The sequence below is a fragment of the Salarias fasciatus genome, chromosome 17 (genome assembly GCF_902148845.1).
Source record: "Salarias fasciatus chromosome 17, fSalaFa1.1, whole genome shotgun sequence".
Lineage (NCBI taxonomy): Eukaryota > Metazoa > Chordata > Actinopteri > Blenniiformes > Blenniidae > Salarias > Salarias fasciatus.
This window is the reverse complement of record NC_043761.1, coordinates 1,409,915-1,538,018: the sequence shown is the minus strand read 5'-3', so window position 1 is coordinate 1,538,018 and position 128,104 is coordinate 1,409,915. Positions and strand designations below refer to the sequence as shown.

General features: G+C 47.5%; 11 protein-coding genes across 22 annotated transcripts in view; 5 read left to right on the top strand and 6 right to left on the bottom strand.

The window, feature by feature from the left end:
• Positions 1-1,335, top strand: part of ccdc136b (coiled-coil domain containing 136b) — a 6,212-nt gene extending 4,877 nt beyond the window's left edge. Inside the window, exons 8-9 of the mRNA XM_030113161.1 lie at positions 976-1,089; positions 1,222-1,335. Coding sequence (XP_029969021.1) covers positions 976-1,068 — 93 coding nt within the window. The 3' untranslated portion in view covers positions 1,069-1,089; positions 1,222-1,335. The remainder of the gene's footprint in view (positions 1-975; positions 1,090-1,221) is intronic.
• A 5,912-nt stretch (positions 1,336-7,247) lies between these two features.
• Positions 7,248-45,658, top strand: flncb (filamin C, gamma b (actin binding protein 280)). Its single transcript, XM_030114018.1, is given in 76 exon segments — positions 7,248-7,643; positions 9,555-9,562; positions 16,772-17,021; positions 17,509-17,534; positions 17,536-17,565; positions 17,567-17,591; positions 17,594-17,607; positions 17,711-17,809; positions 17,811-17,863; positions 18,165-18,175; positions 18,697-18,726; positions 18,729-18,814; positions 18,985-18,997; positions 19,000-19,041; positions 19,044-19,060; positions 19,173-19,191; positions 19,194-19,276; positions 19,279-19,335; positions 19,525-19,569; positions 19,571-19,597; positions 19,599-19,707; positions 19,710-19,727; positions 22,769-22,840; positions 22,843-22,905; positions 23,063-23,186; positions 23,367-23,425; positions 23,428-23,502; positions 24,072-24,230; positions 24,233-24,264; positions 24,493-24,606; positions 24,691-24,834; positions 25,302-25,425; positions 25,630-25,790; positions 25,878-25,968; positions 26,257-26,426; positions 26,509-26,545; positions 26,548-26,625; positions 26,890-27,152; positions 28,262-28,859; positions 28,946-29,119; positions 30,282-30,444; positions 30,525-30,685; positions 30,767-30,934; positions 31,007-31,130; positions 31,216-31,372; positions 32,424-32,613; positions 32,694-32,717; positions 32,875-33,120; positions 34,396-34,427; positions 35,355-35,438; positions 35,940-36,039; positions 36,290-36,430; positions 36,514-36,642; positions 36,847-36,903; positions 36,906-37,018; positions 37,097-37,256; positions 37,338-37,541; positions 37,628-37,780; positions 37,872-37,955; positions 37,958-37,993; positions 38,145-38,399; positions 39,777-40,046; positions 41,062-41,199; positions 41,558-41,632; positions 41,635-41,672; positions 42,174-42,186; positions 42,189-42,260; positions 42,263-42,280; positions 42,283-42,303; positions 43,033-43,213; positions 43,289-43,400; positions 43,402-43,504; positions 43,743-43,955; positions 44,037-44,054; positions 44,057-44,169; positions 44,171-45,658. Coding segments are annotated over 76 exon segments (8,205 nt in total). The 5' UTR covers positions 7,248-7,258; the 3' UTR covers positions 44,225-45,658.
• Positions 45,659-46,319: 661 nt separating this feature from the next.
• On the top strand, positions 46,320-52,780 carry socs2 (suppressor of cytokine signaling 2). Its single transcript, XM_030113179.1, has 3 exons — positions 46,320-46,703; positions 49,038-49,243; positions 49,339-52,780. Exons 2-3 carry the CDS (start codon positions 49,117-49,119, stop codon positions 49,830-49,832), a joined length of 621 nt encoding a protein of 206 aa, XP_029969039.1. The 5' UTR covers positions 46,320-46,703; positions 49,038-49,116; the 3' UTR covers positions 49,833-52,780.
• Positions 52,781-53,260: 480 nt separating this feature from the next.
• cradd (CARD and death domain containing adaptor protein) lies at positions 53,261-54,959 on the top strand. Its single transcript, XM_030113178.1, has 2 exons — positions 53,261-53,689; positions 54,327-54,959. The coding sequence occupies exons 1-2, from the start codon at positions 53,371-53,373 to the stop codon at positions 54,629-54,631; spliced, it is 624 nt and encodes a 207-aa protein (XP_029969038.1). The 5' UTR covers positions 53,261-53,370; the 3' UTR covers positions 54,632-54,959.
• Positions 54,960-57,094: 2,135 nt separating this feature from the next.
• ptpro (protein tyrosine phosphatase receptor type O) lies at positions 57,095-80,921 on the top strand. 2 transcript variants are annotated; one of them, XM_030113097.1, is made up of 27 exons: positions 57,095-57,448; positions 61,627-61,888; positions 61,982-62,137; positions 62,728-62,880; positions 63,294-63,815; positions 63,893-64,054; positions 64,160-64,356; positions 66,119-66,239; positions 66,333-66,526; positions 66,611-66,722; positions 66,846-67,009; positions 67,735-67,855; positions 69,523-69,656; positions 70,270-70,408; positions 70,496-70,616; positions 71,116-71,184; positions 73,127-73,210; positions 75,638-75,673; positions 76,236-76,317; positions 76,579-76,669; positions 77,231-77,307; positions 77,407-77,541; positions 77,718-77,840; positions 77,926-78,080; positions 78,306-78,441; positions 78,558-78,681; positions 78,860-80,921. In XM_030113097.1, exons 1-26 carry the CDS (start codon positions 57,356-57,358, stop codon positions 78,660-78,662), a joined length of 3,744 nt encoding a protein of 1,247 aa, XP_029968957.1. In that variant the 5' UTR covers positions 57,095-57,355; the 3' UTR covers positions 78,663-78,681; positions 78,860-80,921. The 2 variants fall into 2 exon arrangements, with proteins under 2 accessions (XP_029968957.1, XP_029968959.1); XM_030113099.1 differs by lacking the exon at positions 73,127-73,210.
• A 2,869-nt stretch (positions 80,922-83,790) lies between these two features.
• Positions 83,791-101,470, bottom strand: eps8a (EGFR pathway substrate 8a, signaling adaptor). 8 transcript variants are annotated; one of them, XM_030113116.1, is made up of 24 exons: positions 101,316-101,470; positions 95,682-95,760; positions 94,815-94,882; positions 94,590-94,646; positions 94,332-94,399; positions 94,100-94,261; positions 93,875-94,024; positions 93,717-93,799; positions 93,505-93,641; positions 93,310-93,383; positions 92,901-93,027; positions 92,668-92,756; positions 92,435-92,509; positions 92,214-92,362; positions 91,869-92,049; positions 91,646-91,782; positions 90,699-90,795; positions 90,408-90,548; positions 90,283-90,318; positions 89,860-89,883; positions 89,511-89,763; positions 89,237-89,432; positions 89,012-89,144; positions 83,791-86,223 (listed from the first exon to the last, which is right to left on the bottom strand). In XM_030113116.1, exons 2-24 carry the CDS (start codon positions 95,735-95,737, stop codon positions 86,113-86,115), a joined length of 2,604 nt encoding a protein of 867 aa, XP_029968976.1. In that variant the 5' UTR covers positions 95,738-95,760; positions 101,316-101,470; the 3' UTR covers positions 83,791-86,112. The 8 variants fall into 8 exon arrangements, with proteins under 8 accessions (XP_029968976.1, XP_029968979.1, XP_029968982.1 ...); XM_030113119.1 differs by having other exon boundaries at positions 83,791-86,025; XM_030113122.1 differs by having other exon boundaries at positions 91,745-91,782.
• Positions 101,471-102,843: 1,373 nt separating this feature from the next.
• On the bottom strand, positions 102,844-109,730 carry dusp16 (dual specificity phosphatase 16). 3 transcript variants are annotated; one of them, XM_030113134.1, is made up of 7 exons: positions 109,549-109,730; positions 106,624-107,119; positions 105,892-106,030; positions 105,436-105,599; positions 105,178-105,337; positions 104,930-105,053; positions 102,844-104,796 (listed from the first exon to the last, which is right to left on the bottom strand). In XM_030113134.1, exons 2-7 carry the CDS (start codon positions 106,858-106,860, stop codon positions 103,716-103,718), a joined length of 1,905 nt encoding a protein of 634 aa, XP_029968994.1. In that variant the 5' UTR covers positions 106,861-107,119; positions 109,549-109,730; the 3' UTR covers positions 102,844-103,715. The 3 variants fall into 3 exon arrangements, with proteins under 3 accessions (XP_029968994.1, XP_029968993.1, XP_029968995.1); XM_030113133.1 differs by having other exon boundaries at positions 106,624-107,053; XM_030113135.1 differs by having other exon boundaries at positions 105,892-106,024; positions 106,624-107,053.
• Positions 109,731-110,332: 602 nt separating this feature from the next.
• On the bottom strand, positions 110,333-112,244 carry crebl2 (cAMP responsive element binding protein-like 2). The gene is made up of 3 exons (XM_030113187.1): positions 112,060-112,244; positions 111,391-111,588; positions 110,333-111,233 (listed from the first exon to the last, which is right to left on the bottom strand). Exons 1-3 carry the CDS (start codon positions 112,072-112,074, stop codon positions 111,072-111,074), a joined length of 375 nt encoding a protein of 124 aa, XP_029969047.1. The 5' UTR covers positions 112,075-112,244; the 3' UTR covers positions 110,333-111,071.
• Positions 112,245-114,673: 2,429 nt separating this feature from the next.
• gpr19 (G protein-coupled receptor 19) lies at positions 114,674-116,494 on the bottom strand. Its single transcript, XM_030113162.1, has one exon. It carries the CDS (start codon positions 116,479-116,481, stop codon positions 115,219-115,221), a length of 1,263 nt encoding a protein of 420 aa, XP_029969022.1. The 5' UTR covers positions 116,482-116,494; the 3' UTR covers positions 114,674-115,218.
• A 2,265-nt stretch (positions 116,495-118,759) lies between these two features.
• tbk1 (TANK-binding kinase 1) lies at positions 118,760-125,500 on the bottom strand. Of its 2 annotated transcripts, none has more exons than XM_030113126.1 (21): positions 125,461-125,500; positions 124,600-124,707; positions 124,354-124,494; positions 124,157-124,286; positions 123,895-124,076; positions 123,247-123,407; positions 123,058-123,168; positions 122,175-122,354; positions 121,907-122,103; positions 121,774-121,832; positions 121,586-121,677; positions 121,232-121,333; positions 121,074-121,152; positions 120,816-120,937; positions 120,662-120,738; positions 120,540-120,579; positions 120,261-120,362; positions 120,035-120,131; positions 119,863-119,963; positions 119,697-119,768; positions 118,760-119,586 (listed from the first exon to the last, which is right to left on the bottom strand). In XM_030113126.1, exons 2-21 carry the CDS (start codon positions 124,684-124,686, stop codon positions 119,547-119,549), a joined length of 2,172 nt encoding a protein of 723 aa, XP_029968986.1. In that variant the 5' UTR covers positions 124,687-124,707; positions 125,461-125,500; the 3' UTR covers positions 118,760-119,546. The 2 variants fall into 2 exon arrangements, with proteins under 2 accessions (XP_029968986.1, XP_029968985.1); XM_030113125.1 differs by lacking the exon at positions 125,461-125,500 and adding an exon at positions 125,217-125,453.
• Positions 125,501-126,511: 1,011 nt separating this feature from the next.
• lrp6 (low density lipoprotein receptor-related protein 6) overlaps positions 126,512-128,104 on the bottom strand; it is a 12,887-nt gene continuing 11,294 nt past the window's right edge. The window contains 1 exon segment of the mRNA XM_030113096.1: positions 126,512-128,104. This exon segment is cut by the window's right edge and continues 1,200 nt beyond it. The gene's annotated coding sequence lies outside the window, so the exon portion shown is untranslated.

Genomic DNA, 128,104 nt, shown 5'->3' with positions numbered 1-128,104 from the left:
CTTACCAGACTTGACTCGGGGCTTGAGTCGTGGACGAGCTGGTCTTGATTTGGGTTCAGCCTTTCTCGGTTGGCGTGCCGACTTCTCGACCTCAGGCTTGTTATCAGTACCTTGCTCATCCCGTTTCTCCTCCTCACCGAGTCCTTGGCCTCCATTCTCATTCTCCATGTCTGTAGTTCCGCTGCCTTCGCTGCTTGACCAACTTGTCTTTCCATCGTCCATCCTTCGCGCATCTCGTGTTCCTGTTTGCTCCTTGCTCGCCATTCGCCCTCACGCCTCCTGACCTTATTCTTCTTCTGATTATTTTATTTATAGTTTTATTTTCTCCTCTCTCCATCCCCCGACACTCCCGCCCTTTGTCTTCTCCCCAGAACTGCACTCGTCCGTCTGAGCCCCCTGTTCTCTCCATCCCCTTCATAGGAATGATTGTAATAGTGGCCTTGATTTGGTGCTGGTGGGAGGAGCTGGCGTCCTAGAGGGGACCAGGTATGGCCACGCCCTTCTTCCTCTACCAGACAGTGACCTCCGTCACCTTCAGTTCCCACCGATATCTAGGAAACGTTTACTGAACGACTGAGTCCAGATGTGGGAAATGAGCTCCCTCGCTCACGTTCCTCCCCCGATCACCGTCCAGCAATCATTTCTAGAACTTCATTCCGACCCTCCACACCCTCGGGGCCTCATTTTTTGACATTAAAGCGATCAGACATGGAAAACAGGGTCTGATATCAGGCAGCATGCAGAGGATTGATTGGTTGGACCCTGACTGTGACTGCTGCTGTTTGCTTCCTGGTTATAGTTTCTGTTTAGAACCAGTGGGGACCTTTAGTCTCTTTATTTCAGAATGTAAGAACTATGGAGCAGACATTGGTCGCATCCAGACCTTTCCAAAGCTGTAGCGTCAGAGTGGACGGAGACAGAACACAAGCAGGGAGTTTGTTTTGGACTGAGAACCGTCTCCCGCTCGTCTCTCAGCAGAGCGACGCCGAGGGCTGGAACCTGGCGGTGGCGGCGGTCGCCGTGGCGGCCATCGCAGTTCTGGTCGTCCCCAGCTTCACCCGGGCCTGAGGACGACGCGGCGACCTCACGGTGAGCTGCCGGGGTCGCCGGGCGTCTGCTCGCCTCGAACCGAATACCGACGGCGACGCCGGCGAGCGGAGGGAAACGCAACGAGACCGGATCCTCGGCGGCCGCCGTTAAGACTCTCTGTTCTTCCTGCAGGTTAAACTTCCACCGTCACCGCCAAGAGTCCACAGCTCAGGCCAAACAGGAAGGCTGAAAACCAGCCGGAGGAGGAGGGAAGGTTTGTTCAGACCTCCGCCTGGATTTTACCTCGGCAGACACGGCGACTTTCCCCCTGCTGGAAGCACCGAGGAGCGGAACCAGATTTAACACGTTGGTTTGGATTTTTCGCATAAATGTAGCATTTTGTCACCGTAGCGAGTTAAAGCACTGCAGGCCCTTCTGTTGTATTTTATCTTCATTCAAATGAGAATCGAATCGTGAAAGTTGTTTGTTAAACATGCGTCTTTGGTATTTCCTCTGAAATATCAGGAAAAAAAATTAACTTGAAAATGAAGACGGAGAGAAATTTAGCAAACGCAGAGGATTGATTCTGCAGACTTCCTGTCAGGTTGTCAGATTCCAACTGTTCTGTCGTTATAAACTCAAAAAACAGAATATGAAATCAATTTAAAATCCTTAAATCATCACATTTTGATGTTGATTCAGTTGTCCGTCCACATCAGATCAGTAAACCGGACATTTATTCATTTTAATCTCCACCAACTCTCCAGGAGGGATTTCTGGAATTGAGCAGCTAAACGACTGACTTTATTTAACTTCTGATTCCACAAAATTAATCTAAAGAAGAGAAGTGAGGAACATAATGGAATCCCGGGCGAACAGCTGATCACTTTCTATAAATAGAAAAGGTGGTAATCTTTAATCTTGAAACTTTAAACTTACGTTATGTAAGATTTATTTAAAGTAAAACTTTAGGTATAAACGCTGATCACAGAAAACCTCCTGCATGGTGTCGCTGATGAGGTTCTGCAGATCAAATGTTGAACACAAAGCAACCCTCTACTGCCACCTGATGCACAACAGTTACATTACACCTTATATAATCCACCTTTAGTGAAAAAATACCCTTCTTCAGTGGTTTTCTGTGCTTAAATCCAGTTTTTGTCCCCAACGCCTGCATCACATGAACCTTTTCAAACAATCTTTCTTCTTTATAACAGAAAATGTTTCATTTGTTGTATTTATTAGCTCTTTAATGAGTTGTTTGATAAACGAGAACAATCAGGAGGTAAAGTTGAATTTTCAAACTTCCTGTTTAATCCATGAAGTGAAAGTCGATTTTTTTTTGTTTGTTTTTTTGTGGATTTGGGTGTGAGCTGCCAAATGCTGTCAGTCTTTGCCTTATATGTTTTAGTGCTGGAAAACTTTGCACTCTGAGCTGAAAACAGTAGCAGATAAAAGTTTGTTGGTTGTGGCGTTTTTGAAGCTTCGGTCGTCTCAAACTGTATTTAACCTCCTGCTCGTTCCATCAGCTGGTTTGGTTTGTAGCATGAAAACAAAACAGCTTCATTTTATCTTCCAACTTTATCTTCTATCTTTAAGACGTCTTTTAATGTGTTTAAATGTTTATTGAACCAAATGAATCTTCTGAATATCTGTAGCCTCTCAAACGACTTTCGCTGGAGATGAATCATTTCTGATGTGAAGAATTATTTCTGGACTGATTTCACTGTGTTTACATTCGAATCCTTTCTTTACGTTTGAAAACAGCTGCTTTATTTTTTACTTGATGTGGTTTTATGGCAAAATTAGAGAGAGATGTGTGCGTTCAAGAAATGAGAAAACTGGCGGAAATATTAGGTCCTAGAAATTGCACATTTTAGTGGTTTTATATTCATTTCTTTACAAAAAGCATGTAAAACTGATGAGAAATTGATTTAATATATAGCAACAATTCCATTAGCTTTACAAGTTAAATAATTATTTTATTATTTCTGCGTGTTTTATTTATTCTTATTTTATTTTCTCACTGAGATTATTTTTTAGTCAAGTGACAAAACTGACAAAAATGGTTCTTCTCCTGATTTTTTTAGTCAAGATGGTGATTGGTCAAAACTCTATTCTTATTGAAACGTCTTTCCTCGAAATCTGATACAACAATACAGGACCTAAGACAGCACCTTGAGGAACACCATAACTAACTTGAACATTATTTTCCTCAAGCCACAATCACAGGATTAAAAAAGTACTCAATTTTTTCTCTTAATTTTTCAGCCTGAAGAGTCACTTAAAACACACACACATGCACACACACACAAATATGCAAGTGGGCCAACAATAGAGCCCTGTGGAACACCTTTACTAAATTTTGCCGTTCAACACTAAAAAGTCTGAAGAGACAGGAATTATTTTCAATAGAAAAACTGTAAAGAAGAATAAATCCTGTTTGAATGGAGCTGCGAAGTTTCAGTTTCAATCAAACCTGACAAAGAAATCATAGAAAATTTTTATTTTGACAGCTTAAAACTGTCAGAGCTGCGTTTTTAAAATGGGTTGAACAAACTCTTCCTTCACTTGTTTTGTAGCTTTAAAATTCTAGATTTAGAAAACTAAAATCCTTATTTTTTATACACAAGTATCAGTCTTTAAATGTTTTTTTTCTTCTTGTTTACATTTAAGAGGAGACCAAAAGTTTGGTGCAGAATCAGGTTGTAAGTTCAGAAAACTGTGATTAAAAACGGACATTACAGTTTGTGACACAAGACATTTGTTCTACAATAATGTGAATGAAAGTTAACTGTGACTGAAAATGTGGCATTAATGTGATGAAGAAAGCCTGGAGGAAACTGTAGGAACTCTTTATTAGGTATACTTCTGTGATATTTCTTGACTAATGTGAATAATAGCAGGATGTAACTTTTCTCAGTGAAAATTAGCATTTGTCATTAGCGCCTTTGTGAAATTGTAGCAAGACAAGTAGCAAGAACATACTTCCAGGCAAACAGACCAGCTGTAACAATCTCCCTTATTTTATTGTGTTGATAAATGTGAAAGCCAGATTCCATCAAAACGACATTAATAAGAAATAATAATGTTTTTGGAACGACATAAATAAATATACCTATGCCTTTTTCAGCAGGGAACAGAAAAACTAATGAAAAGTTCATTTTTAAAATGACTTCCAGATAGTGAGTTAGCTTTAAGTATATCCGCTATCATCATCTTTACTTAATGTCTCATAAAATAAATGAGTGAAAGTCAACAGATAATGACTGAATATGGCTGTAAACAGTTTGAAGTGGGACCCAGCATAGAGCCCTGTGGGACACCCTTATTAACGAACAGCAGTTCATAACCTGAAGCAGCTGTCACTTTAAAAGTATTTTATTGGATCTCAGCAAAAAGATCTTCTAATCATCTTCAGAATCTTTTAGATTCTGTATTTAATTGAAGAAGTCTTCATTTAAATAAACTATTCTGATTCAATGTTTGAATCCAGACATATTTCACAACGAACTTCAAACTTTCCAGAGTTTTAAGTCATTCCAAAAACATAATCCACTTTTTTTTTCTTTTTTTTTTCTTTTCCTGCTGTCAAACTGTCAGCTGGACATGTCGGTGTGACTCCGACTGATCAGCTCCATTTAGAGATTTATTGATTTATTTATTCTGAGATAAAATTCATTCAGGAAGCAGCTGACGTTAAAGTTGTAATGACCTGAAATGAGTCAGATGATAAATGTTATAAGCTAAAGGTGAATTAATGTTATTATCATTATTAAGATTTATTAACCACAACCAATAGTATCAGTCCGGCCGAGTGTGTGTGGCATTGTTGTTTATTTCATATTTAAGTGAATCAATTCCAGTAACATTGAACTTTTCTTAGATATTATCGTCAAATGATCTACATAAAAATATACGTTGGCTGTGATCATTTTCAACACATAAAATAAATGAGAAATGTTTTTTATAAAGTATAGAAATATGAGTATAACAAAAATAATCCATTTAAAAAATTCTTTGTTGTTCAAGTTTGTCATGATTTTTTGTGTTGAGTATTTAGAGTTTAAAAAAGAAGCTAAATATGACTAAAAAGAGAATAAATCAATATTTTACCTTAATTCTGCGCAGTTTGACTTATATCAAGATACTGTTATGGAAAATATTCATGTAACGTTCCTTTAGACTACGTTAATCTTTCTGCAGATGCACAGATTTTACATTCCTTTTCTCCTTATTTAAAGAGAATAAATAAGATGTAAATTCAACATTATTTTACTGGACTAAAGTCAGTGTTGCATGTCTCATTTAGGGCCGTAGGAACTTTGCATGAAGCCTGTAGACTCAGATTTAGATCGACAGCATGAAGGTCGGGATTCAATTCAGCTGCTTTTCAAATATTTATTCAGACTTTTTATTGCTTTTCTTTCAAATGGTCTTCCTGTCTGTTTCTGATGGATTTCACTCTGTGCCCAGGACGGAGTTCATGTCAGCTTATCTTAGCCGTAACTGTGTGTCAATGCTAGTTTAGATGAGCGATTTGTCTAATTTGTTGATAAAGTTTTTTTTTTTTTTTTTTTAACGTTTTTAGCTTCGCAGTTCACCTGCTGTCATTTATTAGCAAACTGTCCTCAGCTTGGCCTCCGTTTACACAGCAGTTCCAGTGAAAACAAACTTTTCGAGTTTCCGTTTCGTTGGCTGTTTACACTGAACCTGATGTAGTTTTCAGGTTTGGCCACTAGTTGGCCTTCACTAAAAGATTCAGGCAGGAACAAGCAAATCATTTTTTTTATTTTTCATAATTTTGAAAACTATTCATTGATTTCTATCATTTGGAGTCATTAATCTTCAGTATGTTTACAAAGATTGAAACAAGACTTCAATAAAACCAGCTGAGTGTTAACTGGAGCAGTAAAGCTGTATTTCTCCTTGTTTCAGTGAAATCGACGAGTGTATCGTAGCGCTTTTGTCATAGATTCATGTTGCTTGAGTCTTGTCGTCTCTGGAGAAGCTGAACTCTGTCCTGGACATGCAGACCAGCCTGGAATCCGTCTGAGACGCCAGCAGGAACACCTTAAACGTGTGTTTGACCCGTCCGGTCGCTGCTGCTTCAGTCCGTCACGTCTCCGAGTCCGGACGCTCGGCGAGCCGCATGTCGTCGCTGTTCCTTCTCTTTGCCTCTGAACTTTGTCCCTGATGTTAACGTCTGTCTCAGATTGTATTTTTCTGTTGAATGAGCTGCTACTTTTTGTAAAAGGATCAACTAATAAAGAGTAACTTTATCTGGGAGTTTGCCTGGAGTTTCTTCTTTCTCCTCTAGATTCTGGAATGTTCAGTGTTTGAGGAAATGTTGGTGTTTGATCCATGAACGAAACCAAAAACTGTCCTGGATCAAGGAGAAGCCTCAACTTTTTATGATTTCCTTTCATTTAGGGAGAAGTTCATAAATAAACTTGATTGATTTTTGTTGTTTACTTGTGGCGCAGTGTTCTGATTGGCTGCCCTGAGATGACGACACTCCCGGTTTATGTGTTGCTTTTCTACACCTCCACCTCCCGGAGTCTCTCCCGGGTTTAGAGTCTCTATAAATACTCCGAGGTGTCACCGCGGCCTGGAGCCCGGGGCCCGCACAGTGTGTGTGTGTCAGGGTGGGGAGGGGGTGGGGGGTCCCGGTGTGACCCCGCCCCCCTGCCCCTCCGCGGCCCAATGCGCTGCGGCCCCTGTATCTGTGCGCGCCCGGAGGATGGCGGCCCGCAGTAGTATATGGTCATGGCAGCGGCATTCCTGAGAGTCCTGCGGAGTGACGCCGAGCTTTTTAAACCTCGCGCAGCCCCGCAGACCCGCCGCAGTCCTGCTCCTCTCCCCAGGCCGCCGCCCGCGCGCCACAACCCGGACCGACGGGCGAGAGAACCCGGAGAACAGAACCCGGAGCTTCGCTTTTGCGCGCGCGTAAAAGACGCAGGAGAGACCGAGAGGAGCGGAGTCTCTGGATCCTGCGCTGAGGAGTCTCTCCTCCTGGATCCTCTGAACTTCAGAGACGAGTCACTCCTCCTGGATCCTCCAGCTTCTCTGAGGAGTCACTCCCCCGGATCCTCCAGACTCCGGTGGAGTCACTCCCTCCAGGCGCGGCTGCTGGCTCTCTCCGTCCCTCTCCCTCTTTGTTTCCTGCCCTCTCTCCCCCCTCTCCCTCCCCTCCTCTGCCCTCTCTCTCCCCTCTCTCCGGGGCATCATGATGAGCAGCGGCGGCTTCCTGGAGCCGCAGCTCTTCTTCCAGAGCGGCGCGGAGCTGTGCGCCGCGGAGGACGAGCTGGAGGAGGAGGAGATGCCGGCCACGGAGAAGGACCTGGCCGAGGACGCGCCCTGGAAGAAGATCCAGCAGAACACGTTCACGCGCTGGTGCAACGAGCATCTGAAGGTGCTCAACAAGCGGATCGCGGACCTGCAGAAGGATCTGAGCGACGGGCTGAAGCTGATCGGGCTGCTGGAGGTGCTGAGCCAGAAGAAGATGTACAGGAAGTATCACTCCAGGCCCAACTTCAGGCAGATGAAGCTGGAGAACGTGTCGGTGGCGCTGGAGTTCCTGGAGAGGGAGCACATCAAGCTGGTCTCCATCGGTGAGTCGTGCGCGGCCGCTGCGCTTGGAGAGCTTTTTACGCACGTCTTTACGCACAGCGGAGGGGAGGTTTGTCCCCTCATGGGGCTTCCATTTAATCACCACAGTACTTTAATGCAGGAAAAAATCAGCAGCATGGAAAAAAAGGGTTTTCTAAGCATGAAACTGAATCATTACGAAAGAAAATGTTACGCTTCACTGTAAACCGGTCAGTGTGCCAACAGTGTGTTCATCAAGACACATTTTAAATAAGCAGCACGAGGAGACTACAGCTTTCTATTCTGATGGATCTCAGCAGCTGGAAACCATGTTCAGCATCTTCACATGTGGAACGTCCATGATGTGAAGCCAACATTAATAGATGTCTTACAAGACATGCTCTCTCTCTCTCTCTCTCTCTCTCTCTCTCTCTCTCTCTCTCTCTCTCTCTCTCTCTCTCTCTCTCTCTCTCTCTCTCTCAGTGTGAATGGAATCATCACTCATATTTCATCATTTCAAGCCCAAAAAGTCTCTTTCAGTGCCGGATTACAGACCCAGACGGCCTGATTGGTGCAGCCTTTCCATTCTGTTCAGGGACGAGAGACTTTGGGGTGTTTGAAGGAACATGCTGTTTGAAAATGTTATTTTAAATCTTGGGAGTCACGGGGGTCTATGAGATGATTTTTCAGGTCTTACGGTTCATTTTCAGGTCTCATCAGGTCGCTGTTTGTCCTTAACGATGGAAACGAATAGTTTTAAAGCTTTGGGATGGATTTTGAAGGTCTTCATTGAGGTTGAAGGAGTCCTGAAGTGACTTAGAGGATATTTATCAGGTTATAGTTATTAATGATTTTGATCTTTTAAATCTAAATCTCTTCATCAAACTATGCTGGAACTAATCTGGAAACATCCTTTTCTCTAAACATTGTTTAAAGATGTGGAAGTCTTGATGAAGCCACTCAGGAGTTTTTGTGGAATCATGTCATAGATTTCCGGCGTCGCTGTCATATCGTTGTGGGATGAGCCTCGGTGTTCAGGGACGTTTTCAGAACTGGAGCTGAGCTCTAGGGAAGGTTCAGTGGAGGACAGAGCTTCACCTGGGAGCATTCAGATGTTCATGATGTCTTTTCTTTGAAGGTTTCATCAGGTGGATGTTTACATGTTTAAAGTCCAGCTTTCTTTCACAGTTTTCCTCCAGGATCATTGAGGATTTAGGAGTTCTCGGAGAAATGTCATCTCTTTGAGATCTTTTTCCAGAACCACTAAAGAAAAAGATTGTTGTTGTGCCTCAGATTGTTGAAGTCCACGGACAGATGTCGAGGTTTCTGATGGGATTTTTAAAGTCTCGATGAATCAACTGGAAAGAGCTGAAGAGATTTCCCGTTCCTGATGACTCCTCGTTGTTGGATTAGCAGTTCTTGTTGAGATGCTGACATATTTCAGTTTTTTCAAAGACCTTCAAGAAAATCTCAGGACGCCTTCAAAGGATCCTTTAATCCCTAATTACATGAGGATTTTTATGAGTAAAGATGTTTTAGGTGTGTTTTTTAAGATCTGGGTGAAGGCTCCAGTTTCCTCTGGATGTTTTTCAGGGATTTTTTTTATGATCTTTGCTTTTTAATACACGTTCAAATGGCCGTGTAGAGATTCTGGCCTCTTTCAGGTCTCCTCAGAGACCCTGAAGGACACTTCAGTGACCTAATGAGGCTCACTGGAGATGCTGCCTCAGTAAACATGCCAGTCTTTTTGAATCAAGACGCTCCTGAGGTTTGATAGCTCCGTGGAAAGAATTCAGCTCGACAAACTCCGACAGGCGGCCATGGGAAAGAACAATAACTGAACAGCAGTCCGAGTTCAGTCTGAAAGGAACAAAAAACTCAAGAAAAGTTGGAAGGGCGTGGCCTCTGTGTGAGTGGGCGTGGCCTGTGTGCAGGAGGCTCGGTGTGATTGATGGCAGCACAGCTGAGCTCTGCTGTTCCTCCACTAACAGCTGCTGGAAATAGAAAATAGAGCGGAAACAGAGTCCAGACCGGAACCGTGTACCTGCCAGGACGCTACACACACACACACACACACCACACACACACACACACACACACACACACTCGCATAACAACACCTCTCACAACTACTCGTCAGGCGTCAGCCCTCGGCTGAAAGTCTTCATCACTTCCTCAAACTCATTTCATGTGAATGTCTCACTCTCCGTGTCTCACTCTCCATGTCTCACTCTCCGTGTCTCACTCTCCATGTCTCACTCTCCATGTCTCACTCTCCGTGTCTCACTCTCTGTGTCTCACTCTCCGTGTCTCACTCTCCGTGTCTCACTCCGGTTCTCTGGAAGGTTCCCAGACTGTCTTGGTTGTTGGTTCTGATCCGTCTCTGGGTCTCTGGATGGTTTCTGATTCCTTTTCATGTTCAGGCCTTTATTATAACAGTGACGGTGTTCAGACGTGTTCAGGATCTTATTAAGACGTTTCTTCTAGGTTTTTTGTTTTGTTTTTTGGGATTGTCCTTTTTTATTTAAAGTTTTTTGGGGACACTTAAGCCTGTACTGTGATGGTTCTCTTCTAGTTCACAATTTTGTTGCTTATTTTCTGGCTTTGCATTTTTTTTGTTTGTTTGTGGCCATGCATTTATTCCTGCTCAGCTTTTTTCTAGATGTTTCTGCAGTTTCATACTTCGACATTCTGTTTGTCTTCTCTGAATAATGCCCAGAGCGTTCCTCTGATTGTATTTTTGGTACTTCTGAATTATTTTCTTTGTGGATTTTCTTTTCCTCAGAATCTCTGAGTTACTTTTGTGATGATTTTCCAGATTTTTCTCTGAGGTTTTTTTTTCCATTTAGCTTTGGTTGATTCTTGCTTCACTTTTGGAATTTTTTTTCTTTATTTTTCAACATTTGTTTTCTAAAGTCCTTCCAGATAATTGACTGATCAACGTGAGGCCCTGTTTATCGACTGTATTCCCAGTGGAAATGCATCGTTGTAGTGTTTTCGTTTCTAAAAGTTTCCGTGTTACACGGCAGCGTTTTGAAAATGACGTCTGTTTACACGGAAACGGCAGAAACACTGAGAAGGATGCAGTTAGCAGCCGGGCGCTGAAACACCTGCTGAGAGATCAATACGAACATATCGTCCAGCAGCTGGAGTCTCTGCAGAAGAACCGTTCAATATGCACAGGAACAGTTTCAGAAAAGTTCTGTTTTACCTGTTTTCCATGGAGACGGAGTCGGAGGTTTTCAAAAAGTTGGCGTTTTCAGTGACTCCAAACACAAGTTTTCTGTTTTCATTTGAAAACATTGTTTTTCCAAAAAGACCCAGATTTTTTCAGTCTCCACATAGTTTTGTTATCAAAAGCATTGTTTGTCATGTTTCCACTGTGTTTTGCTGTTGCCATGGTTACAGTGTCGACTTGATCACTTCGGGGCTGATCTGAGGATTCTTCTCCCATCTGTTGTCAAGTTTCTGGTTTCGTTCTGTGTTTGGAGCGTTTTGATGGACGGGTTGGAGGTTTTCCCTTGAATGCTGCTCACTCTGGCCGATTCCTGCTGCCGGTTCTCTGCTGGTTCTGCCGGTTCTATGGGTTCTGCCGGTTCTCTGGGTTCTGGTTCTGCGGTTCTCTGGGTTCTGTCGTTCCTCTAGTCGTTCACCCGGGAGTCTCTCAGCCTTTCCGTCTCCTCCAGGTTGGGTCTGACCGGTGGTCCCTCCTCTCTGTAATGTTCCCATGTGTTGCAGCAGTCAGCACGCAGGAATGTTTCACCGAGGAGGCCAGCCAGCAACACACACACACACACACCACACACACACTCTACGCTGCGAACTTCTATTAATGCCCTGGTAGTTTCACTTTGACGTGGGGCGAGCGGTTCCTCTGCTCCGGGTTCCTCGGGCTGTGGTCGGTTTGAGGTCTGGTAGTCCTTCGTCTTCGCAGTGTTTGGCAAACTTCTTTGAAAAGCAACTTTCAAAAACATTTCAGCTCCAGTGACGTCTCCATGTAGATGTCAGAAAGGTGCAACTTTATGAAAACGCTGTCGCTGCACATGTTCTCACGCTGGTAGTCAAGGGATCGGAAATGATGCGTTTTCACCTGAAACGTCGTGTAAACGGCCCCAGAGAACAGTCGGGGGTCTGGGACTCGTCTGTCCCAGCAGACACCCGAGGTGGATCAGGGTATCAGGGTGGATTCCAGGTGCGGGGTCGAGTGGCAGCAGGTCAGAGGTCAGAGGTCAGAGGGGGCTGTGGAGTCGGCGGTCTGAAGGCGCTCAGCTGTCCCAGCAGCTGTTTTCTGATCCCGAGCTCCCTGGAGGACACTTTGGACTCTGAGCGCTGATGACGTGAAGCTGAACGCTCTCAGAATTCATCCTGAAACATTTCATCCAGCCACAGTTTGACTTCATCTCACAGATGTAAAGTTTCACTCCTGAATAAGCTGATTTTATTTTTAATAATTGTGTGATTGGTTGAATTCAGATGAAGTCGACTTTCAGAAATAATCACTGTGAAGTTTCATTAGAGTGAAAATATCAGCAAACACATTTCTTCCTGTTTCCCTCAAACTCTTGGCGTTGATTTACTAACAGATGACAGAACGACTGAACTTCCTCTTAGAAGATATTTCCATGTTTATTTGATTCCCCTTCAACCCCAAACCCAAAGTTTGTTTCTTTCATTTCAATGAAAGGCTGAACTGAGAGGAGATGGAATCACTGGACTCGGTGTGAGACATGCTGGAGACGGACGGCGTTCAGCTGGACGCTCTCTGTTGAGCCGGAGGAGCAGCTGCAGGTCGCCGGACCGGCAGAGTCCACGGCCTGGCCGAGGTCCGACCGACGGCCGAGAGTCGAAGCATCTGTCGCAGCGTCAGCTGCTCGGCTCGAACCGCTACGAAGGAATGAAGGAACCAGTCGATTTCAAACCTTCAAGCAGAAGCAAATCCTCAAAACCTCTTCAAACCGACCCCAACCTGGATCCGGCACCACTTTAATACCTTCTCATCCTTTTTATTTTTTAAAGTTGCAAAACAAAAATTAGAAGTTTCCCATTTTTGTGCATTAAATCTCCTAAACAATAGAGTGGAACAAAACAAAGACACTTATCTCCTATTTCCATCAGATGGACGTTCCTCAGGGTTCATGTCCGGGTCCCCTGATGTTTGTGCTGTAGAAGTGTTTTTTAAAGTTTCAGTTTGAACCGATGACATTCAGCATTGTATCTCCAGTAAACAGACTGTGAACATCTTCACATGAAGTACAATCTATGCTTCATTAAGGTTTTTGCTTGCAATTCTGTGCAAACATTTTGCTGAAATATACCACAAAAACAAAAAAAAAACAACACAAAATTTAAGTAGAATCTGAAAAAAAACAACAGGAAAAAATCAAAATTGATTAGAAAAATGCAAATGACTGAAAATGATGTGAAAATACTCACATAAATAGTAAAAACATCAAACAGCATTATGGTTCAGTACAGTAGCTGAGTGTTTGTATCTGAGGAGTTCCTCAGGGTTCGAGTTCGGGTCCTCTGATGTTTGTCTTCTTGTTGTCAGAATAGAAGGTGGTTTAAAAGTTTCGTTCAACAAAGTTGATTTTCACTTTTACGTCTCTGCAGTGAAGTCACACTGAACATGTTTTCCTGAAGGTGTTCGTAACGTTCTGTAAACCAGCAGCAGAGTGGGGTCGGCTTCTGGCTCTTCTGGTGTGTTTGTAGGATTTCGTTTTCCTGTCATCCTCCATCATTTAGGTATTCTGTAGCCTCAGTTTGGCTATTTGTATTTTGCTCATCATGCATTCGGGTTAAGATTAGAGAGTATTTGCAGCAGATTTAAGAGTTTGTGGTGATTTTTTTTTTTTCTGTGAGCATAAACAGATGAATGAAAGCCCCCCATTCCTTAAATCTGTGTTTTGTTTTGTTTTTAAGAACTTTTCAGACTTTTCCTGACAATTCTTCCTGTCTTTTGGACTTTTCTTTGCCAGTTTCCATCATCAGGTCCTCGGTGTTTTCATTCTGGTTTCTCAGTATTTGTGGTTTTGGGTCTGTTCAGGCCTCTGACTGAATCCGGCCGTAAGACGGAGAAACAGAGAGCCGGGGTGAGTTCACGGCAGCTGGAAATCTGCTTACAGACGTCAGAGCAGCGAAAGTCCTCCAGCCGAGATTTCTGTTCTTCAGTTTTTCTTCAGTCTGAAACTACAGAAAGAACATAAAAGTGACCAGAACTGGAAACAAATGTGTTTCAAAAAAGTAATGATGATACTCTCTCTCGCGTGTGTGTGCGCGCGTGTGTGTGTGTGTGTGTGTGTGTGTGCGTGTATGTGTGTCAAAGAGATATCTGCTGACTGTCCACACTGCAGCCTCCTTCAGTACCGTCCACAACAAAGAAGCACTTCACTTCCACTCAGGCTGAGACCACATGACTCCGTGTGTGTGTGTGTGTTGGTGTGTGTGTGTGTGTGTGGTGTGTGTGTGTGTGTGTGTGTCTCAGCTGTCCTCACAGTTGTGGGACAGCAGCTGTTATAATTCACAGTTCAAACTGGCTTCTTGCTGATCTGACGTCGCCTCATTTTAAGTTTTGTTCACTTTGTGAACATTCGTAGGACAAATAGTGTGTTACCATGGTAACACGATCTGTGTGCGTGTGTGTGTGTGTACAGTTTTCATGTCTCTTGCCCTCATAGGCTTATTGCTGTGTGTTTGGGGGGTGAACTCTGTCATTGGGTGCATTTGTGTTTTAAAGGTGCATTAAGGAGTTTGCACGTTTCATGACAAACAGCGCCCCCTGCAGGCCTTGGGCGTAACTGCAGCCTTAGTGAAACACTCGTGCCTGTGGCTTGCATGCACGGAAGAGAGGAACTCCTTCCTCGCTCTTTTAGTAGCGCTCAAGTACAATGTAAGTGTCTTTTTCCCTGGTGGAGTCTGTGTGGAGCGTGGCAGTGCTAGAAGCCAGTCTGTTCTGACTTTCTGGAAGATCCTGCTCAGTTGTTGCTCGTTAAGCATCTGGCGGAAGTAATGGCGGACAAAACTAAATCAGGCCAGCTGGAGCGCGCATTACGTCATTCCCTCTCAAATTCTCCCTCAAAAAATTATTGTGCGGACCGGCACTGCAACTTTCAAGTGACACATTTAGCGCTGTTAGAGGTACTTGTAACGAATATGTCAGGGCACATTGTACACATCATTAAAAATGTGGAACATATTTATGGTGGAAAATAAGTATTTTTAAAGTTAAACTCCTAAATGCACCTTTAATGTTTTATTTTTTTTTATTTCTTGTGTTTTTGTAGTCCAGTGGGTTTTTTTTGTGTAAGGTGAGTTTTATTTCTTTCAGATTTGTTTGTTTTCTGCATCTTTTTTTTTTTGTCAGTTGTGTTTCTGGTGTTGAGTGTCGTTTTGCTGTCAGATGTGGGTTTTTTGAGTGTGTTTTTTTTTGTGTCGTGTGTTTTTGTATCAAATATGTTTGTTGTATTGAGTGTGTTGTGTTTTGTTTTTCAACGTGTGCGCATGTGTGTGTGTGTTGTTCTGTGGGACTGTTCCGTCTGTCTCCACCTGCTCAGACTGTCCCTCGACATGTTACCAGCTTCAGCCTGTTGGACGAAGTCAGATTAACTTTGGTGAACTTTTAGAGCCACGTTAGCTTTTAGAGTCACGGTAGCGTTAGCTTGTCCTGAACGAGTATTTTAGCTGCCAGTTTGAAGTTTATTATCAGTTTGAAGCTGTTTAGCATCGAGTGACTGAAACGACGAGAGACGCGACTGAAAGAACAACTGCAGACTGTTTATAGCTCACAGGTGTGTGTGTGTGTGTGTGTGTGGTGTGTGTGTGTGTGTGTGTGTGTGTGTGTGTGTGTGCTCTCCCACAGCTGCTGAGTCAGCAGAAAATGCACAGTCTGATTCTCAACTCTGCTGAACGAATGAATGGATGAATGGATGAAGAGATACAGATCAATGAATCACAGTTAATTTCTTTCCTCTAATTTTGAGAAAAAAAAACTGTTTTATGTGTTCAGAATTTGATCTCTGAATTAAAGAGAAATAATCTTATTTAAACTCATTAAATCTGTAAAATAGTTTTGTTTGAGTTTTTCGTTTACATTTCATCCTCTGAAAGGCTGAAAATGTTCAGATGTCCGTTCGATGGGACTTTCTGGATCAGTTTGATGTGTATCAATAATAATGTAGCTATATAATCTGTTATTGACTGTTAATTGATTGTATGATGTCCTGATACCAATAATGTGTTTTTCCTTCATGGTCTCAGTGAGTTCAGTATTAGAACGTTGATCATGAGCCAAACTTCCAGATTACCGAGCATCTTCAGATCAACTTAATGATTCAATCAGTCAGTCAGGCGGAAACAGACCGAACTGAGAACTCAGCTGACGCTGATGATAAAGCTAGCAGGGTCATAACGAAGACACGGCGCTGTTAATAATGTTTCCTGTCGCTGTCTTCTCCACGGACTCCGTCTGAATGTCACATCGCCGCCTCCCTCGCAGCTGGAGGTGTTTTCCTCTCCTCAGGCCGTCAGATCAGGACTCCGTTGTTCCCCGGCAGTGTGTTGATGTTTGGTAACCGTTGGAGACGGCGTGGAGCGCGGCGGACAGACAGACGGCTCGTTGTTGAGCTGCAGGAATCAGAAAACGCCTCCAGTGACTTCTGCTGTCAGGCTGAGGCTGAACTGAAGCTTCTGTGGCTGCTGGAAGTCAGAGCGCACGGGTTGAATATGGAGCGAACACTTTCAAACTTTCCGATTAGCCGAGCAAAAGGAGAACAAATCAGTGGTGAAGTGGAGTGGAGCTTTGACCGGGAGGGGGCGATGGAGGGAAGAGGCTCCTGTTTCCAGGGGAAAGATTAGAGCGTCGCTCGAGCGGCAGGTTTCCTGAGTGGAGCGGCGGATCCGTCTAATCTCTGGAGTCACAGCTGCTTCCTGAACGTCTGGTTCCGTGATGGAAACTCTGAGTCCAGAATCGGACCTTGCACCATAAATGAAGCCCCAGTAACCCGCCCTGAACTGACCCCCCAACTTTCCCTGAACCCCAGTCCAGTCCCTGAGCGCCAGCAGGCCTCCAATCAGGGTCAGATTCCGTCACCTGCTGCTGAATGAGCTCAGTCTGAACCGGGAAACCTGCGACTGAGTGTGTTTCCTCCCGCAGACTCCCAAGGCCATCGTGGACGGGAACCTGAAGCTGATCCTGGGTCTGATCTGGACCCTGATCCTCCACTACTCCATCTCCATGCCCATGTGGGAGGACGAGGACGACGAGGACGCCAAGAAGCTGACGCCCAAGCAGCGGCTGCTGGGCTGGATCAGAACAAGGTTCCCCAGCTCCCCCATCACCAACTTCCACCGCGACTGGAGGGACGGCAAGGCGCTGGGAGCTCTGGTGGACAACTGCGCCCCCGGTAGGCCCCGGACAGGGACTCACAGATCCAGTCCTGGGTCGACTGTGAAGGATTGATTATTTTTTGAAAATTAGATCTTGTCCCATAAAAGGTTGGACACCCCTGTCCTAGATTTACTACTAGACCTAGTCTAGACTACTTCTACTAGACCTTGGAGGTCTTGGTTTCCTCTGAAGGACCATTAAACGCCTCAGATCCAAACTGCTGGTCCCACTTCAGGTCCTTCAAAGTCCAAAGTCTAGATTTTTCACCGAGTTCCAGAAGTAAAGTCACATTTATGTTGTTGTCTAGTAAAGTGGGATGTCGTCTGATGTGTCTCCACAACGTTAAACATTCCGCCAGAGGATCTGAATTCTTCTGAATATCTGCAGAATTCTGAACTTTAACAGAAGAGGAAAACAACAAGAGCATCTGCTGAAATATCGAGAGACTCACCTGTTACCTGAGTTCACATAACCCCGCCCCCTTTTCTCGGCGCTGCCTTCAGGTCTGTGTCCAGACTGGGAAACCTGGGGACCCGAGCCAGCCGGTGGAGAACGCTCGAGGAAGCCATGCAGCAGGCCGACGACTGGCTGGAGTGCCTCAGGTAATGGGAGGGTTGGCCCCTCACACACACACACACACACACACACACACACACCACACACACACACACACACGGGTCTGAGGGTTCCTGGTCTCGTCTCCAGGTCATCGCTCCGGAGGAGATCGTCGACCCCAACGTGGACGAGCACTCGGTCATGACGTACCTGTCTCAGTTCCCCAAAGCCAAGCTGAAGCCCGGCGCCCCCGCTGAGGGCCAAGACGCTGCACCCGAAGAGGGCCAAGGCCTACGGACCGGGGTGAGGGACTCCAACCGGACCAGAGTCCATCCAGATACCTGCTTTTAAACCACTTCGTGAAGCAGTTCCATCGCGGTTCTTTCCTCTTCTTCTTCTTCTGAACTGACTCCAGCAGCTCTTTCACGTTTCACATAATATCACCTGCTTCCACTGATGAGGTTTAAACTGGTTTACTCTTTGACAGCTGCAGGCAGCCAGATGTGTGGGGGTGAGGATTGACTTTATTTTATTTAGTTATTTGGTTTCCTTAAACCCGGGAAGTGACGCATTCTCTTCCAGAATGACGCCTGATAACACGCAGCGTTCCTCACAGTGAGTTACGTTCATCATGTTGACACTGCCCAGACGCCAAACCCCGGGAATTAACTGGAATTCCAGCCTTGATAATACCTGAACCCGAGTTTCCAGCAGTCTTCCAGGTGACGACAGGCCCAGATGTGAAGAACACAGATTCTGCCTTCGGTTATCTTGCATTTCTGGCACATGGCAGAGGACGTCTCCGTGTTAGTCTGTTATAGTGTCAACTATGCTCTGTGTAAATATTAAACAGCGTTTTCCAGGTTTTCTGGAGACCAGAACCGTTTGGGACCTTACCCGGAGTATTCACCAAGAAGCATTGTTCTAAACTACAATCGAGGTCGTTGTTTATTATTCTGAATGGGTACTCTAACAGGCTTCTGTTGAAGAGATTAGTCAGAGGATGTCAACCCTCCAGCGGAGGAGGACGTGTGTATTAATTCAATGATCCTCATTAATGTAATCCGATACTCTAACGGTCCTGGACTTCTTAATGATGACGAACTTCGAAAACGTGGCGTGTGTGTGTCCGTCAGGCATCGAGCCCCGAGGCAACGTGGTCCTGAAGCGGCGGAGTTCCTGGTGGAGACGGTGGAGGCCGGACTCGGGGAGGTCCTGGTCTACGTGGAGGACCCAGAGGGACACATGGAGGAGGTAACGGCTCGTCTTCATGCAGACAACACAGGTAGAGGGGAAGATCCAGGACAGAGCAGCAGTAAAAGCTACAGTTTCCTGAGTTCCCTGAACACCTCAGACTCAATCGCTTCGTTTTCTGCTCTTGGTCATTTATGGTATTTTAGTTTTAGATTTATTTCTCTTTTCAGGCTCGAGTGATTCCAACAATGACAAGAACCGGACGTACTCGGTGGTCTACCTGCCCAAGTGGAGGGTCTTCATAAGGTGACCCAGCTTCACTCGTTGTTTTCATCCATTCATGATTATCAAACTTCTCTTTTTTGGTCCCGGCGGTGCGTTTGGCTCAGACCGGCCTCCCCTCTGGTTTCCTCTCCAGGTGAAGGTGCTGTTTGCCGGCAGGACATCGACCGGAGCCCCTTCATGGTGATGGTGTTCCAAAGCCTGGGCGACTCCAGCCGGGTTCAGGCCCGCGGGCCGGGAACTGCAGGCCCGCCTGCAACGTGGCCAACAAGCCCACCTACTTCGACATTTACATCGCAGTGTAAACCGAGAGGAGAAGCAGATTTACTCAACCACACCTCCTGCTGGCACAGAGTGGCATTACAGGTCTCAGTGTGCTTGTTAGCTTCGGTAGATTTCTCTTTAGCGCTCCTTTAATGTGAATTTCAGTTGATATTTGTGTTTGGAACATCTGTTGAAGTTCCTCCTGTTCTCCGTCTGACCTCCAGGGGGCCGGCGCCGGAGACGTGGGCGTCGTCATCGTGGACTCAAACGGGGCGCCGCGACACGGTGGAGATTGTTCCTGGAGAACAAGGGCGACAGCGTGTTTCGGTGCACTTACGTTCCCGTCATGGAGGGGCCGCACGTGGTCTACGTGACCTTCGCCAGGGCAGCAGATTCCCAGAGTCCTTTCACGTCCACATCTCCGAAGGTGAGTCCAAATCGCCGATGTGGGGAGACCGAAGTGTTTCTGAACGTCTTCCTCCTGCCTCCATCACATCGGCTCCGCCTCAGCGGACTCTGAGGCTGGTGGCCTACATGTGGACTCTGTCCGGCCAGGAGGGCTGGGTCTAGTTTTGTTGGGTTCGACTGGTGGGAAGAAGCCATGAAAAGAAAAAGTCTTCAATTCAGAGCACACTTCATGAATCTGATGTCTGTTGGACTTGTTTCTCTTACCTTGGATCTGGATCTGGGGCTCTTGGACTTGGTTCTTTTAGCCTGGATCTAGGCTCTGGGTCTCTTCTTTCCGGACTGCTTCTTTTAGCTTGGCTCTGGGTCTGGGGCTCTCTGTCTGAATTGGTTCTTTTTATCTGCCTGCTTTTTTGTTTGGAATCAGGTTGACTGAGTCGGAACTCGTGAGCCTTGACAGGAGTCTCGAGCCTGAACCTGTCCGTCTGGACTTGTCCTTATTGACTATTGCGCTTCTCAATGGCGCCATATTTGCTTCCGTGTCTGATTCAGTTTGGCAACTTAAAACTTAACCTAAAACTCTGAATTCAACTCGAGTTCAAAGTCAAAACTTGAGGTAAATTTGCTGTTTTTGATTTGAGACTTTTTCTTCTTCTCTTGAGAACTTTGCGGATTCTCATAATTGCTCCAGAGTAAGATAACTACTGTTTCTTGACTTCTTAATTTGGCACATAGTTGATTTTCTTTTGAGCATGATTTGATTTGAAAGTCTGTAATTTCAAATTGAAGACTTGTTTGTATGAACTTCAACGGACTGGAAAACCTCGACCAGACATGCTGTTTGCTTTGAACTGAACACTTTTTACGTGACCTATTTTTGACTCTCGGGCTCCACATCTTCTGCCACTGCTGCCTGCCGGGTTCGCAGCTCTGCCCCCTGCTGTTCTGGAGGCGTCTGTGCAGAAATGTGTGACCGCTGTTGTTCCCTCCTTCAGTTTTGCAGAGCGCCCCTCCGGCCGGGTCTCCGGTGCAGACCGTACCTCAGTCCGGTCACACCCCGCCCTCAGACAGGACCCGAGCCGCCCCTCCGCCGACTCCTCCCAAACCCAGAAGACCAAGTTAGTAGAGGCGGGGTCGGGGTGGCTGGAGCCTGCCTGTCTGCGCTCGCCTGGTCCTTCTTTTCGTCCGCCCCACCTCGGTCCGTCAGGACGGGGTCCCCGGCTTCACAGCATGTGCTGGCTTCCTTCTGAGCTGCTTCATTTCTCTCTAAACTTCCGAGGCGGCGTGGAGGATGTGCGCAGCCCTTCTCTGGACGGACTCTAGAGTAGGAAATCCACGATCCAGTGTCAGCAAACACAAAACAAAACCAAGAATAAGGTGAAATATGAAAAATAAGCAGACAAAGATGACCGCAGTTTAACAACAAAGGCTCCTGAGCAACAAAATGATCTGGGAAATATCAATTTTATGCTTTTAAGTTCAGAAAATTAGCCTTTTAACAGGCATTATCAAGTTTTTCCCCACATAAATATGAAATTAAATGGATCTCTCCTAACATGTAGATCCATTGGTTTGAATTTAATTTGTTTCCCACTGTTGTGAATCGTTGCTTTCAAGGACAGTCACTTGAAATCTTCCAGAAATGAACCTTTCCTCGCAGTTCACTGATCAGAAGTATAATCTGACTGTCTGAACTTCAGAAGTTTCCATATGAGTGTTGAACGTCATTCCTCCTCTTCTCAGATCTTCAGAAACTCCTCAGCGGCGTTTGGAAAAAAACAAGAAGACGTGTGGGAGTTATCTTATCTGCTTATGATGATAAACCCTTCAGCTGCTTGACTAAAGACTAAAGAGACATGATCCGAATTAACTCAATCATCAAACTAACCTTTGATATTTAAAAAGAATACATGCAAGAACCCAAAAAAGAGTGCTTAAATTGTGTTTTCTTGTTATGTTTGGGCAAAAAATTAGACTATATTCCACTGAATATAACCTGTATCCCAAATAACTGAGCATAACACATCCTTCAAAAGTAACTGAAACTTTCAGGAAGATAACACAGAAATCCTCCTCTGCCTGGCCGTCTTCAGTAACTCCTCTTCTTCCACCTCATCTTTCATTTCCACGCTGGAATTTATGCGAAGTGTCAAACTTTCCTGCTCTCAGCCCTCATTTCCCCGTTAGCTGCCAAGTTTCCTCTGAAGGCTTGAAGACGTGCGAACTCTGAACCCTGAATCTGTGCTGCTTTTCTCTTTTCAGCCTCAGCAAACTGCTTCCCACTAACACACACTGTGTGTGTGTGTGTGTGTGTGTGTGTGTGTGTGTGTGTGTGTGTGAGAGAGAGAGAGAGAGACATATAAGTTTAATTTCTTTATAGTTTGTTACAAAACAAGACAATGAAGAATAAAGATGTTAGTTGTGTCGTGTTGTGTTGTGTTGCGATTTGTTGTGTTGTGTTGTGTGTGTGGTTGTTGTGTTGTGTTGTGTTTTATCCACACAAAGCAATAATTTGGAGATTAGCTGATCATGTTTAAGATGTAAAAAGGGCCATAATGGTCAATCTTACCAAAAGCTATAGTGTCAGAGAGTCAGGAGTTGACCTCTTCAGTCTGATCTTTTGCAATTGATGAAAAGTTAAATCTTAATTTAGAGAATTTCCTTCTGTTTTAAGTAATTACTTCATCACGTGCTCTGAATGGTAGCAGCTCACAGCAGCTTCTTCTCAGTCCCACATGTCAGTATCTATATTTAAATATTGAAAATGATGTAAAGAATTTCATTGTGACATTAATCTCGGCCACCAGAGGTCATTGTAAATCCAAACCTGTGTTTCAGTAACAGCGACCACAGACAGTGGCTCTTAAAGAGTTTTAGTTTAAGATCGGTTATATAAAACTTTGTCTGCATATCGACAGATTTTACAATTCTTATCAATAACTTAAAGTCGATCATTTTGCTATGTCAGTTATTCAGTGAGGACCAGATGTGTCGATTTAGCTCTGAAAGAGCTTCAGTGTTTATTCCATCTTGATGCACTTTGTGTTTCTGGTTTGTTTCCAGCGAGTAACCCGAACGCCTGCCGGGCGTCGGGCCGCGGTCTGCAGCCCAAAGGCCTGAGAGTGAAGGAAGTGGCAGATTTAAAGTTTACACCAAAGGAGCCGGCAGCGGAGAACTCAAAGTCTCTGTGAAGGGACCCAGTAAGGCAAAATTTAAATAAATAAAAATCTCCATTATTTGTTGGTTTAAGTTTCTGGCTGAAATAAAATACCTTTTTTATTATTATTATTGTGTTAATTTTTAATGCCACAGTTTTGCTCACACAGTAACTTTAAATGAATTCCTTCTACAATGCAGAGGGCCTGGAGGAGCCAGTGAAGGTGCTTGAGATGGATAACGGCCTGTATGAGTGTAATTATTACCCCATCATGACGGGAAAGTACATCGTAAACACATGGGGAGGTCACAGCATCCCTCGCAGGTCAGAACCAGGCGTCTTTAATATTTAGTGTTTTACAGTCTGTGATATCATAGATTTCTCCTAAGTCATTTTGCCACCACAGAATTTTAGGATCCAGAATTTAACCCTAAGGAACTCCAAATACTTAATTTCCATTTATTTACGGTAATTCTATTTTTGACAAATGTCTTGTGTTTTTAGTCCCTTTGAGGTCCAGGTGAGTGAGGAGGCTGGGCCTCAGAAGGTGAGGGCCTGGGGTCCGGCCTGGAGACCGGCATGGTGGGCAAAAGCGCCGACTTTGTGGTGGAAGCCATCGGCACCGAAGTGGGAACTCTGGGTACGTGATCAGAAGCCGATCAAAGAGAATGAACATGCAGGGACTCGACATTTAAGTAAGCTGGACATAAATTAGTTGTTAAAAAATGAAAGTCTCAAGCATAATACGAAGTGATTTACAAGAAAAAAAACCTCAGTATCTATATAATCTAGTATTTTTTTTCCGTTTTCTATGAAAATGATGCAGAATGCTCAACTTTATCTCTCAGCTGATGAATGAAGAGTTAAAACACAGAAATACCACAAAATATATATTTTTGTTTAACCTCCTTCACAGATTCCTAAAATCACATCATCAGCATAGAATCCTGTGTGGAAACATTATATGGTTTTAATTTTGAGACTCAATAATGCGCCTTGAGAATCTCAGTTGATTAGTTTCCTTTATAATAAAAGAATAATAAAGTTGCTTGTAGGTATAAAATCATAAGTCTCATTTTGCAGGTTTTGAAATTGTCCCTGACATAAATTCTCTCAGCAAACAGAAAAAAGTCTTCTATTCTAGCTCCATAAAACTCTCTGGTTGATACGTTTTTGCCCTTCGGAGCAGTTAAAGTGTTTGTGCTGCAGGTTTCTCCATCGAGGGTCCGTCTCAGGCCAAAATCGAGTGTGACGACAAAGGCGACGGCTCGTGCGACGTCCGCTACTGGCCGACCGAACCGGGCGACTACGCCGTCCACGTCATCTGCGACGACGAAGACATCAAGGACAGTCCCTTCATGGCTCACATCCTCCCGCTGCTAACGACGTCTTCCCAGAGCAGGTCGGACCAGAAACTCACAAGACACTCAGAGTTACACTTGAAATAACATTAAAAATGGTATTTGCTGGTAATGTAACTGTACTTTTAAAAGTGTTACTTGTAACTCAGTCATTTATTCATTTTCAATAACTTGTGCAACACAGATTAATGCCAAATGAAAACACTGGAGTCATAGTTTAATATCTTTTTGATTTTCTGGTGTTTTTCAACATTACTGAAATGTTCCAGGTGAAGTGTTTCGGTCCCGGGCTGGAGCCTCTCGGCTGCATCGTCAACAAACCGGCAGATTTCACCATCGACACTCACGGCGCCGGCCGAGGCGAGCTGAAGCTTTACGCTCAGGTGAGACGTCGGCCACAACCAAACACACGACCCTGTTTGTTTTTTCTGCTTGTGAATGAAGCTTCTTTATTTTGCGGCTCCCAGGACGCAGAAGGTTTCCCCATCGACATCCAGATCACAGACAATGAAGACAGCACCTTCTTCTGCGTTTACATTCCCACCAAACCCATCAAACACACCATCATCATCACCTGGGGTGAAGTCAACGTGCCCAACAGCCCCTTCAGGGTAAAACACATCCTTGAATATGCATTTCAATCACCAAGATCATTTCTGTGTCTGAGAAAACACTCTTATCTACTTCTCTCCAGGTCTGATGACAAAGAGAAAAACCTTTTAATTCTTGAAAACTATAACTATAAATAGCATGTCATCACTATATAAATGTACAAAATAATATTCTGGATGTGTTCATTTATTTTTACCTTGTGTACAGAACTGTAGAGGATCCATAACTGAGCCTTGTGGTACTCCAGTTTCAGCAGTTTTAATACAGTTTTTAAGTACAACTTCATACAAAACAGGTTGCATACTTATATGAACACAACGCCTGTAGACAAGGTGTCTAATCCAAAATATTTCAAGTCAACAATTCAGACTTTAATTCAGTCTTTGAGGTGTTTCGGCGCCTTTGTGCTGCTTAAAAGACATTAGCTGTGGTAATGCTGTCCATGTGGATGTGTGTGGCGGGCCAGGTGACCATCGGGGAGGGGAGCCACCCGGAGAACGTGAAGGTTTACGGTCCAGGTGTGGAGAAGACGGGGCTGAAGGCCAACGAGCCCACGTACTTCACGGTGGACTGCAGCGAGGCCGGACAGGGTGAGACGAACGGTTTACAGTCGAAGCACATCGGAATAAACCGATGGCTTTATTAATCATTGACAAATCAGTCTGTAAATATTGAAAGTACAGATTATTGTGTTGCTAAGATGAAAGTTATGATATGAACAGTTTATTGTGGTTGTTGTGAGTCTTCATGCTGTCTTGTTGGTTGTCTGTGTGGGCGGGGTTTTCACCTGCCAGGCGACGTCAGTATCGGGATCAAGTGCGCCCCCGGCGTGGTCGGACCGGCCGAGGCCGACATCGACTTCGACATCATCAAAAACGACAACGACACCTTCACGGTGAAGTACACGCCTCCGGGTCCGGGTCAGTACACCATCATGGTGCTGTTCGCCGACCAGGTGAGCCGGCCCGCCGCTCAGCGGCCAATCGGAGCCACTTCTGCTCAGCGAGACGCTTAACCAGCTCTTATTGTGAAAAACACACAGGAGATCCCCATCAGCCCCTTCAGAATAAAAGTGGATCCGTCGCACGATGCAGCCAAAGTCCGGGCAGAGGGACCCGGACTGAGCAGGACCGGTGAGATGAGACACACAAATCAAGACAAAATGATGCAAAACACCATAGTAAACACAAAACCATACGAGCGAACACAAAACAAACAGCAGCAGAAAGTTTCCACTTCTGAGTCTTTTTCTGCAGGTTTGTTTCTGTTTCAGGAAGTTTTTCATTTTGTGAAATAGTTGGATTTTCTCTGTAAAAGTGGCTTCGACCGTGTCGTTATTGGTGCTTCATGCATAAAATTAAATCAAACAGAAAGAACAGGAAATGCTGACGACTGGTTTGCTGTTTGTGTGTCTGCTGCAGGCGTGGAGGTGGGCAAGCCCACTCACTTCACCATCTTCACCAAAGGAGCCGGGAAGGCCAAGCCAGAGGTGCAGTTCACCGCAGCCGCCAAAGGGGACGCCGTCAGAGACTTCGAGATCATCGACAACCACAACTACTCGTACACCGTGCGCTACACCGCCGTGCAGCAGGTAACACCACTGACACACCGCCGTGCTGCAGACGACACCATGGCCAAACCTGCCGATACACCTCCTGCTGTGTCTGTCTCAGGGCAACATGTCCATCATGGTGAGTCATGGAGGAGACCCATCCCCAGGAGCCCCTTCAGCATCAGCGTGGCCCCCCCTCTGGACCTGAACCAGGTCAAGGTTCAGGGCCTCAACAGCAGTGAGTCCACTCTGAGACGTTTCAGCTTTAACTGATGGAACATGTTTTATTCAGTTCCATATCAGTCTGGTCCACGGCACATTTCTATTTATGAAAAGTATTTGGTCAAAGCTATGGAAATGGGACACGATGTAGGAAACAGGAGAAATGCTCAGAAAGATTCAAACTGCCTTTTCCAGATTAAAATGAAACATTTTCACTCACGAAATAACCCCAAAGTGGTTTAAAAATGGTTCTGATCTTGTGTCTGTGTTCGATTCCCAGCGGTGGACGTAGGAAAGGACCAGGAGTTCACTGTCAGCACGCTCGGCGCCGGCGGTCAGGGAAACCTGGACGTGAAGATCACCTCGCCGTCCCGACGGCCGATCCCCTGCAAGCGGGAGTCCGGAGCCGCCGGCGAGGTTCACACAGTGAAGTACATCCCCCCGGAGGAGGGCTCGTACCGCGTGGACATCACGTACGACGGAAACCCCGTCCCCGGAAGCCCGTTCACCGTGGAGGCCGTGATGCCCCCCGACCCTTCAAAGGTGGAGACTGCCGGACTCCCAAACAATCTGATTGACTGATACAGTGCCCCACAAGAATAAATACCTTTTAGCCACGTTTTAATCAACCCGGGTAAATAAACTTGGTTCTAGTCAGAATAAATCTTTAATGCTAATTATGAACCGTTCCAGACTTGTTCTATTAAGAGGTTTGAGTTTGGAAGAACTAAATTAACCAAAGCAAAAAAATTATTGCAATTAAACCAAAGTCCAAACTGAGAACAGATAATCGCCTGACCAATAAAGCTCTTGTGAAGGGGTGAAAAGAAGGTTGACTGGAAAATATTGTATGTACAACGTTTCCTCTAGAAAACAAAAAATAAGCTAAGATCTGATGACGTGACTGGACAGCTTTCATCTGTCAGTTTCAGTTTTAGAAGAAGTAATCAGGCTGATGATCATGATCATGTAGTTATTTATTTACTGGGGTTTTATTAGTATATATCTATTTAAAAAATAACGTTGAATGGCTGGTTGGTTGGTAGGTTGGGTGGTTACTTGGTTAGCTAGTTGACTGATTGGTTGGTTGGTCGATTGGTTGGCTAGTTGGATGGTTGACTGGTTGGATGGGTGGTCAGTTGGCTGGTTGGTAGGTTGGATAGGTGACTGATCGGCTGCTTGCTTGGGTGAATGGTTGGCCAGCTGTTCAGCTGGTTGGTTGGTTGGCTGGCTGGTCAGTTGGTTGCTTGGTTGGCTTGTTGGATGATTGTCTGGTAGGTTGGATGGGTGGTCAGTTGGTTGCTTGGTTGGTTGGTTGGTAGGTTGGATATTTGGCTGATTGTTCGGCTGGTTGGTTTGTTGGTTGGTTGGATGATTGGTTGGCTGGTTTGGTTTCATGTTTGGTTTGTATGCATTCTCTGGTTGAATCAAACCTTCTTTTTCTAGTCCCAAACAGCTGTTTCTGTGAATGTTTTGGGGAAAATTTGAACTTTATTCATCTTAGTACCAATAACATTGAATAAATAAGAATCTGAACCGACCTTTTCTGGAGCTTCTGAATCTCTCCTTGTGCCTTGAGCCTGGTTCTGTCAGAGTTTGGTGGTTTTGAGTCAGATCCGGTTCATCCTTGCGTGTTTCATGCGTCCCTCCAGGTGCGAGCCTACGGTCCAGGTCTTCAGGGCGGTGTGGTGGGTAAGCCGGCCCCCTTCGCCATCGACACGAAGGGAGCTGGTACCGGCGGTCTGGGTCTGACGGTGGAGGGTCCCTGCGAGGCCAAGATCGAGTGCCAGGACAACGGAGACGGTTCCTGCTCCGTGTCCTACCTCCCCACCGAACCCGGGGAGTACGCCATCAACATCCTGTTCGCCGACCAGCACATCCCTGGGTCCCCCTTCAAAGCCCAGGTCCAGTCCGTGTTCGATCCCAGCAAGGTGACGGCCAGCGGGCCGGGTCTGGAGCGGGGAAAGGCCCACGAAGCCGGCGCCTTCACGGTGGACTGCTCCAAAGCCGGGGAGGCCGAGCTCACCATCGAGATCGTCTCCGACTCAGGAGCCAAAGCCGAAGTCCACGTCCAGAACAACGGCGACGGGACCTACTCCATCACCTACATCCCGCAGAGCCACGGCATGTACACCATCACCATCAAGTACGGCGGCCACGCCGTGCCCAAGTTCCCCGTGCGCCTGCACGTCGACCCGGCCGTCGACACCAGTGGGGTGAAGGTCTACGGCCCCGGGGTGGAGCCTCGAGGTGAGAACCCCCATGTGGTGGTTCAGCATCGCTCTGGACTCGTTTTCATGGCGGGGTCAGCAAACGTTTTCCTGTTCCTCCCGCAGGCGTCCTGAGAGAAGTCACCACTCACTTCATCGTCGACGCTCGGGCGCACTACAAGAGCGGCGGCAGCCACGTCAGCGCCAGTATCTCCAACCCGTCAGGCGCCAACACTGACACCTACATCACCGACCTGGAGGACGGCACCTACCGGGTGGGGTACACGCCCTACGAGGACGGTGAGCGAGGGTCCAGGCCATCGTCACACTGTACAAAGACTCAGACTGACCTTGTGGATTCAGACCTGGGTTTAGTGGGTTCAGATTGGTTCTCCACTGGTTTTGGACTGGTTTTAGAATTTGTTCCAGCAGTTTTTTGGTATCAGAAGTAGATTCAAAATAATTTCTAGAACTGGGTTGAGAATGGTTTCAGGTCTGGTTTTAGATGTGTCTCTGAACTGGTTCCAGCCTGGTTTCAGACTGGTGTCAGACAGCTTTCAGGCTTGGTTTGACAGAAGCCCAATCTTGATTCTGAAATGGTTCCACACCTGTTTTCAACCGGTAGTGGAACATCTCCCTACATTTGTTTTGTAATGGACTTGGTTTCAAACCTAGTGTTGGATATGAGTTTAAGCTGGTTTTAGACTCATTTCAGATCTGGTTCTCAGGCCGGTCCCAGCAGTCATCTCTGCTCTTCCTTCTTGCCTCTCAGTCTCTGATTGCTGAGTAGTTTCTGTTTGTGGGGTGAACTCATAAAAATAACCTGGAAGCTGCAGTGTGACTTACAGTGGTGTGTGTGTGTGTGTGTGTGTGTGTGTGTGTGTGTGTGTGTGTGTGTGTGTGTGTGTGTGTGTGTGTGTGTGTGGTGTGTGTGTGTGTTGTGGTGTGTGTGGTATGATAGCTGCAGTCTGGACAGAGCAGAGCAGATCAGATGGTTTTCCACTGATACTGATGTGTGACGGGCTGCAGTGCATCATGGGACAGAAATACTCAAACACTTTGAACTGAATGCAATTCTACACACACACACACACACACACACACACACACACACACACAAAGCAGCTGGTTCCCATCACATTATTTCGATGATTGTGTCAATGTAAAGTATAAAACTATATATTTTATTTATTGTCATTTTATCGTTGCATAAATTTTTTGATCAGAATTTAAGGTGGAGCTTCATGACTGATTTCTTTTTGTGGAGGTTTCTTATGCGATGAACCAAAAAGACTAAAACTGAGTGACACACTGTTAGCTTCAGATACTCCTAAAAGTAACTAGTTACTTTGGATCTGAGAGAACTAGTGAGATAGCTGCTACTTGTAAAGAAGCAACTAAATCTTTTGTCAGTATTTTGCAGCAGCTGCATAAGACCGATGCTGACTCTGTGTCTGTACAGGTCTCCACGTTATCGAGGTTCTCCTGGACGAGGTGTCGGTACCAAAGAGTCCGTTCCGGGTGTCAGTGACCGAAGGCTGCGACCCGACCCGGGTCCGAGCCTTCGGTCCGGGTCTGGAGGAAGGATTGGTGAACAAGTCCAACCGCTTCACTGTGGAGACCAAGTGAGATCAGAGTCTGAGTCCTCAGAAGCTCCAGAGTAACTTACAGTGCCTGACGTCTGACCCTGTCCTCTGGTCCTCAGGGGGGCCGGCACCGGCGGTCTGGGCCTCGCCATTGAGGGTCCGTCGGAAGCCAAGATGTCCTGTAAGGACAACAAAGATGGCAGCTGCAGTGTGGAGTACATCCCCTTCACTCCCGGAGAGTACGACGTCAACATCACGTTTGGAGGACGGCCCATCCCGAGTGAGACAGGAAGCCGCCGCCAACGCCTCTCAAGACCCCTCAGTGCTCACCGACTGACTCCGCCCTTTTTCATCTCTGCAGGGAGCCCGTTTCGTGTCCCGGTGCGAGAGCTGGTGGATCCCAGTCAGGTCAGGTGTTCGGGTCCCGGTCTGGGCAGCGGGGTTCGGGCCCACGTCCCCCAGACCTTCACAGTGGACACCAGCAAGGCCGGAGTGGCGTCTCTGGAGGTGCAGATCTACGGACCCTCAGGTAGGATGGGGTTCCTGCGTCGAGTTTATTCCCCCTGCTGCTGTGGGTTGTTGATGTCCGCTTTGTGTTCAGGAGTGCTGGAGCCGGTCAGCGTGCTCGATAACGGAGACGCCACTCACACGGTGAACTACACGCCGGCCAGCGACGGCCCGTACACCATCTGCGTCAAGTACGCCGACCAGGAGGTTCCTCACAGGTCGGTGCTGCTGGACGACCTCTGGTCCTCCCTGACCACTATATGCCTACCTTTTGCCTGACCTCTGAACTCCGCCCCCTCCCAGCCCCTTTAAGATCCGGACTCTACCGGCCCACGATGCCTCCAAAGTCCGGGCCAGCGGTCCTGGTCTGAACGCGTCCGGTGTTCCAGCCAGCCTTCCAGTCGAGTTCACCATCGACGCCCGAGACGCTGGAGAAGGACTCCTGACGGTCCAGATCCTGGTGAGTCCCTCAGAACCGCCTCTGTCTGCTCAGGCTGTCAAACATAAGGCCCATGGGCAGAAGGTGGGCCGCCAGAGGTTTCACTCGTCCTCTGCTCCCCTGCACCTCCTCTGCTCCTCCCTGCAGGGTCCTGACGGCTGCAGGAGGGAGGCCTCCCTCTTTGTGGAGGACTGGGGGAGGAGGGTGTGGGAGACTCACATAGTAAAGAAAACCATCCCCTTCAGTATTCTGAGGAGAGGCTGCGTAAGGCCGCCGGCCCCCCTCCCCACCCTCCACCCCATTTCATCTCATGTTCATCACATCTGCCCCCCTCCTGCTGCTTTTGCCCCACTGAGGTTCAGGGTTAACTAGGAAGTAACTGATCAACATTTCAGTGATCGCAAAGTATCTTGCTCGAGAGGACAGTGAGGAGCGGGTTAATCATAAAACGAAAATATGTGTATAAACCAAAAATCTGAAGTTCTGCAATTGTCTTTGCTTGTTGTACTTAATTCCATCAGTAGGGTGATAAATGTGCAGCCTCCTCCCTTCCCCCTACTCTCCATGTTGGACTGACTCCATTCGGTTTGTGCATTGAGCTAACAGACTCATGTTTCAGTCCTGAACTAAACCTCCTCTGCCCGCCCTCGGCTGCAGTGAATAGATGTAGATCCCGTGTGAATTGACCACACTACTGCTCTCAAACCATCAGCAGCCATCCACCAACTGCACCACACAGACTCCAGACAGCAGAGGGCGCTGCTCTGACACTGTGGTTTTATTACACCGATAAAAAAATCCAGGGAAAGTAACGAGTTAAAAATGACCTGCTGCCCCTATTTCACAGTCTAAATCAAGTTCCCTGTTATCTGTTTTCATCATTCTCAGAGTTCTGTATTTTTGCCTTAAACTGGTGTACTGCTGACATTACTGAATGTAAAAATGAGTAAAATGTGAATCCTTATGCAGATGACTTAGTTTTATACTTTTCTTCTTATTCCATTCAAACAACCACCAACAAACCTGCTCATCGTATGATTAAAACAATGATTGCGTGGCTGTGTGTCTCCAGGATCCGGAAGGAAAACCAAAGAAGGCGAACATCAGGGACAACAGAGACGGGACGTACACTGTGTCCTACGTCCCCGACATGACCGGACGCTACACCATCACCATCAAGTACGGCGGAGACGAGATCCCATACTCACCGTACCGCATTCACGCACTGCCCACTGGGGACGCCAGCAAGTGTCTGGTCACAGGTTAGGCTCCGCCCACTCATCAGTAAATCCAGTAATTAGCATTACGGTTTATATCTTGCTAAATCTATTTTTTTCTACAGTGTCCATCGGAGGTCACGGACTGGGTGAGTCACAGAATGAACGGATACTCAGATCTGTAAAATGTGAACAAGCAACCTTTATCATCCAGAGTCATGAACATGTGATCAAAAACAACCAATCAGCTTCTTCCAGCCTCGTCTCCGATGTCTCACATCCGACTCATGGCATCTGTCCTGTCAGGTTCAGGTATCGGCCCAACCATCCAGATCGGAGAGGAGACGGTCATCACCGTGGACGCCAAGGCCGCCGGTAAAGGTAAAGTGACGTGTAAGGTGTCGACGCCGGATGGGGCGGAGCTTGATGTGGACGTGGTGGAGAACGCCGACGGCACCTTCGATATTTACTACACGGCTCCGGAACCCGGCAAGTACGTCATCACCATCCGGTTCGGTGGAGAGAACATCCCCAACAGCCCCTTCCACTGTGGTGAGTCGCCGGCCGGTTCATTGGCTTCATTCGAGTCGTGGTTTGGGTCACTTGGATGAATCAAATGTCTTCGGCAGGCTTGAATTGATTGGTCTGCTGGTTGGGTTGGATTAGTTTGGGTTGGTTGATGTTATTTAGGTTGAATCTGATTGGTTGGATTTAATCTGGGTGAGTTTGTTGGTTCTTGGATGTGGTTAGCTGTTGCCCAGATGAATCGGCTTTGGTTTGGATGGGATAACTAATATTTGTTGGATGTGTAACCCAAACAGGTGTGAGGAATGTATTATGTTATTGTAGAATGAATATGTTATGCAAGTATGGGTGAAATTTAAATTCCTTTGTTGAAAAATGCTTACTGTCTACTGGAGGCAATGAATGAAATTATAGAATTAGATTTTGATGTATTTTATTTTTATTTTTTTGTGAAGGGTGACAGACAGGAAGTTTCATGTCTATATTCAATTGCTGGCAGCCATAGTAGGTAGTAGAACTGGGATTTCTGACTCTTTGAAGGGAGCCGGCTCGTGAGGAGCCGTTCATTTGAAAGAGCCATTCAGAAGACTGGCTCCTCGGATTTAAGAGATGTTTTTTGACACACATTACAGTGTGGTACTTGTCCTTTGACGGATCATTTTGTGGTGGGGTGTATGTGTGTGTTCCATTGCTCAAACCTCGATAAAGTGGTCAATACCTTGGAACAAATCAACTGGTTTCCTTGTTAACTGGTGAGCGACTTCCTTTAGCATTTCCGGCTGTTGCTGCTAGTAGCAGTCAGACTAATAAAAGGTCTGGCACGGCTTTTTGGACGCCGTCATTATAAACAGGACACTTCTGGATTCTTCACTTACACACCTCAAACAGTACTGGATCTACAGACCAGGTACTCTCTTTCAGTAAATTATAATGTTCCATTAAACTTATGGTTTGGTGCTTTTGCTCTGTATAGCAGTGTGTTTTGACTGACTTGACTTGGGAGGACAGTCAGTAAGTAAAGTGGTTGCATCCCATTACTCAATAATAGACACATGAGGATCTGGGAGGCCCTTACCTAGAACAGTGGGTAAAGGTTACACATGTGTTAAATTAGTTGGTTTTGGCTGATTCTTGGATTTGTTGGGTGATTTAAGTTGGGTTAGATTTAGTTAAAGGGACTTAAGGCAAGATTTGTGAAAAACTACACATGCATTTCCAGTTTATTCAGTACTCATGGGCCGTGAAGCATTGAAAACCTAAAATAACAGGCCAATCCGCGTATCTGTCTGTTGCCCTATACAGGCTGTGAGCCACAGGATTTGTTGCAGTTCAGGGTACGAATTTCCCGCGCAGTCGTGGGGATGTGATGTAAATTGACGCTGTATGCGCATTGCTGACAGCTCTTGAACAGGAAGAACATGGCCACCGTGGACACCGACTCAAACACTGCTGGGATACAAATGGATTCTTCAGCAGCCATCAAACGACCTGCATCCACTCAAAGCCCACAAAAAAGTGCCACCAGGAAGACAAAAAGGACTTTATCAGCGTTATCTCTTGAGTCAAAAAAAAAAATGACCGAAGCCAGGCAGGCACCCGAGTAAATATTGGCTATGCATTTGATTCACTGTGGTCTTGCAGTAAACTGCGACGTAGTAAACAGCATTAGCATCCCTGGTGCAGCGCTGTGAAGACGGACAGTCTGTAAGGTGTTTGTGCGCGCTCCCGAGTCGCCTTGGCTGGCGGCTGCAGTTCCCCACAGCGCCTATCGCGGCAGCACTGAGGTACATTTTGAAAGTTCCCTTAAGTCCTTTAAACTTATGAATGGATTGGACTGGCTGAGTTGCTGGATTTTTGATTTGACTTTTTTTTTTTTTTCGTTAGGCGAACAGAATTTTCCAGTTCTTGCTTGGTTTGTAGGTAAAGTTTGCTGGAAATAGTTTAGGTTTTGTTGGTTGTTGGATTGGCTTGAACTGGTCTAGTTGGTTGAATTGACTCGGGTTATGTGGACTAGCTGGATTTGGGTTGACGGATTTGGTTCATTTGGATGTGGCTGATTAGATGCACGGTTTGATTGACGTGCTGGTCTCCATGTGTTCTGTTAGTTTGTGTTTGTTTATAGATCTGTTTCGTTTGTGTTTTTGGTTTAACTTGTGTATTGTTTGTCAATTAATGTGTGTGTGTGTGTGTGGTGTGTGTGTGGGTGTGGTGTGTGTGTGTGTGTGTGTGTGTGTTCCTAACGCTGCACCTTGTCCTGTCAGGCTAGTGAGAGCGTCGCACTAATCGAGGAGTCGTGTGAGAAGCGTCGGTCCTTATCACCATTTGTGGGTCTCTCCCCCCTCTGGGTATCAGAGTCACCTCCTTTCTACCCCCCTTCCTCCTCCTCCTCCTCCTCCTCCTCCTCCTCCTCCCCCTCGCCTCCCACCCTCCCAGTTTCCTGTGTGATGGGTGCTGCTGCTCGGTCGATGATAACCCACATTAGATGACTATGGATTGCTGCATGTTGCATGATCAATCTGCTGCAGGCGACTCGATCTCGTCAACCTCCAACCAAACATCCCACTGTTTTCTGTGTTTCACTTTTTCATGTTTATTCCTTTTTAATTGAATTTAGATGTTGTTTTCATTCATGTAATAATTACTTACTAGTTCATTGTTTTCGTTATTCATTCATAAGATTCAGTTTCTGTAGTATTTTTAGAACGCTGTATTAGTTTAATGATTTCTCCTCCTGTTCCTCCATTTCCTCCTCTTACTCTGCCCCCCCCCCCCCACCCCCCATCCACCCCTCACCCCTCACCCCCACCCCCACCCTGACGTCACTAACACCCCTCCCTCTGGTTCAGGCCACCGAGGATTCGGCGGGTTCTGTGGACGGTTTGGAGCCGCTGCTGCGTCCTTTCAGTCTGGTCATTCCCTTCACGGTGCAGAAAGGAGAGATCACAGGTCAGCACACACACACACACACACACACACACACACACACACACACACACACACCACTGAAAGGTTTGTCTGTTTAGTGCAAATCTAAATGAATGAATAAATCTTTATTTGGCTTTGATTTACTTTGTTTTTCTGAGTTTGAGCTTTGTGTTTCTTTTCATGGCTGTATGTTGTTGTTTGTTGTGTTGTTCTTGACGTTTTGTTTTCTTGTGTTGTTGTTTTGTTTAACCGTTTGTTGTTGTTGGGGCAGGTGAGGTGCGGATGCCGTCGGGTCGCTCTGCTCAGCCTCACATCACCGATAACAAAGACGGCACGGTGACGGTGAAATACTCCCCGACCGAGCGCGGCCTCCACGAGATGGACATCCGATACGACGGCAGTCACATCCCCGGTAAACGCCACGCCCCGAAGGTTTCTGGCGGGAATCGAACCTCGCGTTGATACGGTTTCCTCCTCGCGCTTCCTCCCTCACAGGAAGTCCTCTCCAGTTCTTCGTGGACGCCATTAACAGCGGCCACGTGACGGCGTTCGGCCCCGGGCTGAGTCACGGCACGGTCAACCGGGCCGCCACGTTCACCATCGTTACCAAAGACGCCGGCGAAGGTACCGACCGCACCAACCGACCGCTTATAGCAGCTAAGATCAACAGACATGTCACCTGAGCAAGGCACAGAAAGGGAATCTGAGAAACGCCGGAGCTCTGTTACAGTAACAGGCGCCTGAGCACAACAGGCGCTCACGTTGTGAAGTTTGTATAAAGTGTGGCACACGTTGGTGCATGAGGTGAAAATCCTCATTCGGCTGCAGGAGGTTTGTCGCTGGCGGTCGAAGGTCCATCCAAAGCAGAAATCAGCTGTAAAGACAACAAGACGGGACGTGCAGCGTCTCCTACCTGCCCACCGCCGCCGGAGACTACAACATCATCGTCAAGTTCGACGACAAGCACATCGCCGCAGCCCCGTTCAGCGCCAGGATCACCGTGAGCCGCCGCCGCCTCGCCGCCCGCTCCGCACACCTTCGGCGTTCTGACGTTTGTCTCTCGGTCTTTGTCCTCCAGGACGAGTCCACCCTGACGTCGCAGCTGAATGTCGGCACGGCGACGGACGTTTCTCTGAAGATCACGGAGACGGACCTGAGCAGCCTGATGGCGACCATCAGGGCGCCGTCCGGGAACGAGGAGCCGTGTCTGCTGAAGAGGCTGCCCAACCGGCACATCGGTACGTCCCTGAACCCAAACACTCACCACCCGGACCGGGACGGGGACAGGACCAGACCTCCGTTTGTTTTTCTCCCCGCAGGAATTTCCTTCACGCCCAAAGAGGTGGGCGAACACGTGGTCAGCGTGAAGAAGAGCGGCAAGCACGTGACCAACAGTCCGTTCAAGATCATGGTGGGTCAGTCGGAGATCGGAGACGCCAGCAAGGTGAAGGTTTACGGTCAGGGGCTGGTGGAGGGCCACACCTTCGAGGTGGCCGAGTTCATCGTGGACACCAGGAACGCAGGTGAGGGTTCAAACCCAGGGACCAAAGTGCACGGTTGAGCGCTTCGGCTTGGGTTCAGACCAGGACCGTGTGCGTCTGTCCGGCAGGCTACGGAGGTCTGGGTCTGTCCATTGAGGGTCCCAGTAAGGTGGACATCAACTGTGAGGACGTGGAGGACGGGACGTGTAAAGTGACCTACTGTCCGACCGAACCCGGAAACTACATCATCAACATCAAGTTCGCCGACCAGCACGTCCCCGGTACCCGGCGCCGGCGGCGTTACGAGCAGACGGTCTCAGTGTCCGCGGACAGTGGAACCTTTTCACGACGAGCTCGCTGATTTCCCTGCAGGGAGTCCGTTCACGGTGAAGATTTACGGCGAGGGTCGGATGAAGGAGAGCATCACCAGGAGGCGCCAGGCTCCCTCCATCGCCACGTGGGCAGCACCTGCGACCTCAACCTCAAAATACCAGGTGAGCTGCCGCTACCAGTTCCCCCTCCTGCCTCTGTCCTCCCTGCCTCCTGCTCTTCACCTCCTCTTGTTGGTTCTTCATCTCCTCTTCCTCCTGCTCCTCCTGCTCCTCCTCTTCCTCCTGCTCCTCCTCCTCCTCCTCCTGGTCACAGGGAACTGGTTTCAGATGGTTTCAGCCCAGGAGCGGCTGACCCGGACGTTCACGCGCAGCAGCCACACCTACACCCGGACCGAGCGCACCGAGATCAGCAAGACCCGGGCGGGCGAGACCAAGAGGGAGGTCCGGGTGGAGGAGAGCACGCAGGTCGGAGACCCCTTCAGGGACGTCTTCGGAGACTTTCTGGGCCGAGAGAGTCTGGGCGGCTTCAGTGGGATGCCCGCCGGCAGCCGACCACCGCTGCAGGACGGTGTGTGTGTGTGTGTGTGTGTGTGTGTGTGTGTGTGTGTGTGTGTGCGCATGAGTGTGTGATACTAAACTGACCCCAAACTGACTCCCGCAGCTTTCTAACACCTTTCTTCCTACCTGTCTGTCTCTGATGTGACTGCACTGTTGTAATTCCACGTGTGAACTGAGGGTGGCGGTGTCACTGCTTTGCTGTGTAAACAAAGTGATCAGATCATATAAAAGCAAAATCAGAGCGTGATTGATAACTAATGCTGCCGTGATTTCACGCTAAACTTTAGTTTTCTTTCTGTGTGCAGAAAGGTGATGAAAAACATCCAGCTAACACGAAAATGAAAAGCTCAAAGGATCCAGAGTCGATCCCTGAGGAACTCCAAACCTGAAGTCGCAGGATAAAAACACAACATTCCTTATATAAGATGTGAGGCTGGCAGTCATGGAATCATCTTTACAACTTTTTAAAATTAGAGATATAAAATGCTTCTAAAAAAAAAATGCAAACGTGAAATTGGGACAAACTTTCTCAGAAGTTTGAAGGGCCAAGGACCCAGATGTGATCCCTGGGGAACTCCAAACTTCAGTTTAGCAGGAAATAACACAGAATTATAAAACTTAATGAATCACTGACAAGTTTGAAAGGAAAAAAATTGAAAAGTACTTTATTGGTAAGTCCAATTGAATATAATAAATAATTATAAAGGATCAATAAAGTTACTAAATATTTGAATTATTTTTAAAGACAAACCATATTGTTAAAGTGACAAACAGGGAATCAGCATTGATCCGTATTTTTCCCTTAATAGTTACTTATCAGTTTCAAGGAGGGCTGTTTTGATTAAGTATATTGTGTGTAAAATAGGAGTAAATTGAAAAGAGAGTTGATCCATGAAGAATTCTAAATCCCAAAAACCCCTGAAACCCAGCAGCTTATGGAGTCTATCAAAGGTGGTTTTTGTACAGAATAAGAGCTACTCAAAAACCAAAATGTGCTTACACAAAGTAAATAGACATTTAAGGGAAAGACGGATCAGTGGAAAAAAATAGTACAAAAAATTCCCAATAAAACACAAGACATAAAATCACTAAAATACTTTAAACAGACAGAAAGCAAAATAAAAAGTAACAAGGACCCATAATTAATCCCTGATGAACTTTGAGCCTCAATTTAGCAGGAAAATTCTAAATATTGTTCTTAGAAAAACTTCCAGAACCCAGAAATGAATGAAGATTTATTAATGAAATTCAGGTTAAAACTGAATGAATAAACAACAACAGTGTGATTTATTACAGTTTGATGCTCGATGCAGGAGGAACAGTCTCCACCTGAACAAACCATCTGAGCCATGTCCTTCTGTTCCTCCTCTTCCTCCTCTTCCTCCAGGTGAGGCAGGCAGCCAGGAAATGACGGCCCAGGTTACGAGTCCCGGAGGGAAGACGGAGGACGCCGAGATCATCCGAGGGGAAGACAGCACCTACAGCGTTCGCTTCGTCCCGCAGGAGATGGGCCCCCACACCGTCAACGTCAAGTACCGGGGCCAGCACGTCCCCGGGAGCCCCTTCCAGTTCACCGTGGGGCCCCTGGGGGAAGGAGGGGCCCACAAGGTCAGGGCGGGAGGAACCGGACTGGACCGCGGAGTGGCGGGAATCCCAGGTGGGCTCCGACGTGAAGGCTCTGCATTGTGCAGCTTTTATAACTTTACAGAGTGAAGGTGTGGAGAAGCTGTGGTGTGTCGCTCGGCCCTGTGTTCAGCTCTGCTCAAGAAAATCTGGAACTGAGAAATGCTTTAAACCTGTTTAAGCATCTCACTTCCAAATTCAGCATACCATAGTTGCAGTCTTTTTTACGGTGTGGCAGTGACTACTGTTTAACATGTTCAAAGCAAATCCCAGAATTTGCTTTTTGCCCAGACTTTAAATTTTTTATTATAATGAATCGTAAAAACGAAGTCTCTTCCTCTTTTCTCACAGTAATGAAATATCAGTCTGTATCCGTTCAGTAAGACTCTGAAGTTCCCAAACTTCCCTGCATGAAAACCCTTTATTTCAGTTCAGATGGCTCAATACTGTAAAAACTATAAAGTAAGAAGACCCAGATACACTCCCTGAGTAACTCCAAGTGTCAGTTAGAGAGAAAGACACGGAGCAATTCCTCTGAACAGAACCATTTAAGAATGTGTTTTGATCACAGATTTTAGTTTTAAAAGATTCAATTGAGGTTTTCAGACTGAATCCAAATTGGTAATATGAAATAAAAATAGTCAATTTAAAAAAATCCTGAAATCGGGATACATTTTCTAAAAAGTATATATTTCTGGTGTGAATTTAAAAATGGGATCGTCCAGTGTGTAATCTCCTGCAGTACAATTCACCATTATATATCAGATATTTTCGGCGATAAAGACTTTATATAAAAATATCTAGTAATGTGTTTTGTCTGTCATGAATGAAGGTATCTTAAGTTTCCGTTTCAATGTTCACAACCAGCCAGCAGACTCTGATTTTAACTGAAATTCATGTTTGTGTGAAACATTAGTTAAAGTCAAGTAGGCCCCGGAACCAGGTCTGATCCCAGAGGAACTCCAAATGTTGATTCAGCCGAACTGAGAACACAACATGACAGAACGGCGAGCTCAGCTCATGCAAACTGGTTTCTGTCCTTCCTTCAGCTGAGTTCAGCATCTGGACCCGAGAAGCCGGAGCCGGAGGTCTCTCCATCGCCGTGGAAGGACCCAGCAAGGCTGAAATCACCTTCGAGGACCGGAAGGACGGATCGTGTGGCGTCTCCTACATGGTTCAGGAACCTGGTGAGACGCCGTCCTTCAGATTTGGAAGTGGACAGAGACATTAGCTGGCATTCCTGGAAACCTGATTCAATGAAAAACAGATGAAGGAAACAATAAACCACAAAAAATGTCTGAAATGAACTCTATAGTCCTGTGCAACGAGCTGTTTTAACAGTGATAGTCTTTTGAAAATGATTGAACATGAGAACACGTGCTATTAAACTGTTTTGGAGTTTTATTTTATTACTTATAACTTACTATGACACGAACCTTATTCTGAGTAAACTGCAGCAGTAGTCCCCGTAACGGATCCCTGAGGAACACCACAGCACCACTAACAGTGAGTCTGGGCCATTACGGCTTTCTCTTCTCCCTCCAGGCGATTACGAAGTGTCCATTAAATTCAATGACGAGCACATCCCCGACTCGCCGTTCATCGTCCCGGTCGCCACGCTGTCGACGACGCTCGCCGCCTCACCATCACCAGCCTGCATGTGAGCAGACTCGGTGCAGACCAGCGTTCGGTGAGGAGAACCGGTCTGTGAGGAGTCAGCTGATGCATGTCAGGACGTTCTATATCGAAGCTCGTGACGCGTCGCCGCCGGTATTAAAGGCAACAGTTTAATTTCTACGAATAGACTCGTTATAAATATCTGAAGGACGGCTTCACGCTGAGGATTGTATTTCTGTGACTCGGACACTTTTTCTGGTACAACTGCAGCGCGCTGTATTTAACCTCGCGTCTATTTATTAACGCGCCACAAAAAGTGACCTTTATCAACCTTTAGAAGTCAGCCGGGGTTCTGACGCCCCCGTGGGGAACATCGAGGTTTGGTTTGGTTTCTGTAGAATCAGCTGGATTTATTGGGGAGGTGAAGCTCAGCCTTTGGGTGATGTTTCACTCTGACTTTATAATAATGTGATGAAAAAGGGGAACGTGACCTTTGAAACCGACGTGCTGATAATAATCGAGGTTGGTCCCTGCTGGTCCTCAGGAGATGGGTCTGAAGGGGGTCAGGAGGCTTCGTTCGCCGTCCAGCTGAACGGAGCCAGAGGGCTGATCGACGCCAAGATCCACACGCCTCAGGAGCCGTGGAGGAGTGTTCATCAGCGAGCTGGACACCGGTGAGCCCCGGCGCTCCGGCTGAGAGCGACACTCTCCGGAGTTCCACAGGGATCAGATGTAGACCCTCCAGGCTTCGTGTTCTCGTCACATATCTTCATCTATAAATACACGACTGTTATTCGTCTCTATGCAGACGACGTTCTGCTTTACGATTCCTTCATCCTAATGATGTGAATCTGTGAAACAGATCAAACTTATTGCATTGCTCTTTATTGTTGTTCACCTTGATATATTTCAATCAGGAAAGGCTGGATAGTTTGATACATTTCCAAAATAAAAGTAACCCTAAATGTGCTAATTAAACACAATTATTCATGACTGATGCAGTGATTCTCATCCTGCTGAGGCTTGTTTCTCTTCCTGATCTGAATCCCCGTTAGTGACCTGGAAGCTGAAACCGACATCAACAGCTGACCCAACATTTCCAAATATTAATTCAGAGAAGCAAAGATGGAAAATTTGATGAGTAAAAAAAAAAAAAAAAAAAAAAAACAAATTAGAAATTTCTGTGATTATTTGCATTTTTCATGCAGTCTGTTTTTCTTTATGGTCTTAACTTTTCAGGTTTGAGATGTTTCATTGAAGCAACATCTAAAACAATATATCGAGTTACTTCTTAAAATAAAATACAAACACTGCCTGAGGTTTATGTAGATATATGGATTTCAATAAAATGACGATACTGAGTCTTGATGAAGACACTCAGCATGGCTCTTTTGTTTCCACAGATCAGCACGCCATCAGGTTCATCCCCAGAGAAAACGGCGTCCACTCGATCGACGTCCGCTTTAACGGGAGCCACGTGCCCGGAAGCCCCTTTAAGATCCGAGTGGGAGAACCTGGGCAGGCGGGAGACCCGGGCATGGTGTCGGCCTTCGGGCCGGGCCTGGAGGGAGGAACCACAGGTACAACGGCCGGCGGTCCCCGAGGACTCCCGGACGCCAGCTGGACGTTAACGGACACGTTTGACTTGTGGTTCAGGTGTGCGTCGGACTTCATCGTCAACACGTGCAATGCCGGCGCCGGCGCTCTCTCCGTGACCATCGACGGACCGTCCAAAGTGAAGATGGACTGTCAGGAGTGTGCAGAGGGCTACAAAGGTCTCCTACACCCCAATGGCTCCGGGAAACTACCTGATCTCCATCAAATACGGAGGACCCCAACACATTGTAGGAAGTCCTTTCAAGGCCAAAGTCTCAGGTTGGTCTCAGCACATCGGAAAATCATGCACCTTTAAAAAAATGCCAACCGGAAATGTTCTTTTTCACAGTGTTTCTCTTCACACTGACGTTGGTAGAAGGTTTTTACAGCATCGTTTTCCTGATACCACTGTCCCATTGGCAGCTAAAAAAGTTAAAGGTCCGCTCCATAAAAGCTGCACAATCCTGACTGAACTATGAAAAGTGAGACATTCAGCTGTCTGTCTCGCCTCCCGCAGGTCCACGTCTGTCCGGCGGCCACAGCCTTCATGAGACATCCTCCGTTCTCGTGGAAACGGTCACCAAATCCTCGGCGGCGTCGATGGGCGGCGCCTTCGCCTCTCTGCCCAAATTCTCCTCGGACGGCAGTAAGGTGGTGTCGCGCGGCGCCGGCCTGTCCAAAGCCTTCATCGGTCAGAAGAACACCTTCACGGTGGACTGCAGTAAAGCAGGTGAGGAGGGGAACTCGGAGCCGGGACGGGTCCCGGCGTTTTGGGTCTGGTCTGAGGAGTTCTTCCCGGTTCCCCCCGCAGGCACCAACATGCTGATGGTCGCGTCCACGGGCCGAAGACGCCCTGCGAGGAGGTGTACGTCAAGCACATGGGGAACCGGATGTACAACGTGACGTACACGGTGAAGGAGCAGGGCAGCTACATCCTCATCGTGGAAGTGGGGCGACGAGAACATCCCGGGCAGCCCCTTCCACGTCACCGTCCCCTAGAACTGAGCCGTCCTCCATCCCGCACTGAAGACTCTTCGCTCCCTGGACTAGAAACCTGGTCCCGCTTCACTTCTTCTGTTCGCCACTCCTCTCGTTTTGTGTTGAGATAACTGTGAAAAAAGGGGCAAAAACCAAAATCTCCTGAGCTGAAATAACTGGAGCGCAGCTGAAACACCGACACCGAACTCCATTTCTTACGCCTGGCTTTCACTCTCTTGTCGCGTCTTTTTGTTCATAATCAAATTTCTTTTTCACCAAACTCTTTTTCTGCTTTGTGCAGTTCAGTGGATGGATGCTAATGTGTAGGAGCACAGTCACTGATCAGCTGGCCCGGGTTTGGTATCAGGGTGAAGTTAACTGGAAATTAGCTACAACAGTCAAACTTGTTCCTTCGTGGTTTCCTGTGAATGCGGGTTAGTATTTCACCAACATTATAACTTAACATTTCCTCGGCCGAAGACAATCCAGCGTTTGCAAATCAGTGTTTTGCTCCTTTTGTTGCAGTAAAAACTAGTTTGCTCGAGTCAGGATCACGTTAACAAAAGTGTCTTCTGAGGTCAAGACACAAGTCAGTTTTTCAAAATGAGCTGCTTGTTTCCCAACAAAGAACTTACAGGTTGTTCTCTTCCTCATGAAAGTTTGATCGTGTCCATGCAAAGCAGTAATTCCTTTGACCAAAAAAAACAAAAACAAAACCAATATTCAGTTTGCCCGCGGTGTCTGAAAAGCTAAAATAGAGGTCGCACACTGTAAGCAAAAGTTCTCAGAGTTATCATCTCCGTCATGATGTTCTGTCTTCACGTAGGCTCAGCCTCTTGTGGTCATAAATCACCTTTTTGAGACGGATCTGCTGAGAACTCAGTCTGAAGCCACTGATTCAGGTTCAGCTGAAGACAATCTTTCCTTCACACCAGATTCAGATGCAGGTATTTTTAATCCCATTTTGACTGGATGTTTGTGAAACACTGTGGAGCTACAAAAAAAAAAAAAAAAATGCAACCACTTTAGCTTTTTTGTATGAAATCTAACAGAAGCCGGTTCAACCTGTGAGTGAAGTCTGCGGACAGACCGAGCCGTGACCTTAGGAAACTCTCGGACTTCGTTGTTATTTATTCTCTCCACTCTTTTCTTTGACAGAAAAAGGTCTTATCGATTGGAGGAGTCAGTGAGGAGGAGGAGGAGGAACTTCTTTATTCTGGACGATCAGTTCAGAAATCAAACCAACGTTATGCTTTAGTTTTTTTATGACCACAGGAGGGCGCTGTAGAGAAGCCGCAGGTAGTGAATGTTTGGGGGAAATAAACGGATATATTACAGAGTGACATTTTATAGTGATGATTTTTGTATGTGAGTGGAACAAAGTGGAACTGTTTGATATGTTGGCGCTCGGTTTGAGATTGTGCAGGCATAATAAACCTTTATTCTGAAACACGCCATCCGGAGACGGAGTTATTCGCATTTCCATGACAAAAAAAAGGCAAATCAAGATGTTTGTCTACAAGCAACCGCAGCTGGAGGCCAGCAGGGGGCAGCAGAGACCCACCATGTCGGTTAACCAGCAGGGGGTAAAGAGAAGGTGCGGGTCCCAGAGAGGGTCCATCACGCCCAGGACCTGAGGACCTGTTCAGGTCTTCAGAGGACAGGTTTCTGTTCCGGGGTTGTTGTGTCGACTTAAAAATAAAAGCAGGAGATTAAACATAAAAACAAAGATAAACCTGACAAGTCTATTACCAAAGTATGATTGTGTTAAAAGTTAGTGTCAGTAACAACTTTGATTAAGAACTTGTTTTTTTAATTAGTTTAAATTTCACAGAAAGTTGAGGCGTGTTTTAGTCACGTGAGTAGAAACAACCAGAAGCAGCTTGTTTCTGTAACTCTGATGAATTCATGTCTGATGTGAAGAGACGAGTCTCCGCCGGATTGTTTCTGCTTTTTTCACCGATTCCGGTTGTTCTTCCTGTGTGCGCGTGTGTGTGTGTGTGTATGTGTGTGTGTGTGTGTGTGTGTGTTTCGGGGGAGGACACAGTGTTCAGTCTTCGGTGAGACGGCTCTTCAACGGTGTCGGCTCCGCGCGCGCTCGTGTGTGTGTGTGTGTTTACGCTCGCCGGTCCTCACAGAGGCAGTAGGACCGGCGCTCGCGCGTGTCGGTCCACCTTAAATGCGCGGCGGCGCCCCACGTGACCGTATTCCTGGAAAGTTCCTGGAAACGCTCCTTTTGTGCCCCGCTGGTCCCGCCGCTCCCGCCGCTCGGTGCCCGGCGCTCAGTGCTCACATCCAGCCGGGCTTCGCTCCGGGCTCCCGGTCAACGCGCCGCTCCGTGTCCGCTGCCTCCGCGTCGTTTCCCCGCGGGCCGCGCGCACGAGCAGCCCGCCAGAGGAGGCTCCGCCGCGGGTTCCGGACCGGCGGGCCGCTCCCGCCGACATGCGGGGCTGCTGGCGGAGGAGAAGCCGGCGCCGCAGCCTCTGAGCCCCGCTGCCCGGTGAGTCCGCTCCGCCGCCCGCATTCAACCGCATCAAGGCCGCCGTGCGCCTCATCAGTAAATACTGCTCTTTTTTATTTTATTTTCACTTCTGTTCATCTACTCGAACCACAAACACAAATATTCTGTATTCTTCATCTCATAAAATGCCACATTTCAGTGTAAACAAAGACTGAAACGTGTTTTCCATTAAACTACATCTTTGCCTTGTTTGTTATTGCAAACTGGCTCCTGTCACTAATTAATTGACTCACACTGATCACCGTGTGTGTGTGAATTACACACACCTCAAAATATTTCATGTTGACTTAATTCTCTTCTTGTTTTTGTCCGAAAGAAAAGAGGAATAAATATCTAATACAGGGGTGTCAAACATAAGGCCCGCGAGCTAAAGAGGCTCCAATCCAGCCCGACAAACCACCAAGTAAATAATCAGAATGTGAAAAGAATAATTTATTTTTTAAAGAAATAACCAAGAGTAACAGACAGTGAGACGAGCAGAGATACGGAAACCAGCTGCTTCGCTGCGATCAAGCAAAGCCGCTTCTGGAGGAGCTGATAAAAACATGCAGAATGACACAGCTAACCAGAACTAGAACCAGAACCAGAACCAGAACCCTAACTAGAACCAGAACCCTAACTAGAACCAGAACCAGAACTACAACTAGAACTAGAACCAGGACCAGAACCAGAACCAGAACTAGAACTAGAACCCTAACTAGAACCAGAACCTTCACCAGACAGGACGGCTTTAGGACTTCTCAGTATTTAGCACTTGTTGTTTTCTTTAAAACTGTTTTTATGTTGCGATTGTCTTCATTTTCTGCAGCACCTGCTTGGTTTTGTGAAGCTACAGACATTTTTATCACGTATTCTCTGCACTGCAGCACAGAAAACCTTTAAAGTTTTAATGTAAAGGTTATAATTGGACAATTTTACCGACCAGGGACTCAAGATGATGTTAGGATATTTGTGGCAACTGAAATAAAATGTCTATGACACCAATGATCTCTTATATTAAAAATATATAAACTTTTCAGTAATCTTCATGTCACTGTATATTGTGATGGGAAATAAAATTAAGAATATTTGTTTCAACATACTGAAAGATTGACGTTGTCATTGGCTTATTGGTTTATTAAAACTTGCGTGTTTTTCTTTTAATTCAGTTAAATATATTATTTCTTCTCCTTTTGTTTCATGTTCAAAATCAATAAATAAAATCAAGTCAAAATATTATTTAAAGCCTGTTTTTTGGTCAAGTGATGCCAGGGAACGTTTAAACCGCCAGCTGCGAAAAAAGCAGGAAATCATGGATTTTTCTTTAAAATGGTGAAAACTGGCAGTTTGATGAAGTCAAATTTCAAAGGTTTCAATTTTTCTATAATTTCTGTGGCAGTAATGTTTCCTCACCCACCATGATTCTCACTAAGTTGTCTTAGAAACAGCATCTGAACATTTCCTTGGTGAGCTGATTGTTGCTTTAATTTGAATTTCTATTAAAAAATTCAAAGAATTTACCTTATTTTACCAATAACTGGCTTGAAAAAGTTTCTAACAAGATATTTATGAAGCATTTTTTACACCATACTTTATTTTTCACTGAGTCGGTTTTCTTTTTAATCCTGCATCAGCAGATGTGATGCTTTACACAACACGCTTTTCAGAAAGTCACTTTTTGAAGTTACTTCCACTTCCGGTCCTCTTTCTAACCGCAGTGATGGGATCACGTTTGATTTCCCGCTGAGCAGATTAAAGAAGATGATAAAAACAACGTCCTGCTCTGTTTGCTCAGCTTATCTGATTCTTTTTGACAGTGTAATGCGGAATATTCTCACTTTCAGGGTTTCTCAGTGCTCCTTTGTTTAACGATCCCTCAGATCAAACGCAGGATCATTTTCTAGAAATAAAATGGAAAAACACCATTTCAAGCCAAATGTTTCCTGTTTGTGAAAGTCCTTAAAGCATCGGTGCTTTTCACTGTCTGATGGGCGTTACGGTTCGGGTCCAGGGTTAACCTGGGGTTGGGGTTAGGGTTTAGGGGTGATGTAGGGTCAGGGTTTGGGTTAGCCTGAAACGCAGTGAGTTGAGGAAACACTGAGGAATTGTGCTCTGGAAACTCGGGGACTTTGAGGAAGCACAGTCACTTGTTTCCTAATCTGATTACATTTTATATTAGATTATTTCTGATTGAGGGAACGCTGAAGATGTGATAAAAATACAGAATGTTCTATAAAGGGAGTCTGGTGTGAAACCACAGAAACTTTTAGTTTCTAAGAAAAAAAAAAACTTGTGGAAAAGATGTAATGAATTCTCCTCTGCTTGAACCTGCAGCAGGAAACAGGAAGCAGGTTTCAGAGCTCGGTGGTCCTGCCGCTCCGGGGCTCCGGACCCTGAACCCCGGAGCCGCCCGATGACCTGCCAGTCCTCCGAGTCCTCCGAGACCATCGAGGGCGAGCGGCGGGCCGACGGCAGCCGCAGGACGGTGGAATCGGACGAGAGCCGCATCGCCTCGGCCATGAAGGACCTCAGGAAAACGGGTGGGTTTGACACCTCAGTGGTGCAGCTTCGTTTTCATCTTCACTCGGTGTTTTCTCGTTAAGTTCAACCTTTCCTGCATCTGCCGCTGCGTCAGGTTGGTACTGGGGCGGTCTGACCGCCAACGAAGCCAAGGAGCTGCTGCAGGACGCCTCTGAGGGGACCTTCCTGGTGCGGGACAGCTCGCAGAGGGACTTCCTGTTCACCATCTCGGCCATGACGGCGGCCGGCCCCACCAACCTGCGCATCGAGTTCAAGCACGGGAAGTTCAAGCTGGACTCGGTGGTTCTGGTCAAGCCCAAACTCAAGCAGTTCGACGGCGTGGTGCACCTGGTGGAGCACTACGTCCAGCTGTCCCGCGCCTGCGACCGGCCCGCCGCCGCCGCCGCCGCCGCCGCCGCCCCCCACCCGCAGCCGGCGGCGCCCAACGGCACGGTGCAGCTGCTGCTCACCAGGCCGGTTTACACCGCCACGCCGTCGCTGCAGCACCTGTGCCGCATCGCCATCAACCGGCGGACGAGGCGGGTCCAAGACCTGCCCCTCCCCAACAGACTGAAGGACTACCTGACGGACTACGCCTACAACGTGTAGCCCCTTCCCAGCATGCACCGCTGCTCCCACAGGGACGAGTGGGCGTGTCTCCGTCTCTTCTGACAGGGAGTGACGTTAAATGAGGCCCGAGGTCGAACCGCCGCCGAACCCTGCGACCCCCGAGGAGACGCTGCAGACCACCCGATGGGCTCCTCCTCCAGGGACCCAGGAACTTCTCATTTCCTTCAAACTGCATTTTCTGAATGGACTCTGGTCGCTGGTCTGAAATTCAGCCTCGCTGCTCTGATTCCACGGTGATTCTTTAGATTCCTGTTTAAATGGCGACGTTTTCAAGTGAAAACGAAAATATTTCCGTGGAGTTCCGGGTGTCTGTTCACGGGAGAACGGTGTTTGGTGGTCAACTTTTTGAAAACGGCTCCCCAAGGTGGAGCTTCTCAAACGCTCCGTCTCCGTGGAAACGGGGAAAACACAGTAAATCGTTCTCCTGCATGAGTGTCCTGACTCCCAGTCCAGCTTCTCCTGCCCGCTTCAGAATTGAGTCCATCCCGCTTCTTCGTCTGTCTCCGTTCGAATGTCGGTTTTCTCACCGTTTAATGTTTGTTGTATATTCATCACTTCATCACTGAAACAGCCAATAGTGGGCCATCACGATAATTATATCGTTTGCAGCTTTTCTGTGTCGACGGACATCGTTTTCTAAATGTTGCCGTAAGAACGCGAAGCTTGACTGAAGCGATGATGCAAAACGATCCGTCTGCAGTTGAAACTTTGTTTAATCGGAGCCTCAGACTCTGAAACCCTCCAGATGAGCTGACAGTGTCCGTGCAGCAACACTCCTGTACACTGGGGGCAGCAGAGAGTCGAATTTCTTCTTCTGCTGTTGGACTGAATGCATGAAGATGGTTGAAGTGTCTCACTGTACCACCTGCTGGTGCATAGTGGTATTACAGGTCGCATGAGGCTGTTAGCTTCAGTAAGTTTCTCTGCTTCGTTGTCACTTCATCTTTATGTTTTTATGCTAAATAGATTCTTCAGGAAAGCCCCTGCAGCCAAACACAAGAGAATTATCTGAGATGAACACCTAAAGGTGCAGATTAAACTTGAATTTTTAAGGCGATATTCTGTTAAATTATATTTTCTTAATTAAGTTTAAATTTTTTTTAACAAACTTGACAAGTGTCAATCTTTATTTAAATTTTATTTATTCCTGCCACACAGTCAAGGACATCGTTTGTTTTGACTTCATTTCCCTTTAAAATCAGACTCTCTGGAGTCTGGACAGTGGATTAAAAAGTTATTTAATGAGTAAATGTTTGAAAAAAGACCTATCTGCTCCCATTTTTTAATGATGATTCATTTATTGCCGTGTTGATGTTGATGTTGTCAACTGACGTCTCTCGTCGACCTGAACATCGACCGCCTGATGTCAAACCTCTGGAACCCGCAGCCAAAACCAACACGGCCGGGTCTCTTTGTTCCTGCGTGTAAACACGGCTCAACGAGCTCTCTGATTGGCCGATCGATGGCCGGTGACCATGAACGTTGAAAACAAGCGGGCGTCCTCCCAGCTGCCCGTGTTTTCCTCAGAGCCGCTGTTTGACCTGTGTGGGCTCCCGTAGACTTTGAACCTGCGGTGTGAAGCACCTGCGGCTCTCAGCCAATCGCGGCGCTGCAAAACAAGTCGAAACGAGGTGGAATCTGAAATACTAACAGCGTCCAACCGGAAATCTTGAAAAACATTGATGTGCAAGCAAACAAGCATTGATAAACAACCAAACTTCATTCAAACAAGTTTTTTTTTTTTTTGGAAATGTTTTGGATCCTCCAATAAATTCAGCACCATAAATGACTAAATTCAGCTAAAAATATATATATAAATAAATTTAGATGAAAAAATTCAGTATTAAATTGTTCAGTATTAACTGAACCATCAGTTTTGATGTACTTGAATAAACATTTTGAAATAGTGTGAAAATGTACAATCCTTCAGTAAACTCAGCAGGTGCGTTAACTTTTCCCAGCAGCCATTAACTCGGAGTCTGTGAATTTATTGTAATCCCGACTAAACCGGAGTTTCGGAGTGAAGACGATGGCGTTTGCCTCCAGGGTTTCGTGACTCCCAGTCCATTCTTCAAATCGCAATCCGGCTTCATCGTCTGTCCTTGCAGATGTCTGTACTCTCCACTGTTCATGTTTATAGTTCTCAGCCTGCATGTGTGTGGTTTCATTACAAAAACAGCTGACAGCGCCCCCTTGTGGCCTGGCATGCTAGCTACATCGTTTTCAGAGTTCCTGCCGTTTGCCTGTAAATGGATGTCGTTTTCTAAGCGTTGCAGTGTGAATACCAGACTTTTCTGAATCGAAATTGCAAAAAATGATGCATTTTCACTGGAAATGTTGCCATGTAAACGGGTCCTAAATCTTTGCCACTGGATTTATTATTTTTTTGCTTTGTCAGCCATACTCCATTCAAAATTTTAATAGGATTTCTTGCTGGTAAGTGTCTTTTTTCACCCTGCAGGTTATGAAATAATGAATAATGATTATGGTCAATGCTAAAATATTATTTATACTGTTAACGGTTAGGTTAACTGAAAATATATACAAATTTTTTAAATTGACAGATCTGGAAAACCTCTCAAGAAACAGACCAGAAAGGGTTTTTAAATAAAATTCTGACTCCACTCAGAAAATGTGTGTTTTTAGGATTTTCCTGGTCATCATCCAATCAGAGGTCTGCCCTGTGGCCCCGCCTCCTCTGGGCAGTTGGGTCACATGAGGCTAAAGGGGGCGTGTCCTGATGCTGCTGATGTTTTGCTCCTCGTGGCCAATCAGTTGAAGGGTGGGTTTCCTGTTCATACCTGCTGTGGTGACTTTTTAAAGTATTTATTCACACTGTGTTTTCTTTTTCTGGTACTTTTGTTAAGACGCTGCACTGACTTGTGCTCGTTCCTTCTGTCTGATCAATAAAGTTTTTATATGGTGCTTCTTCATCATGTCACCCTCTTCATTCCAACAGTTTTTTTTTTCGGGGGGTGGGGTGGGGGGGGGTGCCAGAAACAGGTGATTAGATATATTTATGTGTTATATAAAGTATAAGGTCTGCAGACATCAATTGTAACACTATTAAATTGTCATAAAAATGTGTTACAAATTTGTGCTGAATTCATTCAGTTGTCATTTGATCGTATGAAAATTCACTAAGGGGAAATTTAAGAAGTTGCATGTTAAAAGTACTACTCTAATATAATATAATATAATATAATATAATACTATGCTAATGTAATGAACTAAACTAATATAATATCACTATACGTGTGTACCCGTCTGTTAAAGTATCAGTTATGAATGTGTTACATTGAGTGTAAACGTGTATGCGTGTGTGCGCGCGCGCGTATGCTTGCCACTTGTTTTTGTTTGTAAAACTTGAGTTCCGCATGTTTGTTTCCAGTCGAGCATGATAACAGTGATGCACACAGTCATGGCGGCGGTAGGTCCGGTTGTCTGAGGAGTCCGGTGTCTGCGCGGGGTCTGGACCGGGTCTGGACCGGGTCTGGACCGGGTCTCCGCGCCTCCCATGGACCCGGCCCACCGCGCCGTGCTGCGCCGCCTCCGGGTGGAGCTGTCCGGGCAGCTGCTGGTCAGCGACGCCGTCCTGCCGCTGCTCTTCCAGGAGGAGGTGCTGACGGAGGCGCAGGTGGAGGACATCGAGTCCCGGAGCTCCGAGCGGCAGAAGGCGCTCCGCCTGCTGGACCTGCTGCCGAGCCGCGGCCCGCGGGCCTTCCCGGTCTTCCTGCGGGCCCTGGACGACTTCAGCTGGGTCCGAGAGCGGCTGCTGGAGGAGCTGCGGGAGGCCGGACCGGGACCGGGACCAGGACCCGGACCCGGAGCGACAGGTGAGCCCTGATGGCGTCACAGCCAGGTGTCGAGAACTGAGTGAAAAGTGAGAGAAAATGTAAAAATAATAATAATAATAATAATATTTTATTTATTTCAAAAACAGAAATAAAATGACCTTAAAAATTACCCTAAAGAAATCACAAAATGACCAAAACTAACAACGTGAAGCGGTGACCCACTGGCCTGACCTACAAACGACCATCCTACCAGTGAAAAGCTCCGAACAGAAAACACAATGGGATCTTAAAAAACACAAATTGTCTCCAAAATACACATTTCTGCTCCTTGCACCTCTGGAAAAGCTGCGGACTATAAACACATTGCAGGTGAGATGGGCTCAGTGTGGCGTCAGAACTGCTCCCGGTTCTCAGCAGAGCCGTGATTCGTGGTTGATTCCAGACCTGAGGAGGTTCCTCTGTGACTCCGCTGGATCATTTTCTGGTGGCGCCACAGCAGCCACTTCCTGTTTAGTAGATTCCATACTCTGGAATTGCTCTGCAAGGAATTTTTTTTCTCCCATTTAAAATCCGGATAACAGGAGACAATCGGATTTGTCTCCTGCTCCGTTTACACGGCAGCGTTTCGGAAATTCAGATTTCATTTCTGCTCCATCTCTGCTGTTTTGTCCCGCAGAGCCGCGGCGCCCCCCGGAGGCCGTCCTGCGCCGCGTGCCGTCGGACCGGGAGCTGTCGCGGCTGGCGGCGCGGCTGGGCGCCCGCTGGGAGGAGCTGCTGCTGGAGCTGGGCCTGACCCCGGAGGACGTGTTCCGTTGCCGTGCCGACCACGCCCTCAGCTCGCAGGCCGCCGCGCTCGCCGGCCTCGTCCGCTGGCGGCGCGCCGGAGGGCGAGGCGCCACAGTGCAGCGGCTGCAGGACGGTCTGCAGGCGGTCGACCTGCACCCGTCGGTCCTGGAGGACATCCTCACCGCTGACCTCTGACCTCTGACCTCTGACCTCCTGCTGCCGCCCGAAGAGAAAAAGAAAAACTTTTTGATGAAACCACCAAAATTTTGTATCCATGTGATTTTTTTTTTAATGTGTTTTTTATTGTGTTTTTGTTTTTGTTACAGAAAAGTCTGTTTCCACGGAAACAGTGCAGTCAGTATGCCAGGCCACAAGCTGGCGCTGTTGCTTTTTTCTAATGAAAGCACCCATTTTTGAATTAAAATGTAGTTTTATTTCCCAAATCTTTTTGTAAGCATGAAATGTGTTGTGAAAGAATGTTTGCAAAGCAGAGCAGCATTTTCAAATAAAACTTTTGACAGTTTCCCGTTTCTTTCTTCTTTTCTGTGGAATTATTTGAAATCTTCAGACGGTCAAAAGAAAAACATCGACTGCTGATCTCAGATTGTGGAGGGGATGTTTACGGCAGAACTGAAACCTTTGAAGAGAATCTGAGAGGAGAAACTCTGACTGCACTAAAATATGAAAAGTTCCTTTAAATACTGCAGCTCCCTCCCACACACACACACACACACACACACACACACACACACACGCAGTCCAGCGTTTTCCTGGAAGTCAACCCAAATCGTTCTTTCAAGAAACCTCATGGAGTTCCTGAAACACTTGGTTAAACACACACACACACACACACACACACAAGCACACGTGATAAAAACACTTACACAAACACACACCCATATTAACACAGTATGCACACATACTGAAACACACACAGTAACAGTCACCAACACACACTTTAACACACCAACGGTAACAAACACACCGAAACACAACAAGCACATGGTAACAAACATGCACGTGCACACTCACAATGTGTTGTTGAGTTCCTGAAGAGCAAAAGGAGGAAACGGGTTTTTTTAAGGTGGACTGAAGAGATTTTTTTTTTCTTCGTCTCAATCTTTCAGATTTTCACTTCTCTCGTTTTTAATCCAAAAACAAAACATGAAGCGAGTTGTAACGAATAATTAGATGATTTTAATGTCGTTTCAGCAAAATAGCACAAATCTTGATTTAAAACGTGAGGGGTGGGGGAGTGAAAACACTCCAATAAATGCTGATAAACATATAAATAAGCTCTGTTTGTGTATTTAAAGTCCTCATCGCGCTGCCCGGGAAAGAGACCAACACAGAACTGAAACACGCTCTGATCAGTGCAGCGACAAACCCGCAGAACCTGAATTAATCCAGTTTATCCAGTGATCGTTTCCCTGCATGAACAACACCAGTCAGATTTCATCCTCGTGTTTAAAGCTGCTTCTCATCCCGGTTTCCTCATTCAGGGCTGCAGAGGCCGGAGGAGCTCCCTCTCCAGATGTCAGAGAACATCTGGCGCCAGCTGAGTGGCGGATGGAGGCCCAGCTCTCTTCACAGAGCCTCAACTGTCAGCGAAAGGTGAGAAGTCATTAGAATATTGTAAACTGCTTTAACAAAATGTGATTTTTATCTGTTCACTCGGGATAAGGTCAAAAATTGACAAATAAAATGATTCCAGATGAACAGAAAGACGCAAGTTAAAATAAAACCCTACTTCGTATGTGTGTTGGAATGATAAAATAGAGAATGATTTAAATATTTTCAAAAATGTCTCATTTGTTTGAGATTCATTTTAACAAATTGAAAACAGACTGAAATCTGTTCAATGTAATGTGTCGTTTTCACCAGCAGGGGCAGAAGGCTGTCACGTTTTATTGGCTGACAAATGAAATGAAGCATAAGATAAACATTAACTTTAGAGCTGAAAAATAATTAAAATGAACATTTTGATGAAGAAAGTTTTTAATTTCTAATATGAAATCAGGAAAATATTTAAAATTTAAAAATTGTCAAATGCAGCTGGAGAAATAAAAATGATAAAAACTCGAAATAGTTGTTAATTTGTGTGTTTTTAAACATGTCAACACTTTAGGGGTTTTTGAAAAATGACTGTGTGCAGTGTAGTGAGGAGGAAGAGAAGAAACGTCAAGAAAGAAGTTCAAGAGATGGAAAAATTAAAGAAATATCGACATTACGTTTGGAAATTAAGAAAAAAGGAAAGTCAGTCATTTAGGCTATAATTGAAGATTCTGAATCTGAAAGACCATATATACAAAATTTAAAGAAATAAATGTAACATATTGCAAAATAACTTCAATTACAGTTTTAAAAACAATAAAAAGGGAAAAGAGTGAATTGTAAATGAGGGAATAGAATTAATTAGTTAATTGTAAGAAAGGTTAATTAAAGTGAGGGTAAAATTTAATTCAATACATATTTTTAAAATATGTCGGGTGTGAAATCAGATTGAAATAAAATACGCTGCTTTGATTGGATTGAAGGGGAGAGAGGTGATGGAGGAGGAGGAGGAGGAGGAGGAGGAGGACCTCCGCGTCTCCGTGCAGCCTCCGGAGCTTCAGGGCGGGGCGACGCCGCGCAGCAGCAGCAGCAGCAGCAGCAGCAGCAGCCTCATCCCGCCGACCGACACCGACACCGACACCGACCTCCCGCTCGTCTCCGGGCCGCGGCATGGCCCCCGCAGCCCGGCCCGCCTCCTGCCACAGCCCGCGGGTCCGCTTCCAGCCGCAGCCGGTGCCGAAGCTGATGAAGAGGCAGACGGAGGGGAGCCGATAGAGCGGCGGAGCGACGCAGAGCGCAGAGCGGCGGGGGGCGGCGGCGGCGGCGCGCGCCGCTCCGGTGCGGCAGAGCAGCCTCTTTGTTTGGATGCGCGGCGGACTGACGCCGCTCGGGCCGCGGCGCTCCGCCGCCATGCTGGCCCCGCTGCTGCTGGCCGCGCACCTGCTCGGCCTCATCCAGGTAAGGCCGCTGCGTCTGGAGGAGGGGAGCCGGGACGGGGGGCCGGGGAGCCGGGACGGGGGGCCGGGACGGGGGGCCGGGACGGGGGGCCTCTCGCCGCCGCGCCGCGCCGCGCCGCCGCGTCCAGACAGGCGGCGGAGGCTTTGTTCGGCCGCACCGGCATCGGTTCCGTGTGTGTGTGTGTGTGTGTGTGTGTGTGTGTGTGTGTGTGTGTGTGTGTGTGTGTGTGTGAGAGAGAGACAGAGACAGAACGCGCGCGCGCTGCGGCATGCGAGCGGCGGCCGCGAGGCAGAAAGGGGCTCCGGGCGGCCTGCAGAAAGTGGGTCAGTCGGCTGCAGCATCACACACACACACACACACACACACACACACACACACACACACACACACACACACACACACACACACACACACACTGACATATCACAGCTCATATAACGCCACACATATTCACATTTAAACACAAACACACACATACAAACATACATTCAGAGAGAAAGAGCTGCAACACACACACACACACACACACACACACACACACACACACACACACACCAGAACACACATCTTCAGACACAACGCACACACAGAGAACCACAGACAGAGGCTATAAACTGATCACAGACTCGGTTTCTGCACGAAGAAGAAATATATACGTGTTATTAGTGTGTACTGAAGCAAATCCACGAGAACATCTGAAAACATTTTAAAAAATCAAGTTGTAAATTTGGAAAAAAAATTAGGATAAGCAAAAAACCCTCTAAACTTTCAAGGATTGATCAATTTTAATAGAATCAATCAGAGAAATGTCATCAAAGCTTTCAAAAGAAACGACTGAATTTAAAACATGCAGTCCTGAGTGAAAAATAAAAAAAGATCAATTGAATTCACCAGTCAACGTTTAAAAGTATTGAGAATTCATCTGTCATTGTCTGTTTTTCATTATTTTAAGAGTCAAAGTAGTGAAGTTATCCATTAAAATAGGTCATTTTATTCAAATCTGCATTTTAAAGTAAGATGTTTAAAAACACATTCCTTGAGTTTAGCAGAGAAGCTGCAGATTTTTCATGAAATTTAGAAAAAACTGAGGATGAAGAGGATACATTATTGGAACTTCTGACAGTTTGGACCAAAGTTCATGAATCAAAATATGAAGAATGACACGAGAGATGTTTATTTCAGTAAAAATATCCAGTTTCATTAAAAATATAGTTAAAACCTTCCATCATTTTTTGAATCTGTGACGTGATAAGCTCTGCGCTCTGAAATGAAGCAATAATAATAATAATGATCTAGAAACGAGCTGTCAGGCGGTGAATCAGCAGCACCGACGGCGAAAATGAGATTTTTCTCATCTTCTCTTCTCTGAACCGTCGGCTTGACCTCAGGCGACCTCAGGTTTCTCATCTTTGACAGAAATACGTTTATTTTCACAAAAGCATTTCAGTGCTGCTGTGGATCAGTGTGCTGCTCTCATGGTGCAGGGTCCTTTATCCGATTCCCAAACCGACGAAACAGATCCAGAACAGTGAGAGTGACGGGCTGGTCCTGGTCCTGGTCCTGGTCCTGGTCCTGGTCCTGGTCCTGGTCCTGGACCGGGCCCTCTGGGGAGCGCTGCAGCAGCGTCGGGGTTAATCTGCTGGTGTGAAGCTGCGATAATCTGAGCCGTAATCAGGGAGTCGGCAGACGGACCGGACCTGCCGCTCTAATCGGTTTACACACTGAAACGGGTTCTGCTGCCAGGACCTGGACCCGGCTCCAGAAGAAGGGCGAAAACAACCGTGACAGGATCCCGGTTCCAGCCGCTGGACGTTTTCCCCCAAAATCCTGATCTCCATGTTTTTTCCGAAAATTGCATTTTACTCCACGAGCCTACCTGCAGCCCAGTTCTGGGTCAAAACTACGAACAAACTGCAACAAAGACATGATTAGAACCACCAGCTGCACAAAGCAGCATGCGCTTCAAATGTTACTGCTTAAAGACGAGGAAAATCACAGCATTATAACCTGCAGACATCCACAAATCCACGTTTCAGTGCAAATGAATCCAATTCAGAAAGTTTTGAACATTTCAGCATCGTGAAAGTTTTAAACTTTGTGAGCTGAAGCAAAATACTCTGAATCCTCCAGTAACTGAAGATACAGCAATGACTCAGCTGGATGCAGTCGCCTCACCGGCCGGACTCGGCCCTCTGGGGTCCAGGGTTTGGCCCACGGACCATATGTTTGACAGAAAACATGACAAACGCTCGCTCCTCTCAGAACTGTATCAAACATTTTAAAGCTGTTCTGAAGCGTCCGGGTCCGGATCCCGCTGGGCCCGGCGGCTTTACGGCTGCTTCCTGCCGCCGCTCGGCTTCACGGCGTTTAGTTCTCGGTGGTTCTGTGACTGGAACAATGGGTGCCGGCTCGTGGCCCGGCACGCCGTACGAACTGGCACTGCCGTGTAAACGAGAAACTCGTGCAGAAAACGATGCATTTTCACGGGATTGCTGCGTGAACGGCGCCTGGAGGGGGATTGATTCCACTGAAGGAGAATCAGAGGAGGGGAAACGGAGCAGGGCCTCGGCCGGCGCCGAGATGTGCTTCTGTTGAGCCTTGTGTCTCTTTGTGTCGGCGTTTTCTTTAGAGAAGCTGCGTTCGGCGGGAGGAGGGAGCTGTCGCTCGGCTTTTGTTCCCGGCCGAAGCGCTCCGCAGGACTCCTTTCAGAAAAGTGCAGATTTCTCTCCGGACAGGAACAGAAACAGCTGCAGAGCGGAACGTCGAGAAGACAAAGTGCCCAATCATGTTTCTGCTTTCAGAAGAGGTTAGGCCTGAAGCTGAAGCAGCTAGCTTCCTGCTAGCTTCCCGCTTCAGCGCTAACTAACTTCAGCGTTCCCAGAAGAGAGGAAGGAAAAGCAGGACTTCGTTCACTCAAGTCAGCTTGACAGTAGAAACGCTGGAAACTGACGACTCAGCAGCTCCTTCTGGAGACTAGGAGCAGGTCTTCCTCCTCCTCCTCCTCCTCCTCTTCCTCCTCCTCCTCCTCCTCCTCCTCCTCCTCCTCCTCTTCCTCTCACACACGAGAGTGATTCCAAAAGTAATCACAGTTCCAAGGTGAAGTTCTGATGAACTCTGTCCCTGACTTGACGTAATCCTGGTCCCAGTCTGGTTTTTCTCAAGTGGTCCTGGTTTTATCCGAGTCCCTGATCCCTGACTCGGTCCTGCCTCTGATGTAGACCCGGTCTCGACCCCCCCTCAGCCCCCCTCAGCCCCGAAGGTTCAGGGGGAGACATTAGCATTCATGGCGACCTCGGCACAGTTTCCATGGTAACCCCTCCCCCTCTGCCTTTCATCTCAGTTGCCGTGGAGACGGGGGATCAGCGGCCCGCCGGTGACGAGTGACGACTGTTTCTGACCGCAGCGCCTCCGTGCGTGTGTTCATACGCCCGTGGAAGTAGTCCCTCAGGAGCAGGAGCTTCTCCTTTCAGTGCTACAGCGGTTCACTGTTGCCATGGCAACAATGGACGGGGTGTGACTTGTCCGCTTGGTTTATTGACACTGTCAGTTTAGTGAAAACAGCTGACAGTGAAATCGGTTTGTGTGAAGGTGTTTTTGTTTGTTTCTTCTATAAAATGACTTTAAGGAGAAACTTTTTGTACATTTTTGTCACTGAAGGTTTATTTACATGGTTTTTTGACCGTTTTGCTGTGAGGCGACAGTCAGACAGTGGAGTGTGACTGACTCCCGCCTGTCGGAGGTCTCCAGCAGATTCATTCATTCATCCCTTCATCCGGTCTGGCTGCTCAGCGGTTGATGAGTCACTTGTTGTTTTTTTCCGTCGTGTCACAGATTATTAATGTGGGTCAGGATGAGTAATCCCACTTTAAAAACACACACACACACACACACACACACACACACACATTTGTTTGCTTTCACTGACCTGAGTACAGATGTAATCCCATTACTGACAGTTACAGCAGGAGGATCAGGTCCTCGGACTGCAGCAGGACGGTTTTAATAAAAGTTTATCTCCTCAATCTGATCTCAGGAAGATGAAGAGAAAAACACAGCAGGCGATATTAACAACACAACAACAACAACAACACAACGCCGACACCGGCCGCTCCATCCACTGGTATCAGCAGAACCACGTGGCGCCGCTTTATGAGGGTCCTGATGTGATCTCCGTGCAGAGCTCGTGGGCCTTCCGGGCGTCGCTGAACCAGGACGGGCAGATCGTGGCGACGCTGGAGCGCGAGGACCTGGAGGAGAACGTGACCTCGTACGCGGCGCAGGTGTCCGGCGAGGCGCGGCCGCTCGTCCTCCGGTTCGCCGACGTGAGCGAGCCGCTGCTGTTCAACGCGTCGCTGCACGGCCGCAGCTACGGCGTCAGCCTGCTGCTGCTCCGGGCCGCCGGGTGGTCCCGGCCCACCAAGACCGCCGCCGTCATCACCAGTAAGGCCCCGCCGCCTCCGTCTTCACCATCTTCACCATCTTCACCAGATTCTGGTCCTTGCAGTAAATGAGCCGCTGTGCTTCGTCCCTCAGAGCCGCTTCCCGTCCGGAACCCTCAGATATCGGATTATAAAGAAGCTCCAGAGACCGGCGTCGTGTTCGAGATCGACCCGCCGGCCGGGAGCGTCTTCAGCAGAGTCAACATCAGCTACAGCGAGGGGGCGGAGCCTCGGTACATGCTCTACAAAGGTACGGACCGGTTCAGCAGGAAGTGGCTCCAGAAACAGCAAAACACCAAGAGATGCACAAAAACTGTAAAAAGCATAACTAGGAAAATAAATACGCCGAATGTTACTGAACAGTTTATCTTCAATAAATATCTGTTTCTGAATATAAAGTATCCAGTCAGAACTCCCAATATGTTGTTATGGTTCGTTTTTCAGAGTCATTTGTTGGAACAGTTTGTAAATAAGAAAAACCAGAGGATCCAGATTTGAACCCTGAGGAACTCCAAACCTGGTTGCAGTTACTTATATATTCTGTTTCCTTCAGATAAATGAAAAAAGACGGAATGGTGATGTGATCCTCTTCAGTGTGACGATTTTCAAAGCGATGCATCACATGACAGTTTTGAGAATTCTGTGGGATTTTGTTTTCAGAAGTTAAAAAAAATTCGAATTCTGCAAAATTTTCTTGAAAAAATGTCTGCAATCAATAATAATGACAAAACCACCAGGAAACTGTCATGATTTATGGAAAGAAAGTGATGTTTGAACCCTGAGGACTTTACTGTTTCCTGTTCTGACTGTCGGGGCGAAACGTTTGTTTTTGCTGTTCAGATTTCTACAAAGGGAAAACGGTGTTCAAGCACTGGTTACCGGGGACGTGTTACCAGAACATCACCTTCCAGCTCATCTCAGAGGCCACCGCCTTTCAGACCGCTCTGGTCGCCCGTAGCGACGTCACGCACACACCTTTACACCACCGCACAGGTGAGCCGCAGGCGGCGCCGGCGTCGGCGACGACGCCCGTCCTCCATCCCCGCTCCAGTAACTTTATGAGTTGATGGACATATAAGTGCACTGGCGAGTCGCTTCCTGTCGGGCGCGGCTGCTTCCTGACTCGTGGTCGCACAGGGTGCAGCGTCGCCGTGGTAACAGCATCCGATTAACCAGCAGTGACACTTCCCGTGAATTATTGATGATGCTTTGAATGACATCAGCTTCTTTATGAGTGTTTCCACTGGGCAGACCACACACACACACACACACACACACACACACACACACACACACACACTATGGAATAATAAAACAAATGAAAAAAAATGTTGGAAAAAAGAGTGAAGTAATGATTTGTAGTAAAAATAACTGACTTTGTTCGTTTGCCTGCCTCCGTCCCGCAGTGCCCTACCCTCCCCTCAACGTCACCCATAAGCTCATCCACTTGAGTCGGAGGCTCCCGGCGGCGGCGCTGCTCCCTCCTGACGAGCCCCGCCGACCCTCCCGCGCCGCCCGGGACGCCGTCCTGACGGAGGAGCAGCAGGAGGAGCAGGAGCTGACGGAGGAGGAGGTGCAGAGCGCCTCAGAGGAGGAGGCGGGAGTCACCCAGCCCCCCTTTAACTCCACCCACAACATCACGGAGAACGCCGCCGCCGCCAACCGGAGCCAGGCGGAGGGGCTGGAGGGGGCGGAGCCTCAGAGCTACTGGCCGGATCCCGGCGAGGTGTCGCCCACCGACGAGGACTTCGTCAACGGCGTCCTGCCGGAGTACGAGGACTCCAACGAGCCGGGGTCGGCCATGAGCCTCCCCGCCGAGCCGCCGGTCCTCCCCACCAGGCTGCCGCCCGTCCTGCTGGAGCTGCGCTGGCTGCCGCCGCGCCCGCCCACGGCGTACGACGGCTTCACCGTCTACGTCTACAGAGACGGTAACCATGGAGACGACACACTGCGCTGGAATCCGTGCTGTGGTTTCATCCTTCTTCTTCTTTGGTCTCTCCGGCAGGAAATTCGACGGAAACGGCGACGGTGGACTCGAACACGCACGAGTTTTTCACGGAGCTGGTGGAGCCGGGGACGTACCGCGTCCAGGTGACCACGCTCAGCCTGTCCGGGGACTGCGAGGCCCGAGAGAGCAGCGGCAACACCGGCTTCACCTTCTACCTCAGTACGCCCCCTGCAGGCCGCCCGCCGCCACACCTGTGTGTGTGTGTGTGTGTGTGTGTGTGTATGTGTGTGTGTTGTGATGACCGTGTGTGTCCTCCCGCTGCAGGTCCCAGCGGCGAGCTGCTGGAGGAGCTGCGCGAGCGTCCGCAGGCCGTCAGCATCCGCCTGCTGGACTCCAGCACCGCCGCCGTCAGCTGGGCCCCGCCCACCCAGAGCCACAACGGCAGCGTGGTGTCGGTCGTCTCCACCACCTGCCTGAAGCCCAGCCTGAGCCAGAGGATGGAGAGCGCCTACTGCAGCGAGGTAACGCAACTACACAACACCTGCTGCAGCGAGGTAACGCAACTACACAACACCTACTGCAGCGAGGTAACACAACTACACAACACCTACTGCAGCCAGGTAACGCAACTACACAACACCTGCTGCAGCGAGGTAACGCAACTACACAACACCCGCAACTACACAACACCTGCTGCAGCGAGGTAACGCAACTACACAACACCCGCAACTACACAACACCTGCTGCAGCGAGGTAACACAACTACACAACGCCTACTGCAGCGAGGTAACGCAACTACACAACGCCTACTGCAGCGAGGTAACACAACTACACAACACCTGCTGCAGCCAGGTAACGCAACTACACAACACCTACTGCAGCCAGGTAACACAACTACACAACGCCTACTGCAGCGAGGTAACACAACTACACAACACCTGCTGCAGCCAGGTAACACAACTACACAACACCTGCTGCAGCGAGGTAACACAACTACACAACACCTGCTGCAGCGAGGTAACACAACTACACAACGCCTGCTGCAGCCAGGTAACGCAACTACACAACACCTGCTGCAGCGAGGTAACGCAACTACACAACGCCTACTGCAGCGAGGTAACGCAACTACACAACACCTGCTGCAGCGAGGTAACACAACTACACAACACCTGCTGCAGCCAGGTAACACAACTACACAACGCCTGCTGCAGCCAGGTAACGCAACTACACAACGCCTGCTGCAGCGAGGTAACGCAACTACACAACGCCTGCTGCAGCGAGGTAACGCAACTACACAACACCTACTGCAGCCAGGTAACACAACTACACAACACCTGCTGCAGCCAGGTAACACAACTACACAACTAGGGTTGCAAAGTTCCAGGAATTTTCAAAGTTGGAAACTTACCATGGGAATAAACGGGAATATATGGGAATTAACAGGAATTAACGGGAATGAATAAGAAATTTACAAATTTGAAGGTTGGCCCTTAACAGGGAACTTTAATGTGGTCAGGGGAATAAATTGTAGCACAGTGAATCCTGGAGCTCGAAGCACAAGACTATTGAAGTCAGGAGCGGACTATAAAGTCAAGTAAGTTTAGATAATATCATGGGGTAAATATATTTAATATATTAGAAAATATCAAATAAAAATGTATTCATACAGTTGCAGCAGCTGACTAGCTGGTAAGTTCGGTGAATTAAAGCTGTTTTTCATTGGATTGACCATTTAAGAGGCTAGCTCCATGTGGTGGTAGCTACCTCCGATTTGATGCTGTTTCCTCTGCGGGGTGGGGGAGGGGAGGGGAGGGGGGAGTGTTTACTCAACACTCATGTTTTGGTTGTTTATTCAAATAATTGTTCATACAAGAGTGAAAACTGGAGTTCTACTGAAATGAATCTGTTGAAATGTGACGTTTTTGTGTTATTTTGCAGGGATTTCTGCTTCTGACAAAACATATTTACATTTATGTTTGAATATGATGCAGTTTGTTTAATTACCCCCAATTTCCAGTTAATTCCCATAAATTCCCAATAATTCCATAAATTCCCACGATTCCCATAATTCCCATGGAAACGTTCTAATTTGGAATATTTCCAAAATTCCCCAGCTTAACTTCCCACGGAAAGTTTCTGGAAATTTACCGGACATTTTCCGCCCCTTTGCAACCCTGTAAACAACACCTGCTGCAGCCAGGTAACACAACGACACAGCTGCTACTGCAGCTCATTGTGTTGTGTGTGTGTGTGTGTGTGTGTGTGTGTGTGTGTGTCTGGCAGGAGAACTCGACCAGTGACATCATCAGTAACCTGACCCCCGGCGCTCAGTACCGGGTTCTGGTCTACCACACCAACGGGCCGCTCATCAGCCCGCCGTCGGAGCCCGTCATCATCGACATCGGTGAGCGCCGCGCCGCGCCGCGCCGCTTCATTTGAGCTGCGAGGCTCCGCCCCCAGCCTGACCTGTGTGTGTGTGTGTGTGTGTGCGTGCCAGAGCCCACCGGGGTGCGCGAGCTGGCGGTGTACCCGCTGAGCCCCACGGCGGTCATCCTGAGCTGGCAGCGGCCGTACCACGTCTCCTTCAGGAAGTACGTCCTGCAGACCTTCTTCTTCAACCCGGTTACGCTGGCGTCCGAGTGGACCACCTACTACGAGATCGCCGCCACCGCCTCGGTCATCGCCTCCGTGGTAACGCGCTCGTCGTCGCGGTCGTTGTGGGCGGGGCCCGGTGGGGTCGCTCGGTGGCTTCTGATTGGTGGTTCTGGGTTCCAGAGGGTCACCGACCTGCTGCCCGCCTGGTATTACAACTTCCGCGTTTCCATGGTGACGTGGGGCGAGCCGCCACTCAACTGCTGCGACAGCGCCACCGTCAGCTTCGTTACAGGTACTGACAGAAGAGAAGTTCAGCTTTCATGAAGGAGTTTTCACTGCACGGTCATTTTTACAGTATTCTTAAATATACAGTATGTGTGGAATCGAAGGGTTTCACCTCCTCCTCCCCCCACAGCTCCTGAAGCTCCTCACATCTCCTCGGTGGACTACTCGCAGGGCGTGCTGTACGTGCGCTGGACGTACGGCGAGCTCTTCATCGACCTGTCCCACTCGCGGATGCTGCACTGGCAGGTGTCGGCCGTGGGGAGGAGGGGCGCCGAGAGGAGCTTCTCCGTAGACGTGAGTTTCCTCCTCATCGACTCGTCTGCTGCTCCTCCACAGTTACTCAGATACTCAGACACTCGCACATTACTGCTCCATGTGGAATCACAGATCCTCTGATGCTCAGGGGTTGTGATGGTGAGGCAGCAGCTCAGGAACCTCTGGAACTAGAACGAAGTCACAGGTTTTCTAATAATAACGGTTCCTGGAACATTTCTGACTGAAGTGAAGCTACAGTTTGTGTTACAGTGTTTACACCACTGACCGCAGGACATGTTGTGATGTCAGATGAGGTCACATGATGTGACGTGTTGTGTTGTGTTGTGATGTGATGTATGGTGTTGTGATATGTGTTAAATTTCTGCTGTGGTGTGTAGTTTGTGTTGTGATTTGCTGCGTAATGGGCCTTGAATTGTTGCGTGACTTGTTGTGTTGTGGTGTGGCAGGACGTGTGTAGAGCCTTTCAGGTGACTGATGACACGCTGTGTGACAGGAAGTGAAGGGGTTTGTGACGTGACGTGTTTGCGTGTCGTATTGTCGCTTAACTTTTTACCACATGTATGATTTTTATGACATAATATGAGTTGTTGCAGGATGTGATGACATGAATGGACTCATTCTCTGTATAAATGTTGTGTGATTCAGGTGTTGAGAGATGCTGTGATGTGTTGTGTGACTACCGACCTGCTGTGTGACATGTTATGACACGTTGTAGCACGGTGTGTGTGCGTTGTGTGTTCCAGGTGACTCGTAACGTGATGCGCGCCAGCCTCCCTTTGCCTCCGGGAGACATCTACAACCTGACGGTGACGGCGTGCACGGAGCGCAGCAGGAACACCTCCACGCCCAACATCATCAAGCTGGGTACACACACACACACACACGTTTGCACTTCTGTAGTTGTGAGGACATCCGCTGATGTAATGCATTTCCTCGCCCCTAACCGTAACCATCAAAAATAAATGCCTAACCCTGACCCGTACCCTAAACCAGGGGTGTTCAACCTGCGGCTCCGGAGCCACATGTGGCTCCTCAGTCCCTTTGTAGTGGCTCCATGAAGCTTTCACAATATGACGAGTGAATGAACATTAGACTTGTTTTAATTATAGTTACACAACATAGTCCTGTTCAAAATGATTCATCCCTGTCGGTTCAGAAGAGATTATAAAAAAGGTTAAAGTAAAATTGGGAAAAATAGCTAAAACCACAAGAAATGGGGAAAAAAGTGATAGAACGTCTTAAAAAAAAACATAAAATGTCTAGAATTTTGAAAAGAAAAGCATAAATGTGGTTAGAAAAAAGAATGAAAAACGGCTTAAAAGGAGGTAAAACAGTTGAAACAGCTAAAATTTCAAAATTGTCAACAAAAAATACTTGAAAATTGGAGCAAAACTGTTAAAATCAAGTCGAAAAACAGGTTACATTTTTAAAAAATTTCTCTACTCTGAAAGAGTCTGCGCTGATGTTTTTGTACGTGAATCCAAACTATCTGTGAAACTTCCTGAGCTGCTTTCACCTCATTTCAAAGGTTAAAGGTGTTTTGCGGCTCCAGAACAGCTTCACTTGGTGGAAAGTCATGAAAATGTCTCGTTTGGTCATAAAGGTTGCAGAACGCTGCCCTAAACCTAATTCAAACCCGAACCCAAAAATCAAGTCTTAACCCTCGAAAAGGTCTGTCGGAATATTTGGACCAGTGAAAATGTCCTCACTTTGCAAAGAAGTCCTCACTCTGTTGGTTTAAAACTCATTCTGGTCCTCACAGTTGAGTATCTACAAGGACACACACACACACACACACACACACACACACACACACACACACACACACACACAAACACACATATAGGGTCCTATTTGAAAACAACAGGGACCCAGGGTCGAGCCCTGAGGAACTCCAGACATCATGTTGGCTTCTAAAGAGAAGAAATGTTCTGATCACACACTGTGTGTGTGTGTGTGTGTGTGTGTGTGTGTGTGTGTGTGTGTGTGTGTGTGTGTGTGTGTGTGTGTGTGTGTGTATGGGTTTTTCTATCCTTGTGGGGACCAAATGTCCCCACAAGGATAGGAAAACCTGGCACGACCTACCTCGTGGGGACATTTTTTGGGTCCCCATGGGGGGAAACAGTGTTTTCTTGGCCATGTTGTTGTTACTGAAAAAAGTAAAAGTGCAAAAACATTTCTTTAGGGCTACGCTTTGTTTTGGTGTGGGTTAGGGTCAGGGTTAGGAGTTAGACATGAATGGGAGTCAATGGAAGGTCCCCACGAGGATATAAATACAAACGTGTGTGTGTGTGTGTGTGTGTGTGTGTGTGTGTGTGTGTGTGTGTGTGTGTGTGTGTGTGTGTGTGTGTGTGTGTGTGCCTGCTGCTGCCGCTGGGCAGAGGGAATGTGAAACTCTGACTTCCCTCTCTGAGCTCGCCTCGCGGCGTTCGGAGCGGCCGCTGAACGTTCCGCCGCTCCTCGTCTCGCCGCTCCTCCTCGCCGTCAGACCAGCCCCGAGGAGTTCTCACCGCCTCCTCTCTCTCCTGCAGAGCCTGCGCCTCCCCGCTCGCTGTACGCCGTCAACGCCACGCACTCGTCGGTCACGCTGCTGTGGAGCGAGGAGGGAGTGGTGGACTTCTACCAGGTGGTCTGCAGGGCCTGTAGAGGCAGCAAGGAGCTGAAGGTAACCAACGACCTGCTGCCGTGACCTTTCGGGTCGAGGTCGGGGTTCGGTCCGTTTAGGATCGCGCCGGCTCGGAGGGAGCAGGAGTCACATGACTTCTGTTTTCTTCTGCTGCTTTCTGTTTTCGTTGTCTTCAGTGTGCCAGGGCTCCCGTCTTTAAAGGGGCGACGCATATGAAGTGGTTATCTTTGGAAAAATGAAGGATTGAAACCTGAACGGCTTCAAAATATTCTAGAGTATAAAGAATTTGGATGAAAATAAGGAAAAATGATAATCAAATTGTTTTCACTTCTACAGCGCTCTCCACAGCTTGAGCCATCGACTGAGCACTGCTCTCTGTTAACCACGTTCACTCACACACGTGCACAGAGGGAATCGAACCGGTAACCGTCCAATTGAAAGACAGTAACTCCACCAACAACGCAACGCAACGCATACAAGGCGACGACACAAGAAGACATAATTTCAAAATTCAAAATTTGGATGAAAATGAAACGAAGGAATAAAATGACAACTGTAATTTATAAACAGTGAAAAAATTCATTGGTGTAAAAATAAGACAGTGATGATGATGATGATGATGGTGATGTGATGAAGATGTGTCCTCCTCCAGGCCCGCGACCCCCTGACCTCCTCCTCTCATGTGCTCACCGTCTCTGGTCTGATGCCGTCGTCCAGCTACAACTGCAGCGTGACGAGTTTCAGCTACAGCACCGCCAGCCGGCCGGCCCACATCACCATCAGCACCACAGGCAGGGGGCGCTCTCACACACACTCACACGCACGCACACACCTGACAGGAGCTAATGCTGTGTGTGTGTGTGTGTGTGTGTGTGCAGCTAAAGAGATGAATCCCAGCGTGGCGGCCATCTCGGCCCTCGCCGTTCTCAGCATCCTGCTCATCAGCCTCCTCGTCCTGTTTCTGCTCGTCCTCCGAAAGAAGCACCTGCAGCTCAGCCGGTAACACAACCACACGACAAACACACAGCTGTCTAAGGTGCTTTTCTTTCTTTATCCGTTTTTTGTTACAATTTTTCTGGGGTTTTTTTGTTTTTTTTCTTAGTTGAATTAAAAATTTGGAAATTGATTTATCTTCTTGTCTTTTTACTTTTTTTCCACAGTTTTTAGTCTTGATGCATTTTTTTTGTTCTTTTTCTTTGTTCCTATTTTTGAAGTTTTCCATTTATGAAGTCACTCATGTTTTCCTCACGTCAAGCTCGTTTTCAAATTAATCGTTCTATTAAAAACTCACATATGTCTCACTTCGCCTTGCAGCTGATTTGTTCTCAGTTATTTCTGCCTCACGGCTCATAAATCTTCGGTTGAAGTTTTCTGTTATTTCGAACCTCGAACTTCTTCTTTTTCTTCATGAGTCATGAAATATGTGTGACTTCCTCAAACTGCTCGACTCGTTTCTCACTACTCGTTTTTCTTCTGGTTTTTTTTTTTTTTATTCTAGGGAGTGCGGAGCAGAGACCTTCGTGAACTTCGCCTCGTTCGAGCGCGACGGGAAGCTTCCGTATAACTGGTACGTCGCTCCGACGCCTCGGCCTGAGGAGATGTTTGAGTGTTTTAGAAGGCTCCCTTCAGGTTTCAGCTCAGTGTGGATGCAGATGATGGATCAGTGGGGCTAAAGTGAGTCCAGGAGGAGTTAGAGTGACTCACTGCACCACCTGCTGGTACAGAGTGGTATTACAGCACCGATTAGAGGATTTCTCTCCATTATTATGATTATTATTGTCTTTGGGTTGGGTTTGCACTCACAGTGTTACAGTCCCACAGCAGCCTGACGTCTCTGTGTTGTGCTGAGGTTACCATGGTAACGGCTAGCCCCAGTCTGTCCCTTAGACTGAACTGTAAACACAACAGAGGCCGCAGCTCCCGCTGAATATTCACTGAAAACAGACGGACTCATTACTGCCACCCAGTGCAACAAAAGGGGCGTTGCTTCAATTTGAATCCAGCCTCCAGACGGTATTGAGGCGTGAGATTAATGTGAGGACAAACACTGAGATTGAGTTTGTGATTAATATAAGAGCTGAAAGACGGTCAGTGAAGGCAAAAAAACCTTGGTTTTCATCTGCTGTCGTATCCGACCCTCCATCACTAAACGCACATTTCCATCAGAGTGTCTTCCTCGTGGTGTGGCGGTGGAGTCGTGTTTACGCTTTGACTGTGCATGTCGGCAGCTGTTCAGTGTGGTGAGGTGAAGAAGTTCCACGTCCCCACTGATGCAGGAAAAAAAACCTTCAATTTCATTAGGAAAATTCAACAGACAATTCACACGTGATTTATGAAGAAGCTAATATAGATATGAGAGAAAAAAACAGAAATCAAAATAATTGTTGCTTCATTCAAATGTTGTGTTCATCAGAATTCTGTACCGGTTCCTCTTATTTTCATTTTCATTTATTTACACTGCAAACATAGAACTCGAATAATTTTAATATCCTCTCTAACTTTCATCAAAACGCTAAAAAAAAGACCCAAAATTGAGCGTAAATTCGATGTGGTATATAGGTCGAGGTTTACATGAATTTAACTAATTTAGTGTTTGTTTGTTGTCAGATGATATACTGCTGTGCAGACAGAGAAAGTGCCCTTCATAAATAACAATGAAGGCCTGTTCCACCGCGCTGTGTACGCCGCGCCTCTGGAAAGTGGAGAAAGTCATGCTATGTACGAACGTCGACGTCTGACTACTCAGGATATTTATAGATTTGTGGGAAGTGAATGTGATCTTCTAATTTTTACAGTGTTCTCTATTCTAAACAGCAAGGCGCTGCACAATTTTTGACACAATATCCGCTTCTAACAAATCTTAGAAAAATTCCAAAGTGAGTGGAATGACCTGGGTGGTGTACCTCAAGGCTCAGTGTTGGGTTCCCCTCTCTTCCCTAATTAAAAAGCGTTCACCCAGATTTCATTATCTTTTCATACATGGACATAATAAAGAGTGTCTTGTTATTGAAAACACAAAGAAACAACTCAATTAAAAGTGTAAAAACGCTTTCAATTCGTTCAGGTCAGTTAATTAGTGAATTTTTTTAAAACGTTTTCTAAACATGCAGCTCGTTGGTTTTTGGACGGTTTGTGCATCAGCGGGGTCGTGGCGGCCTGACGACACCACCCACTGACAAACTGACCACTGTCCGTGTTCACGCTGAGGGTCCGGGCGCAGTGTTGCATTGTGGGGGGTGGAGGGTCGGGGTGATGTCACAGGCTCAGGATGGTTTGGTTTTAAAGAGACAGAGCGTCCATTGATGGCAGCGAGCGAACAGACGCCTGTTGTCCTGCGGAGAGACGGCGGGACTCTCTCCGGGCTGCATGATGCATTAACTCTGTGTTCAGCACTAATGTGAAGCCTCTTTACTAATGGAGCACCATGTTCTGTCGCCCCCTGGTGTCTGTTCTCTTTATTTTGTTCCTGTTTGTGTCTTTATTTTGATCTTTATTTGAACCCCCTTCAGGCGAAGAAGCCTCTTTGCCTTCCTTACCCTACTGCCATCCTGCCTTTGGACTGACTATCTTTTGGCTTTTTATATTAATCCGTGGTAAGTAAGCACTGCTGGCCAGAAACACTGCACCTCAGGGGCATGTTAGAGCCGAGCCACAGCCCACAGTACTCACCCCACACTCTGTTTCACTCCGTGTCCGCCAAAGTCAGGAAGTCTGGTGTTGTTCTGTTTCATTCCTCTTCTTTGGCTCCTGGTTCGGGTTTTCATGTACGACGACACACAAACGTGCCAGAAAAACGAAAACAACACATTATTTAAATTTAAAAATAAGTACTTTTGATTTATATGTCTCATACAATGTTATTAAGTGTCATCTCAGCAAAAAACTAAAGAAAAATGTGTTTTACCAGCGTGGTGCACCGCAGGGCTCAATTCTGGGGCCTCCTGTTTTCTGTTTCCCGATATCAAAACAAACAAAATATGCTATATATAATAAAACTAAAAGCTGTTCTGAGTTAAAGAATAAGAGTGGCCATAATTGTTTCTATTCCTATATTATATTGTAAAACATGTTTACTGAGGCATGTGGGGATTTGTCATGCTCAATTTACGAAAAAAAGCAACAACACTGAAGACAATAATGTTCTGTATCTCTTTAACATTAATGGTCTAAAATTAGTAATTACAAATGTAAAATACATGTAATTCATAATTGTATTTAGCCACTATAGTCTTACTGTTGTCAACAAAAATAAAGGTAAATTAATAACCTAATAACTGTCGTGGTATTCCTCAAGGCTTCATAAGTATTCCTTGTTTTATAAGCCTTTTTGTATTTTCAGTTGTTTTATGTGAAAATATACAAAAAAAAAAAAAATTCAGGTTTACTGATTTACTTCCTGATATTATTGTTTCTATTTTTCAACTGCTCTCAACACATTTTTTTTTTTACAAATAATGTTCCTCTGGCTGATGTGATCTGCCTCAGAGTTTAATATGGAGACGTTGGTATCGGCTCAGTTGTTTTCTGTTATTGCACTGAATATTTCATAGACTCTTCAGAATTTAAATCTAACATGAACACTTCACATCAGACGAGCCTGGATTCGTTTTCTGGCCTGTGTGTTTTTTTAATGGTGATTAAAAGTTGTTTGTAAACTGGTATACATTCATTCATTCATCAGTCATTCATTCATGATGCCAGTTTACGAACATGTTGCAATCGAAAACAGTCAAAAAACACAAAGCAAACGAACCTTGAGGAACACCAACGTTAGCATGATGCTAGTAAAAGTAAACATTATATTTTCTTCTAAGCAAAACTCAAAATGTGTTCATAAACACTCAGCAGGACGACCAGAGAAAAATCATGGCAGACCAGAAACAAGTGTTACTCATGTTCTCATTAAATCTGGTGTCCCACAGGGCTTTGTCTCAGGGCCCCTGTGATGTTTATAACGGTTTCTTTATCCTGAGCAGGATGAAGTCTGTCTGAGTAAAATTAGCAGAACAGATTGAGCGTGGTTTTCCCTCCGGTGGAGCTCGTCGGAGTCGGTTTTTCACGAAGAGAAAAGTGCAGAATGCCACCAGACTTTGGTCGCTTGCTAGCAGCAGATTCCCGGGGCGAGGTGTTCGATGCTGTGTCTGTGGTCGAGCTCTGAGTCACACTGGGTCTGTTCCGACTAACATCAACCACGCGGACTTATTGCATGAGGCTAACGTGAGCTTTGCCGTCTGCATGCCGTCTGTGTAGATTAGCTTTCTGTTTAGCGCCTGTCGTCTACGCTAAAGCAAAAACATGCTGGCTGAGTTTTTCAATTCCAAATAAGATTCAGCAGCATGAAGAGAGATATATAAAAATCTGTAAAGTAAGCTGCATGATTGATGTGAATTTTTCTTTTTTGAGAAATAGAATCAAGAATAAGCTTCTGAGCATGAATATTTCCTCTGCTGTGATTGGCTGAGCTCTGTTCTCATGGGTTTTATCCATGTTTGTGGTGAATTTCAAAATCGGTGACTGTGTGAATAAAAACTGGGCTGAAATTTGACATAATGTGACAGAAAATAGGTTTATGCTCAAAAATAAGTTTAAAATATAAAAATTTTCAACAGAAGTAATATGGTAAGATACATGGCAAGTTTTAAAACGTTAGTTATGTTTTTAAAATATAAAATAAAACTGAAAAAGAAATTCCAGTTTTATAATGTAATGCCAGTTTTCTTATTTACTTTTAATTTAATTGTATTTTTAGCTGCATGATCATACAGAGTTTCATTGCATCATTCACTGAAACCAAGAAAACTTCACTTTACTTTTACTTTGATTGTTAGAAAATCATTAATTTTTAAACTTCTTGATTTGATATTTGAACAATTTGATCATACAAGCTTTCACACTTTGGGTAAATCAATAACAAACTTCGGTGAAACCCGACGTGAACAGAGCTGAACTTTCACTGACTTTAGGAATCATCATCATCATCATGAGGGTTATTGTTTTGTTTTGTTTTTTTTATTTTTTAGGAGCAAGACGGCTTTAAAGAAAAGGAAGCTAACAAGGTAACAGAGCTGAAGAGAAGCTGCTTCACTGTCGTCTGTCCGCTAACAGCAAAACGCTTCGGTCAGGCCGGTTTTCATCGTCTTGTCGTCGCTCTGTGGCTTTCAAAGTGGCGGGAACGTTAAGGAGGTGCTGAGTGGTCAGGCAGAGAAAACAACACACAGACTGCAGGAGCTGCAAACACAGCGCCCTCTACTGGCCTGACATGCAAACTGCAGCCTTTTTCAGTGTTTCTGGCGTTACTGAGTGAGCAGAGAGCAGAGATTTACCTTCCCAACCCGAAACCGACGGTGTTTTCAGTGTAACGAGCCTGACAGCCAATCAGCTGTGGCCTCTGGGCGCTGTGGTCGTCCCAGACGGAGGCAGACGAGAAGAGATGCCGTCTTCCTCCTTTCAGTGATCCCATTCGATGTTTCAGTCACAGATAAACCTCTGACAGAGTGACTGTATGAGGGTTGAACTCCCAGTCAGGATGGATGTGGAGTGAATCTGAGTGAATGAATGAATGAATGGATGAATGAATGAATGAATGTTGATCAGTCTCTGTTTTCCTCTGGTTTCCAGTCCGGTGCAGCTCGATGACTTCGACGCCTACTTTAAAGAGATGAGCAAAGATTCGGCCTACAAGTTTTCTCTGCAGTTTGAGGTAAAAATTAATTAATTAATTCTTTTTTTTATAATTCCTGCATTTTTATGATTTTTTTTTTTGTTTGTTTTTGGGTTTTTTTGCAGTTTTTCATTGTTTTTGCTTTCATGTTTCTGGTTTCATATTTTCTGTCATTTCATGCATTGATAAGCAGTGATCTCCATCCCCTTTGTGCGGCTTAGCTTCGGCTCGTTTCCTCCTTCCCGCTGCCGTCCAGCCAGGCAGCATCCGGCGTTGTACTGACAGCTCGGTGTCTTTCAGGAGCTGAAGAGCGTCGGTCTGGATCTGTCGCACGACGCCGCAGACCTGCCCGTCAACAGGCCCAAGAACCGATACACCAACATCCTGCCCTGTGAGTCGCGCCACGGCGGGAACAAGCCTGGATTAACTCCGGATTAACTCTGGATTAACTCTGGTTTAATTTGATTTGATTTATTGATTAACTCTGAATGATATTATCACATAAGCATCAACCACAGTTTAACTCAGGATTGACTCTTGTTTATTACAGGATTAAGTCTGGCTAAACCCTGGATTAACTCTGAGTTACCTCAGGTTTAACCTGGTTTTGACTTATTAAACTAATTAACAGTACAACTCCGGATTTACTCTGGATTAACTCAAGATTACCTTGGTCTAAACTCTTGCTCACTACTGGTTTAAATCACATTTAATTTAGGATTGAGTTGTGTAACACTGGATTATGTTGGGATTTTAGGCTTCATTTACTTCTGGTTTACAGATGTGGCTAATAGCTTTAACTCAGGTTTAACTCAGGTTTAACTCCGACTTGAGTGGTGTCAGTGGAAGCCACAGAATTTTAAGGTTATCTTAATTATCTTATCAGAATTCAGGATTAAATCATTCAGTATTGTGCTGAAAGACGTGAAACTTTTTTTTTTTTACGTTTCAGACGATTTCAGTCGTGTCAAACTGATCTCGATGCACAACGACGAAGGTTCAGACTACATCAACGCCAACTACATCCCCGTGAGACGCTTCACGCCGCCGTCCCAGGACACACACTTTACTCTGCCGCTCAGGCCGCCTGCTGAAGTGTGTGTGTGTGGTGTGTGTGTGTGTTTGCAGGGATACAAACACTCGAAGGAGTACATCGCCACGCAGGGGCCGCTGCCCGAAACCCGCAACGACTTCTGGAAGATGGTCCTGCAGCAGAAATCTCCCATCATCGTCATGCTGACGCAGTGCAACGAGCGCAGGAGGGTCGGCGTCTTAATCCATACATTTCAGATTAATTCTTTAAATTTTCTTTTTTTTTTTAAGTTTATGTTCATTTGGTTTTTTTTTGTTGTTTTTTTTTTTTTATTATTCTTTGCATTGTTTTGCTATTTTCTCTCTGCCGCCCCCTGCTGGTCGGTGACAGTCGTGTTTCGTTTCAGGTGAAGTGTGATCACTACTGGCCGTTCACCGACGAGCCGGTGATGTACGGCGAGATCAGCGTGGAGATGCTGACCGAGACCGAGTCCCCGGAGTGGATCATCCGCAAGTTCCGGCTGGGATACGTGAGTTCGCCGCATCCCGGAGCAAAACTGACGCCAGAAAGCCTGAGCTCCCCGGTTCACTCTGAGCCTGTGGCGCCCCCCGCAGGCCGACGAGAGTCTGGACGTCCTCCACCTCAACTACACCTCGTGGCCGGACCACGGCGTTCCCACCGTCAACGCCATCGAGAGCATCCTGCAGTTCGTCCACATCGTGAGGCAGCAGGCCAACCGCAGCAAGGAGCCGGTGGTGGTGCACTGCAGGTCAGCAGGGGAGCGCAGAACCTTCCGGAATCATCCGCAGAAACACACCTCCGAAAGAATCCCAGAGCTTAAACACCAGGGGTGTTGTGTCGTGTGGAAGCAGCGCCCTCTGCTGGAGGAAATGCTCACAGCCGTTCAGATACAGTTCCACCTCCACATTCCGTTTAGTAACGAGAATAACTTTCAGTGTGTGTGTGTGTGTGTGTGTGTGTGTGTGTGTGTCAGTGCTGGCGTGGGCAGGACAGGCACCTTCATCGCTCTGGACCGCCTCATGCAGCACATCAGGGAGCACGAGTTCGCCGACATCCTGGGGATGGTGTCCGAGATGAGATCCCACCGGCTGTCCATGGTCCAGACCGAGGTGCGGCCGCCGCCGCGCCACGCCGCGCCACGCCGCGCCGGGGGCGGGGTTCAGGATGACACTCAACCAAGTGTGTGTGTGTGTGTGTGTGTGTGTGTGTGTGTGTGTGCGTGCAGGAGCAGTACGTCTTCATCCATCAGTGCGTCCTCCTCATGTGGCAGAAGAAGAAGCAGCAGTCCATCACGTCAGACGTCATCTACGAGAACGCCAGCAAGACATAGAGCCGGGACGCCTGCTGACGTCAGACTCTCTCACACACACACACACACACACACACACACACACACACACACACACACACACAAACACAGTTTTCAGATTTTAGTGTAAAATAAATACATAGACGCAGATTTTGAATGAACCTTGAATCCTCTCCTTGTTTCCGTGGTAACTCTGCGCCCTCCTCCTTGTCTTTCAGGCTGCGCCTGTCCTTCCGTCCGTCAGGCCTCCATCATCGTCATCATCATCATCATCATCTTCTTCTTCATCACGTCGACCTGAGAAACAGACGTCCTCCGCCTCTTTGTTCCTTTCGATGCTCAAGGATGACGGACGTTTTGCCTTAAAGGAGCCTCACTGACCGGCCCGCCTAAGCCCCGCCCACCTCCACCGCCCCGTCGGCCATTTCTTCTTCTTTACTTTTACTTTTTTTTTTAATCTCAGGAGTTGCTGACGAACCAGCAAGCACACGGGCCTCCTCCTCCTCCCGTCACACTCTTCTCTCTTGCCATTGGTTAGCTCGCCGGCTGACCTCACTGCCATCGAACGCCGAGCAAACAGGAAGTCAGCCGACATTCAGAGACCTGACGAAGTCTGATCGGCCTCAAAACGTTCCCACGATCCAAGAACAAGAGTTACCGAAGCATCAAATCGACCGCGTGAATGTTCGCTGGGTCTGCACAACTGAAAAAACAAGGAGGGCGGGGCCAAACCAGGTGGGCGGGGCCTGAACTGACTGGGTACGGTACGCCACTGGAGGCGGGGCTGCAGCTGGGCGGGCGTGGCACATGCGTTGGTGGGAATGGAACTTGGCGGACTGGCCAACGGGTGTGGGCGGGGCCTGACCGTGTGGGCGTGGCCTGGCAGGTGCCGGAGGCCCGTTCAGACTGCGGATTGGTGGAGCCGACCGCGCTGCTTTTTCTTCTCACCGCGGAGGATTTTAACCGTCCTCCTCTCACTCGCGACCCGGGACGACGTCCTGCCACCGAGCCGCCGCCAGGCTCAGACATCGCTGCGTCTGTCGCCCCCTGCTGGTCCAACACTGGAAGTGCACACACGGAAAAATACAAAATGTTTTAACCTCGATCGCTAATTTCAGCTGCAACGCCCCAAAACCTGCTGCAGCTCCATTTCTGATGCTTCTGAAAGTTTCAGATTGGTCAAATTTACAGTTTTCATTTAGAAAATGTACATTTCTTTATCGTTCTTATTGTCTTTAAATGTCTCTTTGCAGATCATAAAATCACAAAACACTTAGAGTATAGATAGAAAATTAATGTTGTGTTTTCATTCGATGGCCACATTTTATTTATATTAATACTAATAAACATTTTATAGTGTCTCAGATTTTTTTTTTTTTTAATCCGAAACTTTACAACGTCACAAAATGTATGATTTTGTTTTGGGGTTTTTTTCACAAACTTTTTTGTGAAACTTTAAATTTTGTTGGCTCAGACATTTTAAAGTAAACTAAATCACAGTGTGAATCAAAGTTTGGCACGTCATATTTTATGAAACACTTTAATCCCAAGTTATGCATTTAACACTTTTTGTTGTTTACATGTGCAACAATTAAAATTTTTGAGATGTATTTTGAAAAATCAGAAAGTTTCATCAACAGCAACAAACTGATAAAGATTCATTTCTACTGTTTTGTCAGATGTCACTTCTTCAACATGAAACTCATCAATTTGCTGCTTAAACATCAAAATGCTGCTAAAACTTCAGTTTTTCATTGAGAAATTCTCAGATTTTGGAAAAGCTGCAGAAGTTTTTGGGGCTTTGTGATAAATATAACCGTTCGGGCGGCGTCTTCCGCCCCCCGGCGGCCGTTTGAGTCCCGTCGGACCGGGACGGACTCCCTGGTTCACGGTTCGATTCCTCAGCTTCCTGCTGAATGTTGGAAAAACCAAGACTCTCTGTTGTCCTTCGTTGCAGATTTTAAAAGATAAAAGCGCGTTCGAGGTGCAGATTGAAGGAAAATGTTTTTATTTTGGTGAATTGTTCGAAAAGACGCTTGTTTTAAATTGTAGCTGCACAGTTTGTTCTGTGAACTTTGTGCCGACACCCGAGTAGAACCCTTCACTGGATGAATGTGTGTAAAAAGCTGTGATGTGATTGGCGGAGGCGGCTCCTCCCGGTCCCACGGTTCGATATCCGACGTACTGTACATACTTCTACTGCTTAACCGTTGCGTTTCTACTCGTCATGACCAGTGATTCTCGTGCAGATGTTGCTTTAGAGGTTTTTGTTTTTTTGAGACGTTGTTGTAAATGTGAAGCATCCGTTTGTTCTGAGCCGGACCGCGACGCCTCGCGGTCGGCGGGAGAATCGCACTTTGTTCCACCTGCTGTGAGGAAAAAAAATATCAAAAATGACAAAAAAAAAACAAACAAGCGAACAGGTGAGAGACGCGAACGCTGATCAGGTGTCGGACTTCCTGCTGGTTTCGTGTGTCCGGTTCCAACTCGTCCGTCATCGGTGCCATTTTTCTCGTGCATTGTGTCACTTATCGATCGAAGCTCGATCCCGAACTCGGGAAGTCGTCACAGAGTTTTAATGTGTGTGTATGTGTGTGTGTGTGTGTGTGTGCGAGTGTGTGTGTGTGTGTGTGTGTGAACAAAATAAAATGTTGCAGTTACACCGCTCTGGTTGTGAGTTTTTCTGTCTGAAGGGAAAAAGAAGCGCAGGACTCAAACAGCAGTTTGTTTCACTGTTTTTATTGCAGATTGAAATGGAAAAAAGGCACCATGAAAACTAAAGTTCACTAAAATCCTCACGATTGGCCTCTAATAATAACGCATTGGTTTTATACAGCACTTTTCAGGACACTCAAAGATGCTTTACATTGTATTATTCATTCCCTCCATACTGGGTGGTGGTAAACTACTGCTGTAGCCACAGCTGTCCTGGGGGGGGGGGGGCAGAAGCGAGGCTGCATCGGCCCCTCCCACCACCAACCATTCACTCTCACAACTTTCATACTAAGCAAGGTTGGTGAAGTGTCTTGCCCAAGGACACACGGCAGTTTCACGCCTGCGGGAGCGGGGATCGAACCGCCAACCTTCCGGTTATAAGACGACCTGCTTTACCCACTGAGCTACTGTCATGACTAAGAACACAGATCCAGGTCGAATATGCCGCCGGGCTTCAAGTCTCGTCACAGCAGCACACTCTTTTTTAATGACATCCACAGCTCTCACCACTTTTTTTTAAATATTTTTTTCACTGAAAAAAGCCTTACCATTTTTTTAAAGTCAAAATTAAGAAAAACATTTTTTAGCCAATTTTCACTAAAAATGGTCATTACCATTTTTTTTAAGTCAAAGTTAAAGCTCGTGTCCGGAGTTTTGAAAGAGAGAGGGGTTTTTTTAATCGCTCTCCCTCTGCTTTCATGAGCGACCAAGCCACGCCCCTTAATTGTGCACGCGCATTATCTGTCGGGTGAAAATGAGAGCCTCCAGTCCTGCAGCATCCTCCATGTTGAGCTGTTTACGGTGGATGTTCAGCAGACGGTGGATATATCTGCTGCAGAGCTAACTCTCCCCTGCTGGGCGAGCGACGGCTCTCTGGCTGCTGCACACGTTGATTGACAGCAGGGCAATGCGGAAGCTCGAAATCTATTGGCTGAAGCTGACAGGCGCTTTTTTGGATAACATGGGGTCTATGAGACGAAGGCGGGGCTCATAAATACATTTTTATATTGCTTTATGCTAATATTATATTATGGTATTGAACCAGACTGACACATTGAAGCTCTGTTAAAAAATGACACATACGTTGGAAACAAAGGGAAACTCCGGACACCAGCTTTAAGAAAACCTTTTTCTTATGAACAACGGTCTTACAAATAGCCTTACCACTACTTTAAAGTAAAAATTAAGAAAACAATTTTGTGGCCAAATGTCATTAAAAAAATGGTCTTAATGGTCTTACACTTACCAATTTTTAAAATTCCAAATTAAGAGATTTTTTTTTGTTTTTCTTTTTTTCACAAAAAAATGGCCTTACCACTTTCCTAAAGTCAAAATTTGAGAAAAAAAAATATTTTTTGTTTTTTCACTAGAAATGGCCTTCCCACTTTTTAAAGCCAAAATTGAGAAAAAAAAACATTTTGGCCAATTTTCATCAAAAATGCTCTTACTATAACCTTACCACATTTTAGAATCAAAATTAAGATTTTTTTTTTTTTTTTGCAAATTTTGTTGAGAAATTGTCTTACCCCTTTTTTTAGAGTCAAAATTAAGAAATTTTTTATTTATTTTATTTTTTTTGCTTTTTTCACTAAAAACAGCCTTCCTATTGCCTTGCCACTTTTTAAAAGTCAAAATTCACAAAAAAAATTTGGGCCAATTTTCACAAGAAATGGTCTTACCATAGCAATATTGCTTTTTAAAGCCAAAATTAAAAAAAATATTTTGGCCAATTTTCATTAAAAAAAAAAAAAAAACGGCCTTACCAATTTTTTTAGAGTCAAAATTAAGAAAAAAAAATTGGGGTTTTTTTCACTAAAAATGGTCTTACTATAGCCTTATCAATTTTTTAAAGTCAAAATTAAGAAAAAATATTTTTTGCCAATTTTTATGAAAAACGGTCTTATCATACATAGCCTTACCACTTTTTAAAAGTCCAAATTAAGGAATTTTTTTGTAGCCAATTTTCACTAAAAATGGTCTTACTATAGCCTGACCACATTTTCAATTAAAATTAAACTGAAAAATAAGAAAAAAAAATTGTTTTATTTCACATAGCCAAAAGTTTTTTGGCCAATTTTCATGAAAAATGGTCTTACCACTTTTCTAAAGTCAAAATTAAGAAAAAAAATTTTTTTTGGCAATTTTCACTAAAAATGGTCTTACTAAAGCCAAACCACTTTTCTGAAGTAAAAATGAAGAAAAAACGTTTTTTTCCCCAGTTTTCACTAACAATAATCTCACCTGATCACTTCTTTAAAGTCCAAATTAAGAAAAAAATCTTTATATTTTTTCAACAATAACAGTCTTATAGACTTTATATATACTTTTATCTATAGACTTTTTTTCTGGTTGTATTTTTCTGTCTGAAGGGAAAAAGAAGAGCGGGACTCAAACAGCAGTTTGTTTCACTGTTTTATTGCAGATTGAAATGGAAAAAAGGCACCATGAAAACTAAAGTTCACTAAAGTCCTCACGATTGGCCTCTAATGACTAAGAACACCCGATCCGGGTGGAGTACTCCGCCCGGCTCATCACAGCGACGCTACAGTTCAGAGAGAAGCAGAAGAGTCGACTGTTCTCTGGACATTCTCAAAGCTTTTACAGTTTCATTCTCATCACTGAGAATTTCCTCTGCTGCAGAAGTTGGAAATTTATCAGGAGAAAAAAAGTAAATTTGTGTCAACAACAAAGACAATCAATATTTCTTTTTCCAGAGTGTCTGAAGTCAAATGTATTATCAGAAAAACACGGAGCAACTTCAAGATGTCAAAGGTTTTGAAAATACTGATATCAATTTAAAACTACACTGTGCGTGCTATGCTTCTTAACCTCAAATTAAAATAAACTGCGTAGTTTTTTCTCCACAAAATTCAAACTTTTTTGACCTTTTTTCTTTCCAGAATGTTTGCTTATGCTCTGAACGTTGTTTCTAATCAGTTGTTTTCAAAAAGCTTCTGGTCTGTAATGTTTTTTTGCAGGAATGGCTCGACTGTAACTTCTCAGGTAAAAGAAAAAGGTTGAAAAATAATTCATAACAGCAGGAAACTGAGTGTTTATGTCAAGCAATATTTCCAGTGCATCAACAGAAGATATTTCGTTCTTATCTTTTTTCGCCAATGAATGGTCCTACTATAGCCTTACCACTTTATAGTCAAAATTATGACTGTTTTTCCTTTGTTTATTTTTAGACCAATAAGTGGTCTTATTATAGTCTTACCATTTTTTCAAAGTTGACATTTGGGGAAAAAGATATTAACTTTAACAGAAAATGTAATTTTCCTTGAAAGGTTATAATTTAGTAATTTCATCACAACGCTGCATTAAAATTCCTTTGCTTTAATAATTTGATAGTTTTGAAGAGCGTCCTGCTGCGATGCCGACAGACTGTCAGTTCAGTCACGTTTTCTTTATTTTGTTAATTTCATCGTGATGCTACGATGAATCTGAACTGAACGCGACGCCTCAGTGCTGCTGGGAGGTAGAAAACTTTAAGACGGACTGAAGACAACATTTGACATTTCTGTAGAATCCTTTAGAGAACCACTTTCAGAGAGCCCTTTGTTCCGCTTAAAGTTACATTCAATTTTTTTATTTTAAGCAAAATTAGAAACACAGCACCAATAGTTTTTACTTTGTGACATTAAGCCGAGTCACGAGTTCTGTTCTTCAAAAATCTTCCTCTAAAAACAGTCATGAAGAGTCTGAAGTAAAAGAAACAATCATGTTAGAAGATAAAACGCTTATCTGAGAATTTACAGCATAGATACATCACTGTGGGCGGGGCGAGCTTGAATGTGGGTGGAGCTACCTTCACTATGGGCGGGGGTACCGCTGGTGTGGGCGGGGCTTAGAGCAAACATTCATGGAGTCAGTGGAGAAACATTCATTCATTTATCAGAAAAACCTGATTCTCATGGTACAAAGACTCAGTGAAGCAGCGTCTTTAACTTTTCTCATTTCTTTTCTCATCTGCTGATTAGAAACATTCACATATTTGACAAAAAAAATGCCAAGACTAATATATTAATATCTGCATGGTCGCTCTACAGCTTCTCTACTGCTCATAAATTACAGTTTAGAATAAAGTGTTTGTGCTTCTTGATCAGATCCAAAGTGTTTTTTTTGTTCTTTTTATAGAAACTTAAAATAAAAAAAAAATAAAAATGAAAACAGCAGAAAGTTGTTGGCCCAAAAACTCTGAGATTCACATTTGTCACTCTGGAGTCAAGTCGACAGATTTCCGCAGATGTTTGAGCCTCGACGGGATTTTCGCCTCATCCTCTCGATGAAACCACAAAACTTAGGGTTTTTTTTTTGGTGCAGAAAACACCAGAAACGTGGTCGTTGCTCTGCTATTTTGAGAAAGAAAATTTCCATTAAAAAAAAAAAAAAACTTGTTCTGATAAAGAAAACATCTTCAATAATATTTGGATCCAATGATTTTGACAAATTCAGCGGATATGAAGACTTTAATGTGAAAGGTGGATTTTGTTGTGGTTTCATGTTTTCACCGTGAGGCTCGAACACGGCGTCCAGCGGCTGTAACACTGCGCGGCGTCCCGGCGGCGTCCCGGCGGCGTCCCGCCTCTCCTCTCCTCTACGGCGACGAGCTGAGCAGCTCCTGGCGGCGACGCATGATCTCCACGAACTCCGCCCGCTCGGCCGCCGCCTGGAGACGAGAGCGAGGCTGCACACTGAGGAGGAGGAGGAGGAGGGGGCGGGGCCACGGGGACTCGGCGGGCGGGGCCACGGGGACTCAGTGGGCTCCGCCTTCGTCAAAAGACTCCACCCCCGAGTCACAGGTGGAGGCGGCAAGTTTCTCCTGTCGCCTCCTCATGATCTCCTGAAGCTCAGAGCCCGAATTCCTCTGAGAGAGAGAGAGAGAGAGAGAGACAAAGAAAGACAGAGAGAGAGAGTAGTGAGCGAGTAGAGGGAGTGGCGAGACAGAGAGAGAGAGAGAGAGAAGTGAGCGAGTAGAGAGAGTAGCAAGCGAGTCGAGAATGAGAGGAGTGTGAGAGAGACATAGTGCAAGAGAGTAGAGTGAGAGTAAAGCGAGAGAGCGAGAGAGAGAGTAGAGCGAGAGTAGAGAGAGAGTGAACAAACAAGCAAGAGTATAGAAAGTAGAGACAGAATAGATTGAGAGAGAGCGAGAGAGAGAGAAAGACAGAGAGAGTAAAGTGAAAGAGCGAGAACAAGAAACAGTGGAAAGAATGTGAGAGAGAGTAAAGAGAGAGAGTAAAGTGAGAGAGTAAGAAAGAGTGAAAAGACAGAAAGAAAAGAGAGAATAGAGAGCAAAGACAAAGGAGGTGAAGAAGTGGAGAGAAGGACAGAGGCGTTAGGACCCGTCCAGTGATCTGGAGGCTCTGAGGCGTCTGGATCTGGTGAATCCAGTAGATTCCAGCGACTCAGCCTGAAGATCTGAAGCTTCAACATCTAAAATTCACATTGATGTTAAACTACGTTTGTTTTGTACGAAATTTAATCTCAGATACTGAAAACCGTAATTTGCCAATTGTTAAACATTTTTCTGGTAACAGGACTGTCGCAATGAAACTTTATGACGTGATCCTCAGAAGAGTTTTAACTTCCTGTTTGGTTCTTGCCGATCTCGCCAGCAGAACCTGGAGATCGCTCCTCCTCTTTCTGCAGACGCCTCCAGAGCCTCCGCGCCGTTTCTACGCTACTCGGCGTTTCTGCGCAGCGCCGGGATTCACCGACCGGACCAACCTCAGGAAGCCGCCGGCGCCGCCGCAAGCTGCGAACAGGAAGTCCAGGGAGAGGCCTACCGAGCCCGTCAGGAGGCATGCTGGGTAACGGGGAGGGGAGGGGGGGCTTGGCTAACCGGGTGCACAAACATCACCGGAACACCAAGAGCCTGATCGGCTCGGAGAGACAGCGCCCTCTGGTGGCGGAGGTTAAATATCACAGCAGCAATGTAGAGTCGGGAAGGCAGGAGACGAGGGTTCGATTCCCGGCCGACACGTCAACAGCGATCAGAGCCAAACGGTTTCCGTCGAGTTTAGTGAATAAATAACAGAAAAACTGTTCTGATGGTGTTTGACCATTTTGGGGAGTTTGTCGTTCATCCGACGTGCTGATCGGTGATCTTTGTGCATCCAGACACGACTCTCCGCTAACCGGGACGCCGGCTCGGCGTCTCAGCAGGACGCCGGCTGGCCTCGCGCTAAAGGGTCACATCCTGGTCTCTACAGGGGTCAGAGGTCAACGGGCAGCGTGGCGCGGTGGAGTCTGGAGCACAGCCACAGCGGGGAGACGAGCGCCGCCTTAACAAGCCACTAGGAGGACCCAGACGCTTCGTTCTGAGGGCCGGATTACCCACAATGCACCTCCACTGAACCCAGGCAGGGGCAGACCCCGAGCGGACTCGGTTCTGTTACGGATTCTCGTCTGACTGGGTTCGCCGCGAGGAGGAAGCAGAGCGGCGGAATCGGGCCGACAGAACGGAGCCGAGGAGCAGAACCAGCGAGAAGACGATACCTGAGCAGGTCAAAGGTCAGGAGGTCAGAGGAGGTCAGAAGAAAACCTGCAGGAGGCAAAACACACCGACACACCAGAACCTTGGCAGAGCTGGGGGAAACCCGAGCAGGTGACGCACACACACACACACCCCACACCCCACACCACACACACCACACACACACCACACACACACCCCACACCACACACACCACACACCCCCTCACGAACACGCCGACAGACGGCAGGAAGCAGACGTTTCTCACTGACAAGGCCAGGAGGTTTTTTTTTTTTTTTTTCTTATGACAGCATTTAAAATCTAAATAATAAAAAAGGTCTAATAAATAATTTTCAGAAAAAATTAACTCTAAATGAATTTTTGCATCGATCTAGTTTCAGTCTTTCAAACAGGCAAAATGTAAGAAACTGCTTCGTTTTGTGAATATTCTAAATTTAATCCACTCATTGAGGCTGAGAAAAGTCACGTTCAAAACTTAATGTTGAACATTAAAATTTACAATATGTAAAAAAAAAAATGAATATTGAAGATAAAATCAAATCAAGTTTTAATTAAATAAGGCCGATTTTACTGAAAAATAAATAAATCACATAATACCAAACAAATTGAGTCAATAGAAAAATATAATTAAAAAAAAACAAAAATGGAAAAATAATCAAAATAGCTTAAAGAATCATTTTTCTGCTACACAGAGATTCTTGACGTTTGGGGAACATATCAATAACCTAGAAAGGTTTTTATTATTTATTAAAGTTTGAAAACTATAAAGTATTTTTTTTAGTTTTGAGGGAAAATATTTTCCCTAAATTAAAAAAAAAAAAATTACATTTTCTGAGGATAAAAAACTCTTGAGGATAAAGTTGAATTTTTTTTCAAAATAATTTTAACTGTCAAGTTGGTTTGATTCAAAGTTTTAAAATTAAGACGGAGGAAATATTTCCAAAAACCAAATAAATAATCTGATTTTTCTCTGTCAGATTTCATTTTCAGTTTTGGGAATGAAGGGAAAGTTTTGAAACTGGTCTGAGAGCCAGACGGGCTCCACGGCGCCCCCCGCTGGCTCCGGCTGTCTGCTTCCTGCCGCTGGCGTTCGCGCGTCTGATGGACCAATCAGAGGCCTGAAGCTCGCCGGCAGACAGGAAGTGAGCGAGGAACGAACCTCCAGCGCCGCCTTCTGCACCGTCACCTGGCTGAAGACCCGGGCGCCGTCGTCCGGACACACCGTCTTCAGCTCCTCCTTGTTCAGCGAGAAGAGCTGCGCGCCGGTCAGGACGCCCAGCGAGGTGATCGTCCTGCACACACACACACACACGTTTCACACACACACACACACGTTTCACACACACACGCGGCAGCGTGCGCGGCGCCGGGCCGAGCCACTCACACTGGGCTGAAGCCTTTGGCCTGGAGCCACGCCTTCACGTCGTCCGGACTCGAGTCGTACGTGATGCTGACGGACGGCGAGCCGCCGCCGCCGCCGCCGCCTCGTCCGGGAACCGGGAACTTCTTGTGAGCGCTGCGGCCGAGCGTCAGCCGGGTCATCAGCTCGTCCTGGACCTCCTCCATGTTGGACTTCCTGCCTGGATTCAGACAGACGTTCCTTCGTTACCGTCTAGAACCGAACATCCGGACCGCCGTCACCAAGCTCCGCCTCTTACGCCCGGCTGCAGGCTTCGGGGTGTTCTGCTCCCTCAGGGCGGCGCCGGCGGCGGAGCTCTCCCCGGACGTGACGCTGCCCCGCCGGGTCACGGCGGTGCTGGCGGCGCCGGCGGGCTCGGCGGACGGCGGCGGCAGCGGCGGCGTGGGCAGCCGGGACGGGGAGGGCGAGGCGGCGGCGGGCGGCGTCGGGGGCGGAGGCATCGGGGTGGCCGCCGCTTTCCCGGGCAGGAAGTCGGACCTGGAGGTCTGTTTCTACGGAAACAAGGGCCGGAGGTTGGTTTGTTTTCTTCGAGCCGTTTCCATGACGACGGGAAAAGATGGCGGCGGCTCGCCGTGTGCTTCGTTTACCTCGTTAAGTTCTCCGAGCAGCTGCTGCACTCGGGAAAAACAGACCGAGATCAGACACTGAACACACACACACACGCTCCAGAGTAATCTGATTACTCACCTACAAACACACACTGCAAAGTAATCTAATTACTGAGCTACAAACGCACCAGCCTGAAAACCAGCTAAAATAAACCACACACACACACACACACACACACACACACACACACTTTTGTGAGTCTTAAAAAGACACACAAATGTTTGAACCCTGGCTGCTGAGTAATCAGATTACTCACCTGCAAAATCAATAAAACCTCATTTAACTTCTAATTCAGACTCAGTTCGGGTGTAGGAGCTGACGGAGGAGTGTGAAGGAGAAACTAACACACACACACACACACACACACCCCCCTGCAGGCTGGGTCTACACACTGGTCCTACCTTAAACAACTCAAACTCCTTCTTTGGCATCATGAGCTTCAGACGAGAGGACGGACGGATGGAGGTGAGACAGGTCACACAGGACGGTTGCCATGGCGGCGGCGGCGTCGGTTGTTGTTGTTTACCTGGATGGTGTGGCTGTAGACGGGCTCGCCGCGGGCCGTCAGCTCCACCGCCCGGCTGATCTCCAGGATGTTGTTTGGCACGTAGCCCGACGCGCCGCAGCCGTTCCGGACCTTCCACCACTGCTTCCTGTCGTCCAGCACCTGGCAGACCGGACCCGGGGATTAGAGACGCCCGAGTCCCCGCCTCTCAGTTCAAGGAATTACAGACTGAAGTCTGGAGCTTGAAGAAATGAGAGGTGAAGGAAGGAAGAAGAAGAAGAGAGGAGGAATAAACGGAATCTCTCGTTTCACCTCGACGACCTCGTCTCGGAGCACCGACAGCTCGGTGCTGTTTCTGGCCACAAAGTCGTACTTCGATTTGGCATAAAGGGTGTGAACGTCCAAACTCCTGCAACACAGTCAGGGAGAGTCAGAGAGAAAGGGGGAGGAGTCAAATTTCCATTTTACATTTCAGAATGGTTTTGTATTTTATTGATGAAAACTTTAAGAAATAAACCTAAGCAACTTAAAATAAAGTTTTCCTCTGTGACATTCAGCGGCAAAAGACAAAGTAAAATGTTCAACTGAATCAGAAAAATTAAACCAAACGAAAGTAACTAAGCACAGTAAACCGGCCACGTCCGAATAAACTGAATAAATTAAAGATATGAATGTAATCTGCAGCCGTGGAGAAACGACCAGAAGAAACTTCACAAAAAACCAGACAAAAAGACTCATTTAGAGAGAAAAACTCAGGATCCAGACTTCAAGGGTCTGAAAAATAATAACTTGAAGCAGAAACAGCAGAAGATGAAGAAGCAGAAAAAGCAGAAGGCAAAATAAGGAAAAGACAGGATTCACTCAGCAGCCATTATTTCCTGTCTTCACTTCTGAGAACTCCGTGTGGCCTGCAGGTGGCGCCACCACACTCAGTGAGTGGATGAAGAGCAGCTGCTGCTCTGCAGAACATGATCTGCTGCTGTTTGACTTCCTGGTTCACAGAGGAGGAAATATCACAGCTGTTCTACAGATACAAGGAGCAGAACGGTGAGAATCTGTTGAGTTGATTTAGTTTTCTATCATTTTATAAGATTCTGTTGAAAATGTTTCAGTCTGAGAAACTGTTGTGGTTTTGCCTCCATCCATGTCGGTGTGAATTGATCGGTGATCGACTGAGCTGCTGAGCGAGTCATGCTAGCGTCTCGTTAGCGGACAGGCTCCGGTCGGTTCTCCACGGCGTCGTGTGACCCGCCGGTTACCGGTCGACGTGGCGGCCGAAGGCGTGTTTCAACGCCGCCACGGTCGCGTCCTGATCCAGCGACTGCACGCGCCTGATGGAGGCGGCGGGGAGGGCGTACCCGTCGGCGGGGGGGAACCTCTGCAGCGCCACCTGCTGCTGCGGGACAGAAGAAACGCCACAAGTCAGCGACGCCCTGCCGGCGGCAGGAAGCGGCGGAATGGCGTTCGCGCCACGGCTCTGACCTCCGGGTTCAGACGCAGCCTCAGATCCTCCATCTGGTGGATGTCGGCGCCGCTCAGGCTCTCCGTCAGCTGACTGACGTCCTCCCGGCTCCGGATCATCACCGGCAGCATCGGAGGTTCCCAACCGTCACGGAACCGCAACACGCAGGGCGGGAAGTAATGGTCCTTAGGCCACTCCAGCCTGAAGAGGAGGAGACGATCCGGGAAGAACATCAGGACATCATCAGCATAACGCGATTATATGACAAGGAGAACATCAGCGGGACATTCACAGAACGCCGGGAGGACATGCGAGGAACCGTCGGACCGGCAGAGGGAGAACCGGGCTCTCCTGGTGAAGCTCACCGGCACTTGGTCCACCCGTCTCCCAGAGCGACCCACAGGTGGCGCTCCTCGGCCGTGCCGGCGGCGTGGAGGAACTCGATGGCGTCTCTGGTGAGGAGGGGAACCACGACGCTGCGGGCCAGATCCACGCTGCCCGACGTCTGGATGACCTGAGGAGGAGCGGAGAGGAACCGTCAGCGCCGGGGATCCACGCCGGACCGGCCCGAGACCAGACCGCTCACCATCTTCAGAGGCGAGAACAGGAAGTGAACCAGGTCCTCTGCACTCGGGTTCTGAATGTGGTCCTTCAGTTTACCCTGAAAGACACACACACACACACACACACACACACACACACTGAGGGGTGTGTTCAGAAGACCTGCCTCAGGAACTCAGCTGAAACCAGATCAGACCGGCTGGACCTGGTCACATGACCTTCAGTTCACCAGACTAGTTAGCGGCCGGTGTCGGTTACCAGCTGGTTGAAGGCGTGCTTGAACTTCTGCAGACAGTCGACGAACTCGTCCTCGGCTGGAGGTTTGGAGCGCAGCGTCAGGACGCCCTCTGGAGGACCGGAGGACGAACAGCAGTCAGACCAGCCGTTCTGTCTGGGGTTTCTTGGTCGTGTCGTCACGTTCTCCACGTTCTACGCTGAGACTGTTGACTGACCCCCGGGGGGGGGGCACTTACCCCCGGGGGGGCACTTACCCCCGGGCCCTCGCTTCTTGCCCTTCTTGTTCTTCTTCCTCTTGGACAGCTCGCTGAAGGCCTCGGCCGATTTCTGCAGCTTGGTGACGAAGAACTCGATGTCGTCCAGGATGTGATTCAGGATTTGCTGACGGGCCACAAACAACTGTTAGCATGAGCGCCCCCTGCAGGTCACCAGGCTGAGCCTGTGTGTGTGTGTGTGTGTGTGTGTGTGTTATGTAACCAGATTTCCCTGCTCAGCCTCTGTGGACTCTGATTAAATAAAAGTGATCTTCTCTTGGGTTTAATCTCTCATCTTTTGTCCCGTGACCTCGTGTGACCTCCTCCAGCTGCTCGCCGCCCCGAGAGGCTTTATTTAAAAAAAAAAAAAAAAAAAAAAAAAAAAAGAAATAAAGAGGAAGAGGCTCACCACGTCTCGGTCGACTCGAGCCGCCGTCATCTCCAGTGGCTCCCCGTCCTCCAGGAGCTGCTGCTGACGCTCGTCTGCCGAAAACAAAGAAAAACGTTTAAATAGCGTCAGTAAGCGGATGATTCTCGTGTTCCGGACGCGACTCTGATAAAAGCTCGGCTCCAGCGGCCATGCTGGCGTGATGACATCACTCACAGTCCTGCTGCTCATTGGTCCAGGCCGACCAGGCGGCCGCCCGGCTCTTCACGTCCAGCTGTCCGGACGGCGCCGGCGGCTCGGGGGCGGGCGCCGAGGGGGGCGGGGGGATGGCGCCGTCGCTTTTCAGGATCATCCTGCGGACGGACAGGAGGGTGAACCGACCGGCACCAGGGGGCGGGGCTTAAAGCGGACAGGAGACGCGTTCCTACTTCAGAGCTTCCGGACGCTTCTTCACTTTCCCTCCTTTGGCATCGGCGATGGCACTGTCTATGTCGGCGTGGATCAGCGTGGCCTGGTCAGACAGAATACCGATTACCCAACACGTGAATGTTTGTACGACCGTGACGGCGACCCGGCGGCGGCCGACCTTGATGTCGTCACACTGGAAGAGGTGCAGGTCCGGCTTGTTCTGGCCCGACTCTTTACACACCAGCGCCAGGATGGAGTCGTAGCTGCAGGCGTTGGTGACGGCCTGGCAGTGCTGGACGCAGGACACGGGGAAGTTCTCCAGCTCGCTCTGCCGCAGAACGCAACGTCAGAACCAGAACCTCGACCGCCCGGGGGGCCGCGGGCCAGGTCTCCGGGTCCTCACCCTGGTCTCCAGGTCGATGAGGCTGACCGTCTTCTCCTCCACCTGCAGCAGCACCTCCTGCGTCCACACCTTCCCTTTGGCGTCCAGCAGGCGGAGCCGCCGCACGCCGTCCTCCACCGTGATCAGCCCGTCCTTCCGGTCCAGCACGAAGGTGGCGAGGTGCTGAGGGACACGGGAGGAGGACGGTCAGGGCGCCGGAGACGCCGGGGCGGGGTTCGGGGCCGGTACTGACCTCGACGTGGTACTGCGACGTGTCGGTCAGGCTGTTGATGCTGCTCCTGGAGAAATGCTTCCTTTGTTCTGGCAGGAAGAAACGCAGCGGCTCAGTCGCCCGGAAAAACCAACCTGCAGCCTCAACGGCCGAGTCAGCGGCAAGACTTTGACTCCAGAAAGAGCAAAGTCAGAGTCCGAATCACTGAACCAGCACACACGCACACACACACACACACACACCAAGCGGCATGCAGAAACACACACGGCCTCGGCTCACTTTGACTTTTCTTTTTGTGTTTGGACGACGAGCGGAGGAAATACATTTCATCTGATCCTGTTAACGAGGACAGAAGACATGTAGACCATCAAGCGGGGGACGGATCAGGGGCGGGGGGGCGGGGGGGACAAACAGGACGAGACGGACAAACAAACACAACAAACAAACAAAACAAAACAAAATGGGCAGAAACTACAAAACCACGACGGGCGGCTTTGAACTCACCGTTTGTGATTTTGGCACCAGGCTTGGTTTTGTTCCTGGGAGGTTCAGGAGACCGAGAGTCGTGACCGCTGAGACACACACACACACACACACACACACACTTCATGAGCCGACACACAACATCTAACACAAACCAGAGGCTGCAGACAGAACTCTGGTTTTGATCACTGATCATCATGTTGAGTCTCATGTTTCCAGAGTCAAGCTCCAGAACCACGTCCCAGAGTCCCCGGGTCCTGGAGCCGGTTCAGAGCAGTGATCTTCCTTCATCTGATCCAGATCCTGAACTCAACCCGGGTCCTGGATCAGGTTCTGGACCAGAACTTCACTCAGATGTGGGAACAGAGTTTTGACTCTTGGTTCATTTCAGATGGAGCCTGGACTAAAACCTGGACCCGGTTCTGGACCGGAGTCTTCTGTTGAGCCGTGACCTGGTTTCAGCGCGGCCCGGTCTATCGGTCTGCCGGTCGGACGGCGTCCGTCTGAGACGTGTGTCGAGTTTCTGCCGCCATTAAAGATTCATGCGGCGTTTCTCAGAAACAAACCGAGTCGCAGCAATATTTAACCGCAGCGATCAGCGGCGCCACGAGGCTGCTGGGTAATCTCCAGGACCCGCCGGACACGGTCCGGGTCCGAGAGCCGGCCAGAGGGAGAACGGCGGTCCGCAGAACCCGAACCGCCCAGACCGCAGGAGTGGGGGGAACAACTGGAGGGCCGGGTCCGATCGACAGAGGGCGAGACTGGACCGGCTGCACCACACAGCCGAGTGTGTGTGTGTGTGTGTGTGTGTGTGTGTGTGTGTGTGTGTGTGTGTGTGTGGTTTGGACACAGATAAGGTGACTGAGGATGTTTTGGAGGGAAACTCACTTGATCTGGGAGCCGAAGACGCCCGAGGCGACAGCCGGAGACTCATATCCGTTCATGCTGCTTCACCGTGGACAGTCAGCTGGAGGAGACACACACACACACACATTAATGCTACACACACACTCCAGCAGCTGTAGGAGTGTGTGAAGGCGTGACTGGCTGGTTCCTGTGGAGCAGAAACATTCAGGCTCAGATTAAACTTGAAAACACAAAAGACCCCCAATGATTTATGTCCGAGAGAGAACATCCTCAGTGTGTGTGTGTGTGTGTGTGTGTGTGTGTGTGTGTGTGTGTCTCTCAGACACTTGTGATTGCTTTTCCCACGACTCCTTGTTTTACTCTGACTCCATGACAACAGGCCTGCAGGTACAGTATCTGCAGGGAGGAGGAAATCCCTCTTTCACCCCGCCAGCACAGCCCTGAGTGTGTGTGTGTGTGTGTGTGTGTGTGTGTGTGTGTGTGTGTGTGTTATATATGGGAAAACCCTGGAGCACTTACAATACATAAAACACTGTAACTCTGAGGTTACGGTGTGAAGCTGGGCTGCAGCAACAAGTTGAGCGTTCACAGCTTTTCTAGAGCTATGATGAGCAGAATCTGGATCGGATCTGAATTTCTTGCGTCACTTTAGCGTCCTGCTTTTCGTGTTTCTGTTCGTCTTGTGATAAAATAAAAACCCCGGTTCGGTCACGTTGGGATTCGTCGCTGAAGGAGCTTCGACAGATATTTTCTCCACTTTTTATCCAGGAAGTAAAACAATAAGTAACAAGTGAAGTTTCCATTCAGGCTCAGCTGAAGGTCTTCAAAGCTCCAACATGGTCGCATAACGTTCCAAATAATAAAATGTAGCAAGAAATCCAGAACGCCGTTTCATTTATAACCAGGATCTGTCTCCACTCCAGTCCTGTGAATCAGCTGTGAGGAAGAGGAGGACTCCTCCTCCTCCTCCTCTTGTGACGCCACTGTGCGGACAAATGAAAGCCCCAGCAGGGAGGTCGGAGGTCGCGGTGACGCAGCCTCTTATCGGTGTGTGAGGAGACTCCTTCGACAAACAAACAGAGGCTCACAGAGGCGTGAGGCGGAACCCGATCAGCTTCGGAGCTGTTCCTCCTGCTGGACGCGAGACGCTCGGTACGACGTCCGGACGTCCCGGACGTCCTGCAGCCCGGCAGCGTCCTCGTCTCGCAGCCGGAACAGCGTCCAAAGCAAACCTCAGCAGCACAGAGCACCACCAGAGTCAACACGGTCCAGCAGACCGAGCTGAGGCGAGTCCAGGGAACTCCAGGACCCGGATCCGGGATCAGACCTCATTTTCAGTCTGTCCTCAGCTCCGGCCGTAAACTTCCTCCTCGGTGACTCATTAAACCGATCAGCTGTTCTCTGATTGGATGGAACCGCAGCGGGGCCTTGTTTGCAGGTTTTCTCTAAACCGCGAGTGTTAATGATTTACGGCGCAGGAGCAGCGGCGAGGTCATCTCCGCTGCACGTTTCGCCTTTTTAAATCAGTCATTAGATAATTCAGATCGCCGTCGCCACGGAGACCGGCTCCTGATCACCACTGCAGTTCCAATCAATAAACCTGAGCTGCTGCGTCAGAACTGTTCAGACCGAAGTTTACTTTTCTCTCAGAGTTCTGTATTTATTTAATTTGTCTCCCAGACGGGCGTCTGTGACCTCCGACCCCGTGACGGCCAGCGCCACCAGCAGGACGCGGTCGGGTCGATTGATGAGCGGCGGGGCGATCGAGCCGCTCTGCTCTCATTAATCTGAGACCTACATTCACAGAGCGGGACGCTTCGCTCAGCCCAGCAGGCGGACGGACCGGTCGGGTTTTTAGAAACGACGCAACTGAAACATGAAAAGAAGACGACGCAACTCGCAGCGGAACACGGAGGAAACTCGGAGACCGGGTCGCAGCTGTTTTCAAAAAGTTGCGTTTTCTGCCATTTAAACAGAAATGGAGTTGGAGCGTTTCAAAAAGTTCCACCTCGGGAGCCGTTTCTCAAAAAGCTGCTCCGACACAACAAACCGTCGCCACAGCTTCACCTGCAGCTCGCCTTAAAGGGCCGGCGCTCACCCACGGTAATCCTCCTACGGCTGAGGACTCGGCGCCGCACAGGGGGTCCGTCTGCACAGGACACACACTGACACACACTGACACACACTGACACACACTGACACACACTGACACACACTGACACACACTGACACACACAGCTCCCAGAGGATCCTCAGACACTGACAGGAAGTTGAAAGCAGGCCGAGTCTCGGAGGTCCTCCAGCTCCTCTGAACCTCTCTCTTCCTGTGAAACCATGAAATGTGAAGCAGGAGTCCAGCCTCCTGCAGGATTCCTCACTTCAGGCTGTTTGAGGTTTTTCACTTCCAGTTTCTTGTTGATCAGTGTGTCAGTCACACACACACACACACACACACACACACGTCATCGTCATCGACTGACACAGATACACCGGCATCGCGCCAAACCGGGAAAAGTGACAGAACGTCCAGCTCTACGGCCTGCAGCTCCTCCGAGTCCACTGTTCTACTCGCAGTAAATCCTTTAACGGCGTCCGGCTTCGTGCTCGGCGTTCCCCAAACACCCATCTTCACGTGACACACACACACTCACACACCTTCACGTCAGGCTGCAGGAAAAACCACTTCCTGTCCAACAACCCGTCCCCTCCGAGTCCAGCGGCGTCTTCTCACAGTCTGTCTTCAAGTTACTCCACGTTTGTATCGTTTGTGTGTCGCTCGGCGTCTGAAACAAACGTCCGGCGGCGTGGCGTCACTACGAGAAGCTTCCCGTCTCCGTCTCAGACATCGTCGTCATGGAAACAAGTCGCGAAAAATGACCGAAGTTTGTCGTTTTCACAAGAAAACGTGAACAGAAACTGATCTGAACAGGCGTCTGTGTGTGTGTGAGTGAGTGTGTGTGTGTCCTACCTGTGTGTGTGTGTGTGTGTGTGTGTGTGTGTGTCCACCCTGCGAGGGTCCTCAGGTGTGTCGAGGCTGCAGCTCCTGTCAGATTAAAGCGTCCTGCAGGATTTACCGCAGCAGCTTTTCCACCGGCCTAAGCTGCTAATTGATGACTAATGACGGCCGGGCGGGGGAGGGGCGAGGGGGCGGGGCCTGCAGAGGAAACGCCGCACCACGGAAGGCTCCTCAACGCACCACAAGGAAGGGGTCAGAGGTCACACGGGAGGCGTTCAGGCGCAGGATGGAGCGTGGGACATTTAGCGTCTAAATCAGGGGTGTCAAACATGAGGCCCGCAGATCAAAGCAGGCCTGCAGCAGAGTCCGGTGTGGGTCAGGAAACGACCGATCACGCTGCGAGAACCGGAGTTCAGGGCCATGAGCAAGGCAGCCGGGGGGAGTTCTCACGAACGCAGCAGTGAAGGAGTTCTGTTGGACGCGTCACTGGATTCTGCAGCCGGGCGCTTCGACCCCGGAGGTGAGAAGAGGCTCCGCCCCCTCGCGCCTGCCGGCTAACCTGAACTCTGATGACGGCATCGCGGCGTTTCGACTCGCGGGGAAACTCGACCCCCGAGTTTCCCGTTTCAATCCCACAATTCAGCAGGGCGGCGCCGCAAACACCTGGCAGGTACAGTTACATCAACCCATCGTCATGGCAACCCCACACACACACACACACACACAGACAGGCGTTTGATTCCCTCTGTGGAGCAGCGGTTTGCTGTGTTTACATTCCCGGGCTCGATCGTCCCGCAGAGAGACGACAAACTTCCAGAAATAACCGGAGCAGCAGCTGGACGAGCGTTTCCCACCGAGCAGCAGACTGTAATCCCACTCAGACGTTCCCCGATTACACAACCGCTGCACACAGCGCAGAGGTCAAAGGTCGCTTCAGAGAGTGCGCCCAATTCTGACCTCCAGGAATCAAACACCTGCCGGGGACGCTGAAGGGGCCGCACGCCCAAACCGCTGCACAAGAAAACCAACTGCTACCAAAACTCAAGGTTAAGCAGATCAAAGATTAGAGGAGACGCTGCGGCCAATCACGGCACAGCTTACTGGGGAGGCGAGCAGGGACGAGAAGGAGAGACAACAACAAAGACTAAACAGTAAAGTGACTCAAAAGTCAAAGAGCAAAAACAAAAAGTCATGACAAAGACAGAAAGACTGATAAACACACACACACACACACACACACACACACACACAGCACACAAGATAAGAAAAAAGGACAAGGATTGTATTAGAAGATAGAAAAATATGCAAACAACAAACAAAAAGACACAAAAACAGAAAAAACGGTGATATGAAAAATGGAGAATAGAAAAACACCAGAGCAAAAACAACAGTAACACAAAACAGCAAGAACACTAGTTTAAAGGAGGGACAGATCGGCCCACAGTGATGCCAGAAGACGGAATAAAAACTAAACAAAGACGCAAAACAACGAACATGGTCAGAGAAAAATACAAAGGTACTAAATAAGTTCATGTTCTGAAAAATTCAAGCAGAAAGTAAATTTTCAAACATGAAGGAAGCAAGAATGAACTGAAAGAAGCACAAAAAGCGCAAAAAAATGAAGAAAGTGAACGACTGAAAAGAAAAACCACCACGCACGTGCGGCCCTCCGCTTCAGTCTCGCGGTTAAATCATAATGTTTATGTTTACGTCACGCAGGTAAACAAACGTGTTCACGCGCACCTGCACGGCGCGCTTCTGGAAACGTCTTTGACCCTCTGCAGGATCACCGGAACAACCGGCCCGGTCCCCGCTCACCTGTCCGTCACGCGCAGCCGGTACCGGCCGGTTCGCAGCACCGGGAGACCTCCCGGTAACCCCGGAGGGAACAAAGCGGAGGCCGAGCCCGAGGAAAGCATCCCCGTCAACAGGCGTCCGTCCCCGGCTGTGGGCTCCGTGAGCACTCGGTCCACCACCGCAAAAACACCTGCCGGTCCGGAGTCCGGTTCCGTTTCCAGGTGTTTTCCGGTGGTTTTAACCCACAAACATGGAGAAACGCCGCAAAGCGTGCAGCTGCCCTTCACCTTCATTTTCTCACATGACACACAGCAGCACCGGGCTCCATTTAAAAGTCAGTCCTTTAAAGTACAATAACAAAATTCATCAAAATAAATTAATTATCCGATCATGAAACTGTCCTTAGAAGACGTGTGTCAATATGTTAATAAATTCGGCTTGATTCAAATCAAGTATTAGGCAAGCAAATGTTTAAAAATCGTCCATTAAAACTTCGATTGAGCCTTCACATCCCGTTCACCATTTACCTAAACAAGGCAGCAGGAACAACAGGAGGAGTGACACGAAAAGTTTGATTTAAACTCACTTAACGCATGTCTCTGATATTACTGCAAGCCGAAATTATAACATGCCTCTAAACTTCCAGTTAAGCCTTCAACCGCGTCCATACCTCGTTTCAAACGGCCGTATTCCCATATAATGTGATTTTTCAGACGGACTCTGGTGAGTGACCGCAGGCTGCCTCTTGCAGCAGATCAAGTTGCCCCTCCGCGTTTCAAAACCCGAGGCGGCCGCTGATGAGCCGACATTTACCCACCGGGATCCCCCGGTGTGATCCGGGAGGGTGGCGGGCTCCCGGTACGATACGGGGTTTGCGGAGTCTCCCGGTAAATCGCCGTTACCTGCAGGTGTGGCTTCCTCCGACGGTCCCGGTGAAATCAGCGGCTCATGGCACGGACCGGTGCAGCGCTCCGGGTCTCCGGGTTTCCGGGTCCCCGCTGTCCGGCTCTCTCCTCCCGCTGCTTCGCGTCCGGAACCGTCACGCCGGAGGCTCGTTAAAAAAATACAAACTTGCCTTTGAGTCGCTTTCCAGCAGCCTGCAGGGGGCGGGGCTTATCGCCGAGACATGATTGACAAGCCGTGGCCACGCCCCTCACCGGAGTAATTGATTAATCACGTGACGTTGTCTTGACGAAATAGTCAAATTTTACAAATATTTTCCAAGTTATATTCAAAATTGAAAACAGAATTCATACATTCAGCAATTTCCTCAACCCTTTAAAGATTTACACAAAAGTATTTTTTTATTTCAAACTGTAACAAAATTCATAAAATATTTCAAGATAGTAATTGTTACTGATGTAAGAAAATAACCTAAAACAATAAATCACTATAGGAGGTGAATAGTTCTGCTTTATATCCAAATTATTTTTAAAAATAATTCATAATTAAAATTGATTCTTCAGCTACAATTTACACAAAAAGATGTGATTTAAACTAAAACACGGGTAGGAAAAAGATAGTTGAAGGAGTATTCCAACTCCTGTAATTTAGTTAACTGAAACACTTAGTAACTTAAAAAAATGTATATGAGCAGAAGAATATTAATAAAAGGAAAAGTTAAAGGTATACATTTTAAATTTGAGAACATTTATAATTTAAAATATGTAAAATTAAAAATATTTTTTGGTATACACTAAATATGTTTTTTTTTTAATTATTGAAACGTTGGATGCAAATTACATTCAGATTGTCGGTAGATGAATGATTGTCAAAGTTGGATTACATTTTCTGCAAATCAATTGTAAAAAGGACATTTAATCTAAAAATCTCATTTCATAAGAGAAATACTGAAAACAAAAAATGTACCCCGAAAAATGAAATAGAGGAATAAGTTCATCCTTGGCTGAGGAGTGTTGAGGACGCCCCCTGCTGGGAATCAGCCAGAAGTGTGTCTTTCAGGCCGCTGCTCGAGTCCAGCAGGTTATTTTGAAAAACAGTGAAGAAAAAAAACAAAGCAGCAAACAATCATGAGAAAGATTTACACGTTTTATAAAAACGTGATGGTTCTTTTAGTGCTTTCATCACAGATTAAATTTAAAAATCTGTCAGGTACACCTGAAACGGACAACTGGTTTATTTATGGATCACAAAAGAACTGAATCCACTCACGTTCCAATTTAAACAAATTTGAAATGTTTGAAATTGAATTTTCTTTTTTTTAACAACTTAATTTCTTCTCGAGCTGATCTTTCATAGACAAAGCAAAAAACTTGAAAAACTAGGTGATGTTGAAAGCATTGACACTCAGGCTTCACATATTTAATGTTATAAAGCAAAGACTTTGATCGGTTTTCTCGATTTGTTTGTTTCGTTTTTACTTCTGACTTTAAGAAATCTGGTGTTTCATTTGAAGTCTTCGTGTCGGTACTCTCGGGTTCAGTATGACTGTAAATATGAAGAAGAGAGTGACAGATTTTTTTTTTTCCTTTTGTTTTATTTGAACCTGAACTCAGACGCTGGCTCTGAGCCGGAGTGCAAAGATTACCTGTCAAACAGTCTGTGATCACCTGACCTCAGGTGAGTCTCCTCTGATTGGCCGCCTCAGAGTCTGGCCAGCTGCGGCACACATCGGCGACGCCACAGTCGATACCAAAGCGTTATTTTTAATCAGTCTGCAAATTATTTTTTTAAATCTGAAATGAAAAGAAAAAAATTCACCAAAAAAACCACAGCTTTCACTGGTGTCCATTATATTGTGAAAACGCCCTCTGGTGGCCTCACTGAGCACTGCAGCTGCTCAACCGTCAATCATGAAAAGTTACCAAAAAAAAATCTTAGCATAGAGAGAAAAATCCTGATTTTTGTTCAGTTTATAACATCGGCGTAAGCATCCATAACTTCTTTAATTTAAAAGAACCTAAAAATTACAGCAAAGACGATGTTGAAGATCAGAAACGTGCAAAGAAAAAAGGGGTCGCCATGGAAACACAGAGAAGAGAGGTCACCGTGGAAACAAAGTCAGAGCAGAGACGTCGCCGTGGAAACACAGTCAGAGCAGAGAGGTCGCCGTGGAGACACAGTCAGAGCAGAGAGGTCGCCGTGGAGACACAGTCAGAGCAGAGAGGTCGCCGTGGAGACACAGTCAGAGCAGAGAGGTTGACAGAGTTGCAGCTTTCAGATTTTCTGCTGAGCAGTTTTCCTTCTCGGTTCCATTAACCGTGAACTCTGTTGCTAACAGACCGACGTCGCCGTGTGTGCTGCCCGGCTGCCGGAGGAATCGAACCGTGCGCCGCCGTGCCTCAGGACACCTCGATGACCTCCATGCTGCCGGAGAAGCTGGACTGGCTGCCCCCCTTCACCATCTCCTCGCCCGCCCGCCCGTCTCCGAACTCCATCTGGCAGCTGCGCCTCTTCAGCTGCTTCTCGAAGCTGCTCTCCTCGTGCCAGCTCCTCCGGGAGTCGCCGCGGTCGCCCGTCCGCTGCCGGCTGCGCCGCCGCACCGCCTCCAGGCCGTGGCCGCAGCCAAACGCCGCGAAGCCGCCGCCGCCGCTCAGGATGGCGGAGGTGGAGTAGAAGCGGGCGGAGTCGGAGGAGAGGTACCAGCCGCCGCTCAGGGAGGAGGTGGAGACGGTGACGGGTCCCAGCAGGATGTCGGAGTGCCAGCCCTTCAGGGCGCCGCCGCCGCCGCCGCCGCACGGCCCCGGCTTGGCCAGGTGCTGCTGGCTGCGCGACAGGCCGAACAGGAAGCTGGTGGCGCTCTCCTCCATGCTGCCACTCCGGTGCAGCGGGTGTGGACAGTTCGGGGAGGGGGGCGGAGGCTTGGTGAAGCTGCTGGAGGCCGGCGGCGGCGGTCCCTGTGCAGAGTCCGCCTCCTCCTTATCGGGACTCTGCTCCGGCGTCGACTGCTCCGACACTTCCTGCACCGGCGAGAACTGACACGCCTTGCTCTCCTTAAACGCCGACGCTTTGTAGAAGTCCGTGGCGTCTGCGGCGCCGACGTGAGGCACGAAGACGCAGTGCGCGGCGCCCCCGCCGGGCTCGCCGTACGACTTGATGTCCAGGGAAAAGGAGCGCTTCAGCCGCGAGCTGTCCTCGCCGCCGTCGGCCAGCGCCAGGCCGCTCAGAGCCTGGGCCAGCCGGCGCTCCTCGGGGGCGTCGGCCAGAACGCAGGGCAGCGTCAGCGGCTCCAACAGAGCCGGACCGGCGGCGGCGGCGGCGTCCGGCCTGGCCGACGCCGCCTCCGACCCGGGCTCCCCCTGCTGGAGGGACCGCAGCTTGGTCTCCGTACCGTGAGGACTCTTTATCTTCTTCTCAAAGTCCAGCAGCTGACCCAGGAAGTTGAAGTTGGGGGAGATGGTGGGACGCTTCTCCTTCACGAACCTGACACACACACACACACACACACACACACACACACACACACACACACATCAGAGAACAGGTGTGGACGGTTCTGATCAGGACAGGGACGGCTCACCGAGATCTTGATGTGTTTGTTGGACCGGGCGGCTACCTGTAGGCCTCGTCCAGAGACATGTCCATCCTCTTCATGATGTAGGCGATGGCGATGGTGGCCGAGCGCGAGATTCCAGCCAGACAGTGGACCAGGACCCGGGCGTTGCACGCTTTGGCTTTTTCTGAAAGACGAAGGAGGATGAGGAAGAGGAGGAAGAGGAGGATGAGGAAGAGGAGGAGGAGGAGGATGAGGAAGAGGAGGAGGAGGAGGATGAGGAGGAGGAGGATGAGGCGGCGACGTCTCACCGATGAAGTCCAGCGATCGGTCCAGCCAGGGGAGGATCTTCTCGCAGAAGGAGTCGTTGACCGGGACCCTCAGGAAGTGGGAGTCCGGGATGAAGTCCGGTTTGGGACACGTGTTGCTGGCGTTCAGCACGAAGACGATGTCGTTCTGCTGCATCACTTCCTGTTCCACACACACCAACACACAATGATCTCTACACAGTTATGCACGCGTGTGTGTGTGTGTGTGTTCCTCCAGAGGGCTGGATGCTGAGCCGATACCTGGTTGAGGACGTCCCTCTGGCAGCCCAGGTACAGGTGGGGCAGGATGCGGGTGGGGCCCAGGCTGGCGACGGGGGGGCAGGGCTGGGAGGCGCAGGAGGGCAGCAGGGCCGACTTCCCCTCGCACAGCCCCGGGAAGAGGTGGGAGAACTGCGAGAAGCCGCCTGAAAGCACGGCCACGCCTCCGTCACTGACCAGCGGGGGGCGCACAGCCGCCCACGGGCCATCAATGAGACTCTTATCAGCTCAGCCCTCATGTGTTTACGCTCAGCCTGTTGCTAGGCAACCGGACAGAGGTCTGACTGACTGGGTGTTTTATTTAGGAGAGAAGCGGCTCAGGATGGCCGACATCTTTATAGTGTTACTGTAAAAAATCTGTTTTTCCTCTTCTTTAACCTTAATACACACATATATATATTTAGAAACACACACACACACACACACACACACTCTGACCTGACAGCAGGTGGACGGAGGGGAAGCTTCTCTCCAGTTTGAGCAGCAGAACGCAGAGGAAGGACTCGGTGCTGAGAGCCGCCGGGTCTGAGGAGCTCTGGTCGTACACCACCACCTCCTGATCAGCCTGCAGCTGCAGCTGACACACACACACACACACACACACACACACACACACACACACACAGTGAACACGAGCTAGACACAAAACCAAGATCCTGAAATCACATCAAAGAACTTTTCACTGCATCAGATATTTAAAACTGCGTCTCTGTTTCAGTCCAGGTGTCGACAAAAACACAAAATACAGTTTAAAGCAGCGAAGACGCTCGTCGGACGCTGCCGACTCTCTGCTGCTATCGAGGCCGGCGATTAGGCTGAGTGTGTGAGAGTGTGTTACAGATAAAACTTTATTGTTCTTCACAGGAAAAAGATTTGTTTGCTTGGTTTTATGAGCCGCGGGTTGTTGGGCGGGGTGAAGTGTTCAGATCAATCAGACTGCTGTTTTCACCTTAAACACACCAGACGACCTCAATAGGACGCTGTGTGTGTGTGTGTGTGTGTGTGTGTGTGTGTGTGTGTGTGTGTGTGTGTGTGTAAAAGGAGTGGTTGGTGCGCTATTAGAAAAATAGTTTTTTCATTATTTAATTTCCCATAGAGCTCACTGTACCACTAGAGGGAGCTGGCGTGCCGTGCTGAAGCCCCGCCCCTCGCCGCCGCGGCGCGGCTCACCTTGTTCTTGGCGGAGTGCTGCAGCAGCTCCTGGATCTGCACCTTGTCCTGCTGCAGCCTCCTCTTCATCAGCTTGGAGCAGTTGACGTTGACGGCCTCCAGGATGTGCGACGCGTTGTAGTCCACGAAGGGCCGGCTGTCGATCAGCACCACGCGGTCCAGGCCGCCCTCCAGCAGGGCCACCAGGGCCTCGGCGCCCAGCGGGCGCACGGCGCCGGGGGCCCCGCGCCGGGACATGTCTCCCCTCGCCCCGCCCTCGGCCCCGCCTCCCGCTGCTGCTCGGGACGCTCACAGGAGGAGGAGCTGCATGGCGTCGGGCCGCGGCGGCGTCACGACCGTGTGTGTGCGAGACGGGCGGGTTCGGCGGGCGCGTTCAGCGTCTCACGCGCCTCTGGGGACATCGCTGCACATCCTCGTCCTCGTCCTCGGGCTGCAGCAGGGGAAGACGGCAATTCAAAGAGAGGACAGATACAGACGGCGTTCTGTCCTCATTCGGCTGAGGAAGGAAAAAAATCAAGCATAATTCAAAATACAAGATTAAGGAAATTTTAAAAAAACTTTTTTTCCCATGTCAATAAAAAAAAAAAAACAGGGAAACGGAATAAAAACAAAACTGAAATTCAAAAAAGTCATTAAAAAAGTTGTAGGAGTTGAAAATTCATCACATATTCAAATAATTTTAAACATTCAAACAAAAATTCTCAGTTGGAGTTCAACTCCATGAATATCTCCATACTTAACGAATGAATGAATGAAATGTCACATTAAAGAGGAAGTTTGGTTTGTATTGAAGCGGTTTTGAGATTAACCTTTAATTTTAGGAAGTTTCGGCTTTATTTGAGGGGAAACGAAAACTGGACCTCTGCTGTCAGCTGAAAACAAACCTGTGAGAACAACCCTCGCTTTGTATTCAGCAGCGAAATGCGTTTTGAGAGGGACGTTTTCAGGCTGTTTACCTCAGGTAAAATCAAAATAACAAATTCCTCCACAAAACGCCTCCTCTTTAGTCCAAAATTATAATTATATATAGATTTCGCCTCATGTTTTCAGATTTTTGTCTATTTATGCACTTGAGCTCAGCTGCTGTTGTTTTTAAAAGTGCTCTAGAAATAAAGCCGAGTTCAGGATCTTCAGACAGATGACTTAAAAAAAGAGATTAATTCACAGGAGATTCATTCATGACTTTTAAACATACCCTGTTTTAAGGAAGCTCGGTGTTTCTTTACACCAGTTTATTTTCACAGAGGATGTTTGAGGTTCATTAAATCATCAATCACAACATTATGATTCCGCCCATAAAAGCTAAAGTCAGCAGCTTCACTTCATTCAACTGGACGGATTCATGTTGGTAATTTATTATATTATCATGTTATCATGTTATCACTGTACTTCAGATAAAAGCGTTGATTAAACCTGTAACGTCATTTATTGAGAGATTTAACAATACAGATCAATGGAATTACTATTTATTCAAATTTTTTAGAGGATGAACTTCATGACAATAAGTTAAATAACTCATTTATAAAGAAGTTAAGGTTCAGTTACAACAATGTGACGCTGCCAAATAACAAAAGCTCACGATAATAAACAGGAGTTTGGGATTTAAAAGACTGTAACGTCACAGCTTCAGAAGAGAAACTAAACTCTTATTTTATTAAGCCCCATGGGGAAATTTCTTTTCACACGTTCACACTTCCTATTTCTAGGAGGTGGTGGACAGCCACATTAAGGCGCTCTGGGGTCAAGGGTCATGCTCAGGGAACCACAGTGGTAACTGCACACTGAGAATCAAACGTTTGCGCTGAGAATGTAAAAGTTAGTGAAAGTTATTGGATATATGAGGTAGAGCTGCTTTACACAGCGTTAAAACTGTGTTTGCCTGAGAGATTAAAGCTGTAATTTTACTGTCAGTCAATAAAAAAACAATAAATATGAACTGATTTCAAACAGGAGCTTAAACGGGTGAAAGGTAGTGGAAACATGCTATTACCTCTTCATACAGGAGGAAGACTTTGACCATTACACTGAACCTGAAATTTTAACCACTTTAAAAACGGATTTCACTTCATTTACACTCAAAGCAAAGCTGTGATTTCGAATATAAACCTGTTTTTGGTGAGCTTTGGAAAGCAGAAGCCAGAAGAAGCTGCTTTCAACAGGAAGTTTCAGAAATTAAAACTAACTCTGGTCTGAAGGGAAGTTAATGTAAACCGGTAGGGTGTAATATTCTGTACATTCTAATAATAAGTAATATTCTATACATTACAAGGGTATAGTTAGTTGGTTAGTTTAGTTAATATGTGAACTAAAGGAAGTTTAACCTCCATCTATGAGCCCTGACCTCACTGAAGTCAAAGTTGATGGAAAGCAGTTTCACCGCTGTATTTAGATGAACTGGGACGAATATTGAACTTGCTGGAGGTTCATATAAATAAGTTTCATTCTGTTTCTGTGAAAAACATTAATTTGTTGGCAAGTTTAATGATTGAATGTAGTTAAACCAGTTTCAAGGAAGTTGGGCATTTCTCGGTCAATGGTAATGGAAACTGTAGTTTTAATTCTTTTAAACATTGCTGAAACTCTTTAAACAGATCCCAGTGGTCTCTGGCCCGGGTTTAACCCGTGTTTACCCGGGTGAGGAGCTTTTTGCGGGTTTTCGGGCGACATGTTCACGCGGACGCTAGCCGCTTCCATCGCTAGCTCCGCTGACATTTTGTCGCCGCGTTTCCATGTTTGAGAAGCGGCTGACCCGCGGGGTCGAGACCCGGGAGCCACGGTCCGTGTTCCCGCGGGGCTCCGAGCCCCGGCCTCGGTGCGGACTGGACTTTACACGGACCACCGTCCGGGCCGGGCTCAACTTTAGGCCCCGTTAACGGAACTTTCCCCAGCCGCCGCTCCGTAACCGGACATTTCGGGGGAACTCACCGTCTGAAAACTCGACGTCAGAGTCCGGCCAGCGGCTCCGGAGCCTCGGCTGGCTCCCGGCTGGCTCCCCGGTGGGTTCCCGGGCAGGTTTCCCCGGGGCAGGACGGCTGTGAGAGCGGGGACAGCGCGGAGTGAAGGCGGCGGAGGGAGTCGGTGCTCCGGTCCTGCTGCTGCCGCGAGAGATGAGGTCACCGCCATATAAATAATCGCATGTCGTCATCGGAGCGCGAGGCACGGCCGCGCTGCCCGGGCTCTTAAAGGGGCAGGCCGGAGAAAGAAAACTGGGCCGACAGGAAACACTTGACAAGACTAAAAACACAAAATACCGCAAATATAATGTACACAAAATACAGAAAATACACAGAACTGCAAGAATTGCTCATAGTCGCACAATGCAATACAATGACGTCTAATAATACAACAAAATTCATACATGAAATGCATACCATCAAAACCACAAAATACTATTACATAAAAAAATTCTATATTTAATAAAATAGAATAAAATTTACTGCCAAGTCGATACAGAATAAAAACAGTATGTTGTATACTCAAAACATAACTGCTTCCTGTGAGTACAAAGCTCGGGCATTTATAAAACAGACAACATGCTATTTGCAATAAATATACAACATCCAGAAATATTACTGAGTTAACAGCACAGAAGTGCTTCACAATGGAAACTGTACAATACTAATAAACAACCAGGACAATAAATGAGCTCATTTGAGAATGAAACAGACTTTGACTGAGTTTATACTGTACATGAGGGAAAAGAAACAAGTTAGAATGTGAACAAACAATTTTATTTCAACACATCTTTTCAAATACTGTACAACAACAGATGCTCACAGGAAGCATCAGTTTCTTTCTTTCTCACACACACACACAAAAACCAGCCCTTCTCTGATCATGTGACCTGTGGCTGACAGCGGGCTGTCTCTTCTAATCGAATCAGCAGCTGAATATTTTCATCACAGCAGTTTCATCTCAGAGAACAAACCATTCTGATGGAATAGTGCTTACAAAAAAACTGAGTTTTCCGATTTACTCTATATCTGTCTGAGTCAGACTATTAGTGACTGTGTAAAAACACCAAGCTAAAGAGACAAATCACTATCCACAGCTGACCAGTGGAAACGGTTAAGACACTGAAAATTTTCATTTAACTTGCAAAGTGCCGTCAGACTGGCAAAGTTGTTGAACTAGTAGATTTAAACTTGGATGTTTTCTGTTACACTCTCGAGCTGTCCAGGTGTCACCCGTCTGCACCTACTCTCAGCTGGGACTGGCTCCAGCGCCTCTTGACCCTGCACAAGATGTAAGCGTCACAGGCGAGGGATACACTGGAAAATATTTCATAGGCTGAGAAAATCACTATGAAAGTGTCGTTTCAGAGGAAAGACTGCTAATGTGCTCAGAGATTTCGATGAGAGCATGAACGCCGAGTGACAGTGAGCGAGCGAGAGCAGCCTCAGGCTGGGTGAAATGCGGGAACAGCCTCACGATGCGGATGTGCGGCTCTAAGTGTGAGCGCCGCCGCCGCTGTTGGTGGTGTTTTTGTTATTTTTGGTGGATTTGGTGCCACTGCCACTCTGAGGTGTCTTCTGCTCGTCTCCAGTCAACAGAGCTTTGATCTCAGATGGTATCTTCCCCTGATCCATGGCCGAGCACCACTGTTTGTACTGCAGGAGACACGCAACAGATACACACTGTGAGGTTACATCGATTAGTGGAAGATGCTCTAAAATCTAGACATTAGTGGGAGGAAGATCCTCTATAATCTGAATGTTAGTGTAGGAAGAGACTTGTTTTGTTATTGTTTTTTAAATTCCTCCTCACCATCTCCAGCTCCTCCCGCAGGGCGCAGATGGCTCTCTCCTTGCTGGACACCAGCTCCTCCAAGTACTGGTACCTCAGCTTCTTTCTGGCTCGACACTCTCGGGCACTCTGACGGCTTCGCTCCAGTTTGGCCTTCAGGTCAATTTTGGCAGGTTTGCGGCCACGTTTTCCCGGTTTCTTCACTTTTCCCGCCACCATCTGTCAGACAGCACAGCCGCAGGTTCAGCAGGTATATTTATACGAAGTCAGATCATCAGTCAGGATCTTAGTTGTGGCAGTGGGAATGTAAGGGATGAAAGTGTGTATATTTAAGCAAAAAACAATTAACACCGAAAATGAGTACAATCTCAAAGTTGAGTAACTTTAAATGAAAACTTGTGCAAAACCCAGTGACATGTTAAACTGTTGTGTTCTGCATATATTTACAGACTCACCGTGACAGCAAGGCTCTGAGGCTAATGCTAGTTTTCTCTGGAGCCTGTCCGCTAACGTTAGCCACAGTTAGCCGAGAGAAGCTCGGAAAACTAAACGAACAAGCTAACACAAAAACTGTGTATCTTAGGTAACGTCAGCTGGTTAAAGACGATAGCTACCAGTTTAAACCCCTTAACTAGTTGCAGTCAAAGAGCTGTCCCGAGTTAGCAGCTGCTAGCATCGTTAGCTCCTCACCTTGTTTTCATCCATGTTGCTCCACGTTAGCAGCCCGCTGCTGTTAGCGCCGCTCCGCTAACAGCGCGTCGTCAAACACGCAGTTAGCAACCAGCGGATCCTCAGATAACCAGGAGATAACCCTCAGATAACCAGCACACAACCAGCTGTGGCTGAAGCGACCTGTTTACAACGTCGAGGTTACGTGTTGACGTCACAGACGCGTCATTTTTTTGAACACATCTTTATTGACAGCCGTGACGCTAACAGAGCAGAATAGAAAACAATAGAAAGTAATGTATTGATCTCAAAGATAATTCTTTCCCAGCCTTGCTCCACTCAATAATAAAATGTAATAGAATGTTAAATATATCAAATGAATAAGAAGGAAAATTAAAAAAAAAGCAACAAATATTGGTATTAAATTAATATGTAGAACCACCAGAGGTTCCAGATGTTCTGGCAGTGATGCTGCTTTAACACACCAGATAAAAACTAGTATCACCAAGTCAACACTAATCAGGTTTTAAGTTGCAGTTGTACACATAATAGTGATATAAAAACAGAATCATAATGAATCTTGAGGAAAACTAACACAACACTCTGCTGTATTTGACCTTTTCTCTAAATAGGAACCACTAATCAATGTATTTTGATGTGAAATACAATATTTTAATTAACAAAACCACCCTGGACCACAACTATGTGCCTTCTGTTTGTAAAAATAACCCAGACCAGGTGAAAATGTAATAAAAACTGAAGTCTGATTATTCAAATTACTGTTAAGATTGAATCCTGACAAAATGTACTGGAAAGGCAAAGAGTCCTCATCCAAAATGACCGCCATGGCAATGCATCTACACAGCAGTGAAGTGTGGGTCAAGGGTTTCTAATGATGAAGCCATGAGGATGAGGCTTTTACACAAATATGGCACTTCCAGTAGTGCAGTGGAAAACACTGTCATGTCACAGTAAAGGTGTTCCTGGTTTGAACCTGGAGTTTTTCAGTGTGGATTGTGTACTTTCTCTCTGAGCCTGTGTACATGTTGAGTCTGTGCCACGTGAACTGTTGTTGTTCCTGTGAAACACTCTCAGCTGTACTGCTGACCTGAAGGAATCGTTGATGAATAGTTTGGTGCGTCGGGTGAGTTCAGAGGTTTGTTCTTCCTCAGCTGCTGCAACAGGAGGCCTTGTTTCAGAGTCAAACTGAAACGAAACGGAAAATAAACACCGACTGAACCCTGAGAGGAAACAAAGGAGGATATCTGTGTGTGTGTGTGTGTGTGTGTGTGTGTGTGTGTGTGTGTGTGTGTGTCCCGCTTAGTCATTTCTTTTCACTGAGTTTATTTGGACCAATCAGAGTCTTTGTGGGTACAAACAGGAAACATCAGATTCACAGCAGCTGGAGTTCAAACTGAATCAAAGACAGAAAAAGTGTAAATCACAGAAAGTCGACAGTTTACAGAAAAAAGGTCAAAGACGAGTTACAAGTTGTTGGGTTTTTTTTTACAATGATCTTTTTTCTTTTTTTTTTAATCACTGAACATGAAAATCCTGAAAAAAAGAGCAAGAGGACAGAAACCTGTTGGAAGGAACTACAACTTATTCTCTCCCCATCAGGAAAACCCTCCACCAAGCCAGAGGGATGGATGTCTGTCGCCCCCTGGTGGTGGTATTCATGATGACAGCAGCAATGTGGAGAACGAGTGTTGCCAGGGCAGGATGTGACTCTCACTCAGAGAACCATGGAAATGTGAAAATAGATTAAAAAAAAAAAAAAAAAAAAAGCTTGTACAAAAAAAATGTGAAACAATTTTAAAAAAATAAGAGAATAAAATCCAAGAAAAAAATATACAATTCAAACTATTAAAAAAAACTTTTTTTTATAAAGGTACAAAAGTAAAAATCATTTTCAAAACCATTAACAATTAAAAAAATAAATTAAATTAAATTAAATAAGTAATTCAAAGCAATTTTTAAATAAAAAATTAAATAACAAAAATAAATATTCCGAGTGAAGTAAGAAAACAATACAAATAAAATTTATATCACAATACACTGGAAAACAATGAAGGCAAAGGGAATTATGACAGTGGAAAAAACAAAATAGAATGAAAGAATGAAGGTCCATCTCTTTGAAAGACACACTCCAATCATTCCTGTAGAGCCTGAGGCCATGTTGACTGTGTGTGTGTGTGTGTGTGTGTGTGTGTGTGTGTGTGTGTGTGTGTGTGTGTGTGTGTGTGTGTGTGTGTATGTGTGTTTTAAATTGTGAGAAGAATAACATAATTAAAAAAAAGAATAACTAGAGGTAGAACTGATTTTTAGTTATAATAGAATGAAATTTGTTCTGAGGACAAATAAAAAAGATGAAATAATTTGAGAAGAGCCAGAAGTTTAAGAGGGGAAGCCTTAGCCTACAGAGTCATTGTGACTTTTAAAACCTTTAACATCCCCATGAGATGCTCTTCGCTAAGTGGCCTGGCGAACTAACTACATCATTTGCAGTGTTTCTATCATCTGTGTGTAAATGGATATCGTTTTCAAAACGTTTCTGAGACGAAAACAAAAAAAACGAGCCTCTTGACGGGAAACTTCGTCGTGTAAACGGGGCCTCTGTTCAGTCTGATGGAAAAACTACTGGAATCCCGCATTTTACCCAACAGAAACACGACAACACTAAAGCTCAAAACAGGTTTCTATCAGTGAGAGGGAGCGACCACCAGAGGGCGATATCAACCCGACCAGAAGGATCAGTGACAAACATTCAGGCTACCTGAGGTTTTCAGGCAATGTGTAACGACCGCCGGTGTCTCTGCTGATGGGAACGGAGCCGTTCTCAGCCAATCACCACTCTGACTGACGTTTAGCATGAACGCCGCTGGTTTCAGAGCATCTTAACAACAGGAGTGTTCTAACGACGGCTTCTACCACGAACATGACTGCAGCATACCTGGAACAACGCTGTTCTGACTGACGAGCCAAACACTGGGTAAGCTGGTGATCAAAACACAAAAAAATCCGATGAAAAAATGATCAAAACATGGAAGGAAAATCTGCTCTGATCCGGATCGTATTTATAAAAACAGACTCCAGTATGGCTGCCGGGAGGAAAGAAGCCCTTTATGCAAACCTTTCAGTCAGAAGAGTTTGTCGGTTTGGCACGGTGAAGTTCACCGTTCAGACGAAGGTGTTTGGAGGGTTGGTGTTCGTGGGCCAAGCCACCTTCTTTTCCTTGGCGTCTCGATCGAACGCGTCGCAGACGGCGTCCTTGGCGACGGTCTTGGCCTGCACCGGGACGTCCACCACCCCCACGTAGTTCTTCTTGGCCATGCGCGAGCTGGCGGTGATGGTGTAGGCGTTGCTGCGGTAGCACTTCATGGACGACATGCAGAAGGTTTCCCGCATGCCGCGCCGGAAGTTGGCGTTATAGACGGAGTACAGCGTGGGCTTGGAGGCCGTGGAGCTGAAGGAGACCCAGGCGATGGCCGTGAAGAAGAGCAGCGCCTGGCGGTCCGCCCCGCCCGACTCGCTGGGGTGCCACAGCTGGGCCACGTAGAACGGCGTCCAGGTGAGGAACGACACCGAGTTGAGCATGAGGAACATCTTGATGGTCTTGACTTTAGTCCGGGGGACGATGTTCATCGTCCGGCGCACCGTGTGGCCGTCGGCGCTGATCCTCCAGATGTACCGGATGACGCGTTGGTAGAAGGACACGATCAGCGCCACCGGGACCGCAAACCCCACCAGGAGGTGGAGGGCGGCGTAGGCGATGCTGCCCCAGCTGTCCGGGAGGAAGAAGTCACAGTGACTGTCTGTGGAGCCGTAGAAGAAGAGGCACGGCGACGCGAAGGCGGCGTCGAACAGCCAGGAGGCCAGGATCATCTTCTTGGCCTTCTCCCGCGACACCTTGAAGCTCAGCGGGTAGACGATGGTGTAGAAGCGGTCCACGGAGATGGACAGCAGGACGTAGACCTGCACGCCGGGGCACAGGTGCTGCAGGTAGCGCACGGCCTTGCAGGCGGCGGCGCTCAGCGGCCAGCGCCCGGAGGCCACCTGCAGCAGGACGAACGGCGCGCAGCCCAGGCTCATGAGCAGGTCAGCGCACGCCATCGACACCACGAAGTAGTTGGTGGTGGACTGAGTCCGCCGGCTGCGGTGGATGACCAGGCAGACCAGGGCGTTGCCCAAGACGGAGACCAGCCAGAGGGCGGCGAACACCAGGCCGAGGACGGCGACCTCCCCCGTGGTCAGCTGGTGGGGGGCGGCGGAGGCATTGGCCCAGCCGGGGGGGCCCTGGACGCTGCAGAGCGCGGTGGAGGGGACGGTGGCCAGGACACTGGAGTTGTCTCTCCTGGAGTAGTTGACGGACATCTGATAGGTGAAGGACGGAGAGTAGACGGAGGGACTGACACCGGCGTTGGTGGAGCGGGCGTAAACCATCACTGCGGCGCCGCGGCGGCGAGGAGCTGGAAGCAAAGACAAGCAGGACAGGGAGGCGTCAGGAGGATTTCACCTCCGCCAGGAACCCCGGAACTCCGAGGGTTCTGCTGCCGGGAGAACGGTGGAGGTTTTGTTTTCCTCTAATGAAGACAGCTACTCTCTTTAGCAGGTTATTGTTTTTCCAACAAGTCAAACATGTAAATTCATTAATGACGGAAACATCAAACAGCGGAGTCGACGGATGTGAGATGATTGTGGTTGGAAGCCGGAATTCATCAGGAGCCTCTGAGCCGCGGCTGATTTCATTAGAGCGTCTCCGGGGCCCTCGGGCCCTGAGGAGGCCCTGCATCACCCAGGAGCAGCTCCGGGAGAACCTGGCTCCACTCAGCTGGATGTCCCTCTTAGCAACAGCCTGCTCTTCCTCACCACCACCACCATCATCATCCTCATCCTGAGAACACTGGGAGCCCCAACACCTCCGGCAGGTGAGAGGGCCCGGCTCCATCACCTCCACCTGAGCAGGGAAGAGTTAAAACCTGCTGGTGGAAAAATACTGGAGCAGCGGAGGGGTGATCGACCGCCAGGTGTTCATCAGACATCAACACACTGAAACAACCACACACACACACACACACACGCACACACACACCTCCAATTCCAGGATCATCTGATCAATAAATCATGAAAAGGATGAAAAACACCTGATGAGCGGCTCCATCTTCTCGAGCTCCACGTTTTTCTCCTGAAAATGTCAAAATGTCGAGCTGACAAAGAAAAAGGAAAACGAGCGGCGGGGAGACGGAGCCGCTCCGGTCCGATCAGCGCGCGCCGCGCGAGCCACGAGCCGCTCCGTCTCCAGCGGGCTGCCGCGCGCCCAGCGCCCGTCCCGAGGCGCGCGCCGCCCGGGCTACCGGGGCCGCGGAGGCCGGTCGGAGGAGCGACTCACCGGGGCACGGCAGGGCGGGGAGCAGCGCCTCATCCTCGGACAGGTGGAGGGAGTCAGAGCCGGCGGAGGAGAGCGGGAGCGGCGGCGGACATCATGGAGGAGGAAGAGGAGGAAGAGGAGGAGGATGGATGTTTTCTTCTCCTCGGCAGGGGCGCACCGGAGGGGTTCTGGGGCCCGGGGCCGCTGAGAGGGGCCCCTTCAACAAAAAACACTTTTACATCAAAGCAAAGCTAAAAGCTGAATGAAATATGAAACATATTTCCATTAGAATCAACATTTCATCATTCTGATGTTAAATAAACTTTCAAGGAAGAAAAAACTTCATTTATGACCTTTGTGTCATTAGTTTATTAATTTCTGTAATTTAGAAACAATGTTTAAAATTTTGACTGTTTTATGTTGTTTAGTTAACCAGCTTAGACGTATGTTGGTTAGTTATGGTGTCATACATTAGTTAGTTATCTCAGTTACATATTGGTTGGAAAGATTTGGGGAGATTTGTGTGGAACCTGATTTGGCTCAGTGGTTAAAAGACATTTTCAAAGTTTGTTTCTTCTATTTAGGAAACCTTTGTTTTTTTGACAGTTTTGGTGGAAATAAGAATATTAAATTATTTAGTTTTTTACAGTTTTATAAACATGGACTTGATTTAGAAAGTTTTAACCTAAAAAACTTCTGTAAATGTTTCTGGTGAACTCCTTTTTCTTCTCCTCTAACTCCTTTTTTTCTAGTTTTTCTTTGGAGCAGCCTGAACGTGACTCTGCATCCTCCTCATCATTACCTTGCTTGGTTTTAGTTTTCTTTCAGTTCCTCAGTAGCTCATCAGTGGTTTTCCTTTAGTTCTTTTTGAATGTTTGTTTTGTGGCGTTTTCCCTCCGATCGCCCTCCTCCTCTCCGGCTCTCACACCTCTGCTCCTCCTCCCGGGTTCCTTCATCGGCCTTCAACATGTCGGCTCTATAAAAGGAAGCGGCGCCGTGCGCCTGCGTCTGATTGGTCCGGAGCCGGCAGGGTTTGATGTCACAGCGCGTTGCCATAACAACTGCATCCTGTCGCCTTGGAAACCAGTAGCAGCGCTGACGGGAGGGGGAGGAGGAGAGAGGGAGGCGAGGAGAGGGAAGAGATTAAAAAAAAGGGAGAAAAAGTGGAAAAAAGAAATTGTTTTTGTGTCAAGAAAATCTCTTGATCAAAAACCACAAAAGAATTTTAAAAATTAACACAAAAAAAGAAAGAAAAAAAGAAAAGTTTGATTTTTTGGTTATAATAACCAGCTACTGACCAGGTTAGTGAATCGGGTTGAAGGTAACCTCAGACTGTCAGACCAGACGTTCAGCGAGTTTCTGACGTGTTTATTCATTTATTTACAGGTTTGTCTTAATGCTGATTGGCAAAAACAAGCATTTCCATGGTAACCGGGAGTCGTTTGTTGAATACAGAGCGATAAATAAACACGAGAACTCTGAGAAACTACTGAATAAAAAGAGGAGAAACATAAAGTCACTTTACCGGACCTCCTAACGCCTCCCACACTCCTGTTCATATGAAAAATCAAAGTTTTTCTGTACAATGGAGTCTCTGACGTATGATAAAATCAGGCAGGAAGCAAAATAATAACCTCAAATCACATTTAATTCAATAATAATAATAATAATAAAAAACCTCCCTTAAATTAACTGTGATAAACTTGAATCCCGCTAAATCTCAGCGAACACGTTCATCTGAACCGGCAGCTTTCAGTTCCCCTTCTGACCACCGGGGGGCAGACCGGGGCACTGACCAAAGAGGTGCTTTAATAACTTTACGTTTTTAATATCAAAGGTGAATGGAGCCTGATTACATGTTTGACCTTCAGTTTTTCCGTTTGTATGAGTCGGAGGAGTCTCGTTCAGAATAGAGGGAATCAGTGCTTTAGAGAAGTTCAGCTGTTCGGAGGCAGGCGGCGGTGTGGCGGCGGTGAACGCTGGTTCAGATGAAGGCGTCCGCTCGGCGGTGGCGGCAGGAGGAGCGATGTTTCAGGGAGTGGAGCTCGCCCGGTGGCTCTGCGGTTACAGACGTCTTCCTCTTCCTCTTGGTCACAGCGTGGATTTTACAAAAAAAAAAAAAAACGCGTCTTCAGCAGAATCACCCTCTCAGACCGCCGTCCAGCGTCAGAGTCCCGAACCTGCAGCACAAACGCCGGCCGGCCAGACGGCGGACGAATCAGAGCGGAGAGAGGAACAACTGGTTAGTTTGACGTCGGTCTTTAGAGCTTCTTCCTGGAGGACGACCGACCTCTCTAAGAAGTGGTTGTTCTCTGCCAGCTCTTTGACCACACCCTCCATCTCCTCCTTCAACTTCTTCATCCTGCAAACACACACACACACACACACACACACACACACAGTGAGATCGACCATGATGATGAGGATGAGGATGAGGATGAGGAAGAGCGCCTCACCCCAGGGTCATCTCCACCAGCGTGTTCTGGCTCAGGTAGGCCTGAGGCTTCATCCCGCTGGACACCACCGGCAGAACCTTCTGAGGAAGCTGCTCCTGGAGCTGAAACGGGAAGCACCACGCTGACGCCACGCTACCGGACGACCGCTCCGTTTGCTTGTTTGTTTGTTTACCTTGATGGCGCGCTCCATCAGCATGCTGACCTCCTTCTCGATGCTGATCAGCTGACCCGACACGCCGAGCAGCTGCTTCCTCACATGATGAACCTTCCTGGGGGCAGAGACACCACACGCCTGTTTACCGGGACGCCTCCCCGTCGCCGCGGCGACCGCGGGTCAAAGCGTCGGCCAATCGGAATCCGCCGGGCCGCGCGTCCCATGATGCAGCGGTGTGACGCACCTCATCCACTCCTCGCTCTTGGAGATGAAGAGTCGGTACTTCATGGCGCACTCCTCCGTGAACAGAGCGCGAGCTTTACTGGCGTGAAGGACCAGCTTCTGTCTGGGGGAGGAACCAGAACCAGAACCAGAGACCGTCAGAGACCGTCAGAGACCAGCAGGGACCAGCAGGGACCAGCAGGGACCAGCAGGGACCAGCAGGGACCAGCAGGGACCAGCAGGGACCAGCAGGGACCAGCAGGGACAGAAGACAGACTTCATGGAACAAACAAGAACTTACTTATCAAACTTGTGGATCTGCTCCTCGTTGTATGGCAGACCTGAAACACACACACACACACACGCGAGCTGTGAGTGAAGTCGGGCTGACGCTGGTTCCCCTGAAGTCTGACTGTGACTCACGTCTCTCGGCTTTGTCCTTCTTGAACTGCTGGTAAATCGTGGTGATGGCGTCCAGCAGCACTTTGATTTTCTCCACACTGCAGAACACACACAGAGTCACACCCTGACACACACACCCCGACACACACACACACACACACGCTCGGGGCCTCACTTGCGGTCCTCGGGGTGCGTCCCCACTTGCTGCGTCCAGCCGTCGGTCAGCAGGCCTCCGGGCAGGAACTTGCTCTTGATGTCCTGAGACGTCCTCTCGATGGGGTCCAGAGAGCCGGAGATCTGCGGGCAGCCGGGAGGCTCATGAGCACTACGTCAGCCCTGCCGTCCAGGACCGGCCGTTTCACTCGCTTTAACGTCAAAATCACGTCACTAAGTTAGAAAACACAGAAGTCCTGCGCCGGGCTGACCCACTCACTCTCAGGACTTTCTTGTGCATGTCGGAGATCTCGTCGTATTCAGACGACAGCATGTTGGCCTGCATCAGCACCTCCAGCCTGGGAACACACACACACACACACACTGAGTGGTGGGCCGCTCAGCGCTCCCGGTGGGAATCAGACCGGTGTTCCTCACAGCTGCTCCGTCTTCTCCAGGAGCTGCGTGCAGAAGCTACAGAGGTGGAAGACTTCAGACTTCTTGTGGAGGATCTCGCTGTAGTCCTCCCTCATCAGCTCGCTGCCAGCCAGCAGGAAGCACACACACACACCACACACACCACACACACCACATACACCACACACACACACCACACACACACACTTTTAAAAAGTGTAAAAAATAACTTTCTCACATCAGCTTCTGTCGTTAAATCTCACTCTATCATCAATAGAACCGTTTGAATTTCTCAGCCCCGCCCCCCTCGGGGACACGCCCCCCTCGGGGACACGCCCCCTCATGGACACGCCCCCTCCAGTCCTCTGGACTCACATCAGGCCTCGGACTCCTTTCCGCACCAGTTCCTGATAAACCAGCAGAGACTCGGACGTCTTCCACAGATGTCCCACGTCTCCCGCGAACGTCTGAAAGCGAGCAGAGGACAGCCGGCCTCGTCACCATGGAAACCGAAGCTGCGCTGCGTGTCTATCAGGTCCGTCGGGTCGCGGCGGCGGGGTTACCTTTGCGTAGCTGGCGTCCAGGTCGAGGTCGTAGCGCGGCTGGACTTTGGGAGGACTGGCTGCAGAGAACAAACACAGGACACTCAGGAGACGGTCTGCAGGACGTGATCGCGGCGCCGGGCGGGACTCCTACGGTCTTCGAAGATGAGGCCGACGGTGGCGACGGACTCGCGGCTGACCAGCATGATGGGGTTGTCCCTGGAGGTCTTGGGGAAGGTCATGGCCTGGCGGTTGGGGTCGAGCACGAGGCGGCGGCCCTCGTACAGCAGCTCCTGGTTGTGCAGCGGGATGCTGCTCCGGCGGCACAGCAGCTCCTGGAACAGCGCCGCCCTGCGGACGCGAACAGAACAGCAGGTCACGGCGGGTCGGGGCGAGGGGGCGGGGCCGGGGGCGGGGCTTACGTGTTGTACTCGTGGATGTAGACGTGGTGCAGCGTGGCCTGCTGCAGGCTGAAGACGTAGACCACGGTCCGGTGCAGGATGTCGTTGGTCTCGGCGAAAAACTGGTCGAAGCCCCAACACTTCTCCTGATCCGCCTCCAGGATGTTGGCGAGGACCGGGGTGAGGAGGCTCTGCAGACCCCTGAGACCGGCACACACACGCACGCGCGCGCACGCACGCACACACACACACACACACGCATGTAAGACATCTTTCACCATCCCTGATCACACAGTCAGCTGTTTTCATGTGATGGAGGAGCGACTGTGGGGAATAGTTTGGTGAAATGAAGTAAATAAAAAAGTGAAGAGGACCCAAATTCGATGCCTGAAGAACTCCTGAGCTTTATTCCTCCAGAGAAAAACAGAATTTTCAGTCTTACAGGGCAGAAGGTGAAGCTCAGGCTGAATACCTTTATAATATATAAAGGTGGTGCACCACAAGGCTCGATGCGAGGCCCTCTGCCTTTTAAAAATGTCAGAAATTACATGGGGATGTCTGTTTATTTGCAGAGAAGATTTGCTTCAGCCCAGTCTCCATGAATAACTGAGGAACTCGAAATGTGTGTCATTAATGTACGGCTGAAAATTTTCCAGGAAAATAAATTTCACAGTAAAAACGCTGATAAATAGTTACTTCTGCCAGAGGCTGGAGGAGAAATGTTGTGGAAATGTATCAAAATAAAACCACAGATCAACAAAAGACACATCAGAGTCGTCAGCTTGCTTCAAACTGTAAAATGAAAAGTGCAGAGGACCCAGAGATGATCCCTGAGGAACTGATTATCAACCCCAAAACAGGTCTTATCATTAGCAGTGTGTGTGTGTGTGTGTGTGTGTATTACTTGGACAGGCTGCAGGACACGGGCATTTCCGTGCTCCACTCGATCTTCCCGTTCTCACACTTCTGGTGACCGGAGATCGTCCCCGACGGCTTCTCCGTGATGATCTTGTACCTGAAACACAGCGGCGGCGGCGGCGGTGAGCGCGGCGTGGCGTCTGCGCGTCGTCACGGCGCCGCCCCTCCCTCTTACATCACTTCCTTGTTCCTGCGCGGCCCCTCGAACGGCCTGAAAGGGAGGCTGCCGGTGGCGGCGTGGTAGAAAGTGACGCCGATGCTCCACAGGTCCACCGTGGCGCCGTACTTCTTCTGGTGGTCCTTCCTCAACACGGCGCGCTCGTACATGTCGGGGTGCTGCAGCGTGAGGAAGAGGAGGAGGAAGAGGAGTGGGAGGGAGATGAGCCGGAGGACTTCATTCACTGGCAGAGCGACAGAAGGTGTGTTACTCCGCCTCTTTTGTTCTGGGTGTGTTTGTTTCGCATACCTGATGTTCTTTTCATTCCAGCACGTCAAACCTTAATGAAGAGACTCTTTGATCGTCCTCTCATTCAGTATCATGATTTTTGGAAATGTAAATGTAAAGATAGGGAGTGTTTTTAAAGAAAGGGTTAATCAAAATTTATTTTCTGGAGTTGACAGAATTTGCTGGAAACAGCGAGTAAAACAAATCCAGAACAAAATGTTCAGAAGCATCTCAGTCCGGGTGAAGCTCAGTCTGTACGACTGGCTGATACTACCTTATCTAACACACTGTGTGGCGAAATACTTATGTAAGTTCCCTGAAAAGACTCGTTAGTCTGCAAAAAAGAGCTGTAAGAATTGGTGCGCTCGTTTTGCTCACCAGGTACTCCTCGGTGCCGTACAGCGACACGAACTGCTCGTCGTCCTCCAGCTCCCGGGCGGCGCCGAAGTCGGTCAGCTTGTAGACGGAGCGCCCGTCCTCTCCGATCACCCTCATGATGTTCCCCGGTTTGATGTCTCGGTGGACGATGCCGTACTCCCTCAGGTGGTTCATGCCCGCCACTGCGGGAGCCAATCAGAGCGCAGGGACACGTCAACTCCGAGACACCTCCAGGTTTCCCGGCGGGCGGGCGGAGACTCACCGACATCGTGCAGGACGATGAGGAACTCGTCCTCGGGGAGTCCGTAGGCGTTGGACGATTCCTCTAAGACGGTGTAGAGACTCCCGCAGGGGCAGTACTCCATCACCAGCACCTTGTGACGAGTGTTGGACTGAACAGAGACGCCCGGGTCAGAGTCCGAGTCCGGAGGGGCGGAGCCTGCCCCGGCCCTCACTCACCTCCTCCTCCACAGCGAACAGCTTCACGATGTTCTTGTGGTTCAGCTTCTTCAGGACCTCGAACTCCCTCATTTGGACGTCGAGCGGCCGCAGGAAGCTCAGGTTGTTGAAGACTTTGACTGCGTACAGGTCGCCGGTTTTCTGCGGCGAGACGGCGGAGAAAAAGCGCAAGAGAAAAACTAAGAACCCCGTCCGACTTACTCCTCTTCGACATTCACACCGGAAGTTAAAAAACGCGGCGGGTACCTTGTGCCGCCCTCGGTAAACGTTGGCCGTGGCTCCCTGACCCAGCAGGTCTGAGATCAGCCACAGGTAATTAGAAGTGCTCTGCATCCTGATGGCAGCAAGGGGAGCCTGCACACACACACACACACACATACACACAAGACTTTGATGAAAATATGAAACTGACCAAGAATCCATCCGAACAATAACCTCAGGCTAGGTGTTTCAGAAAGGATCTTCACTTGATAAATATCTGAAGTGATCAAAGACTGATTCTGAACCGAACTAGTCAGACCATCATAACTAACCAATCAACAACTGTGAATCCACCAACTCAGAACAAAATACAGAAGTGGAGCTTTAAATAATACATGAGCACAGTAGTAAAAACTCAGTTACAAAATTTGAAATCTTTCTTTGCCAACTGAGTTCATACATCAGCAACATAAAAAAATCAGACTAAAATAAACCAATAAGCCCAAAAGGTCAAAGAATCGATGATTAATTAATAGCCATAACTCTACGTCAATGTTTACGTGGTGACGTCACGGCTGTATGGGGAAATTCCCGTGTTTTAGGCCCCGAAAAACCAGGCAGCGTGACGCAGCGGTTTGAGCTGGCGTGAAGTTTCCCCTCACCGCTTGTTTATCTCCCGTTTCGTTTGTTTGTTTGTTTGTTGGTCCGAGCGCAGAGCTGTTTGAGCCGTTTGGAGTCGCGGAGCTTCGACGCTTCCCTGCGGCCCGAACCCCCTCGCAGCTCCCCCTCCGCCGCGGTTCTCCTCCCCGGTGCTCCTCCCGCCCCTCAGCGGCTGCTCCGGTGTGTTTCTTCGTTTGTTTGCTTGTAACCGTACGTTTTTTTTTCTGTTGTTATTTATTTCCTCACCTTCTCTCCGCAGTCTGGCTTTCTGCTTCCGCTCTCAGTTCGTCATGTGACAGGTTGTCGTCCAATCACCATTCGGTAAAAATTAATGGGCGGGGCTGCGACTTCACCGTAATAATCCAAATAAAGGCATCAAACATAAAAAAATTGACACAAATTTTTGTAATGTCTGATTTTTCTGATGGAAATATGAAGATGTATTTATCGTGCACAATCTCATTACAAAACAGTAAAACCGGTGAGCTGCTGTGGTGGGCGGGGCCAGTAAGAACCAATCAGAGTGCGGCCGTATTTAGTTACTACGGTAAAAGTCTGGATCCTGTTGAACTCGAAAGTAAAAATTCACATTTTAACGCAAAGAAAGACGCCAAATCTACACTTAGGCCCCCATTAGATGAAAACAGCATCTTAGACTTCCAATTAAAGTCATTGTCTTACTTTACTTTGTCTGATTTCTCAATAAATGCAGTGATTAAGAACAGTTTCAGTTTCACAAGGTGAATTCATAACGTGAAACACAGATTTAAACTGTCTTCATCAAAAATCACTCTTTTTAACAACCTTCACAGAACTTTGGAAGTGAAGTTGAAAGTAAAAGTTTTGATGAAAGACAGAATTCACAGAGGATGAAGTGTTGGAGTAAATCAATTCAGATATGAACCATGGGAATAAAAAGTATATATAAAAAAACAGCAATGACATCGAGAAAAAAGTAATTTAACCTTAATATTAAAAAAGGATGGAAAAATGAGTGAAAGTGAAATTTATAGATGTAACAGCAAAAGATATTTGAAATCTGAGAATGAAGTTGAAAAAGAAATAGAAGAATAAAGGTATATTGGAGCATTTACTCTCAAAACACAAAAATAAAGTTTCATACAAACAAAATACCAACATCTCAGTTTGTCAAATTTCAGGATTTTAATTTTAATCTTGGTCAGATTGTCTTCCTTTCATGAAATTTCTCCCGGGATTACTAAATTATTTCTGTTGCATTTTCAAATAATCATGGTATCTGTTTTGAGAGAGGAGAAATGATGACACAGAGTCAGAGTTCAAAGTTCACTCACTTTATATTTAACAAAAAGAAAAACTAAAATAAATCAGCATTAATGAGTTACGACAGATTCTGGCGGCAGCTGTTCGGACGCAACAGGTTTCCCACGAAAAACATGAACATCAGAGACAGAACCAACTGAGCGCAGAACCTCGGAGCACCATGAGAGGGCGATGTTACCACGACAACGCCCACAAAAAAAATTAAAAATCAGACGAAAGTGCTTTTCGACAAAAACAGCAGGAAATTGCTTTTTTCAGGTTTTCCTTTGTTACTATGCTTCCTGTAAACATTTTCTGGCCTGCGGTGTTGAAAACACACACGAGAACTTCCTTTTCAAAGTAAAATACTTCCTCATTTCAACCAACACGAACAAAGTTTTAGAGAACAAAAAGAATCTGATGGGAGTTTTGGTGAAAAATTCATTCACTATAACAGACTCAAACTTTTTTTTTCCTGTTTTTTGTCTAAAATAACCCAAAGTCAGACATACAGAAAGAGGCAAAATACGAGAAAGAGTTTTAGGTTGAGTTTTCACATTTCACCGAAAATGTCAAAAGGTTTTGAGTGATGAAAGAAAGTTAAAATATCTGGAGGAAAAAAAATCTTGAAATCCTGAAAAGGAGGTATTTAAGCATTTTTCAATTTTAAAGGTTTAAAATGGATCAAGTTGTTAAATATTGAACATTTTTTAATGAAATTTTAATGATCTTTCTTTTGAATCGAATTCAAAACATCTTTAAAATCTGACACTTTGATCGATAAAAAAAAAAAAAGGCTTCTGGACTTCACTCACTGTTTCAGATTTGCAGAGGTTGAGGTTTGAGGTTTTTAGATTTGTCCCAAGTTTTTATGTTGTACCGATAGAAAAGAAACAAAATAAAGTGCAGTGAAGAGACAGTAAAACAGATGCATGTAGAGATGTAGATGTACCACAGGGAGGCGCCAGTGAGGCTGAACGGAGGCAGAAATCACCACCGGGGGCACCGGTGTAATTCGATAAAAACTCGTACAGACCACAAAATGTGGCAGAAACTTGACTGAGTGGATGCACTCAGTTTTCTTCGTACTTTGTTCACATGCAGACAGTTTTAAACCGGGAACGACTGCGACAACAAGAGGTTTTCAAACGTACACGAATGTTTATCGAAAAATCTCAAATTGCGATAATTTAAATCGTTCAGCTTCTGACTTTAATTCAATTTTGTTTATAGCCTCTTTATAAACAATCTCTTGCAGCTCTGGAGGTCTGGAGCGTCCAGTGAGTGACTCACTGCACCACCTGGTGGCACAAAGAGGTAATGCAGGACTTAATTGCAGGTTAGCCTGTAGCCATTAGTTTGAGGCTAAAAATCTCCGACTGTACCGTTAAAAGTTCACAAGTGACAGAATCTGAAGATGTTTTGATGGCACATAAAAAAAAAAAAACCCAACAATTTCCTGTGGTTCCTGAACACAACACTGACATCCGCTGAAACAATTTAAGAAACTAACAAACAATTAAAAAAAACATGTTTAAAGATTGTCATTAAAGTCATGCTGGTGTTTTTTTTTTCACTTCTTCTTACAACGTGTCAAACAAGCAGGAAA

Bases quoted from the DNA above. Each gene is read 5' to 3' on its own strand.
- dusp16 (XM_030113134.1), bottom strand. From the start codon at position 106,860: ATGTCCCGGCGCGGGGCCCCCGGCGCCGTGCGCCCGCTGGGCGCCGAG. The intron at 105,600-105,891 runs GTCAGAGTGTGT...CCGTGCTTTCAG, and splicing joins CTCCGTCCACCTGCTGTCAG to GCGGCTTCTCGCAGTTCTCC. The intron at 104,797-104,929 runs GTAGCCGCCCGG...TGTGTGTGTCAG, and splicing joins TCTCTGGACGAGGCCTACAG to GTTCGTGAAGGAGAAGCGTC.
- gpr19 (XM_030113162.1), bottom strand. From the start codon at position 116,481: ATGGTTTACGCCCGCTCCACCAACGCCGGTGTCAGTCCCTCCGTCTAC.
- crebl2 (XM_030113187.1), bottom strand. The intron at 111,234-111,390 runs GTGAGGAGGAAT...TGTCTCCTGCAG, and splicing joins TGCGGGAGGAGCTGGAGATG to TACAAACAGTGGTGCTCGGC.
- tbk1 (XM_030113126.1), bottom strand. From the start codon at position 124,686: ATGCAGAGCACTTCTAATTACCTGTGGCTGATCTCAGACCTGCTGGGT. The intron at 123,408-123,894 runs GTGAGCAAAACG...CTCACGCTGCAG, and splicing joins ACGGCACCGAGGAGTACCTG to CACCCCGACATGTACGAGCG. The intron at 122,104-122,174 runs GTAAGCCCCGCC...TCGCGTCCGCAG, and splicing joins TACATCCACGAGTACAACAC to GGCGGCGCTGTTCCAGGAGC.
- socs2 (XM_030113179.1), top strand. From the start codon at position 49,117: ATGACCTGCCAGTCCTCCGAGTCCTCCGAGACCATCGAGGGCGAGCGG. The intron at 49,244-49,338 runs GTGGGTTTGACA...CCGCTGCGTCAG, and splicing joins GAAGGACCTCAGGAAAACGG to GTTGGTACTGGGGCGGTCTG.
- ptpro (XM_030113097.1), top strand. From the start codon at position 57,356: ATGCGCGGCGGACTGACGCCGCTCGGGCCGCGGCGCTCCGCCGCCATG. The intron at 62,138-62,727 runs GTACGGACCGGT...TTTGCTGTTCAG, and splicing joins TCGGTACATGCTCTACAAAG to ATTTCTACAAAGGGAAAACG. The intron at 78,081-78,305 runs GTCAGCAGGGGA...TGTGTGTGTCAG, and splicing joins CCGGTGGTGGTGCACTGCAG to TGCTGGCGTGGGCAGGACAG.
- cradd (XM_030113178.1), top strand. From the start codon at position 53,371: ATGGACCCGGCCCACCGCGCCGTGCTGCGCCGCCTCCGGGTGGAGCTG. The intron at 53,690-54,326 runs GTGAGCCCTGAT...TTTGTCCCGCAG, and splicing joins ACCCGGACCCGGAGCGACAG to AGCCGCGGCGCCCCCCGGAG.
- eps8a (XM_030113116.1), bottom strand. From the start codon at position 95,737: ATGAACGGATATGAGTCTCCGGCTGTCGCCTCGGGCGTCTTCGGCTCC. The intron at 93,642-93,716 runs GTAGGAACGCGT...GTCCGTCCGCAG, and splicing joins AAGCGTCCGGAAGCTCTGAA to GATGATCCTGAAAAGCGACG. The intron at 93,384-93,504 runs GTGAGTGATGTC...TGTTTTCGGCAG, and splicing joins GACCAATGAGCAGCAGGACT to ACGAGCGTCAGCAGCAGCTC.